At 32.0% G+C, this 134071-nt stretch overlaps 1 protein-coding gene, 1 long non-coding RNA gene and 1 pseudogene across 2 annotated transcripts; 2 read left to right on the top strand and 1 right to left on the bottom strand.

Moving 5' to 3' along the window:
- Positions 1–2219: 2219 nt before the first annotated feature.
- LOC128172047 (uncharacterized) lies at positions 2220–117019 on the bottom strand. The gene is made up of 69 exons (XM_052837818.1): positions 116974–117019; positions 108532–108735; positions 100321–100482; positions 92225–92493; positions 89435–89521; positions 88855–89259; positions 88641–88726; positions 52240–52303; positions 51951–52139; positions 51540–51781; positions 50300–50570; positions 49842–50006; positions 49592–49760; positions 47380–47570; positions 46045–46284; positions 45754–45868; positions 45362–45472; positions 45077–45187; positions 43718–43828; positions 43386–43496; positions 42518–42628; positions 42173–42283; positions 40127–40237; positions 38001–38111; positions 37663–37773; positions 35087–35197; positions 34603–34713; positions 34325–34435; positions 34017–34127; positions 29613–29723; positions 29216–29326; positions 28239–28349; positions 25120–25230; positions 24629–24739; positions 24296–24406; positions 23418–23528; positions 23071–23181; positions 21657–21767; positions 21307–21417; positions 20342–20452; positions 20011–20121; positions 19538–19648; positions 19068–19178; positions 17933–18043; positions 17114–17224; positions 16403–16513; positions 15575–15685; positions 15059–15169; positions 14732–14842; positions 12762–12872; positions 10812–10857; positions 9982–10619; positions 9303–9795; positions 8623–8720; positions 8261–8541; positions 8005–8091; positions 7365–7745; positions 7175–7260; positions 7006–7069; positions 6736–6921; positions 6244–6470; positions 5690–5942; positions 5436–5600; positions 5180–5348; positions 4560–4750; positions 3994–4233; positions 3658–3772; positions 3205–3340; positions 2220–2796 (listed from the first exon to the last, which is right to left on the bottom strand). The coding sequence occupies exons 1-69, from the start codon at positions 117017–117019 to the stop codon at positions 2625–2627; spliced, it is 10707 nt and encodes a 3568-aa protein (XP_052693778.1). The 3' UTR covers positions 2220–2624.
- Positions 57441–67270, top strand: LOC128170983 (uncharacterized; annotated as a pseudogene).
- LOC128170985 (uncharacterized) lies at positions 73819–77728 on the top strand. The gene is made up of 3 exons (XR_008241970.1): positions 73819–74203; positions 75294–75360; positions 77533–77728. It is a non-coding gene; the product is annotated as an uncharacterized LOC128170985 (long non-coding RNA).
- Positions 117020–134071: the final 17052 nt, after the last annotated feature.

The raw sequence follows: 134071 nt of genomic DNA on the forward strand, positions 1-134071 counted from the left end.
TAATTAGTTCTAAATACTCAGGTCAAAATATGTTACAAATGATAATTAGTTCTAAATACTCAGGTCAGAGGTTAAATGCAAGCAAAAACCTCAGTATTCTTTTTGGTCTGTATGTCCTTTTTAAGAGTGATCCTTTGTGGTGGTAACCATTTAAATGCAACTGTTTTTACTTGGTTTAATGATGCACGTTTTTTCAGGAAACACAATCGCTAATTTTGCAAAAGGACCAAAGTAACCAATCATGATGTATGATAGGAATATATTATTGATTTTCACAACTACACGTATGCTAAATAAAACGAAATTACTTCGTTCACACATAACTGAAACATAATTAACGTAAGACTTTCCAATGCATGTTTGAAAAGCGCACATTTTTTCGATTTTGTCTTAAACAACTAAAATTCAATTTACTTTTCCATATATGTCAATTTAATGTTAAGACACTCCTGTACAGATGCAGCAAAATTAAAAACAATACCCTGTCTATAGACAATAATTTTCATTTAAAGAATAAATGTACTCATAATTCTGTTTGTAATTCGCTGTCAAAATTAAAATAATAGACTCATTAAACGTCCTTTTTCTTAAAAAGTAATTGTTTTCCCCTGCACTGAAATGTTACACTTTCATTGATTTAAACATACCACGTGACTGCCTCATGTATATTTATGCTAGTTCGATGATAATTTATATTTGGCAATATTGCCGTCTTTGGTCGACACTTCGCCTACACCTTTCGACAATTCATATCATTAAATGAAGAAACCACATGCTTTAAGTTATTTAAATATTTAGAGTAGTTGCCCTTCAAGGTTTTTTTAAAAGTGAGATTAGTTGCCCTTTGAATATTGACGTTACATTGTTGTGTCTTTAGCAGAACAAAATGGCAGCGTTGACATTTGCTTAAATCTTTGCAGAGGAAAAGTACAAAACGTTTTAAATTTAATGGCAACAAAACATTTTAAGTAAACAAGCAAGGTTTTTAAAAAAAGAATTTTAAAAGTGAGAATGATTATTTTGAAGTACAAAAAGAAGTTGAATTTGACAAATTGTTAAACATCTTGCACATTTCTTTGCGCAAATCATCGCTATTTGTGAATAAATATGTTACTTTATAATTCACGAGAAAATAAAACACTAACACGGTTTGTCATTGACTTACAACATAAATATATTGGGCTTATTAATCTCATAGATGGCGAGGCTTCGGTAACAAACCTTATAATTAATATTATACCTTATTTAAGCTTTGGTTGAATAAAATATGAATAAACGTGGATTGAGCGCTCGTTGATTTTTGAAGACAAGGAAATCATGTTTAATTTCATGGAAATTTTTTCAATGTTACATGTTTTAATAAGGTGAATATCATATATAGTTTAATATGCATTACATGGCAGGAGACAGTAATGCTTCATCACTTTATATAAAATTTGATATTTCAAGTGATAATTAGTTTTTTTTTGTATCTTTAAAACCAGCAAAAATTGTTATAATTCGCAAGTCTTCACAAACAACTACAACATGGTTGCTACGCTACTGAATTAAACTGAATTTTTTGGCATATTTGTTTTACATTTATAGTATTGTATATTTTTGTTACATGTTTAACTAAACAACAAAAGCTGGTCTCTCTTGAAGATAAAGTGGAACTGTCCTTAATGAAGGAAGACATCATTTTTCGAGCAAACGAACATCACCGAAAGTAGATAAGCAGGTACACATATTTGACTGTTCCTTTAATGCATTATCACGAATATTTATTTCAGGATCCAGAGTTACAAGAACACAGACGATACGCAATAAGACTGATGACTGCATCACTCAACGCGTTTTCTTAATATCTGCTAACTAGTCATCTGACTACATATTCTTGCTTTACAGTATTGACAGGGCTGCCTCCAATGATTTTTTGCTGTTTTACTTGTAATGCAGTATGAGACTAACATTGATATACTATGCACGTGTTAGATCAATCGTAAATTTTAACTTTATCTATCAGCAAGCTTCTGAAAAGAAACAGCCTGTTTATTACAGACATTTATTTCATACATGAGTCGGCTGCTGTTGTAGAGGTTTTGTTAAGTCTGTACACGTCTGTTCAAATATATAGTGATCTTAACTTGATCACAAAGTAACATTGGTTTGAGATTAATTGCAGATCACATATATTTAACCCCCTTGTCAATATAAAAATATAGAACAAGACAATAACCAACGATGTAAATATGATTTATTATAGTTACATGTATCTACTTGTAATTCATAATGGTAAAGTGTACTGAACAATACAATCTACAGTGATATAAAGAGTTAAAATGAGACGTGAAAGCGTTAGTTTTAGTTAGTTGGATTGTCAAAAGGGATTTAATATAATGTTGTGTTACAATTCTCGTTGTTAATAAAATTATATTTGAGATGAATGAATTTTGCTATACAATAATATCGCTTTTATATCAATGTTAATTACTTTTCAAAATTAATCTGTTCAAAATTTCATCACAACTTACGAAAAAATAAATGTAAACATGATAGCACGTGCTTTATGATTAGGAGTCGTATAAACACAATCAGAATATTACTTTTTGAATACATTCTGAAGTTATCATTGGTACTGGATTTTAATAAAATCGTTCAGTTTTTGAACTGGAATAAGTCTCAGCAGAATATCGACTGCCCCTAGGAATATATGGGAACTTTCCGTCATCAAAGAAGCGCATCCAGGATTTACTGACGACATCCCTCCTGTAGTCTGTGTTCTCATCTTCACTGCTCTCAGCGTACTGCCTGGACCTGTGATGAAAAGGATTCATGTTGTGTAATACGTGGTTAAAGAGATCTATGTTGTGGTATATGTAGATACATCTGTTTTTATAAAGCAAATCCACAAAGAATGATTCTATACCCATATTTTTATTGCTTCAAATAATTGATTTGACATATATTGTATTACATAGAAAGTAAAGAAAAACCATGCAAAATGTTGATCATGATCTTGTTTTCTTATTAAACCCATTCTATTCATAAGCATAACACATCCATGCACGGATCTACATTTTTTTCAGGAAAAGGGAGAAATATTCCGGGGGGGGGGGGGGTTCAGATTAGGTATAAAATTCCCCACCTCCTGTAGATCCGTGCATGACCTCACAAAGGTAATCCCTAGATTGATGTTTATTTTCGTGTATTAATTCCACTTACCTACGATATTTCCATACTCCGATTACTACTACAATTGCAACCACAAAAAGAAAAACCAGGACCGATGCAGTGACTATGTAAACTACAGTGGAGGTGGATAAAGCTGATGGTTTTAGTGTTGTTGTGGACTCACAATCTGTAGATATACACTGCACATTAGCCATTTGGATCGTTTGTCATTTATTAAACCGTCATTGTATATATATAAAGTTGATAATAAATCAATCATTAGGCGTCATTAGCTCATTATTGCGACCGATTTGACACTTAATTTGCAATCTAAATATTCTTTTTAGTCTTTATACCAAATTGTTGGAGAACACTGTCTCAGAGTCCATAAGTTTATATATCATATATTCATTTTAATAAAACGTTTTGTGTTCATGTGCTTACACTTATATCAGAATGAATACTCTTTCACCCAAGATATATTAAGTTTTCATTTCAAAATACCTTGTATTCCAGACCATCGGTAGTTGTTTTTGCCTGGGTTGCACTCTTGACACCGATTTTCAGGATTAACAGCGGCCAGTTGAACGCATGTGTTATTAATAAAACAGTATTCTTTCTGAAAAAATACGTATTTTGATTCGTTGAAAATACAATGAAGAATTTGGAAATTCTTGAAAAAAGATTCTTGTAAACAGAAATAACATTAAACATAAATTCAGTCCATGCGTTCAAAGGGAAAATTGAAAACAAAATGACTTTTTTCAGAAGACATGGCTCGAGATGCCTTTATACATACTTCATTTTTTTCTTCATTTTTCCATCACTTAACAAATATACCTTCAATGTAAAATGGTCTTGTCCGTTTTCCACTGAGTGTTTTTGGCATTCAGATTGATACGCATAAAACGAGTACGACTGAGTAAATTGTTTACGGTCATAGGACACATTAAACATGTACTTGGTAACCCAGGAAGTGACGTCATCGCTTGGTATGGAACATGATCCCCTAAACAGATTTTCCTCCTCTACGGAGCTCTCTAGTTGGGTGAAAGCAAGAATATATCCATCATGGCGAATCTTTAAATAAAAATAATGCCACATTGAAAAACAAGTATTAACAAAAGAGAAAAATATGTTATATCGATGAAAAAATAAACCCATAAGCTATAAGAAAACACGACAAAAGATGATATCATTATATATTAAGGTGATGAAATGATTATTATAATTACAATAGCTATAAACAAATGTTCTACCTAAGTACTTAGATATTTCATTTATCAAACAAAAGTGAGTATGATGTGTGACTTACATGTTTAATATTAGGTCACTAAAAAATAACAAAGTCCAAAATATGAACTATCTAAAAGAAACAGACACAGAATATTACAAGTCAAACTTACTGATTGTTTGTTAAAGAAACAATTTTTATCAACATTTTCTAGGAAGTAGCGCCCTTTGAGGTATACCCTGGAACATTGATGCAGAGATTTGTCACAAATACCACTTGGTGTAGATTCCCAGATAACTGGTGGTGACAGAATGTCAAAGGAACAATCACTTCCACCAAATCCAACTTCACACGAACAGTTACCTAAAACACAATGTTTCGATTTTTAATGTTATAGTAGAAACACAACATTAAACTCACTATTTTAAGATAGACTAAGATATGCGCTTTGTTTTGAGAAATGCCTTATTTTACCTTTAGTGGTTTAGGTGACCATTTACACAATAATTTGACAAAATGACAATCGATGCTTTTTCCTTATGACACTAATTATTAAGTTTAACATTTAATTAAATAACTCTGAATAGTTTTTTTTTATCGTTGATATACCGTTTACCCCTGATGATCATCAGAATTCTATGTAAACAAAAATTTGCAGATTTTCTTTTATTGTAACCCTGAAGACCAATTGTGGTGCAGTTTTAATATACTAAACCACTTTTACCAAAAAAAAACATATACATGTATATATTTGTAGGACAAATTCGCATCGAAGCAAGTTTTTTGACAAACCCTTGTTGCAATCGCCATGTCCGCTACAATTACTAGGACAAAGACTTTGTATGCTAGTAGTAACGACTGGATTAGCATTTCGTAGTGTTGTGTTCAGGCCAACAAAAGTAACACATTGCTGTAGAGCCGCTTCAACATGGATTGCTGTGATGTTATGATCGCCTGTCATCTAAAATAGAGTATGTTGATTAAAACAAACCGTGTAAGGAAACGTCAAAGACTATTGTCAACGGAAAATATAATTAACAGTACTTACAATGACATCGTTTATGCAGTTTGAAAGTGATGAATTGCTCAAGTCACTGACATATTCCTGACATGTTTTATATGGATCAGAACTTTCAAACGCTGAGGTGCAAACTGACTCTGCATTTTCTCGTGAAGTTGAAGTGTTGAATTGTACATCTCGTCTGTTTCTTGTCTTAAAAAAGTAAATAAACACATAGCTTAAGCTCATGCTTAATTTTAATTTCACTTTATAATTCTTCAATGTAAACAATTAAAACTCACTAAAGGTGTTGGCACTGAAAGGCTGGGAGGTATCCATTTCCCTGATAAATCTCTCTTTTTACGAGACACTGAAGTTTGAATTGTTAGAGCGGTGCATAGGAATTGTTTTTCAACAGTTGTTGAACAATGCATCATAGTATTGTATAAACATTGATCACCATTTAAAGTACACATGCAGATCTTATCAAGGGTTGACGAAATTGGTTGTCTCGTAGAGAGTGGTTCTTTCAACAAATTTTCATCACCTAACACCCTAGAATATTCAAAATTAGGATATGGTAAATCAAGTTGCAGTTTTAGTTAGTGTCAATTTCATAAATTTTTCATAAATTTCCCAAAACACCACGTGAACAATTTTTTGTATATCCAGTTATCATTTTTTGTAGACTGTTCGTAAAAGGTTCGTTGAAGGTGTGTTACTCGAGTTTTATTTAAAGGTAAAGTTTTTAAAGATTCAACGTAATCAACGAATAGTAGCTCTCTACAAATGGTTTCACATTAATAATTTCCTATCTAAGCATGTATTGTTAAGTTCTTGTTATCAAACTACTTACTTCCATGAATTTGAGAAGTCATCCGGATATACCAGGCTCACAGTGTCTGTGTCCCCGTTCCGTCTTCTAAAGTCGTTATCGCGGTCTCCGTCTAAAGTTCCACAGAGACCTTCTGTGTTATTAACATCAGACAAGGACGGATAGATATCAATGTCTATCTGCCAGGATCCTTGGACAGGCCACTCAACAAGGGACACCATCACGTAGGTTCCAGTAGGTAAAGAAATCTTTAAAAAAATTGTATAGCTAGGTGGAACACCAAACACAAACATAATACTTTATATTGATAAATTGTGTTTCCTTTTTTTTCAACACATACATGTAACTATGAAGCTAAACTATACATTTAGTCAAGTGTGTGTTTATATTTCACATCCCCTCTTGTATATATTGAAATTAACACACCATTTGGGAACATATGGATTGATATCCCGAAAATAGGTACAATTACAAGTCTTTGATGTATGTTGAAGTTAATAGTCCTATTCTTACCTTGTAGTGTTTGTCACTTATTTTGTAGACTTGAATGACGCTTTCATTACAGCTGAGAAAATCAACGAATTGTATGTCCCCGCAGAGATCAACAAGAAAAACGTCTTGGCCTGATTGAACAGATACTGCGCATGTGCAGTGAGGAAAATTGTAATCAGGGTGACACTGCTTGTGTCTAGTCTGTACCTAATAAAAAGGGAAAAAGATTATTTTGAAAACGTGCATCTCGATAACAAATTATTCAAACTTCTAGGTGAGAAGAAAACAAACCTCCTGATTATATAACATATTCCGATATAAGATAAATTCTCCCTCTATGTGATTTTCATATGATCTGAAATAAAAATTCAATTCCATGTCGTTAACAATTTGAACAAATTAATTGTTTTGCCGTTATAGAGATTAAATGATAACATGGATGATAATAATGACATCTTACACGCCATCAAACGTATACATGTGGGGATCAGTTTTCGAGCCACACGACGTCCCTTTCCAATATTCTTTATAATCTGTGATTGTCATCTAAAGCAACAGGGATACAACATTACAATAAAAATAACCATCTAAAATTATACCAAACAAATCATTACATGTACCGCGGAATTCATTAGAAATGATCAACTTACCGATATGTTTTGATTAAAATTGTTCCAAAATGTATTACCATCTGACCTAGTCTTTAATTGTATCGTCATGGATTGATCAATTTCATATCCATTTGTGTCCACATGATTCAGAACAAGCGTTTGATTCTGTCGCCAGTCATGAGAATCATATTTTTGTCTCTCATTGAAAGAAAATGCCTTGAATTCAATAACACACTTATCGACGCCAATAGAACCTCTGCAGCTGGATGTTGATTTAGGAAGAAGAGGATATATTGCCAAGGCAGGCAGTGGTTGAACTTGCCCATTCACAACTACGGTTTTTATAACGTAAGGAATAGTCATGTACAGCATAATAGACGTTTTACCTTTCCGCAAAAGATCATGATATGATTGGTTTACCTGAAATAATATAATGGTTTTACTGCATTTATATTGATATGTACATCATTATATACTTTTTTGCTTTCCTCAAAGGATTATGATTTGTTTGGTTTACCCGAGATAGTTTTATTTACGGCATTTATGTTGTTACACTTAAAACAAAATAAGCTCGAAACTCATTTTCAAATATATATATATATATATATATATATATATATATATATATATATATATATATATATATATATATATATATATATATATATATATATATAACCTTTATCCCAGCAAAGATGACGGGGCTAGTTTTACGTTCGCAATTTACAGGCGCAAGATCTTTTGACACACTAACTGTGCATTGTATCTGGAAAGAAAGGTCAAAAGAAACAGTAATCTTACTATACATGTATAAGTGCAATAGAAAATAGAACTGTAATCAATAAATACGGTGAAATGCATTTTATGTTGCGTTTTGATAATTTGGAAATTGATACAGTGAGATATTGCTTTATCCATCATATTTGCTTATGTACCTGAAGTCCTGCCGTCTTGTCAAGTGGTGGTAGATCATTAGAGGACAAAGAAGCCTGACCAATATCAGCCTCTGACACTGTAAATGTTTTGATCAAAGTGGCATTATTGACATACCACTCAATCTTGTAGAATACTGATGCGTCTTGACGCAACACAAACATACATTTGAAGTTAATGTATGGTTGGTGCACGGTCCGTTTTGTCGTGGTATTTGTTTCAGTGGTACTGACCCATGATACACTATGATACTCTACTAACACGTTATCTGGACTTTTCATACCTAAAAAGAAAAGAATAAACAGTTTTATAAGTAATTCTACTTTAAAATAATACAGATTCTAAAGATTTTTGAATAACATACAATTAGGCTGTTCTGTGGTCAAGGGATCTGATGTTATAATGATCAGTTCAGGTGTTGATGTGGAAGGTTCTTGAGTTGTGGTTGTATGTTCTGGTGATGTTTTTGGTTCTGGAGTTGCAGTGGTAGGTTCTTGTGTTGTGGTGGTAGGTTCTTGTGTTGTGGTGGTAGGTTCTGGTGTTGTGGTGGTAGACATTGATGTTGTAGTGGTAGGTTCCTGAGTTACACTGGTAGGTTCTTGAGTTGTAGTGGTAGGTTCTGGTGTCGTTGTGGTAGGTTCTGGTGTTGTGGTAGGTTCTACTGTTGTAGTTGTAGGTTCTGGTGTTGTAGTAGTAGGTTCTGGTGTTGTAGTGGTAGACTTTGATGTTGTAGTGGTAGGTATCGATGTTGTAGTGGTAGGTTCTTGAGATATGGTGGTAGATTCTTGAGTTGTAGTGGTAGGTTCTGGTGTCATTGTGGTAGGTTCTGGTGTTGTGGTGGTAGGTTCTACTGTTGTAGTGGTTGATTCTGGTGTCGATGTGGTAGGTTCTGGTGTTGTGGTGGTAGGCTCTGATGTCGAGGTGGCAGGTTCTGTTGTTGTGGTGGGAGGTTCTGGTGTTGTAGTGGTAGGTTCTGGTGTTGTGGTGGTAGACTTTGATGTTGTAGTGGTAGGTATCGATGTTGTAGTGGTAGGTTCTTGAGATATAGTGGTAGGTTCTTGAGTTGAAGTGTTAGGTTCTGGTGTCATTGTGGTAGGTTCTGGTGTTGTGGTGGTAGGTTCTACTGTTGTAGTGGTTGATTCTGGTGTCGTGGTGGTAGGTTCTGGTGTTGTGGTTGTAGGTTCTGGTGTTGTGGTGGTAGGTTCTGGTGTTGTTGTGGTAGGTTCTGGTGTTGTAGTGGTAGGTTCTGGTGTTGTTGTGGAAGGTAATGGTGTTGTAGTGGTATGTTCTGGTGTTGTTGTGGTAGGTTCTGGTGTTGTGGTGGTAGGAGTTTGAGTTGTAGTGGTAGGTGTTTGAGTTGTAGTTTTAGGTTCTGGTGTTGTTGTGGTAGGTTCTGGTGTTGTTGTGGTAGGTTCTGGTGTTGTTGTGGTAGGTAATTGTGTCGTGGTGGTAGGTTCTGGTGGTGTTGTGGTAGGTTCTTGAGTTGTGGTGGTAGGTTCTGGTGTTGTTGTGGTAGGTTGTGGTGTTGTAGTGGTAGGTCCTGGTGTTGTTGTTGTAGGTTCTGATGTTGTAGTGGTATGTTCTGGTGTTGTGGTGGAAGGTTCTACTGTTGTAGTGATAGGTTCTGGTGTTGTGGTGGTAGGAGTGTGAGTTGTAGTGGTAGGTGTTTGAGTTGTTGTGGTGGGTTCTAGTGTTGTAGTTGTAGGTCCTGGTGTTGTTGTGGTAGGTTCATGAGTTGTGGTGGTAGGTTCTGGTGTTGTTGTGGTAGGTTCTGGTGTTGTAGTGGTAGGTTCTAGTTTTGTTGTTGTAGGTACTGGATTCGTGGTGGTAGGTTCTGGTGTTGTTGTGGTAGGTTCTTGAGTTATGGTGGTAGGTTCTAATGTTGTTGTGGTAGGTTCTGGTGTTGTAGTGGTAGGTTCTGGTGTTGTTGTGGTAGGTTCTGATGTTGTAGTGGTATGTTCTGGTGTTGTGGTGGTAGGTTCTACTGTTGTAGTGATAGGTTCTGGTGTTGTAGTGGTAGCTTCTGGTGTTGTGGTGGTAGGTTCTGGTGTTGTGGTGGTAGGAGTTTGAGTTGTAGTGGTAGGTGTTTGAGTTGTTGTGGTAGGTTCTAGTGTTGTAGTTGTAGGTTCTGGTGTTGTTGTGGTAGGTTCTAATGTTGTAATGGTAGGTTCTGGTGTTGTAGTGGTAGGTTCTGGTGTTTTGGAGGTAGGGTCTTGTGTTGTTGTGGTAGGTTCTGGTGTTGTAGTGGTAGGTACTGGTGTCGTGGTGGTAGGTTCTGGTGTTGTTGTGGTAGGTTCATGAGTTGTGGTGGTAGGTTCTGGTGTTGTTGTGGTAGGTTCTGGTGTTGTAGTGGTAGGTTCTAGTTTTGTTGTTGTAGGTTCTGGTGTTGTGGTGGTACGTTCTGGTGTTGTTGTGGTAAGTTCTGGTGTTGTTGTTGTAGGTTTTGGTGTTGTAGTGGTAGGTTTTGGTGTTGTAGTGGTAGGTGTTTGAGTTGTAGTGGTAGGCTCTTGAGTTGGGTTGGTAGGCTCTGGTGTTATAGTGGTGCTAGGTTTTGAGCTTGAAGCAGTGGAGGGTTCGTTTGATATCATGTTTGAACAATCTATATTTATAGAACAAAAAAAGTTAAGTGCTGAACAGTCTACAAAGGTATATTGCTAATGCATGATAATTTTTAAAAATAAATAAACTTTGATCATTTCTTTTTTAGAACTTTAGAATCATCCAAACGATTTCATCATTTATTCTTTATAATATTTCTTTTTTATTTACAGGTCCGCAACAAATGCGTAATACATTAATAGAGCAACATTTCAGTAATAGATATAATACAGCTTAACATGATGAATATTGAAATGCATAAATAAAACAAATTTAAAATAAAAAAAACCCTCAGAATTATTCCTATGAAGGAAGACCTTAGATTACCATGAGTGGGTTTAATACGTAGATTTGGTGACGAAACATTTTACGTTTTATACTGTATGAAACTTTCAGTGTGTTTATATCATTCGTATTTGTATTGAATCAAACTGCTTCAATCAATCAATCACCTTTTAAACAAGAATAGAATTCCTGGGTCCCCCGCCGGTCAAGCAGTGTACTGATATCGAGTCTATCGACCAAGGCTGATTAAGGAACTTGACCAAGGTATTAGTGGTATAAACATTTGGTATAAATTTAATGAAAATCCGTCAAAATTCATAGGCATTAGAGCGCTTACAAGGTCAATTTTTGGATAAAACGGAGTCATTATTGTAGTCAAAGTCCCATAACTCCAACAAAAAGTATTGACCAATGCTGATTTTCGAACTTGACCAAAGTATTAGTGGTATAAACATTTGGTATAAATTTAATGAAAATCCGTCAACATTTGTAGGCATGAGAGCGCTTACAAGGTCAATTTTTGGATAAAACGGAGTCATTATTGTGGTCAAAGTCCCATAACTCCAACAAAAAGTATCGACCAATGCTGGTTTTGACCAAGGTAATAGTGGTATAAACATTTGGTATAAATTTAATGAAAATCCGTCAAAATTTGTAGGCATGAGAGCGCTTACAAAAAAGTGTGACCCACGGACGCACGGACCCACGGACCCACGGACACACGGACCCACGGACGGACGCCCGGCATTTCTATGTCCCCGCTCCGCGTTGAGGCGGGGGACAACAAAATGTCCATTTAGAGTCCAAGATCTATTTCTATCAGCATTATAAGAAAAAGTAGTGATATTTTGTTTTGCGATTATTTTTTTCACCCTACCAGCTTGCTGAAATCCGGAAAAAGAAAAAAAAAGAACCTGTTAATAATAATACGTTTGTCAAAGATTGGCAGATCTGTAAAGTATAATTTTAAGTTACAGCCCAAGAGTGGTTGCTTTGTGACGTATTGTAAAGTTTACACGGATAAGAATTATTAGATTGGTTATCCATAAAGCACATATCATTTATCATGCAGTATTCGCAATAATATTTTAAAAAGCTTACTTCATCTTTGATTCAAGTCAAAGTTTTTTGTATTGCTTTGGAAAATGATGCACGATACAATTTTTATAAAGAATTTTAGAACAAATCTCACTAAACTGTTAACTACATTTTAATTTCTCATCGCAATTCTTTGATCTCTTTTCAAAGGAAATTGGTTTATAAATGTTCGATGAAATATTTTATTCAAAATTATGTTTAAGTAAATAGTCTAGAAAAGAAGAAACATGGATATTACGCATAGTGTTTGTTTCTGCTAATTGAATTGTACCTTAATGTGCATACTGTATTCTTATTAAAATTATATCCTCATCGTACGAGACTAATTAAATTTGAATGTATTCGTGCATGTATAATACGGTAATAACTACTGAACGTTTTAAAAAGCCCATTTCTTTTTATCAATGAAATCCCTAAAGAGAAAAGACAAACTCGTTAAATGAAACTCGATATGTTTACCAAAGTTTAGTATGTCCTTCAACAACAAAAAATTCCACTGGTAAATACACAGAGAAAACATACCAGGGTTTTCTGTCCAAGAGTCCTTGCTTTGTGACGCATTGCAAAGTTGACACGGATTTGATTCATTTGATTGGTTATCCATAAAGCACAACTCATTAATCAGGCAGTGATCTTTAAAAAACAATACAAACATTGGTAGAATACAAGTTGAGCAATGTTTTATTAACGAATATAAAAAAATACATTGTAAAAACCAACCATGGTGTGACCAAAATAGCTTATTTGATTGTTAAAGTAAGTAAGCTCATGAAACGGGATAAACAAGTTGAATGCTCCCTTAAATGGGTTTCTTAACTCAGAAAGATCTTTATAAAAAAATAGTATTTAAAAAAACTTTAACCATTCTTCAGTGTCCAGTTTTTTCTCGTAAAATTTGGTTGGCAAACAAGACAATCTTTTCCTACTTGTGTTTGACCGTCACTATAACATGTACCGTTGATGAAGCAGAAGTCTGAAACAACGTAAAAAACAATAAAAAAATGTAAAATAAATTAAAAAAAATATCATAATTATAATCCAATAATGACCCTTATTCTATGTTTCTTTATATCCGTTTTCATCTTATCTTAATCACCTTCTTTTTATCTGATATAATTCAAAAGTAGACCGTTGACACGTTGCGACTCATGTTGTTTACACGACACAATAACTGGTTTTATAACTGAAGTTATTCTTTTTTTAGGAACATGAATAATATGAAAGGATTTTTAAACCAGGTACATTTAGCTTCACCTTTTTAATGCTCAATTTGTAGGCATTGTTCAGAATATTGAATCTCTCTTGGGTAGTTACTACCATATAATAATGTCGTTTTATACTTTAGTATTACGTAATGCATAATTTGAACCAAATCAAGTATGAAAGAATGTTGAGATAATTGACTCTCTCTCTCTCTCTCTCTCTCTGTCAAATGAGCAGAACCATTCAGGTATTATTTTTTGCATACTATGACTTAAAGATTTATTTTTATGTATCAGACTGTTATTCTTTTGTTTTCGGTACAATTTATTATCTTTTCTTATATTTTATCCTTATTTTTTGCTGTTATAGGTGTTGATGATATGTGAAAAATTCTTACTGCTTTATGTATTTTTCTACGCAAAGAATATAGATATGACGTATACGATTTGTCACTTAACTTTTGTATTGTATCTTAATATAGACACGATATTGTCAAAGCTGGTATATCTTTATCTAAATTAGATTAGATTATAAACATCAGCCAAATAACCATTAAGCTTGATCACCACGTCATAATAGATACCTTTCAGTATCCTTTATATGAATATTGATCATCAATAAAAACCAGATGCATGTGTGCATGTGATAGTGGGACAATACTTATGATTAATTTTTTATCTAACTTCAACCAGTAAAATCCCTTTATTTAGTTTCAAAACAAGAATAAAATTCCTGGGTCTCCCACTAGTCAGGCAGTATACTAGTATACTGTATATTGGAATATTTGTAAACATTCAGGGCTGTTCTAGAATTAAATGTGTGGGGAGGTTGGGAGGAATATTTTTTTACCCCCACCACCCATTTTTTTTCTATTTTTCTTGTCGCAAATATATCCAAAATACTACAATCTAAAAGAACACGACCAAAGTATTAGTGTTATAAACATTTGGTATAAATTTAATGAAAATCTGTCAAAATTTGTAGGCATGAGAGCACTTACAAAAAAGTATGATAAATCCGTCACAAAGTCCCATAACTCCAACAAAAAGTATCAACCAATGCTGATTTTCGAACTTGATCAAGGTAATAGTGGTATAAACATTTGGTATAAATTTAATGAAAATCCGTCAAAATGTGTGGGCATGAGAGCGCTTACAAAAAAGTGTGACGGACGGAAACACGGACGCACGGACGCACGGACCCACGGACGGACGCCCGGCATTGCTGACAAAAAGTGTTAAATGGAAACAAATACGATAACAATTGATTTGTGTATTGAGTAAGCATACCAGGGTTTGCTGTCCAAGAGTCCTTGCTTTGTGAAGCATTGCAAAGTTGACATGGATTGGATTCATTAGATTGGCCATTCATAAAGCAGAACTTGTTTATCAGACAGTGATCTATAAGAAAACCGCTATAGAAAATATATATTGAAAAGAAAAAATTTTACCTCGTTTTATGAATTTCATTTATACCATTGCAAATTACTAGAGCATGATACAAAGAAACAATCTTGTTTTTTTTTTCAACCCAGTAAGATAATGACACAACCAGAGTTTAATGTTTACTTTAAGAGGCATGATCATTAAAAGATTGATATAAAGATATTTAGTAACCATTCCTCAATGTCCAAGTGTTACTTGTTGAATTAGGTTGGCATACTAGACAGTTCTTTCCTAATTGTGTTTGTGCGTTACTATAACATGTACCGTTAATGATGCAATAATTTAGAAGAACAAAAATGAAAAACATTATTTTAAGAAAAAGAAAGAAATTACTAGTGTAATATAATGTTGCTTATTTCTTCTGTCGTCATTTTTAACCTGTCTTTCATATCTAACAAAATCAGAAGATATTCTGGTAATAAGTTTTAAATTTATGCTACTTGTCAAATAAGCAAAAGAACACTGATTTAAGGTTTCTGTCGATACAATAATTGTTTGTATAACGACACTAATGATTATTTTCTTTCTAAAATATGAATAATTGCGCAACACTCTGTTTATGAATTACGGTGATTTTTATCTTTTTTCTTCCTTTGAAATTCTTAAATTGAAAAAAAACCCTGATAAATGGAAATCGATACAAATGTAAAACACTGGTAAATAGGGATATACACAATGTAAACATACCCGGGTTTTCCGTCCAAGAATCTTTGCTTTGTGATGTATTGCAAAGCTGACAAGGATTGGATTCATTAGATTGGCCGTTCATAAAGCACAACTCATTAATCAGGCAGTGATCTATAAATGACAATTATCGCAAATGCACCGTGAACAGAAACAAATATTAAACACTGTTTTATAGTTTTATTTATAACCATTGCAAAATTCTGAAGCATGATGTGATAAAAATTAGCTTACTTGATTATTCAAAAAAATGTTTATTTTTAGCGGTTTTAAATCAGCATGATCTTAAATGGACTTGGACACGATTTGACTTAAAATTTTTAAATTTTATTTTTCCATTTCCAATGTTTATACTAAAAATATAGAAGTTTTAAATGCTTCGTCAAAATTTGAAAGTCAATTATCATGTTATAAGCAAGATACAAAGTTCAAAATTCTTTGTTTTGTAAACAAAGCTTGAATATTGTCATTTTTGTTTTTACATATGTGTTGTTTGGTGTAAGTTTCAATCAAATGAATCTTTTTTTTATACTAGTATTTATGAAGATATTGGGTTCGTTTGAATTGTTTTTTAACATGTCCTTTTTCTAAAAATTGTAAAATTCTACATCACATTTTTTGTAAAAAAAAAAAACTATAAGACTCGAGCTATATTTACATAACAACCAATTTTTACCTCTGTTTCTCGCTTGTTACTTGACTTTAACATTCAATGTTTTGGTCAATCATTTAATATGCACCAGTAAACAATTTTATACACAAAAAATAAAAATATTTGATCTCAATCGTGTCCAATTCCCTTAAAAAACTGATATCAAAATATCATTTAACCATTTTTTAATGTCCAGGTGGTTCTTGTTGAATTTGGTTGGCAGACAAGACAGGTTTGCTCTACCTGCGTTTGACCGTCACCAAAGCATGTACCATTAATAAGGCAGAAATCTAAAACAACAATAATAAAACAAATAAATAAAAAAGATACTAATCATAAAGCTAGAATGATATAGCCATTTTTTGTCCTTATTCTTTTTCCCCGTCTTCCAATCTTACAAAATGTAAGTAATCTAGTAATTTGTTTTAATGTTTCTGCTGCTTGCTGATTTAACAAAACAACGATGTATTTTATTTTCTTGACACAATAACGTATCTTAACGACAGCAACATTATTTGATCTAATTTATAAGATAAGATATTGCGAAAAACAGGAGCTTGTGTTTCATGTATATATAACGTAACATCTGTAATGCTTTAGTTGTAGTGATTTTTCAGGAATTTCACTCTCTGCTAAATGAACGGTGCCATATGAGTCTGTGGTTAAAAGAATTTACTGGATATGCATTTTTTGAAGAAAGGAAAAACTTTATAGTGAAAAAGTGTTCAGACTAGAAAAAAATATTATAAAATTTAGATTCACGTGTGCATGTGTAATGGGGTAAAAATTACATAGAATTTTATCAAACCTTATCCCCTTCCCCACTGACATTTTGAAATAAGAAATTCGACAATCGACACGTCTACAAATAGTTAATATAGTAAACATACCAGGGTTTTCCGTCCAAAAGTCCTTGCTTTGTGATGCATTGCAAAGTTGACACCGATTGGATTCATTAAATTGGCCATTTCTAAAGCACAACTCGTTTATCAGGCAGTAATCTATAATAGACAGTTATAATATTTACTCAAACAAAAGAAAAAATAATTAAACACCGCTTCATAGATAACTTCAGAGATAACTCTAACACAGTGCATTTACTATGAAAAAGCCCGAGAGTTACGAATGTCAATATGGTGTGTAAGTTTGAAGGGAGCAACCAAAACGTTTGTAAAAAATTGATGAATTTTTCTATTATATGAATTATATATATGAGAGGTATTTACAGCTTCAAAATGGTTTGTTAAGAAAAATTTGACTGTTATTTTCAATGCAACTTCTTTAGTTTTCTCCAACAAAGTTTTGAAGCAATTCTGCAATTTTCTGCGATACATCACGGGTATATTGGTGGCATTTTAACTGTGGTGAAAGCATGTTTCGAGACATAGTTAGATTATTCTAGATGTGCAGAATGTAGTAAAATGGCATTATTGTGGGCTTAAAGTTTGGTAATGTTAATGTCTTAAATACGGTGTGTCGATGTATCTATTTCGTAAATGCCCGGTATCATATGCAATGTAAACCCGTGCACGCATGGGTCAAAGTCTAGTTTAATGAAATAAAATGAATTGTAAAAATCAAGCCATGATATGACAAAATAGCTAACCAAGTAAGCTAATAAAACAAGACACACAAGTATAATGTTTAATATTATGAGTTCCCTAATCTAGCAAGATCTTTATAAGAACAATATTCAAATATCTTTTAACCATTCTTAAGTGACCACTTCATTCTCGACGAATTTAGTTGGCAGACAAGACATTCTTTTCCTTCTTGTGTTTGACCGGCACTATAGCATGTACTATTGATGGAGCAGAAGTCTGACACAGGGACAATAAAATAATGAATGTAAAAAAACATAATAGCAATCATAATTATAATCAGATATTGCTGATCTATTCATTCTTCCATTTTTTGTTTTACTGTTTTCTTCTTATCTCACAAAATCTGAAAATAATCAGTTGACGCATTTTATTTGTAGATGTTTTTTTGTTATTCTCACATCTTTTTTCTAATCTCACAAAATTTAATAATAATCTGTTCAATAGTTTTGATTTGTGCATTATTGTTTATATATTGTTTTTGTAATAGAAGTAGTTCTTTTCAGAAATATGCATAATCAGATGGGACCTCTGTGTCAGGTACATTTAGCTTAATATTTATAAAGCTCAAATGGTTTTGGGGATTGATTTTCCCTTGGATAGATACTACCCAATGCATGTAATTCTGTCGTTTTATAGTTAACTAGTGGGAAATGCATATTTTGTGAGAAATCAAATATGAGAGATTGTTTAGGGAAAACACTCTCTAGTAACTGAGCAATATACCTAACTCTATCAGTTTTGCATTATACAATCAAACATGGATTTGTAAAAAAAAAGTTTTAGATTTTTACCCCGGTACAATCTATTATTTTTCCTTGTTGTAGATGTTGTTAATATATATAATTAGTTCTATTGCTTTATATATTTTTTCTTCGTAAAGAATATACGTATGACGTTTTCCTATTTGTATCCCAACATCGGCATTGTATCCTAAATTTTGACATTTTATTGTCAATACTAGTATATGTTTATCCAAAATATAATATAATTTAAACATCGACAAAATAATCATTGAGTTTGATCTACCACTTCATGATGAATATATCTCAGTATCTTTTATTTGTATACTGATAATCAATATAAATCAGATGCAAGTGTGTATTTGCTAATGGGATAGCATTACGATGATTTTCTTAAATCTAAGTTCCACTATTAAAATTCTTGATTTGAAATCAAAAGACCTTGTAAACGGAAACCGATACGATTACAAAACTTTAGTATATATACGGAGTAAACATACCAGGGTTTTCTGTCCAAGAGTCCTTGCTTTGTGACGCATTGCAATGTTGACACGGATTGGATTCATTAGATTGGCCATTCTTAAAGCACAACTCGTTAATCAGGCAGTGATCTATAAACAACATTATCCACAATTATTTCGGGAATACAAGACAAATTAAACATTGTATAAGAATTTAGGAAAAGAAAAATGAGTTGTAATAACCAAACCATGATGTGATCTAGCAGAACTCATGTATTAGGCAATGATCTATAAAAGACTGCTATCGCAATTATACATATTCAATAGAAAACAAGTTCAATGCCGTTTATCAATTTTATAAATACCAATGCAAAATACTAAAGCATGGAGTGATTAAAAAAGCACACTTGATTATTTAGCCTATTAAGCTAATGACACGACAAAACAGTTTTATGTTTACTTTAAGAGGCACGACCTTAACGAAAATTGGTTTTTGAATATATATTAACCAGTTTTCAATGTCCAAGTGTTTCTTGTTGAATTTGGTTGGCAGACAAGACAGTCTTTTCCGAATTGTCTTTGTCCGTTACTATAACATGTACCGTTAATGATGCAAGAATCTAGAACAACGAAAATGAAAGACAATATTAAAAGAAAAAGGAAGCAATTACATATCTAATCTGACAATAGCCCTTTTCTTCTTTTTTTTCCACTGTATTCTAAATCTCACATAATCTGAAAATATCTGGTTATAAGTTTTAAAATGATGCTGCTTGTTAAATAACGACAGTAATGATTTTCTCCCCTCTGAAAAATTAAAATTGCGCAAAAAAGAATTACGGTGAATTTTTTTTTTATCGAATTCCTATCTTTGAAATTCTTGGTTCGAAATTGAAAAACCGGATGAATAAAAATCGATACGAATGCAAAACACTGGTAAATACAATTACAAAAGATTGGTATATACACAGAGTAAATATACCAGGGTTTTCTGTCCACGAAACCTTGCTTTGCGAGGTATTGCAGAGTTGACACGGATTGGAGTCATTAGATTGGCCATTCATAAAGCATAACTCATGAATCAGGCAGTGATCTATAAAAGACAATTATTGCAAATACAACTTAAACAGAAAAAAATGAGCTCCGTTTATAATTTTATTAATACATTTGAAAAATACCAAAGTATGTTATGATTAAATTAGCGTACATTATTTTTCAACCAATCAAGGTAATGATAAGACAAACGAAAATTATTTTTTGGGTTTTAATTCAGCATTATTTTAATAAAAGTTTATATTTATATAACTATTAACCATTTGTCAATGTCCATTTTGTTCTCGTTGAATTTGGTTGGCAGAAAAGACAGTCTGTTTCTTCGTTTGTTTGACCGTCGCTATAGCATGTGCCGCTAATAGAACAGAAATCTAGAACAACAATGAAACAATTAAAATAAACGAAAAGATAGCAATCATTGGTCTAGTTTTTAGTGCTATTTTTTTTATGTGTCCTCTGTCTTTCCTCCATGTCCTCCAATCTAATAAAATCTTAAAGTAAATTCGTAATTGTTTTAAAATTTATGCTGTTTGCTATTTTAACAACGCATCAATGTTTTTGGGTTTAGTCAATTAGATATCTTTTTCTGTTACAACAGTAAATACAGATTTCCTTAATCATAATACAAGTTTTTGCGGAAAACATGTGCGTTTGGTCCAAATACATATTGCAATATATATATGTAATACTTTAATTGTAGTGTATTTTCAAGGCATTTAAGCTTTGTTAAATGAGCAGTACCATATGATTCTGTACTTTTATAATATTCAATCGGAAATGCAATTTCTTTTACGAAAAAAATTCCGGGAATTTTCTTTTTATTTATTACAATTTTTATCATTATATGTGTTGATGAAATATGAAAAAAAGTCCACCTGAATTACATATTTCCCTGCTTAAACAAGTAATATAGATATGGCGATTACTATTTTATTTGAACATCTGTATTGTGTCTTTGTTTTAACGTAATTTTAATATTGGTAAATATTCATCCCAACGAAAAAAATATCTTATAATCATTAAGCTTGATCTACTGCTTCATAAGAACCACTTCTCGGTATACTCTGTATGTGTATTAGTCATCAATAAACATTAAATACTACTGTAATTGGGATAAAGATGACGATGACTTTAACCGTATCCCTTTATTTCTGAAAGTCTGATTAGGAAATGAAGAACTTGGTTCATGCGAATCAATGACTGGTAAATACAAAGGTTAACATACCAGGGTTTTCCGTCCAAGAGTCTTTGCTTTGTGACGCATTGCAATGTTGACACGGATTGGATTCATTAGATTGGCCATTCTTAAAGCACAACTCGTTAATCAGGCAGTGATCTATAAACAACATTACCCACAATTATTTCGGGAATAGAAAACAAGTTAAACATTGTTTAGGCATTTGAGAAAAGAAAAATGAGTTGTAAAAATGAAACCATGATGTAATAAAAAAAAACTAACATGATCTTCCAAATAAGTAAGTTAGAAAAACAGGACAAACAAGAATAACGTTTACTCTATGGTGTTTTTTAATCGATAAGATCTTTAGAAAAAATAATATTTAAATATCTGTTTACCAGTTTTCAATGTCCAGTTTGTTCTCGTTGAATTTGGTAGGCAGAAAAGACAGTCTTTTCCCAGTTTTGTTTGACCGTCACTATAGCATGTAGCATTTATAAAGCAGAAATCTAAAAGAACAAGGATAATATATATTCCAAAAAAAGATAGCAATCATTGGTCTCATCTGATAATGTTTAATTTTTCTGTCTTCTGTCATTGTCCATGTATTCCAATCTCACAAAATCTTAAGTAATCATACAATTGTTTAAATGTTCATGCTGCTTGCTTTGTTAACAACTGCGATGGTTTTAGATTTGATCGAAACGATTTCTTTTTCTGTTATGACAGTAATTACAGTTTCCTTAACTTATAATCCGAGTAATTGTGGAAAACAGGCGCTTGCGTTTCAGCTACATATAGCGTTATATATCTAAAACTTTATTGTTGTGATTTTTGAAGGAAGTCACTCTCTATTAAATGAGCAGTACTATATGATTCTGAAATTTGATATTATCCAATAAGATTTTTTTTTGAGGGGGGGGGGGGGGTAGAAAAAAAAGTTTCAGAGACTTTTTTATTTTATTTTTCTTTCTTTTTCTTTTCTTTTTTTTTTTTTTGGTTACATTTTGTTTTTATTTGGGTGGCAGACAAAACAGTCATTTCCTACTGTTGTTTGACTGTCACTATAATGTACCATTAAAGAAGCAGAAATCGAGAACAAAGAAAATGAAAGACGTCAGTTTAAGTAAAAGTAGTAATCACTGGTCTATTAAGATAATGTTTATTCCTTCTGTATTTTTTTTGCCTGTCTTCCAATCTCACAAAATCTGAAAATAACCATGTAATATGTTTTTATTTATCACGTTTGGTGTATAATGAAAACAATAATAAACTAAGGTTTTCTCGATACGATAATTGTTTCATTAACGACAGTAATTATTTTTTACTTTGTAAAATATTATTCATGACGCAAAACAGGAATCGGTCTTTTGTATTTTATTTGTCATTAGAATCTATCTTATTCTGTTTTTAAGTGTTGATGAAATATAAAAAAAACTGTTTTTAACGTAAGGACGATCCTTTTAATAAGACGTTTACTATTTGTATTTGATCATCTGTAATGCACTTTAATTTTGACATTATAATTTCAATACTGGTATATCTTTTTTATGACTAGAAAACCTTATAAACATCAAGCACATAATGATTAAGCTTGATTTACTTCTCGATGATAAATATTATTTAGTATACGTAGCACGTATATTGATTCTCAACAGGATCCAGATGCATGTGTGCATATATTAATTGTATACGAATTATGATGATTTTATCTACCTCTCAACAAGGAAATTCTAGGATTAAAATTGAAAAATCTGGTAAATGGAAATTAATAAATTAACAAACATGGGTATAAACACAAAGTTAACATACCCGGGTTTTCCGTCCAAGAGTATTTGCTTTGTGACGTATTGCAATATTGACACGGATTGGATTCATTCAATTGGTTATCCATAAAGCACAACTCATTTATCAGGCACCGATCTATAAAAAACAGTTATCGCAATTATATCCTAAACAAACAAAAGATGAACATCTTTAATTATTTGAATCATTAACATAATACAATTGTGAAAAACTTAAGAACATTGTGCCGAAAAAGTTTTATTTATTTTTCATCCAGGTAAGCGTTCATATATGATAAAAAAAGTTGATGACCTTTTAAAGTGTTTTTTTTTAAGAATACATTTTAAATAAAATATTTACAAATACTATTTCACCTTTTTTCACTGTCCAGTTGCTTCTTGTAAAATTTGGTAGGCAGACAATACAGTCTTTTCCTACTTCTGTTTGGCCGTCACTGTAGCATGCGCCATTTATGGAGCAGAAATCTAGATCAACGAAACTAAGGTCATGTAAAAAAGATAACAATCATAAATCTTATCAGATGTTTGTCTTTCTTTCTCTTTACTAACGTTATTCTAATCCCATCAAGTCTAAAATTAATATTTTAATGCTTTAGGAATGCATTTCTAATGATCAAATGATATTTGAGAGTCGGGCATAAAGTTTTAAGAAAGATACGGGGCTCACAATTCTTTGACACGTAAACAAGGCTATTGTCCTGTGTTTGTTAAGATAGGTTCAGTTAACAAGTTAAACGTCTTTTTCAAGGTTATTTGTGTATCCTCTTATTTAATTTATGCATCAATAAACCGTTTCTAACCTTTAACATATACATTTTAGGTCTAAAACATGAAATTTGTCTTAAACATTTAAAATGTTAACAAAAGCTTTGTTTACAAAACAATGCATTGTAAGCTCTGTAACTCGCTTATAAGTCAACAAATGACACCTTTTAATTACCTATTAAAATCGCCATATTGAAGCATTATTAACATTTAAAGCGGGAAAATGATTTTTGACCAAAATCGTAACCATGCCCCTTTAATACTTCCCAGTATATTTTATTTCTTCTTTAGGTTATCAATAATGTTAAGAGTCATCTGTACATAAGTAAGGCATAGAAAAACTATACATTTTTTACTCATGTAACCCCTATCCCCCACGCTTGAAATTTTAAAATTGAAATAAAAAACCTTGTATATAAGAACCATAACGTATACAAAAGACTGGTAAATTTATAGAGTAAACAAACCAGGGTTTTCCGTCCAAGAGTCCTTGCTTTGTGACGCATTGCAATATTGACACGGATTGGATTCATTAGATCGGCCATTCATCAAGCAGATATCGTGTATCAGGCAATGATCTATAAAAGACCGTTATCGCAATTATATATTTTCAATAGGAAACAAGTTTAAGTTCAATGTCGTTTATTAATTTTATAAATGCCATTGCAATATATAATGCTGTGATTAAAATAGCACACTTAATTTTTTGACCCATTAGGCTAATGACACGACAAAACAGTTTTATGTTTACTTTAAAAGGCATGCTCTAAACGAAAATTCATTTTTAAATATTAATTAACCATTTTTCAATGTCCAAGTGTTTCTTGTTGAATTTGGTTGGCAGACAAGACAGTCTTTTCCGAATTGTCTTTGTCCGTTACTATAACAGGTATCGTTTATGATGCAAAAATCTAGAACAACGAAAAGGAAAGATATTATTTAACGAAAAATGAAGCAATTACTAATCTAATCTGACAATGCTTATTTTTTCTCTCCTCTATATTTTCCCTGTATTCTAAATCTCACATAATCTGAAAATATTCTGGTAATAAGTTTTAAATTAATGCTGCTTGTTCAATAACGACAGTAATTATTTTCTTTTTTCTTTAAAATGACAAATTGCACAAAACTGTGTATATAGAAAAAAAATTACGATGATTATATTTTATCTAATTCCTATCATTGAAATCGTGGTTCAAAATTGAAAAACCGGACAAATGGAAATCGATACAAATGCAAAATACTGGTAAAAACGATAACAAAACATTGGTATATACACAGAGTATCATACCAGGGTGTTCAGTCCAAGAGTCCTTGCTTTGCGAGGTATTGCAATGTTGACACGGATTGGAGTCATTAGATTGGCCATTCATAAAACATAACTCATTAATCAGGCAATGATCTAGAAAATGTCAATTATCGCAAATACAATTTCACAAGAAAAGTAATTGAGCTCTCTTAATAATTTCAATACAATTTTAAACAAGAGGCCCATGGGCCACATCGCTCACCTGAACAGCAGCTCCTTGTAACATTACATTTCGTAGCATATGCTTTTTCTATTTTAAACATTGAACCCCTTTCTGGGGACCCAGTTATGGTCCGAGGTTTATGGTTGGCTTGAACAACATAAATAGTAACATAGGAATGAAAATGTGAAGCACTGCGGTGGGACCGCACGTACACAACCTGAAAAACTGAACATAGCAGAGTTCCACTTCAAGAGGAATAACTCTCAGACTGTACAGAACACAAGAAAGATAACTCTTGGTTCCACTACATTAGAGTTTACACAATTTGAGGATCCTTGCATAGTAATCTAACAAACTGTAGCATTATAGTTCTCGAGAAAAACTTTTTAAAAACATTTTCAATATATCTTTCTATGTTAAACTTTGAACCCCTCTTGGGGCCACAGTATTAGTCCAGTGCTAAAGTTTTAATTATTTGGAATCTACATTATTTAAGGATGCTTGCCTAGTTATCTCACAAGCTGAAGCATTATAGTTCCCTAGAAAAAAAAATTTCAACATTTTCCCTCTATATTTCTATGCTAAACTTTGAACACCTCTTGGGGCCCCAGTATTAGATTGAGATCACGGCTTTTATAATTTCGAATCTACACTATTTGAGGGTGCTGACGTAGTTATCTGACAAATTGATGCATTGTAGTTCTCGAAAAGAAGATTTTTAAACATTTTCCATATATACCGGTACTTCTACATTTAACTTTAAACCCATCTTGGGTCTCTAGTATTAGTCCAGGGGTCACTATTTTAAAACTGTCGAACCTTCATTATCCAAGGTTGTATGCATGATAGTAATCTCACAAATTGAAGCATTGTAGTTCTCGAGAAGAAGATTTTTTAACATGTTACCTTTATATTTCTTTAATAAATTTTGACCCCATCTTGGTCCGGGGGTCACGATTTTACCAATTAGGAATCTACATAATCGAAGGATGCATGCATAGAAATTCCACAAACTAAAACATTGTAGTTCTTGAGAAGAAAATTTTTAAACTTTTCCTTTATGTTTTTTAAAATGTTTAAATTTTGAACCCCTCTTGGTGCCCATCAATTGTCCGGGAGTTACAATTTTTTGAATCTACATTATTTAAGGATGTACATGTATGCATAGTAATATCCCAAACAGTTGCACTATAGTTCTTGAGAAGAAGATTTTAATACATTTTCCTACATATGTTAAAATCTAAACCCCTACTGGGGCCCCACTTTTTGTTCGGGGGTCACGATTTTTACAATCTTCACTATGTATACAAATTTTTGTGTATGTATTGGCATTTTTGGTGAAGTGGTTCTTGAGAAGAAAATTTTTAAACATTTTTCATATGTAGTTCTATGTTAAACTTTGAACCCCGCCTGGGGCCCCGGTCTTGGTCCGAGGGTCACGATTTCTACAATTTAGAATCTTCATTATACTTACAAGCTTTTGTGTAAATATTGGCATTTCTGGTGCAGTGGTTCTTGAGAAGAAGATTTTTTAAACATTTTCCTAAGGTATTTCTATGTTAAACTTTGAACCCCGCCTGGGGCCCCAGTCTTGGTCTGAGGGGCACGATTTTTACAATTTAAAATCTTCACTATTTATACAAGCTTTTGTGTAAATATTGGCATTTCTGGTGCAGTGGTTCTTGAGAAGAAGATTTTTAAACATTTTCCTATGTATTTCTATGTTAAACTTTGAACCCCGCCTGGGGCCCCAGTCTTGGTCCGAGGGGCACGATTTTTACAATTTAAAATCTTCACTAAATATACAAGCTTTTGTGCAAATATTGGCATTGCTGGTGCAGTGTAGTTCTCGAAAAGAAGATTTTTAAACATTTTCCTATGTATTTCTATGTTAAACTTTGAACCCCGCCTGGGGCCCCAGTTTTGGTCCGAGGGTCACCATTTTTACAATTTAGAATCTTCACTATGTATACAAGCTTTTGTGTAAATATTGGAATTTCTGGTGCAGTGGTTCTTGAGAAGAAGATTTTTAAAAAAAATTCCTATGTATTTCTATGTTAAACTTTGAACCCCGCCTGGGGCCCCAGTTTTGGTCCGAGGGTCACGATTTTTACAAATTAGAATCTTCACTATATAAACAAGTTTTTGTGTAAATATTGGCATTTCTTGTGCAGTGGTTCTTGAGAAGAACATTTTTTAAACATTTTCCATATGTTGTTCTAAGTTAAACTTTGAACCCCGCCTGGGGCCCCAGTTTTGGTCCGAGGGTCACCATTTTTACAATTTAGAATCTTCACTATATATAAAAGCTTTTGTGTAAATATTGGCATTTCTGGTGCAGTTGTTCTTGAGAAGAAGATTTTTTAAACATTTTCCTATGTATTTCTATGTTAAACTTTGAACCCCGCCTCGGGCCCCAGTTTTGGTCCGAGGGTCACGATTTTTACAATTTAGAATCTTCACTATATATACAAGCTTTTGTGTAAATATTGGCATTTCTGGTGCCGTGGTTCTTCAGAAGAAGATTTTTAAAGACATGCACCCTTAACTTACTGTTTCGCAATTATCTGGGGCTGTGCCCTTTATTTTAACAATTTATAACCCCCTTTCCATAAGGATGCTTTGTACCAAATTTGGTTAAATTTGGCCCAGTGGTTTTTGAGAAGAAGTTGAAAATGTGAAAAGTTTACAGACGGACGGACAGACAGACAGACGGACGGACGGACGGACGGACGGACGACGGACAACGGGTGATCAGAAAAGCTCACTTGAACCTTCGGTTCAGGTGAGCTAAAAACCTAAAGTATGTTGTGATAATAATAGCTTACTTCATCTTTCAACCGATTAAGGTAATGACAGGACGGAGAAATTATTTTTCTTTTTGGGGTTTTAATGCAGCATGATCTTAATAAAATTCTACATTTATATAACTATTAACCATTTTTCAATATCCATTTTGTTCTCGTTGAATTTGGTTGGCAAAAAAGACAGTCTGTTCCTTCGTTTGTTTGACCGTCACTATAGCATGTGCCGTTAATAGAGCAAAAATCTAGAACAATAATGAAACAATTAAAATAAAGAAAAAGATAGCAATCATTTGTCTAGTTTTTAGTGCTATAGTTCTGTCCTCTCTCTCTCTCCCCCTTGTATTCCTATCGTACAGAATCTTAAAATAATTTCGCAATTGTTTTTAAATTTATGCTGTTTGCTATTTTAACAAAACAACAATGTTTTTAGATTTAATCGATACTATATCTTTTGCTGTTACAACAGTAATAACAGTTTCCCTAACATGTTATACGAGTTTTTGCGAAAAGCAGGAGCGTGTGTTTATAATACATATTGCGTTATATATGTAATACTTTAATTACAGTGAATCTTTAAGGAATTTAAGCGTTGTTAAATGAGCAGTACCATATGATTATGTAATTGTATAAAATTCAATCGGAAATGCAATCCCTTTAAAGAAAAAAAAAACATGATTTTTTGTTTTATTTATTACAACTTTTTAACATGATAAGCGTTGATGAAATATGAAAAAATATCCGCCTTAATTATTTTTTTCCTGCGCAAACAAGGAATATAGACATGGCAACTACTATTTTATCTGAACGTCTGTACTGTTTCCTTGTTTTAAAATTATGATATTAATATTGGTGCATATTCATCCCGTCTAGAATATCTTATAAACATTAACCACATTTAGTTTGATCAACCACTTCAAAAAACTTCTCGGTATACTATATATATGTATAAGTAATCAATGAACATCAGATACTAGTGTAAATGGGATAAGGATGGCGATGATTAAAATCTAACCCCTCTAATCTTGAAACTCTGGTAAGGAATGAAGAACTTGGTTCATGCAAATCCATGCTCTGACAAAACACAAGAATATATGAAAAGTTAACTTACGAGGGTTTTCCGTCCAAGAGTCCTGGTTTTGTGACGTATTACAAAGTTGACACGGATTGGATTCATTAGACTGGTTATCCATAAAACACAACTCTTTTATCAGACAGTGATCTATAAATGACAGTATCCAGAAACATAACTTACAAAAGAAAGTAGGTGAACACCGTTTCATCATTTAAAAAAAAGAACAAAACAAGTATAAACAAAACAAAACAACAACAATAACACAAAAAAAACAAACAAACAAACAAAGAATATAAGCAGGGTGGGATTAAAATTGCCATCTTGATCTTTCTTTTAACTCATATAATAAAACAAAACAAAAAGTTGAACGTGTTTTAATATGTTTTTAAATCAGCATTATCTTACTAGAAATTAAATGTTAATATCTATTAACCTTTTTTAAGTGTCCAGTTGGTTCTCGTCGAATTTGGTTGGCAGAAAAGACAGTCTTTTCCTAACTGTGTTTGACCCTTATTATAGCATGTACCATTCATGGAGCAAAAGTCTGAAAGAAGGAAAACACAATAAATAATTTAAAAAAAAATAGCAGTCATAATAATTTTTAAAAATGGTAATCTCTCACATATATAGTTAAGGTCTTCTGTTTCCAACGGAAGACCTTATTGTTATTGCTTTGTTTCTTTTTCCCTATTCTTCTATTTTTTTTTTCTGACAAATTTTGTGCACGCAAGGTCTCGAAAACTGCTCGATCGATTTTCATGAAACTTAGCGATCTGAACCAAAAACTTTATTGATGACGTCACTTCTAGTTTTGAGATATCGTTATTTTAGTGATTGTGCATGAAGATTTAAAATCATATCTATCGCCAAAAGCGTCGAAGCTCGCCTGCACCCGGAAATTAAGACTTAAAAGACGTCATAATTTGTCGAGGTTTTCTATGTTTATCTCTTTTTTGAAAAAATGCTTTGTTAAGCAGTGTAATGAAAAAAATGTTTATATTTAAAATATTTTTCATTTGATATCAAGTGAAAGGGGGTTTTCCCCAATATTAGGGACCTAGAGGGCTCTTAAGTCTTTTTCCTTAAGCTCTTCATTGAGGGATATTTTATAATATATTAAAGAAGCAAATATGTTTATCTTACATTTATGTTGCCTAACAGTATATCGATTTTTTTAATGTTTTATGTAATCAGGGGTTTGTAGGGGTCAAAAGTCCAAAAGATTGATCACTTATATCTCAGAATTTTTTTTTTTTAAAAATTGTTATACTGTATAGAATAAAAGATGCCTAAAATGATGTACTGAACAACATGCAACCTTTAAAATTCGGTTTAGAGGCTCCAAAAAGGAGATAAGGTACCAGCCCCTAAAACTTTTTTACCAGATATCTCAAGAAGGTGATGAATAACTAAACACTTGTTCCACAAAGCTTTTACAGTTTTTCTATTCTAAATTATATATACATGTAGCTGTTAAATAGCAGAATCAAGATCAAACATATATATCAAATTCTAAAATCAGACGGAAGACCTCCCCGCTGCTCGCAAAAAGATCGTGTCTAGTTATTCTTATTATTTTTTTTTTTTTTTACGAAATCTGACCATTTTTGAGTGATACTGCTTAATACTATGGTGGCATGTTTCTGCAATCCACATAATTTTTCGTCAACATAGCATATCACATAAAGTCAAGATAACTATCTCGTCAAGTCGAGATAACCTTTTACTTTCTTGATCGACACTGACTTTTTATTTGGATAGCTATCTCGATAATTTATGTTGTATCATGACTTGAATTCGTGGCATTTGCCATTCATAAAACAAGATAAATTATAAATATATATTTGATGATAAAATGTTAGAACTCATTATCCAGGACTCCTATGACCTGCATTTAAGATCATTAAAAAAATTATAGGGCCGTCCTCAAAATGTATAGATATGCTGAATTTTTTCCTTATCAATACACACTGTATTTTGTTACATTTCATGATATTCATTCAGTTGCACTGTCTTAAGGTGGGTCGCGGGTTTACCCCATAAAAATCTCACGAGAAAACATACCCTGAAAATTTGTTAAATCGCTATTAAGGATACACAGTTCATTATATAAATTTATATCAAATTTGCCTAAGCTATTTGTATGCAACTCCGCTCTAAACTTAGTATCGTTTGTAGTGCTGTTTTGACGCTTTTCTAATGAAATATATAGGAAAATGAGCATATTTCTCTTTATATTCGAGATGGAGTTTTTGTTTTTAAATTGCAAATAGCTTCTAAACAATTTAGACGAATTTATCAACGGTTTCTATGTGTAAAGAAAACGTGATTTACAAATGATTTATGTAAAAAAAATGATATGTGTTCTCACTAGACGTTTTGCTATTTTATTTTATGTTTCTGATTATTCTACCAAAAATTGTCGCATTTCGGTATTTGACGTCATGATTACGACGTCAAAAATGTTAAACATGTTCCACTTACTAAGTGATGCAATCATTTAAAAACTAAACTCAGGACTGCTAAAGATTTTACAGATTTAAGGTTGTAAGCTTAGTACGATGCAAATTCTTTTTACATAATTGTTGTCCACAAAATTACAGAAAAGAGAAAATATTTTACATCCATCCATATATGGCCACGTTCCTACATATAACTCTGTAACAGTAAAAGTGACAATTTTCCTAGTGATTAGACCACCTACCATAATAAACTTGCTGAAGCACATATCTTTCTTTAAAAAGTGAACTTTTTGAGAATATGATAGAGGTCGAGATTAAACATATTTTTATCATGAATCCAAAACTTTTGTACAGGAAGAGATCTGTTCTGTTGATATTAAAATATTATTAACCAGAAAAGCTAGCTTTTACAGTCTTATTCTAAATCAGATGATGCAGAGTATAATATTTTAAATATTTAAAATCACGGAGGGAAAGGATAATCAAATTTGTTAGTAAGTGCATTTCCCTGTTAATTTGCTTGGTCGCAATATAAGTTAGACCTAATGTATATAATCTCGAAGGTAGAAACGGTTGCTATTTGTAAGCTCCGGGCAATTATTCTGCTTATCAAGATCTTCACAACTAAGAAAAATGAATTCCCCGACTGTGCTCTTCCCTATTTTCGGGAAAAATAGTTACATGTAATAATAATATATTATTGATATATTATATCATTATATATTGATTTAATAACTAATCAACTGCTAAAAAATCATTGCCGAGGCGAGAATCAAAATATTTTACTCTCTCTCTCTCTCTCTCTCTCTCTCTCTCTCTCTCTCTCTCTCTCTCTCTCTCTCTCATGTGTTACAAGTTTGAAACTACACCGCTGGTTTTTAATTACAGTTTGAACTTTTACATAGACTGAAAAAGAACGCTCCAATTCTTGCTGATGATCTGCATAATTATAATGTGTTGCATTCAATGTGCACTTCCTTTTTTGTTTCGCAGAGAATAAATATGAATGATTACTACTGTCTAGTATTAACGGCATATATATAAATGATAACTTTATTATCACCCCGAGTTTTGTGTTTAGAGCGTAATGCAGGAAACTTGAGATGTATCCGTTATGACGTCATAAACAAATTTGCACAAAACGGCCCAAAAAATTGCGTACAGAATTTGATGACGAAAGCAAACCCGCGACCAACCTTAAATACTTTGAACTACATAAGACTGAACCTGTTATGCTAAGAATTAAAATCCTTTCTATACTTAATCATAAAAATACTGACATTCCCATTTTTTCTAGTAAACTTCGACATTTACTGACAATGTACTAACATTACTGATAAACTTAGAAAAGTACTGAGTTTTTACTGACGGTACTGATAAACTTAGAAAAGTACTGATAAACTTAGACAATACTGATAAACTTAGAGAACTACTGAAGAACTCAGAAAGTACTGATAAACTAAGAGAAGTACTGACACTTTCTACTAACGGTACTAAAAACTGAGAGAAGTACTGACAAGTACTAATAAGTCTGACACTATTGTTTTTACTCTTAATATAATATTTTACCGGATCTTATTTTTTTATGTCATTTTTCATCATTAATTAATTAAGCTACCTAAGTACAGTGTGAAGTTTATATAGACTGAAATTAATTTTGAAGTATTAATTGGGTCTGCTATATATAATTTGTTCAATGTAAACAAAAATCTATTATTAGAAAAATTGTCATGCTGAAAAAAAAATGTAACATGGGGCTTTGTGGCGCCTGGTGTTTGCGAAGGGAATAACGAATTCATTGTCGCAATTAGAGCTTATTATGTATTTGTTGAGCAGTATTTTAGAGTTGTATCGTATTTACATTAATAGAAAGGTATTTTTTTTTTGGGGGGGGAATTTAAGGAATGTCCTTTTTTTTTATTTTTCTAAAACTTTTTTTTCATTTCTAAAAATGTTGGTTAAATATAGAGTAGTGAGATTGTTTCTTTTTTTTCTTTTTTAATGGTCTACGTAAAGAAAAAAAAAATACATAAACATGACGTTTCCAACAAAAATACAAACATTAGGAACGTATCCTAATTTTGACATTATATGTCAATGCTGGTACATCGTCATCCCCTGTAGAATATATTAAGAGCATCAGCAAATTGATTATAGATTTAATCTTTTACCTAAAAATTAACACTTATTACCAGTCTCTATATGTATATCAATCATTAATGAATAAGTATACATCCATGCATATAAAAATGGAAAAAGAATATGATGATTTTCATCTATCTCAAATCCCTCACAGCTGGGATAAGAATCAAAAACATGGTATATGAAAATCAGTACGTTAACAAAATATTGATATATTTAAAGAGTAAACATACCAGGGTTTTCCACCCAAGAGTGTTTGCTTTGTGATGTATTGCAAAGTTGACAAGGATTGGAATCATTAGAATAGCCATCCAGAAAGCACAACTCTTTAATGAAGCAGTGATCTATAAAAGACGGGTATTGCAATATATTTTGAATAGACCGAAACTATTTGCAAACAGCTCCATAATTTCAACAATGCCATTGCAAAAATCTACAGTAGGCTGTGGATGATATAGCATGTGTAATTTTCAACCAAGTAAGTTTAAAAACATGAAAAAACATATTATTTGGACAAAAATCTATAAAAATATCACTTAACCATTTTTCAATGTCCAGTTGCTTCTCGTTGAATTTGGCTGGCAGACAAGACAATCTTTTCCTACCTGTGTTTGACTCTCATTGTAGCACATACCATTAATGGAGCAGAAAGCTACGACAAAATAAAGTTATGAATTAAGGAAAATAACAATCGTTAATTATTAAACGTGATACTAATCTGTAACCTATACGCCTAAAATTCTAGAATTGCAATAAAGGAATTGGTAAATTAGATTGAAACAATTTCAAAATATAGAAATATTCATGGAGGAATCATACCAGGGTTTTCTGTCCAGGAGTCCTTGCTTTGTGATGTATTGCATAGTTGACACGGATTGGATTCATTAGATTGGCCATACTTAAAGCACAAGTCATGTATCAAGCAGTGATCTAGAAAATAAATTTTTGGCAAATGCGTTTAAGGAAGAAAAGTATTTCAACACCGTTTCATAATACCAACAATACCATTGCAAAAAACGACAGTATTGTATAAATAAAATAGCTTATACGATTTAGATTGCCTAGGCATAAATCACGCCTCTATTATCAGGTAGTGAATTGTGAAATACAGTTATTGCAATTATTTCTCGAACAAACAAGTTGACTCTGTTGTATAATTTAAAACAGTTTGTACAAATTAAATCGTGCTGTAATCAAATTAACACCGTAGATTCTAAACCAAGTAATCCATCAATATCTGGAAAAAATTCTTTTACTTTAAAAGTTTTCTCAACTTAAAAATGACATTAGACGTATCAATAACCATTCTTCAGTGTCCAGTTTGTTCTCGACGAGTTGGGTTGGCAGACAAGACAGTCTTTTCCTAACTGTGTTTGACCGTCACTATAGCATTTACTATTAATGGAACAGAAGTCTGAAACAAAAAAATACCATAATTATTATTTTAAAAAAAACAATCGTTTTTTATTTTCAGAAAAGGGTAATCTATTCCCTACTCTATGGTTTGTCTTCTTCTTAAACGAAATCTGATCCTTTTAAGTGATATGTTTTGATATATTTTCTGCCTAGGAATTCGGCATAACGTAGCTGTGACAAAATTTTCATATCATGGTAATTAAGTCTGTAACAGTAGTAATTATTGAAAAAAATATGAGAAATTCCGCGAAACAGAACCTTGTTTTTCACGCACATTGAACATTCTATTTTTATTGCAGTAATTTCAGCAATTGTTCGGAATTTTGAATTTTGAATTTTTCTTAAATGATCACTAGATAAAATTAGATTATCTTAAATTATGGAATGGGAATGCGTTTGTTCCCGGAAAATTCAGCTTGATGAAATATTGATATCATTATTTTCATTTTTTTAAAAGACTTGCACGAAACAAATGTCAATTTTTCACCTTCTGTTTTTCAAGAAATCAGTTTATAAGTGTTTAGTAAGATATTGAATAGCAAGCCCAGCGACCCCGAACGAAGTGAGCTCTACCGGCAGTGTGTTCGAATAGAAAATTTAGACCAGTTGCACATTCAAAGGATGTTTTGAGGCCAGTTACTCGGACTAGTAATGCCCAATTATTATCGGACCAGCAATTTCCTCTAAAAATGGTTCCTTTATTCACGCTCTCACGACAACAAGCATTAAAATAATCAATGACTATGGTTCATTGTAAATACACTGCTGACACAAAGTACACAGCTATCCACAAACCAACCCTTTAACCTCTTTACACTTTCAAATACGTGTACAGTCGAGTGACGTCACAATTGTTTTACTGCATATTAATCCTTCAAAACCTTTGACATCAGAATACTTCGACCCACAATGCAATTCAAAGCATTGTAATTGGCGTTCTCTGAGAATTAAAGTAAAACTTTTGAGAACTAGATAGAATGTGTAATTTTATAAACATCATGTTTTAATAGGAAAATGGCAAATATTTAAGTACCAACGATGTTTAAAATATATAGAACAAAAGACAGTACTCCTCCGATTTCTCAGTATTCAAGCCCAAAATGTCAAGTCTTTTATTTTTATATAGTAGCATAGATAATAGATATATGAAATCAAATGAAATCAAATGAAATCAAAACGTGAGGAGTGAGATACCTTAAAGACCCAGACAACACTAAACTGACGTGAACTCTGACGTCACAATCACATTTGATAATGGGATTAACTGTAATTACTGTAAATTGAATATCCACAATATGAAAATCCTAAAAATTACGGTGATTTACGCAAATAACTTTCTGCAGGATAAAGGGTTTTAATGCCCATAATTTTAAAGTTATAAATAGAGCTTTAGAAATCGGCTAAAATATAGGTTATAATGTTTATGAAGAAAAATTGTCTAATCGAAGTCATGAGAAACACATGGTATATCAAAAAATAGCTTATTTCACAAAAAGTACCAATTTTAGTAAAAAAAATTGAGGATTTCCTATCATTTTTTAAAAGAAAAATATCGAGCGCAAGCTTATTCCAACACATTTTTCTTACATGATATGCAAATAATATGAATATTGATATATTTCAAAATGGTTTTGGAGCAACATTGCGCTTTATACCCCTTACTCTTAAATATAAAGAAAATTTGAATAAATTGTAATGCTTTTGAGAAAATGCAGGAAATAGTCAAATTTCATGCCGTCATAGAAGCACTAGGAATAATTGATGTTGAACTTTTAGATTTCTGTAACTAGCAATATTCAGTTTTATGTTTCATAAAAATATCTTTTTGACAGGATGATTTATTTTAATTTATAAAACACGGGGGCAATAATTGGACCTTTTCGCATATGTTTCTTTTGAGTATTCCTGACTCTTCAATGATTTTACAAATAAGGCCTACCAGACAATATTATAAAACCTTAAATTCCAAAGTGAACTGACGTTACATTTATCATTTCAAAGAAAAAAAAAATCGCCTGTTTATTAAACGACATTGCATCCTGTATTAAACTAAATCTACAGTATGAATAAAATCATAAATCAATTATCATGCTACCTATTTTTTTTCAATTTGTATCTTGATTTATTTACTTTTCACATTTATTTGTAAAAATATACCATCATAGTTTTAATCAATTTATCATATTTATAAGTATAGACATAACCAATTATCAGTTTAGTTCGTCCAAATGGTCGCTCCGTAAACATAATAAAAATAAATCAGAGTGTTTAAAAGATAGGAAACGTTCGTATTGTGCATGGTATTTGTATGTGAAAACGTGTAGTGAATAATAGTGTATTTTGGTATAGAAGAGTCTTCAATAAAATTTTGATATCTTTTTGATATTTTCTTACATAGTCTTCTTCTGGATGGAAATGACAAACTTCGTATCAACAAATAATATATTTATGGAGTAATCATACCAGGGTTTTCTGTCCACGATTCTTTGCTTTGTGATGTGTTGCAAAGTTGACATGGATTGGATTCATTAGATTGGCTATTCATAAAGCACAATTCTTGTACCAGGCAGTGATCTATAGAAGAAAGTACTACTGTTAGATAAAAAAAAGAAAACAGGTTGAATGCTTTTCAATCATTTTAAAATAATAAATGTAAACACCAAAAGATTTAGTGATTAAAATAACTTACTTGACATATCAAATGATTGAATACAACAACACAAATAAGATAAATGTTAGCATTGAAGGTGTGCTTAGCACAGAAAGAAATTATAAAAATCATTATTCAAATCTATATAAACCATTCTTTAAGGTCCAGTTAGCTCTCATTGAATTTGGTTGGCAGACAAGACAGTGTTTTCCTACTTGTGCTTGACCGTCACTATAGCATGTACCGTTGATGAAGCAAAATTCTAGAGCAACGAAAATAAACATTGAAATTTATAAATATAGTTAATACTAGTCTAATTTGATATCGGTTATTTCTTTTATCATTTAACTTTTCCTTCTCTTTTCCAGTCTCACAAAAAAAGTTATACAATAACATTTTTTGGAATATTGTTTTCAATTTTTAAGTTGCTTTCTATTTATACAAAACAACAATGATTCTATTTTGTTGATAAGAAAATTTTTATGTAACGACAGTAATTATTTTCTATTTTTCGAGGCATAACTGCGCAAAACATGAGCATATGTTTATGTTAGATTAAATGTGTAACGGTTGGATTGTTGCCACTGTTTAGGGAACGTATTCTGTATTTGATGAGCATTATCTTATAATTGTATTGTCTTCACATTGATGATTAAGGCATTTTTGGAGAAAATTAGGTGTAAGTAATTTTCGTAATTTTTTAAGGTAATTATCCATACGTCACAAAACAACTTCTGACATTATCCATGCGTTATTACGTCTTATCAGTGCTCGATCTAATTGAGACTTAACGTTTTAAGGTGTATTTCAATACAAAGAAATCAAGCTGACTTAGAATTTGATTTAAAACAAATATAGTAAAAATCCTGACAACTGCAATCAATTAGGCCCATTAATCAGAAAAATGAAAACTTGACTGGGTTGTGTTGATTGCGTACTCGTTTAGAAAAAAATACAGCTTACTTTTGTCCTGCATAAACATCAATGCATAATACTGACCAATATCCAGAAAAACCATCTTTTGTAATTTAAAAAATACAGATTAATCAACAGTTTGTCTAAATCATGTTTTTTATTTTACATTAATCTAAACATATTCTTTAGAGTGATGAAATTATAAACCTATACACATTTCTCTTTTTACGAATCTTTCTTCAAAATATATATTAAAACGATTTTTTCCAAAAATACGCCTACTGTGATCCTGAAAAAGCTGGTCCTTTTTGGTTAATTTTATTTCCAATTGCTTAAGGGCGTTAAGAGGTAAAAATGTTAATATTTCAGAAAATTCTGTACGTAATAAAACTGCAAGAGCTTAAATTCTCTTTGAAAATTTAATTTGTAAGCAGATTTATCAATTTTTTAATAAATTAGCACGTGTAACATGAAATTATTTGGTTTGAAATAATAACGCCTTCGTTTTACACAGGATATACCGGTAAGTCGAAGAATGATTTTGTGAAAGTCAAATTTCAGACTTAGGTTTATATTCTTAATGTATGAAATTTTGCTAGTGGGGTATGAACCATTACCTTAAAAACTTTTTTTTTCATTACAAGTGTTGATAAGATATGAGGAAAAAGTCTGTTTTTCTTTTGTCTACGTAGGGAAAATATGAACATGACGTTTACAACTAGCATCTTAACATCAGAAATATATCCTAAAATTAACATATTTTCAAAACATCTACAACCTTTATAAAATATATTAAAAGGATCAAAGGTTTAATCTATTACCTAATAATTAATAATTATAATTATTATATATTTGAATCATGCATGAAATCGAATGAATGTGTGCATATGTGAATGGAATAAGAATTATGATGATTTTTTCCTACCTCCAGCCCCTGAAATGCTGGGATAAAAATTAAAAACTCGATAAATGAAAAATGATACATTTATAAAAAGTTGATATATCCGTAGAGTAAACATACCTGGGTTTTCCGTCCAAGAGTCTTCGCTCTCGGACGTATTGCAAAGTTGACACGGATTGGATTTATTAGATTGGTTATTCATAAAGCACAACTCATTTATCAGGCAGTGATCTATAAAAGACAGTTATTGAAATTGTATTTTAGATAGACAAAACACCGTTTCATAATGTTAATAATGCTATTGCAACAAACTACAGTTTTACAGTTACTGTGCTTAAAATTGTTTGTATTATTTATTAACCAAGTAAGTTTTAAAATATGAGAAAAAAGTTTAGTATTTATTTTGAGGGTTTGTAAACTCAGAAACATTTGAACGAAAATTCTTTATAGATTTCTTTAACCGTTTTTCAATGTCCAATTGCTTCTTGTTGAATTTGGCTGGCAGACAAGACAATCTTTTCCTACTTGTGTTTGACTCTCATTGTAGCACATACCATTAATGGAGCAGAAAACTACGACAAAATAAAGTTATGAATAAAAGAAAATAACAGCATCGCGGGTAGGTTTAGACAACTCCGAGTTTAATGACCGTCGATAATATATTCAATTTCAAAATTGTTTTTTATTTTTTTGCAAACAATGCTGAATATTAATATAAAGTGAATGTGTTCGCCAAGGTATTATTTTTCTACCTCGGAATCGATACAATCTTTGAAGCTGCCGTGTCATGGTATCACGTGACAGTTTCAAATAGAGAACCTTTTTACCTTAGCAAAAAACCAAAAAGTGTTACACTAATTCGATCGGAAATTAGTTCAAGTTTATGAGTCTTACTGCTAGAATCCTATCGTTAATCGCTTAAAATAAATACTGTCATTATTCATCGGAAACCCTCTTCACTTCTTCAATTTCATTGAAAATACTACGTATTTTTTATTTACAACAATAAAGCACATGATTCTAGCAGCACTTTTTAAGTATTTTAGGTTACGTGCTTTTGATATTTCCCAAAGTCAACTTTCATAATATTTGGGGTAGTGTTTCACTTTTGCCTTTTTTGTACACATTGACAGAGGATCTCAAAGGCTGGACAAGCCATATAAATGTCTATCTGCTTACCTTACAACACTCGCTAATAAAACAAATTATTCATGCCTGTGTCATCCTGATTTTAGCCTAACTATTAATAATCTAAATTTTGGATATTTGTATTTAGTGTCTTATTTCGACATTGCGATGATTTGTCTCCCGACATTGATCTTCTCAATTACATATGCATGCGACGTCATCAATGATAAATACACTAGGCAAAATTGCTCACGCACCACCTACTACTTCTTGGATTGTTTTAGATCTGAACGCAACAAAGATTGATTAGTATATTATTTTAACAGTTTATATTAATACAGAAAATGAAACATCATTTGTTGTAATCTTATTGACCAGTTTCTTTGAGTACTGTTTATGAAACATTTGTACCCCCCATTATGTGATTCACATATCAATATCAGGCTCCATTTGCTCGTATAAATGGGATCTGTCTGTCTTTTCGCCTAGTATTTACGCGACGCTTTGGAAATCTTGCTCGGTTCCTCACACTTTCGGTTTGCGCAAATTTCCAGTACAACCTTGCAATTGACGTGTAGTGCCTTTTAAACACTTTGGCTACCTTAAACTACATGTTTCTATTTGATAAGCATGCTGTGTCATGTTTTAGCAAATATCACCGGTAATCGTACAATTATTAACATTTTTCTAACCTCACTAAAGGAGCATTCTGCAGAGACCATACCAACTGTCCTGCCACGCTCTTCTGCGATCAAACGCGCCATACCCCGTCGGGTTTTTTGTGAGGTTTTAGTAATGCATGCATCAATAATAAGATCACAAAAAAGAAAGTAAAGATTTATCTTTCCAAAAGAAGTGTGAGCACAATTTGAGCATTTTTAAAGAAGAGTCACGCTTCGGTTAACATTGCATCCATTTATCCGTTTGGACATTTAAATGTCTTACTTATAATTTAAGTGACTTATCTAGACATTAATTATATCTTTAAAAAATTCTTGGATGTAAATATCATTTTTTTTTTAAATGGTGCGTTAGCAATTGTGTCCAGTGTATACTTAATACAGAGAAACCGAAAATATATTTAGTTAGAAGTGACATTTTACCCCTGTAGTTTTTATAATTTAAACCAGAGATAAAGATAAAATTTACATGTTCTGTTAAAAATCTGACATCAGGCTGATTAGTGTGACGTCATATCGATCTGAGAATTTTTACTCAATCGATCGCCGTGTTGCCTTATCATACCCGCGTATTATTTGTATCAGGTGATTATAATCTGTAACCTACATGCTTGTAAATATAGGATTGCTATGAACATTTGATAAAGAAAAATTTCCGAAAGATTACAAAAAAATGATAGACTTATAGTGTAAACATGCCAGGGTTTTCCGTCCAGGAGTCTTTGCTTTGTGACGTATTGCAAAGTTGACACGGATTTGATTCATTAAATTGGCTATTTGGAAAGCACAACTCATTTATGAGGCAGTGATCTATAAATGACAAAGTTTGCAATGTTATTTAAAATAGAAAAAAATAATTTAACACGGTTCCATAATTTAAACAATACTATTGCATTAAATCCATGATATACTGTGAATAAAATGGCTCGAATGATTTTTTCTCATTAAGTAAGTATAGACTATGAGAAAAAAGTTAAGTATTTATTTTCAGGGTTTCTGAAATCAGAAACATTTGGTAAAAATTATATATAGATATCATTTAACCATTTTTCAATGTCCAGTTGCTTCTTGTTGAATTTGTCTGGCAGACAAGACAATCTTTTCCTTCTTGTGTTTGACTCTCATTGTAGCACATACCATTAATGGAGCAGAAAGCTACGACAAAATGAAGTTATTAATAAAAAAAATTAATCATATCAGGTGATACAAATCTGTTCGTTGTATAAAGTTTTTTTTCTACTTTCTATTTTAATGTGACAAACTCTTAAATCAATCTGTTGATATGTTTCGATTTTTATATTTACACTAGCATGTAACATTATTGTACATTAATCTACAACGACAACAGAGTTCTTAATAAAAAAGAAAACATCAATCGTATCAGATGATATTTACATGTCTTTGTTTATTGCTATTGTATATGTGTGCTGCTTGCTATCTTATTGAAACATTGTGGTTTCCAGATTTTCAAGATACAAAAACTGTTGTTGTGGGTTTTTTTTGTAACGGAATATTTTTTCCCCCAAAACTATGAGTAATTACGATTAGAGGGATTTTGTGTTGTCATTACCTTTAACTTTCCCTTTTATATAACATGTATAATGCTCAGTTAAAGGCATTGATAAAGGGATTGATTCTTAAATGAACTCTACTATTTAATTCTACAGTCTGGAAGTGAATCAACGGGAAAGGCATATTTAATATATTTAGTAGAATTTGAATACCTTTGTTGTTTTTTTAAATTATTGATGATGGTGATGATGATGATGAAAATGACATTCAAAAAATCTGACTGTTTCGTTCATTTATCTACGTAAATATGATACCTTAAAATTGGCATAAAGTATTTGTAAAAATCGGGGAAATAAATGAATACTTACACAAAAAATATATAAACGTATAGTAAACATACCTAGGTTTTCCACCCAAGAGTCTTTGCTTTGTGACGTATTGCAAAGTTGACATGGGTTGGATTTATTGAATTTTCCATTCGTTAAGCACAAATCATTTATAAGGCAATTATCTAAAAAGACAGTCGATGCAATTATATCTTAAACAGAAAAGTTGAATACTGTATCATAATTTAAATAATAACATTACACAAAGCTTAAGCATGATGCAATTGAATTGAGACTTTAATTGTTGAACAAGTAAGCTCTATATAAAACGAGACAAAGTTTTTTTTTTATGTTTTCTTCGAAGCTTAAAAGATTTAAAAATAGTTGATATTAAAGATCCATTTACCATTTTTCAAAGTCCAGTTGGTTCTTGTTGTATTTGGATGGCAGAAAAGACAGTCTTTTTCTACTTGTGTTTGACCATCACTATAGCATGTACCATTAATGGAGCAAAAATCTAGAACAAGGAAATTTTTAAAAATCTAACTTCAAGGGAAAAATTGCGATATCTGGTTTAATTTAATAATCTTAATTTCCCTTGTCTTTTATGTTTGTTCCTAAAAAGCTTTTCTTTCCCTGTTTTTCTAATCTCACGGAATCGAAAAATTGTATGTCTATATGTATGTACATGTATGCAGTCTTAAATCTTAGTAAAAATAATAATTTGTCCAGATTTCCACATTTCAATGAAGTGTTTTTTACCCTAACGATGTGAATTATTTTTAGAAAATCTTTGATAAAAAGAATGTCGTAGATATATTTTTATGACATTTCTATTGCACGAATGGTAGACATTGATAAGGGGGTCTTAAATAAGCACTAACATGTACTACTGTCGTCTTTGAAATATCAAATGAGGAATCCATTTTTGAATAAAAAATAGATATCAATAAATTTTAAAACGTTTAAAAGCAGACTATCTTAAACCAAATATCTCTTTTTGTTTTTTTAGTAAAATATCACATAGTGTTGTAATATATTCCTAAATAAACCATAGATATGACTGAAAGTATTTCTATCTGATGTATATTTATTTAGAATTAAATTTAAAATACAGGTAAATAGTTTTCTAATCTTAGCTATTCAACAGACATCAACCAAATGGTTATTATGTTTGATTTTCCATTTTAAAATAAATACTTCTCAGTTTATTTGATTTTTTTATAGGTCATCAATAAATATCAGTTAAATGTGTGTGCATTTGTCGTTTAGGTAAGTGTGGGTATGATTTATATCTACCGCCACCCCCTGACTTTGTGGACTGTAATTGAAAAACCAGGTAAATAAAAATTGAGACATTTAGAAAAGATTTTTACATAAATAAAGATACCATGATTTTTAACCCAAAAGTTCTTGCTTTGTGACAAATTGCAAAGTTGATACATATCGGAATTATTGAACTTTTGTGCAAAAAGCACAATTCTTTATCGTAAACATACCCTAGTTTTTGCAACTTAAAACAAAAGCTCAATCTATAGCAAAAACTGTTCAGTATCAATCTTTTAGCATTTTTCGAAATAAAATAGGACATACGTATTTATGTTGTTATTAAAAATGAAATACTTTGAAATAAACAATTGTAAACATTGTCAAGGTAAACCATGCAAAAAGCAGTATGCTTCTCATTTTTCACATAATTTTTCATCAGCCTGATACAGTGCACATATAATATGAATTTGATAAATGTATATTAGCGATAATGAACCTTTTTTCAATGTCCAGTTGGTTCTTGATGAATTTGATTGACAGACATGACAATCTTTGTCTGTTTGTGTTTGACCATCCATGTAACATATGCCATCAATGAAGCATAAATCTAAAAAAGCGAAAATAATCCGTAAATGACCAACAACATAAATGCTTAACTCTCAATGTTATTTTTACTTTAAAATATCGCCTTATGTCATTAAAAATTGATATTCAGAACAGGGACAACTACACGCCCTTTCAAGTAATAAATAAAGTTAAAAGTTGATGAGAGAGAACCAACTTGTGTTCGGTGACCATGCTGTAGTATCTACAGAGGGATCACATATACTGCAGGGATTTGTGCCTTCGATGTCATCAGATTTGTAGCAAATCCCGGATATCAAACAGTGGCCTAATTGTTATAATTTGTTGAATATTAATTCATATCTTTATTAAACTTATTATGCAAAAATTATTTCACTTTTTTTTAAGTTTACAAGATTGTATTACAGATTTGAAGAATCTTTTTTTTTTTTATTAAACCATTTAATGCGCGGTTACAAACAAATAATTGAATGTTCTTTTAATATTTAAGTAAGACTACATTTAACTAAAAAAAAAATAAAAGCTCGGTTTTATAACGACAGTATAAACTTTTTTTTTTTTTTTTTTTTTTGGCTTCTTTACTTTTACCTTTGTTAAAAGACCATTCATATTTTGACTGGGTTGTGTTGCATATATCACAGTTGTTGTTTGTATTTGTTGATCCGTCAGCCACACATAAGTTGTTTATAAAGCAGTATCCATCCTGCAGTGTTCAAACATTTAATTTTAACACATATGTGTATATCTAAATATACCAGTATCTTTTGGTCATGAACTGCAAATCAAATACAAGAAATGAATTAAATAGTTTTTTCTTTTGATCGACGTTTCAAAGACAAAAAGGTCAATTTTGGTTATATCAAATGAATGCTTTTTTACCTTAAAAACAAAAGTGATGTTTCCCGTGTCGTTTCGATATTCCTGACATAAAGATTGGTATGTATAAACTTGAAAATTATCTGTAAATCTGCTGCCGTCATTTGAGATATTGAAGCTATATTCTGTAACCCAGTGATTGTCTTGTTCGTACTCCAGAGAACAAAATCCTTCAAACAATGTTCTCTCTTCTAGGCTAACCACATAATCAACAATCGACAGAAAGGTTCCATTTTCTCGCAACTGAAAAGTAAATACCAATAATATGAATTGATATCACTGTATAACAGTCCAACACTGATCTGATAGTCTTTATATTATAAATGTTAATCTAATTTGCAGTAAATTAGAAACTCATAGCAAGTTAAAATCGTAGGCAAGTTTATCGTCAAAATTATCAATTCTAATATTTTTACATGTATATGATATTGTGTATAATTTATGTTATTTGTACAAATTTAAAAGGTCCGTAATACAACATGGTTTTTTTTTTTACACAGTTATCAAAGTTTGTAGCAGAAATGATTCAAACATCAATTAAATGCCAAACGTGGCGCTACATGTGATTATCAATTTTTTTTAAAATGAAAAATCCCGTTGTGATTTCCTGCACTTAAGGGATTAGAAAAGAAAAACGTAAGCGCAGAATGGTTTTTGAATATCTCATGAAGCCACGATTGCATGATGTGCGATGCTTTATAACGTTTGTCCAAATTGTTTTGTGTTTTCTATCCTTCGATTGACTTGTAGATATATGTACTTACCTTAATAATTTAAATTAAAAGCATTATCCACCACACATCATAGAAAGTTTAATACAATTCCAATGTTCTAATATGTTGTATAATTTTACAATCATGTATAACTTTAGCATGCTAGGCATCTAATTATATATGTCATTAAACGTCTTCAATAGTTCAAAATTCTATGAAAAAACTGCAAATATAATTACTGTAACACAATTCAATTACATGTAGGTCAGTACACCCGCATTTTTAACCTGTGTAATTTAAATGTTGGAGGTTACTTACAAAAATATGCTGAATACTTTACTTTAAAAAAATAAGTATTGGGTGAAAAAAAAATGCATTTTTCTTACAAAAAAAGTATTGAATTCTTTACTCTTGCATTTTAACCTATTGTTTAAGGTCATGTCAGGCAATACACTTTTTTGGTTTTTAAAAAACTCAAATATAATGTACCTATGATTAAGAGATAGATTTTGAATGTTTGCTAAAATGCTCAAAATAAAAACAAATCAACATCAGATTAGAAAAAAACGTTCCTTGCTCCAATACAAACTGTTATACATTAAATGTAGTTTAAACGTGTGATTACTGTGTTTCGTGTCATGAAGCAGTTTGTGTTCATATTTTCGATGAAATATTTCCCAAACATGGTTATCTCGTCACAAGCTTCCTTTGATTTATCGCAAAAACCGAAGTCTGATATGTGAGAGATGGTTGGTGGTCCAAGGAGATCAAACGAGCAATCGCTGCCAGCATATCCTTCATTGCACGTACAGTTACCTAAGAATCGAAATTTGATTGAAAATCTGAAACATGTCTGTGTTACAGAAAACCAAAAAAAAATGCATTTGCACAGTAAATGTACCAGAAATATTTATTTTTAAGCATAATATAGAACCTAAATATAATGTCTAACAATACGCTGCAAAAAACAAGCATTTATTATGAATAATTTAATAATTCACACAAACATTAGGCCCAGGAGCCACATCACACAGCAGAGAAACAATAGCTATGACTGATAAAAAAAAAAGACTATCTCAGTATGAAAAAAAACCAAATATCTAAAAAAAGGTAAAGTTTATTTAGACAAATAATAAATAATATCATGTTTATTTCTCCTCTCTCCTCTTCATATTTTAAAAATATTACAACCATCCCCACTTTGGTATAACCTAACACAGGTATTATGATTTAAAGAGGTTCGATCCTCTAATTTTGGGTAGCCATTTTGTGTCACCTCTAGTCTGGAAATTATGTGTCATATTTGAATTCTACTTGTAAATTTCTTTTTTACAATGCCAAATAAATTCTATTGAATAAAATAGCGAAGAAAAAATTCCATATTTAGAAAGTGTAGTAAGGGACTATATTTTGTGGCGGAAGGTTTTTAAGAAGAAAATGAACATTTTTCATAACTCAGTTGTTTTAGAGTACCCTAATTTTAGCTTTCTTATTTTCCATGCAGACCAAATTTTTAGATAGTTTATGCATTGGGTTATCTTCGTATTGTTTCAAAAAACACATTTCAACAATATTTCAATATTTCTATCGACATATATTGGCATGTTTAAGTGATATTTCATAAAAGTAAAGAAAAAATAAACTCTAATTTTCCCTTAAAATTAGATTTGTTCATGCCATATCTCAAAATTTACATTATAGATCCATACTTTTGGTTTTATTTTCTGAAAATTTAAGTTTCTTTTGACAAGTCTGTCATAATTTGAGAAAAAGTTTGAGACTTTTAAATTACTTAATTGCATGTTGAATCGTTTATTAATAGAAATAGTATTTTTTTCAGTGCAAAAAGGTCAAAATATAAATAAGCTGGAGAAATTGCAAACTTTTTCATTATGATAATTTTAATTCATTAATTCTAAATAATGTAAATTTGTATTTGATACCATGGTTCATTTCGATAAAAAAAAGATAGAGGGAAAAGCGATTTATGTGCAATTTGCACTTTCAGTGCAGAAAGGTCATATTAAATACACCGTAGCACCGAAAGGAGCATACAGACCCCAACATTTTGTTTTGAGTTTTGGTTTAGATATTTGTGTAGATATTTAAAAAATACTTTAAAAATTTGATCGCAGGATCCAACGTCCTTAAAAAAACTTGCATTTACATTAGTGTAGGATGCTTTCATATGTGTTCTAGCTTTGATGACCATTTCTTTTTAAAGTAAGATTTCAGGTCTTACACAAGGAAATAGCCAATTAAACTGAACTTAGTCAATTTTAGTTCTAGTTATATAGAGACAATTTCTTTTTTTTTCTTTCTTTTTTGGCACCTTAGTTTAGGCCTATATATTGATTTTGGACTCAGTGGCTAGAAAAATTATTACTTTAGTGGAATTGTCACACTAATTTCAATGGAACTATTTATTTAGATGCGCATGATGCAATTTTCTTGATGGCGCTGAGCCTGTTTGTCAACATGTGGAACTCACGTGTACTTGGGGGTAGGTATGTTTACTCTTAATTATCTCTCTTAGAAGCCGCATAAGGCGTTAGTTTTCTGATCTAAAATTTTTCTTGAAGCATTTAAATGTTTAATAAATTGTCTTCCTTTGATAGGGGACACGGAACTGAATTTGGAAAACAAAACTTGAATCCTTTTCATTGAATAATGCATTATGTCAAGTTTATCAAAATTGGTCTGATGATTTTGTAGAAGAAAATTTAAAAAAAAGTCTACAACGACGGCTAAAAAAAAAACAGCAAACAAAATTTCATCAGTAGAGGCTGAGACTAGAGCTCACTTAACTCTTTGGATCAGGTGAGCTAAAAACTTACCGGCATTACATATTCCATGTTCGCTACAATTGTTCTGACAGAAGGATTTAATGGCATAAGTAACTTCAGGTTCCGTCTCTTGAAAAGTTGTGTTTAAAATAACGAAAACAGAACACTGCTCCAAAGCAGCCTCAATGTGGATCTGAGTAAAGTTGGTATCCCCTGTCATCTGATTAGATTTAAACAACTACATCAATAGTAACATAAAAAGATGAGCTCTTCATTTTTAGCCATGAAGTAAAAGTCTTACCATAATATCCAAAATGCAATTCGTCAATGACGTGTTACGTAGGTCAGTTATGTATTTAAGGCAAGTCTGGTAGGGGTTTGAGACTTCAAAGGCACTGCTGCAAACCATTTCAGCTTCTTCATAAGTTTTAAAATCCGACACAGTTTCTCGTTTTAATCTTGATATCTAAAACATGCATGCTATTTTATCTTGATATCGTTATATATGGAACGACTGACGCATATTTTCCCATAAAAAGTGTCTTTTTACTATTTGTTAACATTTGAAATAGTAATTAGACAAACGTGTCACATTTATAAATATCCAGCTGAAATTTCTTTATATAATTTACTTTGCAATCTGGTCCTTGAAACACAAATTTCAATTTTCAGAGATGGTAATACGCAGTGATATACATATAATACATTTTATGAATATCTCTATGCTAGAACGTAGTACAAACCGTTGGAAATACTTACTGCGAAAGATGATTTGAAATTGGGTTGAACAGATTTAGACATTGATTCTAGGTGGCGTAAATCCCTTTTCCTTCGTAATTGCCCTTCTGGATTTATAATGCAATGATACTGTTTGCCAATGGTATATTTACAGTCTTTATATGTTCCATAATTACATTTAATAGTACCAGTTTCTTTTGTGCATGTGCAGACGCGATCCATTACCTCCGATATTGAATTGAGACTTTCATATACATTTTGATCAAACAGATCCCGTTCAGTGTCATTAACTCTAAAACATAAACAACAGATCGATTAATTTAACAAGTCATGAATACAATAGACACACAAAATGCTTCCTTGACTATTGTTTTGCATCATAAAAATGTCGACTTTTTTCTATTAAGGAATACGTTTGATCAGAAGGAAAAACAAATCAACTGATAATATTGAAGAACAATCCATAGTGTTTGATAGACCTTCTATTGAAGTGTTATTTTTCACTTTATAAGATGTAGGACAATGACTGAGAATTTTGTAATTGTGAAAAAAATAAAAATTTCTAAACTCTTAAAGAAATGAATTACAGTTTATGAAAGGCAATTTCAATAAATAGATAAAAAGCATTAAGCTTTCATTGACAATTTTGTAAAATATTCCAGATCAAATGTCATCGATCAGTCTACAAAAAACTTTTTTTATTCAATAAAACTTAAAAGTGAATGATGTTAAAACTAAAGCATTTAAATTTTTAAACTAATTATGTTGCCTTAATTATGCTTGCATAAAATTTATATGAGGTCAGGGATCAACATTTTGTATGTATCTTTTATCGTGTTGAAGCATTTTGCAATATTTTTGTTTTGTGTGCCATACGATAATCTAAAATAAAAGTGCAGAAAATATGCAAAATAATGTTGAATAACAATTAAAATCCTATCTCTTATTATTATTGTTCTAGCAAAATATTTTCAGTAAAAACAAAATTTGTGAAGTTTAGTCCGAATTTACCTCTGTTTTGCTAAAACCCGATTTTTTGTAAGCCTTATTCCATAACATATTTATGAAAATTCATTTCATTGATACTTTAAGTTACTAACGTTTTTAAACCTTATAACAATCCGTAAACAATGTCTTTAAAAAATAAGAAATAAGAGTTTAAACCAAATATTATGGACATTGCCTTCCAGATAGCGACACCAGGTGTTCACTTCATTCGTTGTTTTCAAGAAAAATGATTTTGCTTAGCAATTATAAGCACCTCCATGATATTGAAAAATCGTCAGGATGGTTTCTCCAATTATAAAGATCCGGGTTGTCAACCGTCCCATCATATCTTGTAAAATCGTTTTTATAATCCTTGTCTAAAATTCCACACAAACCCGCCGAATTTCCAACGTCAGATGGGGATGGAAATATGTCAATATTTAATTGCCATATACCACTGTACCATGGCCAAACCAGGAGCTTAATTTCTACTTTAGTTCCTGTTGGCATGGTTACCTATAGTGAATGATTTGTGAGAAAATGAATAAAAATATGGATATTTTGGTGTATTTCACATTTGTTTAGATAGTGCAATTTAAGTATGATTTTCTTATGGTTGTTTAAATTCATAATCAGCATCAGCATACTTTTATATTTTGTTTAAGAATTGGAAATGAGATGTTACCTTGTAGTATTTGTCATTTGCCTTAATCACTTTTAAAACTTTGTCATCACAAGATGGAAAATTTATTATGAATTGTTCTGAGTTGCAGACATCCACTACGAACACATCTTTTCCTGACCGAACAGCCACAGCACAGCTGCATCGAGGATCTCGATACCTTTCGTAACATTTGTGATGTTTTTCTTGCACCTTAGATGTACAAATATATTCATAAATTAAAAAAAAAGTTTGATTTTTTGTAATTCATGATTTGATAGTTAAAATGCTAATAATCATTTTTTTTAGAAACCTCTTGTTGAAAGACTTCGTTTCGATACAGAATAAACGTTCCATATAACTGGCACTCGAAGTCTCTAAAACAAAGAAATATATAATTTAAAAATGACATGGTGATAACGAACAGTATTGAAAATCAAAACTTCAAAGAAAAGAAATTCAAAATAGGGGCAAAGCAAAATCGGACCCCTCATTATAAATAAAGGGATGATGAGGTGCCATGGAGGATGAGCATCCTCTGCTGACCGGTCACACCAGCCGTGTGCTCTTTATCGTAATACAAACAAACAAACAAAAAACAAACAAAACTAAACCAAAAAAAAAAACTTAATAAAAAAAAAATAAAAACATGAAGAATAAAAAAAAAAGCAAAAAGAGAACAAAAATATTAAAATATAACCCACTGAAAAATCCCTTAACAATTAGGTGATTAATAAAAACCTTACAATTAGCATTAATAACGTCAGTAAGCATGCACCACGGTGGACTTCTTTTCTTTTGACGAGGTCAAAATAATACATTTGTTTTTAATAATATTAATATTAAAAACTAGATTTAGTAAATGTTTAACACATCGATAAGTAATAGGTTTCTGATACCAACAGACTCGGAACGCAATGATACAGTCTTCAAAACTCAAACTAGATGTTGTCATTTGACAGCAATACCCGCACCAAGTGTTTGCCCCTAAATAACACTATGCTGTACATGTACATATGTGTTTTCATTATGCAGAATATGATTATTAACATGCATAAATCTTTCTATTGTAGTGATTATCTTCCGGAATTTATTTTGTGTTTTAAATGGTTTATTATTATGATGTTGACCAATACAGGTAGTGGCATACTATTATAGTATACCGGTATACATAGTATTACTTTCATTTTCTAAAGTGAGCTGCCTTTGCCAGCATACTGTATCATCATTCTTTATTACTTAAATCCGCGTATTATTGTCACCTTTCCTACCTCATTTGTTTCATCCCTGTCATTTTGATTTCAAAAGTTGTTTTTTTATAGACTTACACAACTGAGTTGACCATACATTGACCATATGACATTTTCTTTTAAACAGGTCCAGTGTAATCTCTTATCTAAGCTATTAAGTTTGTTAAGTGACACAGTGACACACTGTAAAGTTCGGAAAAATGTTCTTGGCACAGTTTCTGAGATGTCCGCTAACAGCCGTGCATTGGTATAACTGTGCCGAACTTTACAGTGTGTCCTATCTATAAATTTTATAAAACAACAACCGAAAAAGAGCGTGAAACAAAAGAAAAACATTTCATTTCATTATATAAACCAAAACTTAATGCATTATAATTATGAATGTTTGAATATATTTTATGTTTTTCTTGTACAATTATAGAATATTTGATTATATTATTTGTTTTTCCCGTACTATTACAAAAGGCTTATACTATGACGTCATAATGAACTCTGAAAAGCGCAACATATACTTGATGTTATATGACGTCAGAATGATCATTTGAAATGTATGTACTTATGTATCTATGGTGATTGTTCAAAACTCCTGTAGCCCTTTTCACAAAGAATCTTAAGGTTTTGCGTAAGATTTCAACTTAAGAATATCTTACGAGAAATCTTAAGTGCTTTTCACGAACGCATTCGTAACAGGTTTCACTTAAGAATTTACTTACGAGTTATCCTTTCCCTAGCAACGATTTGAATTCACTTAATAATTCTTATAAAACAGGAGCAACATATAAATAAACTAACATTCTCTACAAAAGGATGCAAAACTGAAATTATATACCACTTACATCGAGTAAAATCAATGTTATGTAGTAGTAATCAAAATATGACGTCACAATCACAATGTTTGTTTAGTGTGACGTAGGAAAATCTTACGAGAAAAATTTGCCGTAAAAATTTTTGGAGAATTTATTTGTGTATTTTTCTCAACAATAACTGCTATATAATGCGAAATAACGGTATAATGCGGCTCAAAACATTAAATTTAGCTGTTTTTCTTGTATATTTTACATAATACGATTTTTATTTACAGTTTTGAAATACTTACGAGTGGGTATGTGCTATCGTAAAGTTACGACAAATTTTACACGTAAGAATCTCATAAGATGTTTTGTGAAAATGAACAAAAACTTAAGTTTTCACTTATGATAAAAATCAATCGTAAGATTTTTTGTGAAAAGGGCTACTGAAGATTATAATGAAACCGGTAGAGTTTTGAATCGGCTTTCTGTTATTTTTTATTCATTTTGGATTATATATATATATATATATATATATATATATATATATATATATATATATATATATATATATATATATATATATATATATATATATATATACCTGACTTATGCATTTGGTAGACTGATTGTATTATTTTATCTTTATTAGGGAGACCAGTAGATTAGGGAGACATATTTTGGTCTCCGTATTATTTTGACCTTGTCTAAAATGTAATTGGCTTATCTTTAAATGAATGAACGGTGTGTCTTTGCCTAAAATGCATCAATGTGTCTATTAATTGACATCCAATAGTTGCCTTTTGTCTATATTTTTTCGTAAAAAGGAATTCAATCTGCCTCCATCGTATAATTAGCAATGACTATTTTTCTGCATTTAGGAGACCAACGAAAACTTGCAATATTGCAAAAAATCTAACATATATAATTTGTTAAGCCTTTAATTATTCTAAATGAACTTGTTTTCAAAATACTTTTTCACTTTTTATGTATAAAGCCTAACTAGAAAAAAAGTCGTTAATTTCTTGACCATGTTTAAACATTTGGCAAGTGCTCTCCGCCATTTGTTCCGAGTACTCTCGGGACGTCTCGGGTTAAAACAATGGACCTTTTAACGCCAGCGTGTTGCCTTTTAGGAATCAAAGCCATTTTATGGTAAGTACTTTTGATAATCCTACTACAATTGAACAAAGTAATGTTTTTATGAAGTTTTTTTTTTAAATATTCAAATAAAATAGGGCGATAATGTGTGCAACTTGACTATTTTACACCAAATGTTGATTAATCTTCGAGGACATTCGAAACGAAGTTAACAATAAAAGCATGATTTTCATTTCCACTGTACGTTTGATGTAATATGTAATTCAAGGATTTATCAGTACCTTCTCCAGAGCAAAAGTCGTCCCCATTCCCAATTGGAAATAAGTTCACTTCAGCAGCTGTCCAAATTATGATCCCAATTAGTATAGCAGTATTTTTCCCCAACTGGTAAATAGTTCTTATGTTTATTTCTTATCAAAAAATACTTCGTAAAATAACCAGAATGTCCATAAATGTTCAGTATTAACAAATGATTAAACCCATTTAGCAAAACTGCAGTCATAAAAGTTTCCAAACACGCTGTAAACATCGCCAACTTTTAATCCGATTTTCCTCTGTTTTTCTAAAACATCGTTATTTTGTGGTATACAGTACAGTACTGTAAATGGTACATGATTTTTTTTTACAGACTGATATAAAAGTAAAAGGTAAATGTTATGAAATATATTTCAAACAGAAAAATACATTCTCAATTTAAAAGGGGATGTTGATAAATTCTTAATAATGTAATACTTTTATGACCAGTGTTGAAGGTGTTTATTTCAGGGGAAAAGACTTGTTCTAATAACTAAATATAGAAATATTATACATATATCTATATTGTGAAGTTAATTAGATTCTATTCAATTAAAGTCTAGCTCTTTGATTTTCCATTATGATAATAAATTCAGAAATCATGATGTATGCAACATATGATTTCTCCCAACTGCATGAAATTGTCGATACAATTTTCCCAATTCCAAAAAAATTGGCATTTTCAAAATAAAAAAAGGCTGAAAAATCCCTGTAATTATATAGCTAGTTTATTGAAAATGGACAAAAAAGTTAACCGAAGAATGTCGCTTTATGTAAATAGATCGACATGAAGAATTTTCTATATTACAGTTATATGTACCAGTAATATTGTTTTAAATTAATTATGTACGTAATGTAGATATATGTACATGTACCCCTTGTTACCTAAATGAATTAAAAGCAAATTAAGATCAGTTGCTCTTTTTCACTTGTATAGTGGAAAGATAGCCGACTATTCTATGTACGAATTGACTTATTATAGGTAAGATAGTCAGGCCTCCATGTTTACAACCGGGATGCTCACCCCACATTTACAATTGTGACCCACATTTACAAATGTGACATCATAGTATCACTCTCGTTTGGCTTTTCGGATATTATCAGGTTTGTAAAATGTTTGGCTTTTGATGATTAATAATAATGTAAACAATGTGTCTGCAGATTCCCGTTGGGCTGAGTGTGATCTGTTGACCAGGCAAAACATGTATGTCTTGATTACACAGCGTTGTGCACAATGTGCTCTCAAGAACATTCAATCCAGAAGCATGACCAATGTAGCAACACTTTTAAAACTACTTTTTGATACTTGTATTAATTTTAATGTTTATGCGCACCCGGGGCACCCTTCCCCCTGTAATTGTTGATTTATTAGAATAACATGACATGTTTCATACATGATAGCATTAGAAATGGTCGATAGTTGTAAATATTTTGTTGTTTACCAATTTAATGTATGTTCTCACTAGAACATGCACATATGATATATGGTAGACTATTATCACATTCAACTCTCTCTCTCTCTCTCTCTCTCTCTCTCTCTACAGCAGCGATTCATCTTATGACCTTTAAAAATCATGCACCTGCACTCTTGCGAGTATACAAAATGTTGTAAAATGTTCGTACTATATATTGTTCGTGCATTGCACTGCGATGATTTGGATTGCATTCAGTCGCGTCTGAATAGTGTGCATGTCCACAATTTTTAAGGAGACTTGATGCAAGCACTAAAACGCATGCAACAAATGCGAGACCTCATGCAATATATGAGAGAGCTCGTGCGAATCTAAAACATTCCGATCGCAAAGAGTTGTAAAGTGCTCGTACGCCAATTGTGAATGGGGCTTAATGTAGATGTTTATGAAACCAAAAGTTATCTTTGCATATAAACAATGCTTTCACACAGGTGCTTGTGGTTTTAATGTAGGTTTTGGAGTTATTAGCACAACCAGTCATGTCAGTGGAGATTTTCTCCTGCAGGAGAAACATTAAAAGGACAGGATGGGGAGGAGAGATTGAAGACAAGCACAGAAAACAAAATATTTATCTATAAATATAATGGAAAAGAACTTTGGTAATACGATTTATACATATTTACATGAAGCTGGAGGTATGTAGCTCCTGATGTGAAAAAAAAAATTGAAGCAACGTTTATCCAAATTTTTTTTTCAGACCAGGAGATACAGACCTGCAGCTAAATGTAATATTTTAACATTTATGTATGGCAGTAATGTTTCTAGAAATAACTATAAACAATTCTAATTAAGTCAAGCAAAAATACCAGTAATTATATGCTTCTTATTTAAGGTAGTCCATCCATAACTAAGGCGAATTTAACAATTTTGTTTGATCTATCCTACATCAAATACATAATTTGAAGCTATTATGAGGCTGACATAAACCAAACTTGGTTGTATGTATGTAGTCAATTGCATGAACTTTTTGCACTTAAAACTTTTTTAAAGAGTTGTCTGCCCTTTAGGAAAATTCAAAAAATCATTTTCTGAATATATGTATGGTAAACTATGAATTATTTTCACATATCCGAAGACAGAGAATGCTTTTGCAACTTTTTACCAAGAGAAATTTGAGAAAATTACTTGCACTAAAGAAATATTTAAAAATGCATTTTTCTCATAGACTTCAGTGTTAACTTTAACATATGATAAGTTTATTGAAATTCATTTTTTTTAAAGATTTCATCGGTGAAACTTTATCATTTAATAAACTCCTTAAAATCACACTAAGATTTTAGTGACCAAACTTGCAAATCTATTAGATATGAAATGTGATAGTTATGGATGGACAACCTTAAGGTTTGATTTCTTTTTATGTACACTGTAGTATTGATGCTGTCAGGAGTGAACAACCATACATGTATCTGCCAGTTTGTAAATGATGGCAAGGACGATGCAAACTCCACCATAAACTCAGAGTGTTTAATGGAAGGGAATACCTATGATTGTTTGCTAAGAGAGACATTGTGGTTGGGGAAGAGATACTTCATGTATATGACTATGGTTGTGATGGGAAAAGCTTGTGGTGGCGCAGCAAGGTAGGAAAATGGTTGGATTAATTATACACAAAAATAATTATTAAGAGAGAGTTTAGTGATTTACAATCAGGCTTTGGATATCTTGTTATCTGGCTTTGGTTTTGTTTTTGCATTTTTTCGTACATTGATTTGTTTTAAACTAATCTAAAAAATAGGTTTTTCTCAAGAATTTAAAAAGTATCAGAATTGATAATTTATATGTTTTTATTGAAAAACAAGCCTAAAACTTCTGTTAGTGTTGTTAAATAGGTTAAAAATCGTAATCAATTAATCAGCAGAATTGGTTGTCTCTTGCCATCTGATGATCGGTCAATAATCGAATCGGTAACAAATTATATTAAATTCAATAATATGGGGCACTAAATTTTATGCTATGTATAATCTAAAATATATAAGTGCTATTTTCACTTCCTTTTAAAAGCTTATAAGACTTTTGCTGTTTTTTTATTAGGTAGAATGTTACACATCTTTTGAGATTGAAGAAAACCCCCAGCTCACAACAGTTTTCATTTCATTCAATACAGATTAGAAAACAAAATGATAGGTATAATATTAATGTAATAAACCCAGACTGAGTATAATTGATTATAAAATCTAAAATCGATTATGATAAATCGACAACCTTTTCAACTGATCATTGATTGAAATTCAATCATCGTGACAACACTAGCCCCTGTTCATGTACATGTTTTTACCGGTACTAGTTTTGATTGATTTCAGAAAAGGCTGTGATCCTTTTAATTTTGGTAATGGTTTTGTTAGGTTTTATTTCACTTTATTTTGTTTATAGTTGTTTGATTTTCTTTCAATTTTAACATTATATACGGTTCTTGTGCTGACCTGAATAGATTTATTTTGTTTTCATTATCAAGCACTATTATATTAAAAGCTTGAAAGAGGTGTCCAGTTGTGCAGTGGACAATGCACCTGCTTATCACCACTGCGACCCAAGTTTAATCCCCATGATCGACAGTTGTTGTATATGATAGGGTACATTGGTCGCCTGCTTGGACACGTGGGTTTTCTCCAGTCACCCCAACTTCTTCCCACATCATGACCCACTCGCGCTAACATCCATGCCAACAAAAAGCTATTAATATAAGTCAGTGTGCATTGTGAATCTGTCACTAATGTGGAGAGTCTCCTTTGCAGAACAAAATTGTTTTTTGTTAGATAAATTACAAAATCTGTTTCTGTAGTAAATATGTATATTTTGCAAATTGTTTACAGAATGTACTTCTTGAAAAATATACATTTACATAGAATTATCAGATTTGGTAGGTTAGTTAATTTAAGCATCAATCTGAATTGGAATTCATTTTTCACTGAATATTGGTACAGTCTTGTTTTTGTACCATGGCTGAAAAGTTTGATTTAGTCAGTGGTCTGTTGTCAGATTTATAAAAAAGAAACATCAATTACCAAATGTGGTAAACTAATAATTGATGAATGTTTATGAAAGAAAATTTTCTATATTGTTTTAATTTCTTTCAGTTCCCTCTGATGTGGATTCTGACCCATTTAGTGTATCAAACTACTCGCCAAGTTCTGATTCTGAATCAGATGAAAATAAGAAGGTTTTGGATAATGTTATTATTTAAAGAATAATTTTGCATCTGCAGTCCATTTTCACTTTGCAAAAAATACCTGAAAGAACAAGAGGCTGAGAGCCCAGTCATTTTAATTCAGACTAAAGTAAATCCATTTATATTAACTAGATATACTTTGAAATGTAGTTGTGTATAACAATCTACATGTTGATCTGGTCTCCCTAATGCTGTGATAATGCATTAGATTTACATGATATGAGTGGAATGTACTGGATGTAATACATTTGTAACAGTTATATTTATTTTGTTTAATCATTTGGAATAAAATTTGCAATGATTTAAAAAAGTAAACGTAGAAGCTTGTATTTACAATACAATATATTGGTATTTTGACAGAGTCCACCCCAAATTCATTGAGAGCTAGCCGCAACACAATGGAAAAACAGGGCATCTTGACCCTCAGAGAAAACAGTGAGCATTTTGAAGCAGGTAAATGAATTAAATTCAATGTTGCAATGTTATTATGTTTTTAAGCAAGAAACATTAATACAGTCAGTTGGGTAGCTAGACCTGAAACGAAGTGCATGCTTAAAATGGCAGGGGGTGTGGGGGCCACCATGAGGCCCCCAGTGGGTCCAGGACAAAGCCCAGGGGGCGAAGCCCCTGGAAGCTCATGAATTCTGACGATTTTTAACACCAAAAATTAAAGCAGAAATTGAAAGGAATGCTTACTATTTAAGCCTATTTTTAGGCAGTTAAAATTGTTTTGGCTATAATTTAGGCATAAAATAAAATCACAAAACTTATTAAAAGTTAAAAGAAGAATTTTTTTTTGACATTTGCCTTTGACCCACTCAAAGCTTTTATTCTTAAGTTCATTTTCACATAGTTTATGGTAATGAATATCTTAATAAAGCTGTGATATTCTATCGGGGAAATTTAAAATGTGTAAAACTAAGTTCAACTGCAAAATAAATAGTTGCCTTTTTAGGTACATGCATTGTGTACTGTTTCTTTAATATGGTACTTTAAGACCATATTGTGTGGCTATATTTGGTGCTTAATACGTCTTTGTTTAGCATTGATTTCGGATAAAGTAGGACCGAGTGACGGAAACAGGCTGATGGAATAACTAAGTATGGACCTTAATACTTGAATTCTTTTTTTATATTTTTTTTTTCTTTATTTATTTTTTTACTGATTTTTCCCCCAAATGATGTGCATGCTCAGGCATATAAGCATACATGGTAGCTACGCCACTGACAGTGTACAATTTACTACTCAAGTCTAAGATTGCTCGTGATCTTGGGGCTTGGTCTCCCTAATGCTGTGATAATGCATTTGATTTCCATGATATGAGTGGAATGTAATGGATGTAATATATTTGTTATACTTATAAGTACATGTATAAGTCATTAGGAATAAGTTTTGCAAAGAGATAAAGAAGTAAACTTAGAAGCATGTATTTATGATACAATATATTGGTACTTTTTTACAGAGCCCACCCCAGTTTCATTGAGATCTAGCTGCAACACAAAGGAAAAACAGGACAGCTTGACCCTAAGGTAAAGCAGTGAGCGGAGGTTGACAATGGTTTTCGAGGGGTGTCAATTTCAATAGATACCATCCCAAACAGGCACTATTCATTTTATTTTACTGAATGTCTTATTTCTAAAGAAAATTTTACTGCTTTTATTTAGAAATGAAGTAAATTCAACGACAAACCGTACGCTCATAATTTAAGCGCATGTAACAGTTCGTTGTGTTACCAATTGCCAAGTGTGTTGCTAACGCTGAGGGTAAAAGAAAGGATTACAAACTGCGTCTAAACCAATCAGATTTCAGTATTTAACATTTAACATGAAAGTATAATAAAATTGTTTGTCTGGTCTCCCTAATGCTGTGATAATGCATTAGATTTCCATGATATTAGTGGAATGTAATGGATGTAATATATTTGTTATATTTATTTTTATTAATCATTAGGAATAAACTTAGCAATGATATAAAGAAGTAAACTTAGAGACTTGAAATTGCAATACAATATATTGGTACTTTTTACAGAGTCCACCCCAAATTCATTGAGATCTAGCCGCAACACAATGGGAAAACGGGACATCTTGACCCACAGAGAAAACACTGAGTATTTTGAACAAGGTAAATGAATTAAACTAAATGTTGCAATGTTATTATGTGATCCCGGGGCTTGGTCTCCTTAATGCTGGGATAATGTATTTGATTTCCATGACACTACTGGCTCTAAAAACCCCTGTCCGTATGAAAATCCCCTGTCTTCCCCTGTCTTCCCCTGTCACCCCCTGTGTTTTAACTGTCATCCCCTGTACATCCCCTGTGTGCCACTGTACAGAGCCCCTGTATACCCTGTCATCCCCTGTGCGCCCCTGTACACAACCCCTGTGTGCCACTGTAAGCCCCTGCCACCCCCTGTCATCCCCTGTAAGCCACTGTCTGCCCCTGTGCATGCCCCTGACATCCCCTGTACGGTCTTTAACTGCTTGCTAAGTAAATAAATAGCTTTTAATTAATTCAGATTTTTGAAAATTTATATATAGCATTCTTGTTTTAGACGGTGCTTGTTTTTCTTTGCATTTTATAGAGGGCAATATTATTACAAGCGTGAATAATTTTGACACAAATCAAGATATACTTGTATACCGATAAACCGCTTATTTTATTGCATGCATTTAAACAAATGACCATGTTCTGTAATTTGTAAAAATAAAATAAAAGGAAAAAAAAAAGAAAGAAAAATAAGTGGAGGAGTGCGTGAGATCTGCAATGTTCTGTGCCATGTAACCTGACTGAGATAAAGCGCATAATAACACAACATGATCAGCACGTGCAGATAACCACACACCGATCGAAATGATGAAATGATCACCTATATTTTGACTGTTTTGACCAGTGTAATGATGCATAGAATTAAACATCCTTTATAAAGTTCATGTTAATCGCTGATAATTGCTGTCAGTATTTTTTTTTTTTTATAAATCATGAGAGAGAGAGAGAGAGAGAGAGAGAGAGAGAGTTGATTTTTTTCGGAAAGGGGGGTTAGACCGATCCATTGTAACTTTTGACTTCTTTCAGCTAGTGTGCATTTTCCAGTTTAGTTATTTATATGCATCATTGTATAGAATTGTCCACATGCATATATGATACCGTTAATGAAGGATTTAATGCATGACTGTATGCAAATGCCGGTAACGGGGTACCATTTAATTATACACACATGCATTATATTAAACAATGGTCCGGATGTCGGATCAGAACAATATCAGGCATTTATTTAAATTTTATTTCATTTGAAAAATGAAAAATCTAAAAGAGCAATATACAGTTTTAAATCATATCACTGTGTCAAATTATGTTCTGAATTTAAAGCTCTTCAATCTTTTCATGTTTGAAATTCTCAGAACTAAAAAATTGAAATTTTCAATTTATTGTTTCTTTACTTGACAGACTGGGAAAAATTTCATAAGGGGTGTTTAAACAACATATCGCATTATTGTGTAGGATTACCGAGCATCCAGACCTGAGGACGTGTGTGTATATACAAGTACACGTGTGTCTGTCACCTCATTGTTCCCAGTCCCGCTACCGTGCACTGCAAATTGTCAAGAAGGGCTGTATACAGTATATAGCTATATAATCACTGACCGACCATTCAGATCTGAGGAAGTGTGTGTATATATACGTGTACACGTGTGTCTATCATCTCTTTTCCCCTATCTTGCTACCGTGAACTGCAAATTGTGAAGAAGGACTGTGTACAGTAGCTATTATATAATAACCGACCGGGTGAAATAATGTCAACATCATCTCCTTTGAAAACTGTAGCTTCAATAAGCTAGTTGTTAATCATGTGTCTTTAAGTTTTTTGATCAATTCATTTGGAGTAGTATAAAACATTGATGAATTAAAAATCAATTTGACACCTCCAATGTTAATCTAAATAATTTTAGAAAATTGGTTATGAAAGTTAATAAGGATTGCTTGTTTCCTTATTAAGAAATTAATTCCCGGTTAAACTATTAGTAACATTTAATTAAAAAAATCAATGCAATCTCTCTCTCTCTCCCCTCTCTCTCTCTCATGACTAATCAGGGGTTTTTAAAAATATCTCAATATCTATAAAACCTCCTACATGTATAGAAACACACATTTACATTTTCTGACCTTTGCTGCAGATTTCTGTTCACTATAGCTAGCAATTAATTAAATTATCTTTGATATCGTCCACTTTGCAGTAAAAAGAGATATGGCAATAAGATTTTGGAAATTAATGAAATTGATCATGAGATTAAAACATCAGTTTAAATTCAACTCATGTGTCCAATAAGCCGGTCAGAAACGTATTGAACAAACATAGTAAAATATTTTTAGACAAACTTATATAAGCTATCGAAGCTTTCTTTTGCTATTCACGGGAAATTATTAAAGGTATAACCAAGAACTTGGTTAGAAAAAAGAAGAAAGGTGTACTCTATCGTTACATAGCTGACTATAAATTCTATATTCTGACTGATTTATTGGTTTTGGTGCGCTCCTATATGTTTAGATATATACAAAACCATGTGCCGCGCTTGATCTTAGTTTCTAGTGTGTTGTTTATTACCAAGAATCATATGATTCATAGGCTTAAGATATCCATAAGTAAAGTGTACATATATATGTAGACAATTTTAAAAACTTAATAATTCACTCTATGTTGTATTTAGTAGCGATGTTCCCGAGCTCCAAAGGACTACATGCCCCGAGGGCTTGCACACCTAATATAAAACATAATTCCCGCCCTCACCTGGGGTTTACCACCCGGTGAATCTCAAATCTTTAAGTTGTTAGCATGATTTTTGAAGTATCAATAGATTATCAACTAAAACATGTGATTTCTAAAATTACGATAACAGTGTGTCTTGTGATTCGGCGCTGTTGAGTGCAAATATTGACTTATAGCTCAAAATATAACACATGTGATTTCAATAGTTGAATTAAGAAAATGATATTGAAAAAAACCCAGTCAAAACCCGTACAGGGGATGTCAGGGGCATGCACAGGGGTATACAGTGGCTTACAGGGGATGACAGGGGCATACAGGGGGTGGCAGGGGCTTACAGTGGCACACAGGGGTTGTGTACAGGGGCGCACAGAGGATGACAGGGTATACAGGGGCTCTGTACAGTGGCACACAGGGGATGTACAGGGGATGACAGTGAAAACACAGGGGATGACAGGGGAAGACAGGGGATTTTCATACAGACAGGGGTTTTTAGAGCCAGTAGTGTGATATGAGTGGAATGTAATGGATGTACCGGTAATATATTTGTAATATTTATTTTAATTAGTCATAAGGAATAAAATTTGCAATGATTTAAAAAGTAAATGTTGAAGCTTGTATTTACAATACAATATATTAGTACTTTTATACAGAGTCCACCACAGATTTATTGAGAGCTAGCCGCAACGCAATGGAAAAACAGGACATCTTGAACCTCAGAGAAAACAGTGAGCATTTTGAACAAAGTATGTATATCACTTAACATGTTTGTCTGGTCTTCCTAATGCTGTGATAATGCATTTGATTTCAATGATATGAGTGGAATGTAATGGATGTAATAAATTCTCCTATATGTAATAATATTCCTAAATATAAATACACTGTGTTAGAGTAAAATCCCAAGAGATCCGAATATCAACATGGTGTGTAATTTTGAAGCGAGCAAAAAAGTGTTGAATCCTTCAATAATATGAATTAAATATTTAGATGAAAAGTATTTACAGCCTCAGAATGGTTTGTTATGAATAATTTGACTGTTATTTTCAATACAACTTCATTATTTTTCTCAAAAATCGATTCAGAGCGATTCTGCAATTTTCTGCTACATTACGGGTATATGGGAGGCATTCCTGTCAGATTATTATAACTAAGCAGAGTGTAGTGAAATTAATAGCATTATTGTAGGCTTAAAGCTTGGTTATGTAATTGTAAACAATACGGTGCGTCGATGTAGTGAATGTCCGATATCATATGCAATGTCAACCCGTGCACGCACGGGTCAAAGTCTAGTAAGAATAATTAATTTTGACTTGTGAAAGAAAGTAATCATTTTAAGATTGATAAAGCCACAAAAGGGGCAACTGTTTCTTTAAAAGATTTCTTGTTTTAAACTTTATTTATGCAATAACGATTCTTTGATCTTTTGCAGTTCCATACCATTGTTTTCCCTCTCTCAGTTCCTGTGATGAAAGAAGTCAACTTGATAGGTTTGTTTCAATCTATTTTGTGAATGTTTTTCTTGTTTGATAATGGGATAGTCATACATATGTAGCTGCAACAATGTAGCCCTCTCCGATTTTTTATAACTGATGTTTACTCCCCCCCCCCCCCAAAAAAACAAAAACAAAACAAAACAAAAAAAACAGGAGAGGGCTACATTATTGCAGCTAGGTGTTAGGCTTCTGGCTTTTGAATGACAATGTATAGATGGAGTTATTTCCTTGTGACTTGTGACAGAGGCTGTAGTGCACAATTCCATTTGACTTTCAAGAAATGTTCAGATAGTAATGAAAATGTAAAGTGTTTAATAACATTTGCTGAGTACCACTTTCAATACTGTAAAAGGGATTATTTACATGTAAGGGAAAATTTACACTTAAGCTTAAAACTGGGTAAAATACCCCCACATTTGCATATGGGCAGTGCTTTAGTGTGGTAAATCACTGTGTATGTATTTCTTTTTTTTTTCTTCATTAAATAATTTTTGTATTTGTATACATTTTTGAAATTTTATCTAAAAGGGTGAGTGTCGGAGTTACATGTGCACAATCCTAAAGGTCCAAGTACAGCACCTGAATCACATGTGACTGAAGAAGATTTGATGTCCAAACCCTGCGAGAGTGGAAATGCAAATGCATCGGATGTTACACCACAAGGTGATCAGTCTTTTTTTTTATTTGTGTGAATCTGTGTGTGGTAGTGGTGGTGGTGGGGGTGGGGGGGGGGGGGGGTAATAGAAGTCATATTATTGAAATGATAAAAACTTTTCTCAATAATTTTCTTTCTTTATTTAAGATGACAATGGTACATTGATTTGCATCATTTAATAATTAAAACCCATCCATAATGTTTTCTCTTTTCATTACGTTTTATGCATGCCTGTCCTTAGTATTTGCAAAGTAAGATATTCATGATATTGTTATTACAGAGTGCTTCTTTGAGATCGAAGATGATAATGGAACTAAAGTTCTTGCAAGCCCAGTTGCAGCCAAGAAGACTAAAAGCAGCTCAGGTGATATATCTTTGTTGCTTGGTCTATCTATCCACAATTTGATGAATTAGTAATTTTTAGGTCACCTGAGTTTATTGCAATCCGTTTTCGTCCGTTATCGTGCATCGTGCCTTAACAATTTTACATTTTTAACTTCTTCTTAAAAACTACAGGGCTGATTATTACCATTTTTGATGTGAGGCATCTCTATGGTGAGAGGAATCTAAATTGTAAAATTCATGGCTCTACTACCCCCGGGGCGCCACATGTGGGGCCAAATTTGCAAAAAAAAGAGCAAAATTTTAAAAAATATTCTTCTCTATTCCCACACATGTTAGGAAAAAACTGGTTGCATAGTTATAATGTCCATGAAGCCCTCTACATAAATTGTGAAATTCATGGCCCCTGGGTCAGGGGTTCAGGCTCTAGAATGGGGCCAGTATGGCCATATAGTATATATGTTTTTAATCTTAAAAATCTTCTTCTCTACCCCATATATATTTGTTAAAACTAAATGCATGATTATGATGTCCATATTGTGAAATTCATGACCCCTGGGTCAGGGGTTCAGGCTCTAGGGTGGGGCCAAAATGGCCATATAGAAAAAATGTATTAAATCTTAGAAAATCTTCTTTTCTACTCCCATATAAATATATATATATATATATATCTGGTTATAAAGTCCATGAAGCCCTCTAAAAAAATTGTGAAATTTATGACCCCCGGGTCAGGGGTTCAGGCTCTAGGGTGGGGCCAATATGGCCATAAAGTAAAATGTTTTAAATCTTAAAAAATCTTCTTCTCTACTCCCACACATGTGGGCCAAAAACTGAATACATGGTTACGATGTCCACTATCTCCTCTACCTAAATTGTAAAATTCATGGCCCCTGGGTCAGGGGTTCAGGACATGAGGGGGGAGGCAATATAGTGTTAATGCATATAATGTTATAACATTTTCTTCTCTATTCTCACACATCTGTATAAAAAACTGACCTATAATTATGTTTACCAGGAAGTCCTCTACTGAAATTTTAATTTTCATGTCCCCTGGAGTATGGGTTTTAACTCTAGGGCAGGGCCAAAATGGATGTATAGGTGTTATTGCATATAATGTTAAAAAATTATCCTTTTTACTCCCACACACCTGAAAGGAAACTGAATTCATGATTTTGTAGACCCGATCTTTAAAGTTTTTTGCCAAAATTGTAGGTTTCACAGTTCTTTTTGAAAGATTTCAGGCAGGGAGGTGGCCGTCATTACTAATTTATAATTTTTCTACTCCAGAATAAAACCTAATTAATTAAATGCATATATGAGACTCCTCGACAAGTTTGTGTATGGGTTATATGCTACTCAGGTGACCGTTACAGGAATAGAAACAAATTTCTCATGGAGATTTATAATGTGAAATGTTTACATCTTTTCACCATTCGGAACCCACTTGAAATACCTCATACAATTTTTCAATTATGTCATCCAGGCTATTTCATGGCCGATGCAATGCAAAATCCCTATAGGCTTTCTATTTTGGGTTGTGTATTGAAGCCTAAAGCGGTAGAGGGGGCATTTCAAAACAGATAATCTTGACATATAAGTGGATGAATGTAGTTCGAGCATGAATGTATTTATGAAAATCAAAATATTCAGCAAGAAGTAGTGGAAGCAAAAACCATACAGAGTATGGTATGCCTTGAATCTATACATAGGTATTATCCTTTTTACATGAATATGTAACAATATAATAATTCTGATTGTTCATATTATTTTTAAAATCTTTTCAAGGTAAAAGAGAAATCCAGGAGTTTTTGGAAAAACGTGAAATGTATTCATTGGAACGGCTTGATGAGAGGACCAAATTTTTGAAGATTAGATCTAAAATCTTCAACGAGAGAAAAACAACAAGACTTAGGACATTTAAAAAATTAAATGAAATGAAATCAATGAAAAAGCAAACATGAATCTCATCATTTTACATATAATGTAACTGTAATGTAACAACAAGACGTAGGGCATGTATGATAATTTATTTTTAGCTCACCGAGACGCAGTTCGGGGGAACTTATGCTATACTGCTGGCATTGGCGTCCGGACCTGGTAAAAGTTTTTGTTGCAGGTCCTTTATCTTAGTTATTTCTTGTCCTATCTTCACCAAACTTGCATGGATGATGCATCTGGACCTTTTTATGAACTTGAAAAACTTGGATGCTGAATCTGGGCAATGAATTTTAGATGCTGGAGGTTAAGGTTTTTGGAACAGGTTAAAGTTTTTGGTGCAGGTGGCCTTTGATAGCAATTTCTAAATTACTACTGATCCAAACTTGCATGGATGATGCATCTTAAGATACTGATGCACCTGAAAGGCTTGTATGCTGAATCTTAGCCATAGGTTTCGGATGCTGGATGAGGTTATGTTTTTTGGAACAGGTCAAATATTAAATTTATTTAGTACTATTTCAAACTTGCATAGTTGATTTAACTATGATATAAATGAATTGCAAAGGTAGCTTCAGATGCAGAGCCTGATCTTCATAATCAAGGATGCTAAAAATATATCTTAGTAATGACTGGTCCTAACTTAACCAAACTTGAATTGATGATGCGTCTTATGATACTGATGCATCTGGCAGGCTTGAATGCCGAATCTGAGTCATAGGTTTTGGATGCTGGATGAGGTTTAGTTATTTTGGAACAGGTCACATGATTTATAGACAATAGCTTGCATAGTTAATTTAACTATAATATAAATGAATCATAGAGGTTGCTTCAGTTTCAGATCCTGATCTCTATTATCAAGGATGTTTAAAAAGAATATCCTACCTCACTCTAACCTGATTGATAGATGTGTTTGTTGTTAAATGATATAACATGATTCATATGATATAGTATTGTCAGATTTGATACACTATTGTTTTATATGATACAATGTTATATCATATATTATATTATAAAAAAGTTAGTAGGATATTGTATCAATATTTTTGTGCATTATGATATGATATTGTATCATTATATTGTAATGTAAAGTATTTTTTATTATGATGCAATGTTGTATAAAATGATAATGTATTATATACTATTTCATCACATGCTATTGTTTCATATTATATTGCCATATTTAATATGGTATAATATGATACAATATTGTATTGTAATATATAATATCTTATCACATGATATGATATTGTATAAAATGATATTGGTTTATATAATATATTATTTTATCACATGAAATAGTATTATTTGATATTGGAACATATAATATTGTAACACATGATACGATATTGTATAAAGTGATATTGTATTATAAAATATATTACTGTATCACATGATATTGTATCATATGATTTGATACAATGTTGAATCAAGTTATATTGTATCTTATGATACAATATCATATTATGTATCAAATATGATATAATATCATACAATATCATACTTAAGTATACAATATAATATAATGTGTTACAAAATTGTGATGTATTATGTGATATGACATTGTATCATATATTATGATATTGAATTATGTGATCAAATGCAATAATGTATTTAACATGACACTATGTCATATCATATGTTACAATATCATATTGCATCATTATTTATTACAGTATTTTATTTTTATTATTATATGTGTGTATCTTATATTAATATATGAAATGAACATATGATTATTATCCAATTTTTTAACATATGATATAGTAATATGATATTGTTTCGAAACAGTATCCATAGATATCCAAGATCATTAACTATGATTTTCAGGTAATATGATAAAGGTGGTCTCATAAAGGTGATGCTTTATAAAGGTGATGCCTCGTCTCGGTGCTTTGTAATCTGTGATTACCTTTGTTTCTTATAAGGCAAGAAAGTGGCCCCTAAACGTGATATGTATTGCAGACGACATCCTAATGTCTTTGTTTGAAAATTTTGAATTTTTTTTAGCTGCATAATCCTGTTCGTCCTTTAATATTTTTTATGCCATGCATTTGATCAGTCATTTTTGCTCCCAGAGTAACTTTTAAACTTTGTCAATTTCTTACATGTGTACTTATTATCAATGTTATTCATTAACATTTATTAATGAATGGTTCATTCAATACGTGATCTTTGATCACCTTTTTTTATTGTTATATATGAATTATGAAGAATATTAAGTAAATCAATTTTAAAAGCTTTATTTTCTTGAAATGTATGAAATTTGAAATATGAAGGTTGAAAATAGATTATGAATATTTTGATTTCATAAATTTACAGATCCTTACATACATGATTTTGTTGCACAGAAAAAAATGAAACTGTTGTAATTGAACTGCAAGTTCACCAAAATAATGGACATGTTATGTACACTGAATTTTGAATGGAAATGATTGCTCTGTTAATAAATTTGAAATGATTAATTGTTTAAACTTTCAAAATTGAACTAATGTTTACACCCTGGTCCATAAATTATAAATGAAATCTATTTGAAATTAGTTTTGATGATTAGTAAAGTTTGTTCATGAACTTGAAATGTTTTTTTTTTCATTTATTAATGTGAAATTCTAAAACACATTAGGATACATGTAGAATGGATTGAATTGAGAAGATAATCTTCAGTAGGGACGCAAATTTAAAATGCTACATATTTTCCCCATTTTCGCAAATTTCGTGACATGCGAAAAAAAACCGGACAGTGAAAATTAAAGGGCTTGCAAATCACGAATGTTATGGTAAAAAAAAGAATAGTCTACCTAAACCCTAATTAAGTAATATTAATAAAAATGTATTATCGGTATCCCATAGCCGCATAAGACAGTAGCAAAATATTAGAGGGACAATATAGTATATTTTTAAGGGCTAATAGTAATGAAAAATTAAAACAGATGTGAGATTATTGCCATATATATATATATATATATATATATATATATATATATATATATATATATATATATAAAAGAAGCACTAACAAACAAACAACACTCGTTATCTATAGTGTAGGATCAAAAGATACACGGTTATCAGATGAGATATAAAAATCAATAATCGCATCAATAATCATCGTTCCACCATCAAAACTAAGAAAATTAAAGAACCCGTCGGGGAACATTTCAACTTAATTGGTCACAAATGGGAGGACATGATGGTTTTGGTTATTGATCACAGCCCAGACTGGACAGACGCGGAGAGAAAAAATAAAGAAATTTTTTGGATGCATAGACTGAAGTCATTCCGCCCTGACGGCATGAACAAATTAAGCGACTTCACCAAAATGAACATCAACTAAGCCTCATCCTTTTGGGTACTTGTACAAACTTTCATTCAGGTGGCAGGGGATAGTTTCGAAGGAAAGACCCGGTAAAATTTTTGAAATAAATGGAGAACCGGGGGTTTGGCTGGTTATTTGAGGGGTATAAATTGGTAGAATATTTATTGCATTCATTTTGTGGATAGAGGAGCTCATGTCAATTTCATTGAGATATGACACTTTAATACTGGTAGCACTTTTCATCAGATATGGAATGAAAATGCGAAACTGTGGCCAAAATTTTCACGTTCGGTTTTGTGCTTGAAAAGTAGGGTGGCTTCAGAACACGAAATGTCACTCGAAAAGAAGGTGATTGATCCCCCATCAATTGATGATTATTTGCATGGGTAAACATTAAGCTACCAATCCTATGGTAGTTTATGGCAGTTGCGCAGGACAGGAGTGTGGTTCTGGACCCGTGAAAATGTGAAAAAAGGGCAATTTTCATAAAATGTTGAGACCGTCCCTGGCTATCTTTATAGTGCTATATGTAAGTTGTACTTGTTTTATTCTGAAATGTTTAAAAATTCTCAAGAGTCGGGACCATGTGTCCCCTGTATGCAAACCAATTTTAGCAAATTTAAAAACCCACTGAAAAATTAAATCTCATATATGAGCACTATCTGCCTCACATTTCCTCGACCAAAAAAACTATCCCCTGCTACCTCATGTAATTTATTCAACTTATTAGCTCGTTTCTTGGTTTTGTTATTTTTTAACGAGGCCGAGTACAGAACGAGTACGCACGCTTTCGCGCAGCGTTTCATGTGTATTGTGATGTCATCGTTTTGCTTTGTTGTGATATTTTCAACTGCAGATATTCAGCGAAATTTGTTGAAAATAGCTCGCTTGATGCGTAAATTTGATATCATTTTGTGGAATAAACATAAATGTCTCGAAGTATAAGCTATATATGGGCTGGGGTCGAAAACGTGAAGAGGGTTCAGCAAGCCTAGCCCTCTGTCAGGTTTTTTTTATAACCCGCCTAAATATTTAGCTTAATTCATATATTTCATAACAGTAACCATGTATTTAATATTAGTGACCCTAAATATGTGATGTTCTATATTTATTTGTTATATTCAGTAGTATATTCTTACTATATAACTTTATATAGACGAATAGTCAATAATTGTAATTCCGTATATCAGGTTTTTTCCGCGTCATGTTTTTTCCGCGAATCAGAGCCTAGAAGGGTATATCCCTCTAACTATTTTTAGAATCGGTAGGACAACAAAGAAGTGCCTTTAAGCAAAATAGTCCCTATACTTGCAGACTGTATATACATTTATTTGGACATTTTAAATCAGAATGTTTGACACATGTCAGAAAAGAGGATTTGCAATTTTTAAAACAAGTGTCAAAATTGAATTATCATTTGAAGAAAAGAATTGAAATTGTTTGATGTACACCCTTTCCAAAACTGAGAAATTCCCTACTTTTACTTTCATTTTCAGAGTTTTTCAATACAGACGCATTTTGCCGGAAAACGAATCTGACTTCAAACCACGAAATTTTAACAGGAAAGAGACAATTTGATGAGCTTTCATTCAAGAGGTCCCTCGTTGCTGAACGAAAATTAGGGCCGGAGCTATGAACCATAACGTTAACATTACCGCCTATGGAAAATGCATTAGTGGACTATACCCATATTGAGCTCCATGCTGGTAAGGCATATTTCTTGTTTATTTGCAATTATTATGATAAACGTGCATTTTTCTTTTGTACATTTTCTCATTTATGTGAATAAACTAAATTTCCAAGAAGTTCAACAAGTTTAATCATTTTAATAGCATATTTTCCAAGAAAATATCCATCACCCCCCCCCCCCCTGGGATTTTCAAAAAAAACAATTAAATTAAAGAATTTGTGATTTTAACTTGAATGTAATTTATATTGAGTTTTTACATTTAAAAAAATGAAAATGTAGGCGTGTTTCTAATTATATATGAGTAAAGAAGACATTTTTATAAATTTTGAGACCAAATATCACTTCGGGTTTTTAGTGCGATCATTTCAAGCGAGCAAAAGTGAAAGTAGAAAAGCAGAAAGTTTCCGGTGAGGAAAAATACTTCATTCTAGCAGTGTCCAGCTATCTAAGATTAGTTTGCATTGTAAGGGAATTGTATTAGTGTCCGGTAGGTTCCAATTGTATATTTATGATGATAGATTTGCATTAAATTGGAGTAAATTAATTTGTCATGCATGTGACATGACTATATGTACCGAGGATGTAGGTATGCACTCTTTAACCTGTAGAAGCCTACCATGTTGGTTAGTACTTTAAAATCCACAAAATCTATCTTTGTTTATCATAATCAAAATTGAATGAAATTATCAGTAATCATTTTAAGTAGATATTTACTAATATTTATTTATTCATACTATTGAAAAAATAGATCAATATGTTGGGGTGGGGGTTGATATTGAATGTTATTGGGGGGGAGGTGTTGGTCTTTAGGCTGTATAGATGTGTTGTGCATGAAGATGTAGTTATTGTTGCCTATCTGTTCTCTCTTTCTGTATCTTTCCCCCTCTCTCTAATTCTCTCTGTCTCTCTCTCTCTGTCTGTCTCTGTCTGTCTGTCTCTCTCTGTCTCTCTTTCTCTCTCTCTCTCTCTCTCTCTCTCTCTCTCTCTCTCTCTCTCTCTCTCTCTCTCTCTCTCTCAACATATGGCTGCTTTTGATATGGAATTGCACATGTTTGGAATAGTGTTGGATAATGTAGAATTAATTAATTCAAAACATTTCATTTTAGATAACATGTAAATTGAAATGGAAGTCTTCTTCAAAGAATAAAAACACAACAATAAGCCACACTTGATGTAAGTAAAATTTATTTTTGTAACTTCACTCGTCCAAGTTTAAAAGAAGGAACCTATCAAAACTATATACCCTGCATGACCAGTATTTTACATGCAGATAATTTAGAATATTATAGATACTGGGAAACTTTACATTGATTATACATATTTCACAGTCTTTGTGGGTATTTCTTGTTCTTCTGGATTTTGAACTTTAGTTAAATGTAGACTCTCTTCCACAGGATTTGTCTTTTGATAATTTTTGTTAAATTTGTTACCATGGTAACAATATACAAGAGTAAAAGAAAAAATCCTTATTAGCAAGTTTCTTTTCCCTATGACATATATTTAATGAGTTAAGTCATGGTGCATTTGTTCCGAAATTAGGCTTAAATAAAAGTTCAGCAAATATTACAATTATATGAGTAACAAGTGAAAAGCTGTCAATGTGACAGCAAATCGGGTTTTCTTTTATGTAAACTGTATCCATAATCCATGTCAACCCTTATCCAGTGAAATTGAGTACCCTACATGTATACGCAACATTTTGCCAAAAAATGACTAAGTTCAAAAGCTGGTATTTTTTTTCATAAATTATCGGAAATCAAAATCCTAGCAATATGCACACCTCTGATATATGTACAATTGATCTGCAAAAGAACAACTTCCTATCTTGAGAACTGTAGGAGGAGTTATCCGTACAATGAGGGTACCCTATATGCAATATTTTGCCAAAAAATGAATAAGTTCAAAAGCTGGTATTTTGTCGATAAATTATCAGAAATCAAAATCCGAGCAATATGCACACCTCTGATATATGTACAATTGATCTGCAAAAGAACAACTTCCTATCTTGAGAACTGTAGGAGGAGTTATCCGTACAATGAGGGTACCCTATATGCAATTTTTTGCCAAAAAATGACTAAGTTCAAAAGCTGGTATTTTTTCGATAAATTATCAGAAATCAAAATCCTAGCAATATGCACACCTCTGATATATGTACAATTGATCTGCAAAAGAACAACTTTCTATCTTGAGAACTGTAGGAGGAGTTATCCGTACAATGAGGGTACCCTATATGCAATTTTTTGCCAAAAAATGACTAAGTTCAAAAGCTGGTATTTTTTCGATAAATTATCAGAAATCAAAATCCGAGCAATATGCACACCTCTGATATATGTACAATTGATCTGCAAAAGAACAACTTCCTATCTTGAAAACTGTAGGAGGAGTTATCCGTACAATGAGGGTACCCTTTTGGCAGCCGCCCGCCCGCCCGCCCGCCATTTTCACCATTTTAATAACCGGATTTTTCCGTTGGAAAACCCGGTTAAAAACAACTCATCACTATGACGTCATTATGACGTCATAGGTGAGGTAATCTCAAGCTAGCATCAAAATGGAGCAAAAACTGAAATGAGGGCCTCACATTATAGAGTCATATAACTTTATTATTTATAAACCAATACCTACATGTAGTACCTTGATGGATAGGGAAATTCCTATACTTTTCTATTTTACCTTTTTCGTGGTGTTTGAAAACAATTCTTTTTTGTAACTAAAGAAAAACTCATGATTTTTACGACAACAATTTTATAAAATCATACATAATTGAGCTTTTTCATAAGAATATGAACAAAATAAATTTGGTAAAATATTGAATGTTTATGTTTTACATGTATTTTAATCCTTGAGATTTAAGTTTCCTCAATTTATGCAATTTAAAGAGCATCGAGTGCCAATGAGCTATATGTTGTTTAGGTAAATTATGACTGGACAGTTTTTTCAAATTTCATGCATGTGTATCAATGCTGCAAAATCCATAGTTATGTATTGAATTTTTCCAAATTTGGAATCATGGTTCTTTATAGTGTCTAGAGTGAATATATAAGCTAAGAATTGTAAATAACCACAATGACTGTTTTATATTGGGTATATCCCTCTAACTATTTTTAGAATCGGTAGGACAACAAAGAAGTGCCTTTAAGCAAAATAGTCCCTATACTTGCAGACTGTATATACATTTATTTGGACATTTTAAATCAGAATGTTTGACACATGTCAGAAAAGAGGATTTGCAATTTTTAAAACAAGTGTCAAAATTGAATTATCATTTGAAGAAAAGAATTGAAATTGTTTGATGTACACCCTTTCCAAAACTGAGAAATTCCCTACTTTTACTTTCATTTTCAGAGTTTTTCAATACAGACGCATTTTGCCGGAAAACGAATCTGACTTCAAACCACGAAATTTTAACAGGAAAGAGACAATTTGATGAGCTTTCATTCAAGAGGTCCCTCGTTGCTGAACGAAAATTAGGGCCGGAGCTATGAACCATAACGTTAACATTACCGCCTATGGAAAATGCATTAGTGGACTATACCCAGAAGGGTATATAAAATTTACGCGAATCTAATTTTCACTATTTCAAAGTATATATATTTGTAAATATAATTTACGATTGTCTAAACCGGTGAGGAAAGTGGCGAAGAGTATATTAATTGTCGTTCTTTGTAATGGAAAAATTCGGACAATGAATCCATTTACACGTTTTTCTTAATGTGAAGTAATTACCGCCAATTATTTTCGGACGTTTTAATTATCTTGTCAACGGATTATTAAATAAACAACGAGGCATACAAATCTATTATCTGGCGCCTGTCCTCCGACCCGCAATTTGTACCTCTAAGTAAACTATCTGAACACAATTAACTGTACTTTTATTTACCTTTACACTTCATCAGGAAAGAGAGAACTCAATTACAAAAAGGAAACTTTGTATCAAATTTACGCTGATTTATTTTCCGCGATTCGGAAATCGTTGCGAACAAAGCGGAAATTGGATACACGCGGAAAAAACCTGATATACGGTATTAGCTCGTCCGAAAAATATTGACCGGTCAATATTTTTTTAATATTGACCGGCTAGGAAGAATATCTAGAGAATATTCCCTCTATTTCAATTAAATGCTTTTGATTTGTTGATTCGTAAACGATGACGTAAATAACTCTTCGCGACTCCAAAACAAGGGGACGTCATAAGAGACAGTCAGTCAAGGCAAGTAAACAACGGACGCGCAATGCGACGGTTTGCTATCATAACGGATATAAAGATTTGCATATTACTGTGAAGTAAAATCATGTAGAACATCTGTATGTTAATTCTTACGGGCGGTGGAATATCACTAGTGACCGTTTGATGCTGAGGATATTTTGGAAATGAACTTTGCTCAAAATTGAATTCGTGAATTCTTTGTTGAGCTAAGAAAATTACGTCGATCTGTTTTCAATTACTTTCTTAAACTTGGTTTGTTTATTCATATAACAAAACAAATGTTGACTGAGTTTTCGGGCAACATTGATTATATTAGCCCCCTTGGGACGAAAATATTGCCCTCTGCTTCGCGTCGGGCAATATGTCGTCCCTCGTGGACTAATATAATCAATGTTGCCCTCAACCCCAGTCAATATTTGTATATTATTACTTAAATATGTCTGAATGTTTAAATAATACTATAAAGATCACCATTCTCATCTTTGTCAAATAAAAAATTGCCATTATCTGACAAACAGGGAAATTGGGCATACAAAAAACAACTTTGATAAGACCCCTGGAACAAACCAGGAGGTAAGAGGTTTTTTTTATTTGACCATTTGATGCCTTTTAGCAATAACTTTAATATGTATAACAGAAAAAGAAATCCCTAGGGCAGAAGTTTAAAAAAAAATGTAAAAAATGTGCAAAATTGATACATTTCAAGCAAAATCCAATAGGGTCCTATGTTAAAAATTAACATACTTTGAGATGACCCCTTAAACAAACGGTGTGGTAAATGTCTTATTTTTTTATCTTAAAATAATAATCATATTAGTAGAAATTCATGTAAAAAATTTCATTCAAAAATCTAGGGCAGAACAAATTAGACATGGCCTTGTTAAGTTTTTTTATCCATTCTATTTTCTTTTTTTAACTCCCATTAGTTTGTACACTCTTATGTATATTTATGCGGTCTTTTACAGAGACTATCTTCCCTACAAACCTTCACTACGAATTCTCTTACTAGTCCAACTTAATTAACAGCAACCTCCAATTAGCAAACTAATTCGTTCGCGTTATCTTCTAGCACTTCTTCACAGACCGTCCGCTGCGTCAGACGGGATTTTTCTTTCTCGGGCTTGAAATCTTTAATACAAAGATGTAGCTGCCACGTTTCGATCCGGGTTTTTTTAGTCTTTATATATTATTTAGTTTTTAGTTTAGTGCTAGTTTTGTAGATGTTTTTCTTCTTTCATATGTAGTTTTTATTTTGTCGTCCCGAAAATTTGACAATATTTTACTTTATTGTTCGTGTCGTTGGTTATTTTTAGTGCTTATATATATATATATATATATATATATATATATATATATATATATATATATATATATATATATATATATAAAGCACTGAATAGATAGATATATATAGATATATATATATATATATATATATATATATATATATATATATATATATATATATATATATATATATATAAAGCACAGAGAAATTCACTTTTGTTGGAGCTCCACCATCCGCCCCGACCGAGGCTTGAACTCACGACCTCTGGAACCCATTCTCCTAGCAGTGAGCGGCCACCGCGCTCCCCACTCGGCTATCTAGGCAAGACAAAAAAAATCTTGCTTTCGATAACGAACGGAACCTAGCGCGCTGGCCGCGCACTACACAGTCGCTTGAGATACAGGTGGAATACAGTTAAACGACAATCTGAGAGGATCGGAACGATACACATTGCATAGATACAAACATATAGAACAAGCACAAACATTGCAATAACTCTCAAATTGACATGGGGAGCGCGGTGGCCGCTCACTGCTAGGAGAATGGGTTCCAGAGGTCGTGAGTTCAAGCCTCGGTCGGGGCGGATGGTGGAGCTCCAACAAAAGTGAATTTCTCTGTGCTTTATATATATCTTTATCATTCACTATGGGCAGGTATATGTCAATTTGAGAGTTATTGCAATGTTTGTGCTTGTTCTATATATATATATATATATATATATATATATATATATGTATATTTACTTAAATAAATAAAACAGAATGCGACAGTCCAAATTAAATAAATTGTTTACTGTTAGCGCTTTCAGCCATGTCGGCTCTTCAGACAGTTATACACAATTAAAAACGTTGTCTGTAACGTTGTCAATGACGTCGTGTTTTTAAAGTTCATTATGACGTCACAATGTACATCAAGGTAGCGATGGCGTGAACTTTATCAATGCAGTTAGGCTAAGTAACGAACCAATAAGAAGTAGTAAAACGCACGGAAACAAAATTAGAGAAATAAACAGCAAAACAACGGGTACAAACACCCACGTACGGAGAACCGCTATACATCCAGGCCAAACGAAAGGAATACTGACTCTAGACATATGTCATATGCAGAGGCACTTAAAAATGGAATCCCACATTATGTCCGCCGTAGTGATGATTCAAACCGTATGTCAGATCAATATTCTAGACATAACCAAAACGGAGTAAAACACAGCGGTCAACACAACACTGATGTATGGAGATTCGTTTCTAGGGAAAGACGACCACAACATCAAAACAAACCTAGGAGGAACTACAGAAAAGGACCGTATCATAATTCCAGGAACTTTTCCTCGGGAGAGAATTGGACTCAAAGACCTCATTTGGGAAACTCTTCACAAATATCACGACAAAATCCGGGGAGTTCTTTTTTAGGACAACACCGGACACAAAAGAAGCGGAAAAAGCAATAAACAGTCGGGAAAAGATTTATTGCACAATTCCAACAGAGCCTAAAATCATCAACCTTTCGCAAAGAGACTTAAACACTGGTGAAATACAACTTCAGAAGCATGGTTTAAAATTCATACCAACACCAAAGTCTGATAAGGTTGATGTTGTCACGGACACGGAAGAATTTTGTCGAAAATTACGTTCAAAAGAGTTTTTTCAAAATGAAAATAACAATGACATATCTCTAGTTAAAAACAATAAGGGGTTCAAACCACCGTTGAATAGAGATAAACATCTGGAGGATTATATTCCATGTCTTCGCAACACTGCGAACTCCAACGTGACAGGTAAAACTGTTAAGTTTAATATTCCCCACAAACAATTTCAAGCAATGCAAAAATAATAAAAAAACGCCGATAAAGGAGGGGCTATAGTCATAATGGACAGAGAACACTACAAAGAAATGTCACTTTCTCAACTTCAAGATCATAAGTTTTACACAAAAATGGAACAGAATGAATATCGGCTAACCATGCTCAAAATAGAAAAACTTACCAAAAAGTACCAAGACAATCTAACGGATAATGAAATTGAATATCTGACTAAATATGAGGTAAAATCTAGTAATTTTTATGGTTTGCCTAAAATCCATAAATGTAAAAATATCCAAGAAACCGTCAAAAATGTAACTCTACTTACATCAAACTTCCTAGACCAAATGATCTGAAACTGAGGCCTATCAAAGCAGGACCCCCATTTAGCACACAACGGTTAAGCAATATGCTTGATATCATTTTGAAACCGCTATGCACCAAAGTGACAAGTTACGTTCGTGATGATATGGATTTTCTGAACTACATCCCACAAACAGTACCAGGAGACACGATCCTTGTTACATTTGATGTAAGCAGCCTATATACTAATATTCCTCATAATTTAGGATTAGAGGCAATTCAATATTGGTTGGACAAGCATCAAGATGAAATAGATAGTAGATTTTCAAAAGAGTTCATCTTAGACGGACTAAAACTTGTACTAGAAAATAACACTTTCCTCTTTGATGATGAAAATTACCTACAAATGAAAGGTACTGCCATGGGCACAAACGTTGCCCCTACGTATGCCTTACTTGTAATGGGGTACCTTGAAGAAAAACTTTATAGTTTATTGCCGGATATCTTTGATGCCGATTTTACGCTATACATTAAAGAGAACTGGAAAAGATACCTTGATGACTGTTTAATCTTTTGGACCAAAACGGAAGAAGATCTTTTAAAATTTGATTCTATCTTAAATGATCTGCAGGCCTCGATAAAATTTACTATAGACGTCCATCGTGAGAAACTCTCATTCTTTGATATTCTTATTATCAAGGACGGCGAGAATATCATTACCGATTTATTTAGCAAAGAGACATATTCCCATCAATACTTTGATTTTCATTCATGTCATCCGTCTCACACGAAAAGGAATATTCCATACAACATGGCACGGCGTGTATGTACTGTTGTGACCCTTCTCTTCGCCTACAAAGGCTTCAAGAGTTAAAACAACACCTTAGCCGACAGAATTACCCCGTGGAACTTATTAATGACGGAATTAACCGGGCTATGTATACTCCTTTAGCACAACTTAGAAGGACCCGCCTTAAGGAGGAGAAACAGGATGAGAAAATTCCGTTTGTAACTACACATAATCCGTGTAACCATAATATTTTTAAATCAGCAAAACGTTTTTTCCAATATTAGAACAATAAGAAAATATGAAAAAACTGTTAAAACAATCATCTATCATAAACAGCAGAAGACAAGCGCCGAATCTGAGGAAAATTCTCTCCAAAGCAAAGTTCTCGTCTAGCAATACTATTTCCATCAAAAAGTGCGGCGACCCCCGGTGTGGATCATGTGACCTTATTCAGGAGGGAGAAAGAATGATATTGAAAAGCGGCCAAATTTTAAAACCTTATGCCCCAATGAACTACAAATCGTCTAATTTGATATATTGTGCGACTTGTCCAACATGTGGAGAAAATTATATTGGCCAGACTAACCAGCTCAACGCCCAAGTGAGAGTCCAAAAACAACATATAAAGGACGAAACAGTGAGAAACACTCCATTTTCGGAACATTTTGCGAAGTGTGGAAAGGGAACATTTAAAATATTTCCGTTTTACAAAATGTGGACTTCAAATGAAATCGCCCGAACCACAAAAGGGGACTATTTTATTAAAATATTTAACCCGAAACTAAATCGAAAATAAATTTATCATTTATATATATGTATTTTATTATATGTCTATGCATAGCCTAATTGCATTGATAAAGTTCACGCCATCGCTACCTTGATATACATTGTGGCATCATAATGGACTTTAAAAACACGACGTCATTGCCAACGTTACAAACGTTTTTAATTTTGTATAACTGCCTGAAGAGCCGACATGCTGAAAGTGCTAACAGTAAACAATTCATTTAATTTTGACTGTCGCATTCTGTTTTATTTATTCAAGCTTTTTGCTGTACCAAGGCTTTATATATATATATATATATATATATATATATATATATATATATATATATATATATATATATATATATATATATATATATATATACATCCATCGTTTCCTGCATCAAAGCAGATCTTTCAAATACGTTATCAGCCACATGTCGTGTTGTCAATGTCTATTTAACAATTTTTGGTGAAGCACGCAGCTGTCTCATGTTAGATTTCTGATGATCATGGATGTTTATTTCTCTCAAATCATATTAATTGTTCATGATGTACCAAACAATAATATTTACAAATGTACAAATGCAAGGTCAGTTTTAGGAAAAGGACAGGAATTAAATAGATCGAGCTAATATTTTTTTTAACAAAGATGTATAGCGCACTTAATGAACGATTTGGCCTCAAATGTAGCCTTTTGCAAACATAAGACATTTTCAATATTAAACAATATTTAGTTTAAATATATTCAAAGAAACGCAAATTACACAATCACTATGCTCTAAGACTCTTAATTATCTTACACAACATCATTAAAATATTCAGGTTTTCTTGGGGAAAGAAAGGAAAGTAGTATACGATAAAAAAAATTGATATTTGACTATTTGAACCACTCTAAACCAAAGACATCCGATAAAAATTATGTTCTACAGGTATTGTAGTACACGTTTACTTTGAATTAGTTTTGGTTTAACGTGGTCTTCGTACTGAAAATTAGACAACTATTTCAATTAGTGTATTTTCTAATACAATCATGTATATAGCCATAAATATTGAAAATGCATCTGCCGAAAATGTTAGATGCGTGGCCTAGTGGTAACGCGGAGGTCTTTTTGATGCTGTGGTCGCTGGATCGAATCCATTAAGTAGTAATTTTTTTTTTCACTTAGATTGAAACATGAACAGATTAGAGAGGTTAAGTTACATGTATCTAATATTCTGTGATTTTTTTTAAAAAGTCATCTTGTTTAATTTAGTCTGGGTATGAGCACACCCAGTATATATTACATATTCTCTATTTACACTTAGATCCATTGCATTTTGCTTGAAATTATCACGGTTCAGAATATCAAACACTGTTATACACAGAGTTTCCAGAATTTATTGCAAATCAGTTGTTACAGACACCATTATAACATCAGTACAGTGTATCCAGGTTTTGAAAATCATATTGCGACAGCTTGGTACCTGAAGCTATTTTTAGTAACAGGTACTTTCCTTCCAAACACAGGTGTAGGCGAAATAATGGGAAAAGGCGCTATACCTCTTTGGGCAATTTTTGAAAATATCTATGGTATTCATATGATTCCCAAATTCAAAGTGTTGAAATTTAATCGAGTATTTTTCTAGACTTCAATTAATTTATTGCGGAATAAAGAAAAGCGGAAGACAAAATAGTCAAGTTTTACTGATATGTAAAATCAAAGGCATTTTCCAACCATAGGAAATAGAAGAGTATATTCAAGCTCGTAGCATCGTTATTTAATCAGCAGCTTCATCCAAACCATCATGACAAACAATTGAAGAGGGATTTCTCAAAATCATAAAAGAATCCTAATAGATTTTTCTTAATTTAATTCAATTTAAACCAATTCATTTAGAATTCCTTATTTCCAGTTTCATTTATTACATGCCCCGACAAAAGTGGAGGAGAGAATCCATGATATTTCCTATTTTTATGTGTTAAGTGAAGAAAGGTGTCTGCTTTAAAAAAGATACGGTGGACCAACGCAAACGCTTAGATCTTGATCCGATGGTTTGAATGGAATCATTTATCAGCAGAGATCCGTGGGAGGTGGGTCAAATGAATATTTTGACATTTGGTTAGTTACAAATACATATATGTATATGATACATATGATATATGTATATGATTTATTTATCATTTAAAGATGAATATTTACATTCTACTGTGTTTTCCATTAAATTATATGATCTTACAATGCCTCTAAATGCAACAAGTATTCAATGGTCAAATTGACGAGTTTTATTATGACGTCACAAACGTTGAACGCTGTAAACTGCAACGTCACAAGCGAAAATCAAAGTTCACGTTTGTGGCTGTAACTGTGGCTCTTCCATTAATATTAACTTACCCTTAGGATAAGATAGGAATTTTAAGGTTTTAAGGTATGAATCACATTTGCAGACAAGGCCAGAAGTTAAAATATGTAAATATAAGCATTAAATCATGATTTTTTGAAGTATACACTCTCATAACTACAGTAGACAATATGTAACAGCTTGTTGAGAAGACCCCCCCCCCCCCCATCTCACCAACTTTCAAATATGAATAAAAGACCATGTAGAAAGATATGCTGCTATCCAAAATCAAAAGCTGCGCAATTTTGAAAAATTGTGGCTTACATGGAAAAACATTTTAGATTAGTTTATGATATTATGATTATTACTATTCGTATTATTATTTGTTATTTATTTTTTGGTTTTTTATTTTTTTTGGTTTTTTCTCTTTTTTTGGAAGCAAAGTAACCATTTACCACTAATATTGAAAAATGTATGTAATTATACTTGTGTGTGAGTGAGTATGCATGTGTATAAAATTTATAAAAACTGAATTTAATAATGTCAACATTAGTACTAGTATGTATGGAACAAAAACAATAAATTATAAAAAAAACAAAAAAAAAAAAACTTTCAAATATGGCTAATCTATTTTAAAATCAGGACCTCACACGTGCATGGTGAAGAGCCCTTTTGCTTGCAAACTATTGAAAGCAACACGCGGCCTTTTTCAGAAGAAAATTTATTCTTCTTAATGATAGACTATTTAAGAGTCAATTTGCAACATATCCTCACATCTATGCTTGCTGAGAAATGTTCGAACCGCTTTATAACCGATAGGCATACCTGTCTTTATTGTTGTAGAGAAAATGTTCCCCTTTTCTAGAACTTCACGGTAACATTCAATTTATTCATTTACTAATATGGCGAAATATTAAACATTGTAGGCCCTTTCATGGTAACTGCAGTATTGCTCTTTTGTCATGTGATTATTTACCTACTAAAACTTCGGCAAAGTATATCAATTTGTCCTGCAAGAAAGCAGTACCGTAGTTATCGTGAAAGGGTCTATTGTTGTTGTTTTTTTTAGGTCTTTACGATGATTTAGCTACTCGAGAAGTGCATTCTGTATAGCAGGTAAAAATTGCTGTTTTAAAAAATCGCGTTTGTTTTAATTTTGCATCAAATCGCGGGACAATAAAATCGCGGGAAAAAATATTTTTAATACATAAAGTTTAATCCCGATTAAATTTTACATAATACCGATAGTGATAATCTGCACATGGTGCATCAATATTAACTCACAACGAAATAAGGAAATGATTTTTATCTGGGTTTTATTTTAAATATATTCTGTTGAAAAACAGTCATTGCGATATCTAATAAAATATTTTTCGATAAAAATTTCGGTTAATATAACAGTTCCGTTAGGTGTATCTACTTTAAAAATGTAAAGATTGCATCTGTCAGTTGACTTTCACACCTTTTTACGAGACTGGAACTCATGAGTTTCTTGTCTGAGCCTAAAATCACTTTAAAATTTGCATATAGCACTATGCAGACCAAATTAGGCACGCATCACCGCACGTGGCTTTGGTACCCTCAAAATGTCCTGTTTGATTACTGCAGTTCTGTTTTTAAAGTTAATGTAATAGGAAAAATGTTTCGATAAAGAAAGGTTAAGCTAAATTTTCTTGGGTGATTTGATTATTCCATTTAAAGAAGTTCTTTTTAAAGAAACGACTTGACTCGTTAGTGCCTTTTTATATTTTTAAATCCAGCAGTAGAGGGAAACAAACAAAATGAAAGCATGTCACCTAATCAGAAGTCTATTGGTTGATCATGTATTTTTTTTTCTAGCTAGTAATAGTTCATTGGTCGGTTAATAGCATTATTTTCCCTGACAAATTAACTATTATTAAGCGGGGTCAATTATACTGCTATGCCATTAAAATTGCAATATGTTGTGTTGTGTTCTGTGTTTCCAGGATAAGATGAATGATTTACCAGATTTTATTTCTTCATCATTTATATTCAAATAATTATTCACTAGATGTTAAGTAAGCATAATTATATTTCAGATATTATATACACTATTGTATTTTTGAGGGTTTTTAAATCATCGTATTGATCAAAGCAATATTTTTTCTATGATGAAGCCACGAATTGATACAGGCATATCAAGGTGTGTGTTTTCAAGCGAAGAACTTAGTATGGAACCATAGCTGAACTGATTGAAAAAAGAGATATTTAAATTTATAAATAGACGTAGATTTCTATTAACGTTACTCTTATCATTTTACCCTGAAAATATTTATAGTTACATACATAATGACTCAAATCACGTTTTTTTTCACATATGCATAAGAATATTAGTCGGGAGTATGATTCGCCTAGTAAGTGTAAAGTTCATTCATGCCTTGCTATTTCGGAAATCATTAAAATTGTGTTGTATATATTTTACTGCATGTAGCGTATGTTATATTAACAGAGTTGACCAATAGTATTTTATGATGATCATTCCTTTAAAAGGAATACTTGTTACGATCTATATTTAGTCTAATGTAGATTAAATCCAATGTTATATTGACCCATTATGTCACGTGTTTGTGAATATAACATTCTATTTTCTCTATGTAGTTTGATATCATCAAACCGGAGAGCTAGAAGTTAATCAATCATGTAATAAGCCTTATTATGCTATACCATATTAGCAAGAGAATCAAAATATTGGGTGTACAGAAACACGTTTGGGATTTCAAATTACGTACTGGCGTCCCTCTTTCTCATTGTCGTATTTTTTATTAGATAGATTCTTAATATATTGATCATTTTTAACATTGTTGATGATCGGGTATTCGGGTCCGTATACAAACAATATTGTGAGTAAAAAGGTAAATGATTGCATCATGCGAAAGAGACCAAAAAATACAAAAGTTATTGATTAGGAAAAAAAAATTGAAATTTGCCACGGGGTAAATGAATAAAAATTATGAATTACTTGTTGTCAAAGGTCTTCATATGTGGATCTGTATGAGATTCACAATAAGCACCTTTCCAAGAGGATTCCTTCTCCTCAATGTAAACCTGAAATTTGAAGGTTATATTAGTGCTAATAATTGATAATTTATGTTTTAGCAATGATTGTTTGATGAGTAAAAAAGAAAACAATATATTTTGCTCCCAAACATTTTTAATAATGTGCAAAAATTAACCTGAATGTCGGGTAGAATCAGATGTTCAAATATTTTGCTCCCAGTTCCTTGTGTTTCTCCTGTCTCAAAACGAAGGATGATATGTTTGTCAATGTCATATTCGCCATTATCGGTGTTGTAAACTGTTATATTATGAATCATTTTCCATTCGTCACTTGCATACTTTTCAGCTTCGTGCTTCATATAGGGCTTCACTATGGTTTTACACAATCTTTGGTTTGGCTCTTCACAGTCCGCATTTTTTGATGTGTTATGAATCCCCATATAAATCATAAGATTGGACTGTGTATGTTCGTGTTTGCCATTAAAAGAAAAAACGCCATGTCTATCTATAAATGGAATTGTTAGCTGCAACTGTACGTCTGCTTTGTCTCCCCTTGGTATTGATAACGTTGGTGTCAATACCTTTGACAAAATGAATATATTATTCTCATTCCAAAAATAGCATTTTAGAAATTTGATAACAATATGTATATTTATTATCCCTTACTTATTCAAATTCAGCAAATTTTAGAATATCGCTTTAATTGTTGACCTTGCAGTATTAGTAAAAATGAGAATTAGGTCAAAAAAGTAAAACCTTAATTCCTGCATAAAACAGCGAGCTAGAAACTGTTTTGCATGGTAGATCTGCTGCACTTATCTTCGCCCCAACAATGCAATGAATCTAAAAAGAAATCAGATAAAAACTGTTTACTTTTTACAAGTTTACAACTGTAAAAAGTAATTATTCAATCATAATTAGAAAAGACATGACTATTCTGCATTACGTTTGTTGATTATAAAAAGTAAAACGTATTTTTAAATGTAGATTTTTTTCTTGTTTTTCATTAAGGAAAGATCTGTTTCACTTTGCAAAGAATTTGAACAATCCCATCTATAAATCTTCCAAACAGGTAACAGGTAACAAGCCAGAAAGTTGTTTACAAAATGGCGGTTTCATAAAATATAGATACGTTTGATGTTATACACAGATATACATGATTTTTAATGTCAGTTGGTCCGTATATATTTTAAAAGACCTTTGAATCTTTGCTTCGCCGCTCTTTCCTTTATTCAGTAGCTTTTAGAAGTTTGTTTTTTGTCCATCAGAATACTTGGGTATTATTTTGCAGGTTATTAATTCAAAATATCCTTGCCTTCGTTTCTTATAGTGAAATGTTACCCAAATAATGCGGCAGGGTTGAAAACAAGCAATTCATCACTATCTGTATTATAACCCCACCAGTTACAAAAAGTTAGGGTGTAATATTTTTATCCGTCCGTCTGTCACTGTTCTTTTTTTTTCTTTTCATATTGTTCTCACGTTTTACCTCTTATAAGATTCGGGATGTTAAGTTGTGAAAAGGTTTTGGACATTTGTTTTTACCACCAGGGCCCGTCAGACAGAAATTGTTTGTAGAGGTAAGTATTTTTGGGGTTTAAGGAAATTGTTTTGTTTGCTTATGTAAACAAACCTTGGTTCCTTAAAATCCTTTTATATTTTAAACAGTTTCAACAAATATAATATATGACGGGGGTGTCCTGTAAGTGTGATATAAAGATTTGAAATTTTTTGAAATGTTTCATCTCCAATTTAAATATGGTTTATTGTGCTTTGATGTTGGGAAAAAAGGACACAGAAATTTCGTTTCAAATTTGAAGGTTGGTGGTTAGCAGAAATACTTTTTAAACTTCATAATCTATTTTTTTTTGTTTGGGGGGGGGGGGGGTCAGACATCTTCACAACGTCAAGGCTTTGTGATTATGGAACTATACACAAATAAGTCTCTATTTAAAAGGCGGGCTCAAGCCGTCGTATTTCATTGGTTCCAAGTCTCAATTTCGAGCCATTTAGAATGCAGTTCCCATCCATATCAGAAACGATGTAAAAAAGTGTGGCTGCGTACATGATGATCCCAGAAAATTGAAAGTGTTCGATCTTCTTGTCGCATTTGTATGGATATTGACATAAACAAATATCGCTGATTTTCTTTTAAATCGTCCAACGTGTAAGAACAGCTTTTTGAAGTTATAAATACATTACATATCTGTGGAAAACGATTGAAAGTCACCATGCATACGCATATCAAATGTGCTTAGTTCAAATTAATGCGTCCCAGTAATCTATTACATGTAAACATGATATCGCGAGCTTTTAATTTTCAGTGATACAATTAATATTGAATTTTTCGCACATTTTTCATTCGAGATCTGCCATCCATGTGCTCTACCCAAACTACTTTTCAAATGGAGTTATTTCATTGGACAGTTTATTTTTAGAATTATTACGAGAGCGTGAGCCTGACTTTTAAAAAGAGCCTTATGTGAAGGGTTTGTGTGGAGTTCTGTAATCCCAAAGATGACGATTGTCCTTTAAAAAATATAAAACTCAGCTAACAATTATCACAAGTACATGTTCAGATATAAGAGGTATGTATTGCAATGAGATTTTGGATACTCAATTTTCAGCCAATCTGAACTGTTTTGTGTTAATGATAAATAAGGTTCAGAAAATAAAATTTAATTGAAATATGAATAGTAGCTATAAATTAAGTTTATTCTATTAAAACCATGATTATCGAAATCCATCTTAAAATTTCAAAACAGATAAAGCATTCCTTGAAAAAAATTGTGTCATGCAAACGCGCAATAGCGTTTTAGGATTTCGATTAGATGGTACAATTACCTTTTTCTACAAATAAAATTAACCTTTCTGTAAGTAATGCACAAACGCCAAAAAAGTGATAACTTCAAAATAAACAAACACTCTGAGAGAATTGTAAAAGCAATGCACGTTTGTATGACTATCAGAGTGTATTATTTTATGAAAGCTTCGAAGCATACGGCTGTTTCAGAACTATCATAAACAAGAAGTTATGCTTTGTGGCAACCCACTTTGAAAAGAAATACGCACTTTGAAATTTTCTTTGAAAAAAAGTGGGTAATGAAGGTACATCAACATTTTTTAGTATCTACACTCTTAACGCACTTTAAAAAAATATTTCTATATCACAAATTCTGGAACTAAATTTCTAATTTGTTGATAGTATGATGATTTGTAAACACTCGCTAATCTAATTTAACGTTTTTAGAACGGGGATGGGGGTCATAACTTGATGCAAAATAAAAAGCCTTAATTGTTTTGAAATTCAAAAATCATATAACAGAATGTTCCTTTGTGTAAGTGAAGTGTACCCGTGTACTTGTTTATAATGACTTTTTTCCAAATGTTATCTACAATTTGTATTTGCTAATCAAAAACAATAAATAATATACCAAGAAGTATTTTGTATTAAACATCAATTTTAGCAATTTTTGAACTTATCAATTTCATCAGTAATATAAAGCTTTTACGAAAAAAATTTTATTAAAAAAAACAAATTCCTACCATAGAATTTGCCTTTTTTCTCTTTGCAAACATTTGTGTTCCTTTTAACAGAGCCAGGTCTGACGAATTAGACGACACCGTCTGATGTGTGAGAACTTCTGTGTCATCTACGTACCACGTGACATCATAATAAAAGCTTGTATCTTCTATTCGATCAAAGCGGCATACAAGATTAACGTCAGGGTGGTAGATTGTGAATGCTGTATTTTCTGTTTCCCATGTAACCCCATGATACTCTACCATAAGGTTCGAAGGAACATCTGTTACACCTTGAAACGAAGTGTATTATAGTCTATTCATAATTTTAGCTTCTCTAGGCTTTGTGAAATTGGCATTAGAAAAGCAAGTAAATGTTAATCTTTAGATGGCGCACGCAAAATAGAATTGCGGGGGCACATCGCTAATCTGGGTGACATCGGTCATAAATCTATTGAGAACTGCTAACGCAAATCCAAAAATAAAACAACTCTTTATATGTTATATTTAGCCAGTGTTTTTCATTGATTGCTGTGTCAAAGATTAATAATCGAGATAATTTGAATGCGTTAATATATAATAATATTAAAATATGTAGGATTACAGTTCTGAAAAGGAATAATTTTTTGACGATTTATCTTGAGATCCGTTACAAGAAGCGTAGAAGGTAATTGTTTAATTTTTTGTACGGTCTATGCGTTAGGGTGCAATACTGTGGGGAAAAAAGGTCAGACCAATTTTTTTTAAATACTATTTTTGGGAGTTGATTTTAATCAACTCTCCTATGCAGTTAATCTGGCAAACCGAAAGTGAAACAGTGTTTGGATCTAAGCACAAATCATCACCGCTGACAAGACTTAGTTCTTGAAAATAATTTTAAAAAATCAAAGTCATGTATGTTGAAGCATTGTTTTTCAAGGCAACTTATCAATAAACACTTTGAAAATAGTCAGATTTTATATAACAAGAGGCCCATGGGCCAAATCGCTCACCTGAGCAACAATAGCGAACTACATTGACCTAACACACTTTACGGTCAGACGCGACCTATCTTCCATTATTTTCTATTTTTTCCTATTTCCTCAATGTGAAGATTTCCACCAAGTAATTCCATAATTATATTTTCCTGTTATATGATACTTTTTTTATTTAGATATAAAGTGTTCAATTGAAAATATATACAATGACTTTATTTATAAGCATTCAAATGCATTTTGCATGCTATTTTAAGGAAAATTGAATATTTGCGAATTAACAGGTTTAAATGTTAATAAATAAGGAATAATTTATCAAGGAAAATTATATAAAATTGAGGAACGTCTCGTGTGTCCTTAAATAATTAAGAACAGTAAAATTTAATATTTAGCAAAGTTAAGTACCATGATAATTTTCTGACCTAAAACTCAATATTTTATAAAGGGGTAGGGGTGAAAATGTATTGTGATATATTAATTATATAAAACACCAGTATATTATTTCCTACAGTTTTTGCACAGATGTGGACAGTATTAGCTCATTTAAGATAAAAAAAAATCATACATTTCCTAAGACGTATATCAGTTAAAAAATCAGCACCCATTGTAGGCCTACCTTATTGTGTGTAATCATAATTTGAACATTTTGAATCTACACAATTAAAGGATGCCAACATTTTATTTCATTAATATGTTGTCTTAGAGGCCATGCAATGCATATTTATTTTATATGATGAAAATACTGGAAAAGGTAACTACCATTTACCTGCAATATTTCTTGTTTGGTATATTGATATTTAAGAAAAAAAATATCGAACTTAAATTAGTGTAATTTTCATTTTCCACATCTAAGTGAATATTTTTAGTGTGTTTATTTAAGATGCCAAGCTCTATGAATATACCCTGCAGAGAAGATACATTTCATTTTCACAGCTGATATCTCATATGTGAAAGTTAACAAAGATTGACAGACAGAGAATCGCCAGCTAGTCTGGAAGGCAGTACGCAGTGTTAGAACTCTGTGGCAAAAGTTGCTAAGGCTACAGTAAAAAACTTAATTGGTCTTCCCTTAAAGAATTGTTTACCTGATGTAAACATGTGTGACGTTTTATATCCTTACTCACTTGATCGATGAAAACATTTGACTGGAAAATGTTGTCACATGATGTGTTTAAAAGCTATACATGTATAATTTAATGTATTGTCAGGTATACAGGTATCAGTTCTGTACTAAGGCCCATTAATTATTTCATATTCCCTCAAAAACAACAAACGGCTACAAACCAAGAAGATTTTCTGCTGCAATATTTTCTTTAAAATAATGATAACGCACGGATATCCTCATAATTATAATGTGTCAGAACTGTTTAAAAGAAGTTTTTATTTACTCGTTTGAAAAATAACAAAATTGTTGCAGATTTCAAATAATTTATCAAATGAGAAAGGACCCTAGAAAGCAGTTATAGCACATCATCCTTTCGATTTTCTCTACACAAGTATATAATGTTTAGCAAGACAATTCCAATGATCAACAAACATTTCAGCGTCAGTCGTAGAATGATAGGCAACTTTTAAAAACTTATCCAATTTGTTTAATTTCATTTTTTTAATGCATTCATACATTATATAGATAAAATGTTTTGTAATTGAGTTAGCCAGGTGACACAAAATCAGTTTATGCACTGTGTATTTTAGAGAAATTAGTCCTACCCTATGACCCAATTACAACAGTTTTTAGTTTTGAACATAACTGTAAACAAACGGTTTTGCATTAATTTGGCAGATTTATTAAATAATTACAAGTAACCTTCTAATTGTAGTATCAACAAGAAATGTAATGATTATCGATTGTAATTTTCAATGCACGGTATATGTGTTTGCATCTCCCGTATTTTTAACCTCTAAAGATAAGACAGTCGCGGTGATTAATCACAACAGGGTTTAACTGAGACTGTGATAACGTCTTTTCAAATTCATAAACATCTTTTTATTGTCTTTGGATTTAATTTACACGATTATGAACTCGGAATACATGGCTACTTTAAATTCTCTTTCGAAAGAAATTCCGGCGAAGTTACCGATCAAAAATCGATTATTTCAACCAAAGTTGCTCCCTTGTTTGATCCTTGTTGACACAATTAGAAATTAATAAACAATAAAAACAGAGGGAAATGCACTTTAGTACGTTGTTAATGCATCAGATTTTATCATTTTCGCAGGTAAACAATCAACTGCCTATTTACCGAAGTCTACGTTCCAAATACAAGGCGATTGTTTCCCAAGTTAAAAAGCAAAATGAAACGAAAAAATCAAAACAAGCTAAACCACCCTCACAAGTGAAAATGACAACGCGTTCAAATATTTAACCTCAATTTACTTCACAATAATCAGCACCAATGTTATTTCCATGTTTCATAGATTATATTCGCATGTGAACTGTTGCACAACAAACTGCCAGCTTCAAACAAAGAACCTCGTTTTCGAGATGCGGTAGACTGGCGATGCCTGTCATAAGACCAGTCTATCGCAATGAATTGCCAGTCTACGATATATGGAATAACGAGCCATTCTTTATTAGTATTTTCGCAATTATCTCAAATTTGGAACAGAATTCGCCTATAATTTTTGCAATTTATATTTTCCTTTCCCTAAGGATGATTTATGCTAAATTACGTTAAGCTTACCTCACTAGTTCTTGAGAAGAAGATTTTTTAAAATACACCCCCCTTTTTTACAGTTTCGAGGTTTTCTCCGCTTTGAATACAATCTGGCCGTTTATTTTTGCAATTTATATTCACCTCCTTATAAGGATGATTTGTGCCAAATTTTGTTAAATTTGGCCAAGTGGTTTTAGAGAAGAAGATCAAAATGTAAAAAGTTTACAGACGGACAGACAGACAGACGGACGGACGGACAGACAGACGGACGACGGACAACGGGTGATCAACCTTTTCACAAATTAAAGAGATATTTTTCAAAGGATAACTGCTTACCAAGACAGATGATAAATACAAATTTATTAGTATTTTCGCAATTATCTCAAATTTGGAACAGAATTCGCCTATAATTTTTGCAATTTATATTTTCCTTTCCCTAAGGATGATTTATGCTAAATTACGCTAAGATTAACTAAGTAGTTCTTGAGAAGAAGATTTTTTAAAATGCACCCCCTTTTTTTTACAATTTCGAGGTTTTCTCCGCTTTGAATACAATCTGGCCTTTTATTTTTGCAATTTATATTCACCTTCTTATAAGGATGGTTTGTGCCAAATTTGGTTAAATTTGACCAAGTGGTTTTAGAGAAGAAGATCAAAATGTAAAACGTTTACAGACGGACAGACAGACGGACGGACAGACGGACGGACGGACGGACGGACAGACGGACAACGGGTGATCAGAAAAGCTCACTTGAGCTTTCAGCTCAGGTGAGCTAATAAAACAACAATATACCAACAACTAAAATATGTTTATAGTCTCATGAATTCATAATATAGCCTCGTTCAGCCAAACGCTCGGCTGTCTCCGTAAATCTCCGAGAAGCTGAAAGGCTCTCTTGCTTGTCGGAGATTAACGGAGACAGACGAGCGTGGTTGAACGAGACTAGAGTTCGATATCAATAGTGCTTGGATCCATAAAATTTTTCGAATTGCCCTCGATTACTTATACATAGTTTGAAATTTATCTTTAAATATTACACAACATGATTCATATGGGGTTTGTCGAAATTCTTTTCGGAAAAGTCTAAAATTCATATGATAAAAAAGTGCGAAATCAAATACAGACTAGAAAATAATTGCCATGCAAGATAAGTTGATTTTAAAATAAATGATAATCGATAAAATCAACTCCCGTCAGAACTTCAGTACTTTGATTTGTCATTGTTACACTATCATTAATCTACGTCTACGGATTGTTTCTCCGATTAGAACAAAGAGCACACGCTGGGTGTGACAGGTCAGCAGATGATGCTAATAACTCCATGGCACCCATGATCCTTCCTTCAAATATTCTAGAGGTTCCTGTCTGCATTGCTCCTGTTTTATATTTTTCCTTTGGGCCTTTTATTTCGAACCCTGTTCGTTATCATCACATTATGAGCATTATCTTCTGACTTGTCACTCCCGCCTTGTGCTCTTTGTCGTTATAGGGAAATAAGGAAAACTCCATAGACAATTAGGTTATTCAATCTGTTTTACCAATAGGTATAAAAAATGTCATTCAGCATCAGTATTTGCTGACAAGGTCGTTGTATCGATCATACAGCTTACCAAAAGATAACTTAAATCAAGACTGCTGATAGTCCTGTTTAATTAACTTGTTTGTAGGTAGCCTGACTTGTCTCAAAAACTGTTTATATGTAAGGCATGCCCTTGCGTATCAAATTAACAGAGGCAAAAACTCTTTATGATGAAGGTGTGTTGCTATTTAACTAAGGAAAATTGACTTAAAAAAATTGAAGTTATTATGTTTATCATTAAGTTTTGTTGTAAGGTTACATTCGATGTCCCTTTCCGGTAAAATATCAAAATATTAACCATATGATGCAGACTCTGTGACCACTTTCATGTCAAGTTCACTGGGATATACAGTCCTTGAAGCGTTCTTCTTTCCCACTTGAACAGTTAGTGAACAGAGAACGCACTCTGAGAGAATGGTAAGCGCAACCTGAACGGAATTTGGTGAGCGCTTAATGAGCAAATGCAGAGCGTAAAAATAACGCAAGCCCAAAGGGAGCTGTGAACGATAAGTAAATGATATGTGAACGCACGATGAACAACTATTTCGGAGTGTCTCGTGAGTTATCCTTACAATGTGTTTCATTGGAAATCATGGAAGAACAAATAAACTACATGTATCTTCTGTGAGCGCAAGACGAACGCTTTGTGAACCAACGGTGTTTTTTGAATTGAGAACACGAACGGAGCGAAGCGCAGAGCACAAGTGAATGCATGATATAATATTGTGCTATTGATCTTAGTATTAAGTAACTTTTGTCATAAAAAGAAATTCAAAAGATCCTTTGAAATGCTTTAGCATCCACATCTAATATACACCACTTCTTAAATATACTGTAGTTCAGTTATCTTATATCTTTTTCCTCCACTGCTGTAATATTTATTAAGGAGTAATGAAAGAGGCTGGGTAAAACCCGCTATGTATTTTTATATTTATTTGTTTTGTATTTGTTTTTATAAAGATTAGGTATGTAAATTAAGTAAGGTAATTTAAATTTAGTTACAGTTATATACAGTTATCTTCAAACTTAAGTTGGTCAGAACATATTGATAACATTGTTGAAAAAGCTTACAAAAAACTGGGGTTACTTAAAAAGCTAAAATTGTCTGTTTCAAGGGATATTCTATCACAAATGTATGTATCTTTTATTAGACCACAATTGGAATATGCTGCCGAAGTTTGGGCTGGTTGCACACAGATGGACATAAAAAATTGGAAAAGGTTCAATTAAATGCCGCAAGAATAGTAACTGGACTCACAAGTTTTGCTTCAAGAAACTCAATTTATTTTGAAACAGGTTGGGAACCTTTGGAACACAGAAGAAATAGAGCTAAATTAATAACTATGTACAAAATGCACAATAACTTAGTATCTACTTACATACAAAACATTGTACCATATACAAGAGGCAGTGTTTCAAGGTACACAACTAGAAACTCTCTTGATTATTCTGTTCCAAAATTTAGATTAGAACTATTTAATAAATCATTTATTCCTGATACTGTCAGAAGATGGAAAGCCCTAAGTCTTAATACAAGGGAGGCAACCTCTATTAAAATATTCAAAAAATGTTTATACAATGAAACGGTAAAGCCTCAGAAACATCTTTCATTTGGAAAAAGATTTTTAAACATAACACATACACGTTTGAGACACAACTGTATTTTAAATTCTGACTTATTCCGCTGTAACTTAATAGCCAGTCCAAACTGTTCGTGTGGCTTATCAGAAGATGCATACCATTTGTTTTTTGTCTGTAAAAAGTATACAAGAGCTCGGAATTCTCTAATGAATAAGCTGTTGACATTAAGTTACGTACACATTATAGATGCACATTTATTATTATGGGGGGATGATTCGTTGACAAATATACAAAACACTGAAATTTTCAAGACAGTACAAATTTTTTTGAGTGAATGTGGTCGTTTTTCAAAAAATGTTTGAATTTATAAGGTGATGTTATATATGCAGTAGATTGTTTATTCATGTATATTCATGTGTATTCAATATATTCAATATTTCAATATATTCAATGTATGGCAATATTTATAAAATTTCATTACTAGGAGAGGACTATCTAAGTTTTAGAACTTGTGTCTTATCCTTTTGATTTATTCAATAAAGTATGTTCAATTCAATTCAATTTAAATTCAATTTGTTTGGAATATTGCAAATATTTAAAATTAACATATGATTTTGAGGAATATCCTCCTTAAAAAGCGAACTATAAGTGTAAGTTGAATAAAATTGAAGTTTTTCTAAATTACGTTTTTATTAATGATTCTTATAAACAAAGAAAATCTTGTTTTCTGCTTTGTTGGCAGTGACCAGTATAACCTGATTATATCATAAAAATCCATTAGTATGCGTTTATACTCTGCTGCTTCATAAATAATGGCTTAATTGTTTAATTAGTCTTCACTGATTTTTTAAAGCGTTTTAATGCATATCGAATGTTAGAGCCTTGATATGTGTATTTTGATATGTATAAGAACAACTAACACAAAAATTAACAACTATAAGATATGCGGAAACAGTTACTCAGGAAAAATGTCTACTGATACATTTTTTGATTTATTAATACATTACATTCCGTGATCAATTAAAATAAATACATTTTACCATTATAATATATGCTTTAATTTTCATAACTGATTTTATCACTACTTACATGACTTCGTTTTCTCTTTAAAGAATAAGGGGAAAAAAATATTACTCCATAGATCTTGTTAATCACTAGATTACGTAACGTATTAGAACATTAGGATAATTTCCAAAAGTAAATTAAATGAAAAACTAGTGTTTCAGTTTAAATAAAAATAAAACTACATAACAATATATATTTTTTCTCCAATACTGTAATTTTTAATAAAACTTATTTTTTAACTTTGCAATTAAAAGGCTACTTACCAAAACAATAGGCTGATGGACAACTGTTTAAAGATTTTAGTTCATAAACAAAAAAAGTACCACAGTTCCTTATTTTGATATTGTGTTGCCGTGAACACTGACCCTCGAAATTGACTTGACAAACTTTAGCATCTTTTGTTTCATTTGGTTTGGGTAATGTATCTAAATGAATCGAATCAAAAACAATTTTAAGTTTTAAATAGTAAACGTATATTTTGCTATAGACGTAACAAAAATATGCAAATCTTTTAAAATAATAATTAAGAGATAAAAAGGTAGCAACATTGAAAAACAAGAGAACCATGGGCCACATCGCTTACCTGAAAAAGAATAGGTATGATGAAATCAGCTTAATGGAGTCATAATAAAAACTATCTGGACTATATAGTATAATTCATATGGGTTCTCTATACTTAGAAATAGTAATAAAAATATTTACCTTTGAATATTTTAAAATTAATAATCAAGTCCCTTTTCAAACAAGATGGTTTTATATTCAGATCACATGTTGAGCATAGCAGTTCTCCAAAAGATACTAAATCGTCGTTTATAAATTGGATATAAACATACACCAAACTTAATACACATTATGAATCATCCAATTTTGCCCCCACCTACTCTCAAGGTACAGACCCTGAAACGTGCTACTACACCAGTTTCACGGTTCGGCTCGTTACGCTTTGTGAACGGTACGGTACGCTTTGTGAACGGAACGGTTCGCTTCTTGCACGGTACGCTTTGCTAGAAACAGCTGCACGCTTTGTGAACGGTTAGTGCGATTTATTAATGAGGTAGGCTAGGCCTGAACGCTTTGATTTTTCTCGATATAATTTCGTTTAGTTTTTGCCCGTTCTACTTAAAGGCCGAACATTTTACAAACGCCCCCTTTTTTACCTGTACAAACTTCAAAATGATGCCGCTTGTCAATCAAGTTTGAAACAATAGCACCCAAATTGATTGACGTGATCGTCCGAGCGTGATCTTGCCAGGTCCGCTGATTTCTGTTGACTAGCAATTAACAACGTTATCTTTGATATCTTCCGTCATGTATTAAAAAGGGGGAATTGAAAATTGATTTTTAAACATTACCAGTATTAAAACTGATTATGAAAAATAATTATTCAGTGATTGAAAATACGCACAATTTATATTTGAATTATTTTGTCAATGAATGTGTGTGACCGAATAAATTCCGCGAAAATGCATGGACAGCTCCAAAACATAAAATTTTCTTTTTACAACAAACGTACACTGTGCTAGTGCTACTAAAGCTATATTTACTGGTAATTCACTCAGTTGGAAGTTGGTGCATGTAAACGTCACTCCATGGAAAACGAACTCCATTAATTGTCGATCGTATAATGGCTGTCTTTATATTCCACATTCTTTAATACTGATCGTATGGTTTTCTTATACTATTATAATTGTTAAAATTAAGTTTTTAAACAATGTCAAGCGCTAAACACAATGTACTGAGTTATGCTTTTATAGCAGAATTAATTTACTGCATTTTTTCAATTTTACACACGTGTGCTTAGAGAAAATTCGGACAACACATACCATTTCCGTATAAAATCGCTTCGTATGGTCATTAGAACAATAAGATATTTAAACTAAGACCAATTCTGACTAATTCTTTATTTCCTGTGTATTAATTTGCTTCCTGTGTATAGCGATTAGCAGCGTTTACGACCACGGTAGACTGCAAGCCCCGGAGGCTTTCACCTCTCTAATAATTAAGCCCCGCCCTCACCTGAGATTTACCACCCGGTAAAAATGTTCGGCCTTTTTAAGCGAGATGGTAATTATGACATATGATAATAAAAAAGTTTGTTACTTTATTTATATAATATTTTACAGATGTGTTTTAATCTATTTAAAATCAGAACTTTCATCCGTGTTTTTGATACATGTACTTTTTGTGAAACGTATACTCAGTGACAACCGGGAAGCGGGGATAATTTTTATTTTTATTGGTCTGTTATAATTAGTATTGAATTTCAGATAATTGTAATCATTAAGATAAATTAAAAGAACTGTTTGACTTTAATACGATATATTTTTGTTAATTTAGCGAGCTGTCGACAATTTTACAAAGCATCTTAAGTTTTTATTTCTATACATGTACTTGAATTGAAGTCATTAAATATTTCTTATCCATTTAAAATTGCTATAAAAATTGCCCCGACTTTATTCCGATATTTCTTAATTTTCCTTAATCGTTGTCTTGATTCTCGGCTAGTTGTTATTTTTACAAGCACCTTTTTTTTCTTTATTCATAATTCGTATGCTCATTCTTTATTGCGTACTACTGTAGTACTATTGCCGATCAAATTCCCTTAGTGAATAGACGATGTAAAATTACACGCAGTTAATGATAAGATAAACAATGAATTTCAGATAAGAAATCTTAAAATCAACTGTTAAATAGTTTCTGACACGAATTTTTATTCATTTAAATATTAATTCTATGATTTTTTGCACTTGTTCATATACACAGATCATACCTACATTTAACCCGTCATCGATTATCTCATCTGAACTAAGATCGCGTGTGCAGTCAACATATGACTAATAGTATGGTTTTTTTCCGTTAAACTATACATGTACATGTTTCTTACGATATGTACGCAACTGGATATACACAAGTCAATAGCATTTAATGGCGATATTTATCATTCTGTTGAACAAGTGTCCGCTCTTCACTGTATGCATGCGATTTAGCTGACGATTTACAGATGCTGACTAACCTGTTTATATTCTATGTTTACCTTTTTACACACAGACTTGTAGAAATCAGGTCACGGAAAAATACACGGTAATCAACAAATGAATGTTTAAAGTGATAAATATATTATGAATTTATCTAGCAAAAAAAATTATACGACAGCGAGGGAAAAAGACTCTGATCGTCAGCCAAGTAGCACGCGGCATATGACGTGATCTGTACTGTTATATTTAAACTGATTGACAGGCGAAGCACGTGGAGTCCTTAGATAAAATCCCGCGCAAATGACCAACTATAGAAACCTAAAGTGAAATAACATAGTTCAGTGATAAAACTTTAATTTAAGTAATATAATCAACACACAAGTTCTCGTTCTCTCTCTCTCTCTCTCTCTCCTCTCTCTCTCTCTCTCTCTCTCTCTCTCTCTCTCTCTCTCTTTCTCTTTCTCTCTCTTTCTCTCTCTCTCTCTCTGAGAGTGTATGTAATTGTGTACAAACAATTTGGAATCATTAGATTTTTATTTGTATGAATTTAATTCATTTATTTTAGACTCATGGTTGATTTGATTTGAACATATTTTATTGCATTATATATTACAATGGGATTGGGCACAAGTTATAAAAACTTAATTCGCCCTCTCCCTACATTTAGAAACAAATACAATATTATTGCAAATACGTCACAGTTTGAACTTATACAATAAAAATTACACCAGTACGTAGATAATTGATAAATGTAGTAATTCTAAGAAAGTTAAAGTTATCTAATATTACATGATTGCAGGGATGAACTAGATGAATAAATAAAGATAAAAAAGATATTATCAACAAGAATAATCAGATTTGTGTTTATTCAAATTTACCACTACCTTGAATATAAATTTGAACAATGGAAAAAAGGTATTTATTTTCATCCACACTGAGTGAGTCGTCTCCCCAAAGTAAGGAACGAGAGTCAAGAATACGAATTTTGTCAAATCTAAGAAATTTATTAAAAAATTCTTCCCTGACAGTAGCATACTTAGGACAAGAGAAAAAAGAAGTGATGTGCGTCTTCAATATTCACTCATGGTTTTCACGACGATTTCAAAACAATGACTAAAAGTTTGTACTGTAGACGATGTATTCAGATTGATCGCGACGGTTAAAATTTTCACGCTATATCACATCACACATATTAGATTGAAAATAAATTTAAAAAAGAGCTGTGTTTGTGCTTACATCTACTTGCAAACTGTTAAAACCCCATTCAACTATTTACAATATAATTAATCAGTTTTTTGGTAAATTATTGTACCCAGTAAATGATATTTTATTGCAAGTGAATATTTGTGAAAATCCCGCATGTATAGAGTCGCTGAATTGTTCTACGGATCCACGCGCCGATAGTCTTACGTGTAGTTGTTTGTGTACATATCTACAGACAGTTCTTTTGTTTTTTAGAGATTAAGAAAAGCCACGAAACAAACAAAGTAGAAGTAAAATATATTCAGACTATACACACGACAGATTGTAATGAGTTACCAAACAGGTGTCCGTGGAAAGGTGTGAATACCGGCATCTTGTGTACACCTATTTAACAACTTCTATGACGTCACCCATTGTATTTAGTCAACGTTTATTTTCACTATTCAATCAGCGGTTGTTTGATATATAAATATCCAACTGATGGGCAGTTCAATATTTTTAATATCCAACCGCCCATCAGTTGGATATTCAAATATCCAACAGTGCATCAAACAAATAAAAATGACAAAATGTTGAAAACGTGTATTTCAACATAAATCCAAATTTATAACACAGAATTTTGTCATCTATACGTGTACACCCGATAAGCCACGAATGAAATTTCAGCAGAAATACATGTATTACCTTTTTCTTAATTTTAATAGACTTGGGATAACATATTTACTTCCTCTTTGAGCCTTGAACCATAACACTCCTTTTCATTAGTTTTAACAATAAAAGGGATATGGTCGCTCTATGACTGTTAATTTACGTCAAAATTCGGATTTTTCCATTCTCATTGCAAGTCTAAAATATCATTCAAACGGTATCCGTGCCTTTCCCGGAACTGTGAACTTCTAAACTTTGCGTTAAAAAATTCACCATCTAAATCTATGTCTGCTCAGTACAGCGGAATGGTTTTCTTTAACATGAGCACCTGTTCACTCGTCCATGAATAAAAGGTGTGTTTGGTAAGACTATTGTGTATGGTACTGTAGGAATTATAAATGAGCTAGGTGCTTTTGTATTACAGCACAGTTGGATATATGAATGGGTCATTGCTTCTTTGAGGTCCAGTGAGGGGAATTTTTTTAAGTAAGATAAATAACTCGATAGTGTTGAATAGTTTAGAGAAAAACTCCCTTCCTCGGGCCTTCGGCCCTCGGAGAGAATGTTTTCTTCGGCCCTCGGAGAGAATGTTCAACACTATCTCGTTATTTATCCATTACTTAAGCGTCCAAATATACAGAGTTAGTTATAAAGTACAATAACTGCCAAAAAACAAAATAAGACAATAACACCTGTTGTGTATAGAACCAAAGATGAAAGACGCTGTTGTGTTTTTTGAACACATATATCGTACGAGTGATTTTTGTTCTTGTGAAATCACGTCGCCATTACCAGCTCTGCGGGAAATAAAGTTGAATGTTATTTTATGGAATGTGTGTACTTTTTTTTGTTCAATGCTTGCATTTAATTTACTAAGATTTTGTACATGTACATGTTTTTATCTATAACATATCAGATATGAGTAATTTTTTGTTTATTTATTGCTACATAAATAGTTGAAGTACAAATCACTCTAGTCACCGGTGATGTGTGGTATACATAAATTATAATTAAAAACATGATCTGAAATACTTTTTTTTCCTCATTTTTCATTGGTTTAAAGTTTAGCTGTAGATTAATTAACAAAACAAAAGGTCCGCGTAACTTAAGTCAGGATCCTTTTTTTTATTTGATAAGGATATAAAATTATATTTTATAATATTTCAACCCTTGTTTAGCCATAATGTATTTATTTCTAAACGCTATTTTTTAACGTCTCAGTTAACAATCTCTCTCTCTCTCTCTTTCATCTTTCTCTCTCTCCTGAGAATCGCTGAAAGCTATGTAAGGTCCAGTATGTACCCAATGTTTCAAACATTTCATAAAAATAATCAAAATAGTAAAACCACGAATTGTGTGAACATTAATAGTTTACAATGTTTAAGAAATCGGCGATGCAAGTTTTGAAATGATTACGGTCTTAGAAAGGAAATTAAATCAAAATATTTTGTAACTGTTTTAATAAGAATAACAGTTTTAAATCTTAGTATGTATTTTCTAATCCAGTAAAAGTCTAGCAAAATATTGAACTTAACTGGTCAGCGATAATCTCCGTCCGTATTCATCGAAAGACATTAGGTCAATAAGCCGTATATGGAAGTTGCATGCTTATTGCACGTCTGGAGGCGGGTCTTGCATAAATTATAAATTATCTTGCACGCTTTTTGCACGGTACAGTTCGCTTTGTGAACGGTACGGTTCGCTTTGTGAACGGTACGGTTCGCTTTGTGAACGGTACGTTTCGTTTTGTGAACGGTACGGTTCGCTTTGTGAACGGTACGTTTCGTTTTGTGAAGGTAACGGTTCGTTTCTTGCACGGAACGGTACGGTTCGTTTTAGAGGTGTAGTAGCACGTTTCAGGGTCTGTATTGATGAAAACAAGTTTGAATCTACATTATCTGAAGTTGCTTTCACCAAAGTTACAGATTTTCAAGGCGAATGTTTTTTTAGAAGAAGATTTTAAAAAATAATTTTTATACAATCCTATGTAAATGTTTTTACAACTACCCCCCCCCCCCCCTACACACACACACACATGAAGACGCTGTGACAACATCCTTCCTCCAGGGAATACGATTGAAACAAACTTTAATCTGCTTTACCTGAAAATGCTTTCTCACAACGTTCAACTTTCCTGGCCAATTGCAATTGGTTTCTGAGAAGGGGATTTAAAGAATTTTCTCTATATATTCATATGCAAAAATTTACCCCCCCTCCCTATTGTGGCCCCACCCTTTTTGCAAGGAGTCATGATTTTCTTTGAATCTACACTACATGAGGGTGCTTTAAGTTTCAGCTTTCCTGGCTGATTAGTGTCTGAGAACATTTTTTTAAAGACTTACTTTATAGATTCCTATTTTTTAAAAATTGACCCCCATTGTGGGTTCATCCTACCCTCGAAGGTCACGATTTTTTACAGGTTTAAATTAACACATGATTATACTGAATGTTAAAACTACTCAAACGTCCACTGTTGATATTTTTAGAGTTCTACAATGGATGCCTATTCAGGATTATTTTATATACAGAAAACTTTTGTTAGCTTTTAAAACTTTAATGGGCGTGACACAAGAATACATGACTTTTTTCGATATGTAAACCAAGTAGGTTCTAGAGAAACAAGAAGTAGTGTTAGTGGATTGTTATATATACCAAAATCAAGTACTGAATATTATAAGCGCTCTTTTAGAATATAAACAGCCATTTTATGGAATCAACTACCAGAATGTGTTCGAACATGTAATATCATGTCTTCTTTTAAAACAAAGTATTTACAGCAATATTATCTAGCGAAGTAAATTTTATTGATTATGATATCAAATCAGTGCAAATATAATTATCGATAAGTGTGTATATTTTATCTGCATTATTTATCTATGTGTCTATACTTATTGTTGTAGATATGTTTTATACAGGACCACAATGTAAATTAGTACTTTTCACTAATTGTGCTCTCATGTCTAAATAAAGATTATATATATATATATATATATATATATATATATATATATATATATATATATATATATATATATATATATATATATATATATATATATATATATATATACACTCTACCCGAGAATGCTTCAACAAAAGTTACAGTTTTCCTGGCTAATTAAGGATTTTTTAAAAGATTAACTCTATATATTCCTATGCAGTAATTTGACCCCCATTGCCCCATCCCCTACCGCTAAGGGTCATGATTTTCACTTTTGACTTTGAATGTACACTGCCTGAAAATGCTTCACATAAGTTTTAGCTCTCCTTGCTGATTACTTTCTGGGAAAAGGATTTTTTAATTAATACTTCTTGATTATCTTTCCTTGTAAGAATGCGTGGTCTTTAATTTTCACAACTTTGAATTCCCTTTGCATAAGGGTGCTTTGTGCCCAGTTTGGTTAAAATTGGCACATTAGTTCTTGAGAATATGTGAAAAGTTTACAGACAGAGGGGTGGACGGACGACGGACAAAATGTGATAAAAAAAGCTTACTCAAGTTGCGCTTAAACGAAAGAAAAATAACACGGGTTATGTAATTTTGATCTGCAATAAATGCTACATTAAAATTTGCATTAATCGTCGAAGAAAAAAAATGTTGGTTTGTTTATAATTACATTTTTCTTTCAACAAATAAGCATTATTTACCATCAAGCCAATAAGGGTACGTTGTTCCACAGTGGCCTAGATCAGGTGCTGTCGTTGGGATTTCATAATGGAACGCAACGTACCAACCCTGCGTAAGATCCCAGTCACAGAGAGGAACAGAGTCCTGGAAATAGGTTGGACTTCTCTTTGCAAGATCCCCAAGTGTTTGGTTTACAGCGACAGAACATTCGTCGTGAGCATTTACTGTAAAAAGGGCAGTTGCGTTGGTGGTTTTAAATTTCGTATAATAATTCAAATTTTATTCCAAAAGGCCAAAAAACGGTTACGTAAGCATAACACAGTCCTGTTAGATTTGATATAATATGGTAATATGCAATAAAATGATTTGAAAAAAAACAAACTTTTGTTCAAATAAATCCATTGATGAAGGAACAACAAAATAAGTGGGTTTTGGTTCTTTATTTTAATTTTCAAAATATCTCAATTCATCTACAGAATGACGAATTATGATATACATGAGCTGTTTTGACCAGAGCCAGGTGATTAACCTTATCAACAGGCAGGTTTAGGTTAAAGTGTTAATGCCTATTAACGTTACCAATATTAATCCTATATCAACTGCATTGAGGTAATGAACACTTAGCCATAAATCTATATTCTTATTCTAACCATGCATTTCGATTTCAAATCAATACAAATTATTCTTTTATTGATTGAACTTCACTATATGATAATTCAAGCCCCAATTCTACCTACACAAACACAAAACTAACCCCCCAAAAAGTAACCTTTACTTGACTAAAAGATTGACTTACCCTGACTTGATTTAACAATTGACTTGAATCAACATCAATTCTACTCACCCCTGACTTTATTCATTAACTTACCCTGACTTGACTTACAATAGATAGACCTATCTTCTGCAGACATGTTCACGAAGCTATCTTAGGACTGTGGTGCGTCCAAATTACACCTTAGGACATGTCTTACTCTTAAGTCTGTTTCTTGAAGCTCTCCTAGCTTTAGGAACCGCCATAACTTTCTCCTAACTTTAGGACATCACTTACTTTGTCCTAAGACCACCCTAAGGCTATAAAATCACGTTTTAATGTTGAATGAACTGTATAAATGTATTTTCAAGATACATCACAACTTATTTCTTTTTTAATATGTTCATGTATTCTATATTTTGCAGATTAAAGGAACATTTGTTGTGTTTTCACGTGTGTGTTTTGTACATGTAACGTAAAATTTTAGGAAAAAAATAATTTACACTCGAAGAATGCACATTAGTTGTTTAAATAAAGTGTTTGTAAATTTTTAAAAATGTATACATTAAATTTACTGGTTTTAGGTACATTGTGTTAACTACCGACACTTACACTTTATCTGGCAAATTTATTACGACAAAAGTCTCTCAAAATCGATCTGTATGAACAAATGTGAAGAGTAAGAATGGTTGCAGAAGGTTAAAATATCCTGACTTAATATGTTTCCTAATTACTGTCAAGCTACATCGTAAGATGTGTCCTAAGTTGGTCTAAGGATGCTCCTAATTTTTTTCATAAATCATATCTTAGGAACAAACTTAGGTCATATATTAGGAGAGTTTCGGGAACATGCCTGCTGGTCTGTAGCTCCCGGGCTGAAAAATCAAAGTACTAAGAGTACTGAAAGACGGGGTTTTGAAAGTTTGAATTTGTAATTGTACTTGATTTCCTCGAATATGCTTCCAAAAATTATGAGTTTGAATTAGTTACTTCAATCTATGTTAATTCGGCTTTTTCAAAATTGTCTGATACTTTGTACCTTGCCTAAATGTTACTAAATCCCGGCCTAATGTAAAATAAGACCCCAAGGAAAAATTTTAAAAATTATTACCAACCGGGAAAATCAAAACAACTATATCAAAGAAGATATTTTAATCATTAGATTTATTCAATTTTGTGATCCAAGAGAATAACAACAAGTCGGACGGTATCCGTTATACAAGGTTTATGAAAACCTCCAAAACTCTCAAACTGCTGAATTAACAAAGTTAATATTTGTATACCGATAACAAACACAGGCACCTGTTGTTAGAAATATTTCTTTTTACAATAAGATTCCAAGTACTATAAATAAAAAGGTTTGTCACGGTCGCCATTTTCATTTTTTAGACTGACTTATCTCACACGATTTTCTTGCAGCGATTCATGCAAAATTTATAGGTAAAAATAAATCCGTTCGCCACTTATTACTTTTTGTGTAAACTCGAACATCACCTACACGAATTACGATACAACCGCTCCATTCATTAAAAATCATTCCCCGAAAATCAGAGACATAAATAACAGATTGGCAACTCCGCAATTAGCGTGTAAATGTTTCGGGACCAACCTTACTTTGAGAACTACAAGTGCAACAGGAATCTTGTATAAGTCATGAAATTTGAACCCGATATTGAACATGAACCTGTCAATTTGTTTAAGCATGTTTTATTTATGAAACATCCACAAAAACTCTTTATTTAGCTTATAAATTACTTTTTTAAAACTGATTGACTTTTCACAAAGTAATGGCAATGGTAATGCATTACCTTACTCATGTAATGGTAATGTAATGCATTACTTCAAGAAAATGAAGTAATGGTAATGGTAATTTAATGCCCTGATTCATGAAAAATGTTAATGTAATGCATTACTTCACAATGTAATTCACCCCAATCCTGATTCCAACTAAACCGGACAACATGAACATTAACATTTAACTTGGTTCTTCTATCGATAAGATTGTATATTTTATTTGATGTATTGGTCACCCAAAATGTATAATCTGCATGTATATAGATTTTGCTTATAATGCATTGTTCAAAATTGAAATCCAGTTTAATTAATTAAAGAGCCAACAAACGCGAAGGCAAATTCAGACTTGTTTTTTTTTTCTATGTACAAAATTCCTTCAGAGACGAACAGCAGTCATACTGCAAGTATACTGGAAGCCAATGAAACGCCTATTTAATATGTAAGACATTTTTGTATAATCCGTCCTGATTTTAACTTCGGCTTGCGCATTAAGTTCGGTTGTAACAAAATATCCCTTGTTACATGTACCTATCATTACAAACACTGGTGATTGGACTTTATATTTTATGTATCCTATAACTTTGACTATACTGATTGGACGTTACATATTATTCTTTGAACTATTGTGATTTGACTTTATCATTTAATTTCAGAATCAGTATAGAATGCTTTCGTAAAGTAAATACCTTTATTTAATGTATATTCCATGCTAATTGAATCACGAATATTATGTGTCCATCAAAGACTATATTACTTTAAAGGAAGGTCAGAGAGAGAGAGCCAATAGCTACCATGTTTACATATTTATGGGGTATATTGTTTTGAGGTGATGATCCTTTAATGACCGTAATTAAATCCTTGCTGGTCAGTATGTTTCCAATTTGGATATTATGTTCCAGATCAGTACACAAATATCCTGAGGGGGTGAAGTTTGATATAAACTAAACAATTACATACATCATTCGGCTAATCGAAGTCAATTAGCCCTTTGATCGGCTCAGGTAAATGACAGTAATTGGTCACGATACAGTGACCCTCTTACTAGTAAATATCTGTCGTAACCTTGGTTGACCCTAAGTACACTGATTAAGGGCGGGTTCCTGACTGACCAGCTTCACGCCATCTTGGAGCACCCTAGTAACAAGGTGGTGGCGCCTTCTTACGGGGCTTTTCAACAACCAATAATCACTTGTTCTACTTTGATAGTTGTTTTCCCCAAATAGTATAAAACTACTAACTTCTCGCAAGTTAGGTTAATTCCGACGCTCTCTCGAACTCTCAACATCTCTCTCTGACTTCCCCGAATTTGGACTGTGTATTTAGTTTGCTTTTTGTCGAATAAAACCACTATTCGATCACTTAAGACACTAGTTACGTAAGATACGCGTGGTAGTGTTATACGGTAGTATTCAGGTGAAAGATTGTCAAAATAAAATTCACGACTTTTCAAATATGGCACATTGAGTTTAGGAACTTTAATTTCGATTCAACCTTCAACCTCTTCTATTGATTAATGAGCTTGTACACCAACTGAATCGTCAACGGCGTTGTGCAACCAGTTACGTAACTGATTCCACATTTGAACCCGAGCAAGAATATTTGTTTATTTTCTAAATAAAATTTGGTTTATACACAGAATACTTAAGAAAAGATTTAATGCGTGTTTTTATAATATATATTTACTTAAATACATGAAAACTTTCTGCACTATTTTCTTACGCACAGACTCAATTTATGTGTTCTACGCGTGCCTTCCGGTTTAAGACTTCGGCTGACAGTAAAGTAATAGACGGGGTCACGTGACCCCGTCTAAAAATCGGATGGACGACCTCGGAGCTGCAGTGTCTCAAATAGTAATATCTTTTAGGGTGAGCGCCGAAGGAACTACACAAATCTCATCATTGTTAAGAGGGTGTGTGGCAAACTTGTACGTTTGAGGATTAAAATGTAAACATTTTTTGATCTGGCTTGTTTCTGCCCGAAACTGGCCAAAAATATTGCCAACATATATAAAAGCAATAGATATGAAGTCATAAATTTTATTTTGTTTGAATAGTATGCTTTCAAGAACAGGACAATGCCTTTTTGACAAAATATGGAAGAGTTCATTGGTGTCCTCTCTGCAACCATTTGTTGAGAAAAAGTTTGAATATTGCTCATTAAAGTCAAATTGTAATATTGCCTCAAAGTAAGGTACTCTATTGTCATCAGTCGGCATGGGACCTATTTTTAGAACAAGAAAAATCCAGTCTATACTTAGGATTTCTGTGTATATGGAGACACATTGACATACACCTCTAAACTTGTCCCATGTTTGTTATATGGGGATTGTTTAGTTCAATAACTGAGCATTAATTTGATAAGTACAAAGCCGTTTGAGGTTTTTTTAATGAAAACACAATCATGTTTTATCATTCCCTTTTTTATAATGATAAATAAAATCAGTAAATTATTGCGTGTCTGTGTTATTTCTAATTTTGTTCCTTGTTGTTATCTGTGTTTTAATTACTTTCCTCTGAAACATCAATTTTGTTCTTATTAGTACCCTACCGGTTTTCACCGGAGGGGACTATAGCTTCCCTATGCGTCCGTCTGTCTGTCTGTCCGTCCATCCGTCTGTCTGTCCCACTTCAGTTTTCCAAACTATTTTTCTTTATGCGTTTGAGGAATAATATGAAACTTGCTGAGCAGCTTCAAAATGGCAAACTACAGATCAATATTACACTTCTGTATCGTCTGGTTGACATATTTTTTTATGTTCGGGTTCGTTATTGGTTTCGGTGTGTATTGAATAAACAAGGAAAGTATGTAGTCAGTAATAATATCGTGATTTACTTGTACCATTCCTTTTATTGTTTCTAACAAACAAATAAGTTCAATCTGTAAAATAGTGTCAAGCATTGTGTTATAAATTTAATCGTTTATTTTTTTTTTGGTATTATTACAATCGGGTTCACTATTGGGTTAGTCTGTTGATTTAATTTCTATACCAACTATGTAGTTTGAATTTTTTCTGTTCATTTATCTCTGATTAAAGCCTAACGTCTCGTTTATAATAGTTTTGAAATAGATGTATGCGTCGAAGCTTTCATAGAATAATACAAACCGGAAGGGGACGTGTATTGCTTATGCAATACTCTCAGAATGCTTGTTTCTTGTGTGAATTTTGTGGATTTTTTTTATGTGATGTGTAGACTTTGTACGTAGATATGTAAATTAATTAGTAATTAGTAAATAAATTTGTAAACTCTTCAACGACTTTTCCATACGAGGACTTCATTCATTCATTTGGATCAAAGTGAAATGTGTTGTAATTCGGCAATGTTCAGTCCGCACGCTCGGCGGAGAACATGCGCTACACAATCTTATCTAAAGGTTTAACAACATATGCAACAAATACATCAAGATACTGTAACTTTTAATTTTTTTTCCTTTTTGTTTTTTTTTATAACAAAATGATGTGGCTGCATGTAGATTAAATAATAATGAGAACTTTTATTTCAAATAATTTTTTGTCATCTTCTTAACGTATGCATATATAATTGGATCATTATATTACAGTAAATAAAGCATGAAACTTGCATGTGTATTTACTAAACAAACAAAAAATCAAAAGAAAACTAATCAGCCGAATAGTCGCCGTTAACACTCATACTGAGGACTTACTACACGTTACACCCAGTACAGATGCTTGATCCACCTCTAAATGTACCGCTGGAAATTATTGCGCGAGATCGCTCTGACGTCATACTTAACATTCTCGACGGTTTTCGTAAATTTTCTGATAAATTCGGGAAGGCAATGATGTCATGGGTCAAAAAAGTTCAGATAGGTATAGTTTTTATTACGTAAGCATATGTGTTGTTTCCTTTTATTTTTTTAAGGATTTTAAAGGGGCATGGTCACGATTTTGGTTAAATTTTATTTTTCTGTTTTTATTATTTTCAATGCTTTATATAAGCATTTCTAATGATCAAATGAAATTTGGGTGTTAGTCTTAGAGTTTTAGGCAAGATACAGGGCTCGCAATTCTTCGTCTTGGAAACAGGGCTCGTGCCCCGTATTAGTTTACATAGGTTCAATATACAATGTACCAGTAAAAATCTTTTTTAAACTGATTTGTATATCCTCTTATTCATTTTAAGCATGAATTAACAGTTCCTAACGATTAACACATTCATTTTGTGTTTAAAACTAGGATTTTCACTTTAACATTCAAGATGTAAACAAAAGCTTTGTTTACAAAGCGAAGAATTGAAAGTTCTGTAACTCGTTTATAACTCAACAAATGACACTCAAATTTTGGTTGCCTTTTTAAAATGCCTTACTGAAGCATTGTAAACACTTAAATCGAAAAAATAACTTTTGACCAAAATCGTGACCATGTCCCTTTAATCGTTGAATTGAATATACATATATATGTATGCGCTTTAATAGGAAGCATTTTCCTTCCTGCTCCACCATGTTGCTATGCATCGTAAAGGATTATTGGGATATGAAGAAACTGTTCATGTGGCCTCATGAAAATTTGTTTGAACAATGTGCAGATTTCAACTCGAATTTCCTTCGTACATACATGTTGCCTATAGAGCTCGCTATGCTCGATATAAACTGCAATCTACTGTGCACAAAAAAGTGCGCTGTGTTTGTTTTAATCAGAAACCATAACACAATCTGTACATATATTTGATTCCAAAAAGGTTCGCGTTTATTTACATTCTGATATCATGACTTTATTTGCCTATGATATTGTTTAACACCATCACTAGCCCCGTACAATTAAGTAGTGCAGTTTGTTTGCACATAAAAATGGTGATTCTCGATTTTGACGTAAATCTAACATATTGCATTTTTCCAAGATATGTTAGAGTGTTTTGTTAAAGAAAAATTTTTAAGGGATAATGCAAATGAAAAAATATGAAATGGCATAACAAGTGCCTAGTTTTTCCGCTGGATATCTAGTTATAACACTTTTTTTTATTAAGAAGGACATAACTTGTTTTTGGTTCTTACAAAACTATATGGCCTCTTAAGTATTAGAGTAAAGAATTTTTAGATGTATGTGTGGAATTCCTAAAAGTATGCAACAAGTACACAACAAATGGTATCCTAAAAAATAGTGATTTAAGTGCAGAAGTTGAAAATGATTAACTTTTTACGGACGTCACACCAACGGATAGTAATATTTCACATGAGTTACCTAATTAAGTATAGACATTATTAAAACTATAAAAGTCGTTTCTTCTGCAACAAACCTGTCATAATATATGCTCAATTTAAAATGAAACAAGAGGCCAGTTTGCCAAATCATCCACGTTTGCAACGATAGCCATAATAAAATTAGATATAAAGAGCCATGTACAAAATTCTCGGCAATGTAGAAGGATTAAGATTCTAAAAATGTTTCGGGGGGGGGGGGGGGGTTCATGATCTTGAAAAGCGTGAACCTACTCTTTCTGAAGATGCTTCCACGCAAGTTACAGCCTTTCTAACCGTTGTTTTTTATTAGAAGATTTTAAAAGATTTTTCGTTCTATATTCCTGTGGTCCTCCTTCTGGCATAGTATATATTTAACTTCAATTTCACTCCTAACTTCCGTTTTATCATACCAATATTTTACGTACTCCCAAAAAGTGTGGGGGCAACTCTATGATTATTCATTTTTTTATATGTATTTTTTTTAAAATTAGTTGCTGCGAGAAATAGTGGGGCCAGCCCCCTCCCCCCCACCTTGCCCCCCCCCCCCCCCGATACTTCGTGCCTGCAAAAAGTAGTCAGACTAGATCACGTGAAGAAATCGTAAGCGAAAATAACTTTTTTGTGTTTTGCAATATAAGTGGGTTTTTTCCAATCTCTTTGAAACAATGATAATTGTTACTTTGATTGATATGAAAAAAGTGCTTTTTAAAAAACTTACCTAATGTCACAATTGCAAGGCACCCCAGTAATATAATCTTTTCCATGACTTTCCAAGTTTGAAACATGGAGAGTTAGCGATTTATGAAAAGAATGTTTTAACATAAGTGAATCCACTCTGGTCAAATCTTAACGATCAATCAATATCGTTTTTGAAGTCGGTGCCATATTTTTCCTTTACACAGTAAAAAATGGAAAAAAGGAAAATATTTTTGTTGTGAACTCCTCTAAAAAATTGTATTGTCTCTCAAATAAAATTGTAGAAAAAAAAACCCAATGTATCATTGATGCCGGTAAAATGCAAAATAAACTATATAAGACAAATTGTGGTTAAATACTGTGTTATACTTATCAAGTAAAACGATCATACACAGTTTTTTGAAAGGAAACCAAACATTGCATTACCTATTGTATTTTGATTCAACCAATGGAGATCAACGCGGAAGAGAAAATGAATAAGATAGCGTTACATGTAATCTATCACATTTCTATATTTACCTAATACATCATCTAAACGGGGCATTCTTTTAACACAATATTCAAGCATGATATATCTAAACAATATCGAAATAACATAAAATAGAGACATGCCTATTTTTTTTTTAAATCAAGTGAACTATAATAACAGTTCTTACACATTGGTGTTATTTTGTAAAACAATGACGTATAAAACATGTCGAATAAATTACTATCGTTCAAGTATCCTTGAAGATATAATAATCAGCATTTTTTCTTTGCATACAAAAATATAAATTTAACGTCGTCTGAAATAAATTATACACTTTTTTGTAAAGTTCACATTGAAATCTTTTTTGTCATTTTCAATTTCCCTTTGAAGATATTACTCCGCAAACAACTAGTCTGATTTTCGATCAGTTTGTAAAAATGCTAAATCACTTATTGCAATGTAATGTTGTTACCAGGGAGAATGAAAAGGATAGGTTAGTTTTCAAGTGTAAATGTCATTGTCTTTAGATTTTTTTTGCAACTTGATTTTTATTCAAAAAAGATGGTATCTAAGAGAATATTATTTGGAATTGGTTAAACTTTATAATCTAAATAAATGCACTACACTTTACTGGAAAAGTATGTTTAAGATTACCACCCCTCCCCCCCCCCCCACCCCCCCAAAAAAAATTAAAAAAAATAAATAAATAAAAATAAAATACATATTTTATAAGTTTAGATCTATACAAATTTGGGTTCGAATGGAAATCCAATATTTTAGAGCTCTAATAGCTTGACAAATATTTACTTATAGAATGGCATTCATGTGAATGGATTGATTTTTATAAATACTGATTGTGTAGTTTCTTTACTTTTTATGATCCCAATTACCGTCACTGATAGAATACATAAAGAAAAACTATTGTTGCTTAAGAATTGTAAATTTGCTGAGCATAAAAAGCAATGGCAGACTAAATGTATTATGATATGAAATGTGTTAATAATAGCTGTAAGGAAAATGTAAGCAAATTATGGCAAAGGAAATTACAAGTTTATAATTATGCATTTACTTACATATATATGACTTTTTGATAGATAGTGAACCCCTCTCTATCTCCATCCTCTTTCAGCCTACCCCCCCCCCCCCCCCCCCAAAAACAAAAACAATACAACAACGACAAACAAAACAAAACAAAAAACACTAAAAACTCTGGTTCGTTATTGGTTTCGGTGTGTATTGAATAAACAAGGAAAGTATGTAGTCAGTAATAATATCGTGATTTACTTGTACCATTCCTTTTATTGTTTCTAACAAACAAATAAGTTCAATCTGTAAAATAGTGTCAAGCATTGTGTTATAAATTTAATCGTTTATTTTTTTTTTTTGGTATTATTACAATCGGGTTCACTATTGGGTTAGTCTGTTGATTTAATTTCTATACCAACTATGTAGTTTGAATTTTTTCTGTTCATTTATCTCTGATTAAAGCCTAACGTCTCGTTTATAATAGTTTTGAAATAGATGTATGCGTCGAAGCTTTCATAGAATAATACAAACCGGAAGGGGACGTGTATTGCTTATGCAATACTCTCAGAATGCTTGTTTCTTGTGTGAATTTTGTGGATTTTTTTTATGTGATGTGTAGACATTGTACGTAGATATGTAAATTAATTAGTAATTAGTAAATAAATTTGTAAACTCTTCAACGACTTTTCCATACGAGGACTTCATTCATTCATTTGGATCAAAGTGAAATGTGTTGTAATTCGGCAATGTTCAGTCCGCACGCTCGGCGGAGAACATGCGCTACACAATCTTATCTAAAGGTTTAACAACATATGCAACAAATACATCAAGATACTGTAACTTTTAATTTTTTTTCCTTTTTGTTTTTTTTTATAACAAAATGATGTGGCTGCATGTAGATTAAATAATAATGAGAACTTTTATTTCAAATAATTTTTTGTCATCTTCTTAACGTATGCATATATAATTGGATCATTATATTACAGTAAATAAAGCATGAAACTTGCATGTGTATTTACTAAACAAACAAAAAATCAAAAGAAAACTAATCAGCCGAATAGTCGCCGTTAACACTCATACTGAGGACTTACTACACGTTACACCCAGTACAGATGCTTGATCCACCTCTAAATGTACCGCTGGAAATTATTGCGCGAGATCGCTCTGACGTCATACTTAACATTCTCGACGGTTTTCGTAAATTTTCTGATAAATTCGGGAAGGCAATGATGTCATGGGTCAAAAAAGTTCAGATAGGTATAGTTTTTATTACGTAAGCATATGTGTTGTTTCCTTTTATTTTTTTAAGGATTTTAAAGGGGCATGGTCACGATTTTGGTTAAATTTTATTTTTCTGTTTTTATTATTTTCAATGCTTTATATAAGCATTTCTAATGATCAAATGAAATTTGGGTGTTAGTCTTAGAGTTTTAGGCAAGATACAGGGCTTGCAATTCTTCGTCTTGGAAACAGGGCTCGTGCCCCGTATTAGTTTACATAGGTTCAATATACAATGTACCAGTAAAAATCTTTTTTAAACTGATTTGTATATCCTCTTATTCATTTTAAGCATGAATTAACAGTTCCTAACGATTAACACATTCATTTTGTGTTTAAAACTAGGATTTTCACTTTAACATTCAAGATGTAAACAAAAGCTTTGTTTACAAAGCGAAGAATTGAAAGTTCTGTAACTCGTTTATAACTCAACAAATGACACTCAAATTTTGGTTGCCTTTTTAAAATGCCTTACTGAAGCATTGTAAACACTTAAATCGCAAAAATTACTTTTGACCAAAATCGTGACCATGTCCCTTTAATCGTTGAATTGAATATACATATATATGTATGCGCTTTAATAGGAAGCATTTTCCTTCCTGCTCCACCATGTTGCTATGCATCGTAAAGGATTATTGGGATATGAAGAAATTGTTCATGTGGCCTCATGAAAATTTGTTTGAACAATGTGCAGATTTCAACTCGAATTTCCTTCGTACATACATGTTGCCTATAGAGCTCGCTATGCTCGATATAAACTGCAATCTACTGTGCACAAAAAAGTGCGCTGTGTTTGTTTTAATCAAAAACCATAACACAATCTGTACATATATTTGATTCCAAAAAGGTTCGCGTTTATTTACATTCTGATATCATGACTTTATTTGCCTATGATATTGTTTAACACCATCACTAGCCCCGTACAATTAAGTAGTGCAGTTTGTTTGCACATAAAAATGGTGATTCTCGATTTTGACGTAAATCTAACATATTGCATTTTTCCAAGATATGTTAGAGTGTTTTGTTAAAGAAAAATTTTTAAGGGATAATGCAAATGAAAAAATATGAAATGGCATAACAAGTGCCTAGTTTTTCCGCTGGATATCTAGTTATAACACTTTTTTTTATTAAGAAGGACATAACTTGTTTTTGGTTCTTACAAAACTATATGGCCTCTTAAGTATTAGAGTAAAGAATTTTTAGATGTATGTGTGGAATTCCTAAAAGTATGCAACAAGTACACAACAAATGGTATCCTAAAAAATAGTGATTTAAGTGCAGAAGTTGAAAATGATTAACTTTTTACGGACGTCACACCAACGGATAGTAATATTTCACATGAGTTACCTAATTAAGTATAGACATTATTAAAACTATAAAAGTCGTTTCTTCTGCAACAAACCTGTCATAATATATGCTCAATTTAAAATGAAACAAGAGGCCAGTTTGCCAAATCATCCACGTTTGCAACGATAGCCATAATAAAATTAGATATAAAGAGCCATGTACAAAATTCTCGGCAATGTAGAAGGATTAAGATTCTAAAAATGTTTCGGGGGGGGGGGGGGGTTCATGATCTTGAAAAGCGTGAACCTACTCTTTCTGAAGATGCTTCCACGCAAGTTACAGCCTTTCTAACCGTTGTTTTTTATTAGAAGATTTTAAAAGATTTTTTGTTCTATATTCCTGTGGTCCTCCTTCTGGCATAGTATATATTTAACTTCAATTTCACTCCTAACTTCCGTTTTATCATACCAATATTTTACGTACTCCCAAAAAGTGTGGGGGGCAACTCTATGATTATTCATTTTTTTATATGTATTTTTTTAAAATTAGTTGCTGCGATAAATAGTGGGGCCAGCCCCCTCCCCCCACCTTGCCCCCCCCCCCCCCCGATACTTCGTGCCTGCAAAAAGTAGTCAGACTAGATCACGTGAAGAAATCGTAAGCGAAAATAACTTTTTTGTGTTTTGCAATATAAGTGGGTTTTTTCCAATCTCTTTGAAACAATGATAATTGTTACTTTGATTGATATGAAAAAAGTGCTTTTTAAAAAACTTACCTAATGTCACAATTGCAAGGCACACCAGTAATATAATCTTTTCCATGACTTTCCAAGTTTGAAACATGGAGAGTTAGCGATTTATGAAAAGAATGTTTTAACATAAGTGAATCCACTCTGGTCAAATCTTAACGATCAATCAATATCGTTTTTGAAGTCGGTGCCATATTTTTCCTTTACACAATAAAAAATGGAAAAAAGGAAAATATTTTTGTTGTGAACTCCTCTAAAAAATTGTATTGTCTCTCAAATAAAATTGTAGAAAAAAAAACCAATGTATCATTGATGCCGGTAAAATGCAAAATAAACTATATAAGACAAATTGTGGTTAAATACTGTGTTATACTTATCAAGTAAAACGATCATACACAGTTTTTTGAAAGGAAACCAAACATTGCATTACCTATTGTATTTTGATTCAACCAATGGAGATCAACGCGGAAGAGAAAATGAATAAGATAGCGTTACATGTAATCTATCACATTTCTATATTTACCTAATACATCATCTAAACGGGGCATTCTTTTAACACAATATTCAAGCATGATATATCTAAACAATATCGAAATAACATAAAATAGAGACATGCCTATTTTTTTTTTTAAATCAAGTGAACTATAATAACAGTTCTTACACATTGGTGTTATTTTGTAAAACAATGACGTATAAAACATGTCGAATAAATTACTATCGTTCAAGTATCCTTGAAGATATAATAATCAGCATTTTTTCTTTGCATACAAAAATATAAATTTAACGTCGTCTGAAATAAATTATACACTTTTTTGTAAAGTTCACATTGAAATCTTTTTTGTCATTTTCAATTTCCCTTTGAAGATATTACTCCGCAAACAACTAGTCTGATTTTCGATCAGTTTGTAAAAATACTAAATCACTTATTGCAATGTAATGTTGTTACCAGGGAGAATGAAAAGGATAGGTTAGTTTTCAAGTGTAAATGTCATTGTCTTTAGATTTTTTTTGCAACTTGATTTTTATTCAAAAAAGATGGTATCTAAGAGAATATTATTTGGAATTGGTTAAACTTTATAATCTAAATAAATGCACTACACTTTGCTGGAAAAGTATGTTTAAGATTACCACCCCTCCCCCCCCCCCACCCCCCAAAAAAAAATTAAAAAAAATAAATAAATAAAAAAAAAAATACATATTTTATAAGTTTAGATCTATACAAATTTGGGTTCGAATGGAAATCCAATATTTTAGAGCTCTAATAGCTTGACAAATATTTACTTATAGAATGGCATTCATGAGAATGGATTGATTTTTATAAATACTGATTGTGTAGTTTCTTTACTTTTTATGATCCCAATTACCGTCACTGCTAGAATACATAAAGAAAAACTATTGTTGCTTAAGAATTGTAAATTTGCTGAGCATAAAAAGCAATGGCAGACTAAATGTATTATGATATGAAATGTGTTAATAATAGCTGTAAGGAAAATGTAAGCAAATTATGGCAAAGGAAATTACAAGTTTATAATTATGCATTTACTTACATATATATGACTTTTTGATAGATAGTGAACCCCTCTCTATCTCCATCCTCTTTCAGCCTACCCCCCCCCCCCCAAAAAACAAAAACAAAACAACAACAACAAACAAAACAAAACAAAAAACACTAAAAACTCTGAAGCCTTCATGGTTAAGGAGTCGATTAAAGCAAATATTCGACATTGTTTGTACACACACACACACACACACACACACACACACACACACACACACACACACACACACACACACACATATATATATATATATATATATATATATATATATATATATATATATATATAATAAAAAACTTTTAAAACACTGTTTCAAAATATTTCGACCGTGTTACCGGTCTTCATCAGTCGGTGTTTTAAAAGTTTTTTATTATTCATTGAAAAAGAGACTTTGGATATATATATATATATATATATATATATATATATATATATATATATATATATATATATATATATATATATATATATATATATATATTATATATATTATACCATGTTAATCTACGGTATGTGACTCTGTTCATATCTCCATCTTAAATAACGTGAATATGTGTATGCACTGTAATGCTTTGTAATATAATTATATTTGAAGATATGAATTAGTTTATGAAAGTTTGAATTAAAAAAAAAAAGATCCCAGAATAGCTGTTATAGCATGCGCAGCTCGCCTGCACGCAGCGCCGATGAGCTAGGCAAATTCTACAAGCAAAGTGTGTGCGAATAGAAACTTAAGACCAGTTGCAAATTCATTCAATGACATTTTTTTTGGCGTCAGTTACTCGGACCAGCACTTCCCTGTAGATCCAACCCACAATGCAAGACCAACCATTAAAATTGGTGTTCTCACGTTATCGCTAGAATCAAAGTTAAACTTTTGAGAAGCAGATAAAATGTGTAAAATGTGTAATAGATAAAAAAAAGTTAACTACACGTAGATTCAATCATCAAGAGATTTTCTTAAGAGCCGGAGGAAACTGAAATAAAGTTAACTCTGACGTCACAATCACGTAGGATAAGGGGAAATAACTCTAACAAGAATTACTGTATAATAATGAAAAACTGAAATAAAAATTCATCAAAAAATCTTCAAAAAGCTAAAAATTAGCACATTACTTCAGAGATACTTGCACTTATTTGAATGCACATATGTAATAGATTTTGAGAGAGGTCAAGTGATTTTCGTAAATTTGCCGTATTCCTGACCATTGATTCTAGAGAAAGTTTCTTTCAACACTATAAAGACTAAAATAACAAAATAAACTAATGTTACCATCTTTCTTTAAAAAGGCAAAAAGTCTGTATTGACCATCATCTTCTAATCTTTGTAATTCATCGACATTATATCCTTTATTAAGCAAGCTCTATAGTACTCATGAAATCAATAATCAATCAATAGTTTTGCTTTGATACTGTAGTGTTAAGATTGGGAAAAATCATAAGAAATATATTGTATTGAATTTGTAATCAAATTCATTTATTTTAATTTGTAAACCATATTACTTTGCATTAATTTATTATAATGTTACGTATATTCTTTGATCATAAACTGCGCCCAATCATTCGCGCCGTAAAACATATTAGATAGAATTGATAAGATAAACAATACTTTGCAGATACACATACATTTTTTAATCATAACTCTTACAACAAGAATAAAGAATAATGTTGCAAAATATATAAATGTTATTAGTTTGGAACAAGGGAGAAAACCGGGGTCCAATTTAGCTTTCGAATAAAGCAGACTCAGTGAGAGGCTTATATAAACAAAGGTGTGCGGAGCCTAAACGATTCACTATTGCTACTTTCTATGGCAGATAGTACAGCTACGTTTCCTGAGTCTTGTTACGTTGTATGAAAACATGGGCGCCACCAACATGTAGGCAGCTCTACCCTTTGCCTAAAAAACATGCACCATCCTGTAGCGTTTTATTCTTTTCTTTTAGAGGTTGATGTGGTACGAGTTATGATCTAGCTGTGTCCCCTCTTCCAAGATAATTCTATTTACCTTTATGTTGAATGCCGTGAACTATTTATGTTCAAAGTAAAATGAAGGGTAAACATTAAATCATCATACTGCTTTAGTGGAAATTAGAAGGAGACAACTTGTTATTGGTCATCTATCACTTGAAACACTTTATTCTCGCCACATGCATTGAAAGATGTCCCCTAAAAATTGCATCTTTCCAATACTCAACAATACGTCGTAACTATGCTATGAAAGAGACTCAAAATATAAATGATTGCTATTAGTTAATGATAGCTTTTCCCAAAAAATGATAACAAAACAGAAAAGCATTGCATATGTTAATGCTATGTGTTTGCATTGCATACTCGGTAACTATACTGCAAGGTAGCTACAGCAACTGTTTTGTTGCATAGCTGCTTGTAGATTGTTGAGAAACAGTCTGTTCTCAAAACTTCATTTGTGAGCGCCATCAGTACGAAAAAAACTTGTTTGGCTGTTATAATATTGTATTGGTCTGTGGGAAATTCCTGCCATTCATTATTAATGAACCTTATGATTACTTTGTTTATTCTAACCTTTTTTTAAATTCATATTTATTTCATCCCCAACGGTGCTTACTGCCAATGAGCCGCAAAGATGTCAAGGATCTGCACAAGGTACATTGTGCTGTATGGATAATTGACTTGAAGGTTATATTGTCAGAGTTTAGGTCATTTGCCCCTACATCAAAAATTGTCAAACAATGGGGGACTACCTCTCTGTTAAAGCTGCAGTAATTTTCCCAATCTTTTTTCTCCGCACAAGTCATATCACGTAATTCTAGCTGACATGTTCAGATAAATATCCCATGGTTTGTGTCCAGTTTCTATTTCCGCCCATGAAGAAAATGATTGTTCTGCTATCCAGATATAAACACATGAACATTTTGTTAACAGCAAGACAGGAATTTAATATCAAATAAATTTTAAACAAAAAGAGTTTAAAAGTGTATGTGAGGGGGTGGGGTGGAATGACATGATAACGTTGAATAGATATACAGATTAACAATGAAAGGCTTGGAAAAAGTATATAAAATAGTTTCAATTCCTAAAAGAAGAAAAAGGTTTTATCTATTTTTTAGGATTTAAAAAGAAATCTTATTAAGATACCAACTGACACAAACAAGCCTGCATTATATTTAAAACATTAAATACAGATACATACGTAACTGAAATAAATAAATCATTATAAAATATAATTTATCAAAAATAATATATATTATTTATTCACATTGTTGCACAATTAAAGGTATGATTCCATTGTAATTGATTCAAAAGTTTTGCTATTTCAAACGCCTCTCATGTACTTGAAAATGGCAAATGGGGGTTAAATCATCGATGTTGTACCCATAGCGCTACTTGGATAAGCATTCACCTTGGGTAATGTACGAAAAAATACCTCTTAACGACTTATATGAATTATGATAATCCATAATTTAAATTGCAAAAGCTTGATTTAAAAATCAAGCATTTAAAAATTGACAAGAATTATAATATATGAATATTTTGTTTCTAATTGTTTTTCTAAAGCAAAAAAATCAGCTGTAGCATATAGTCATGTCTTGATTGATTTTCTACCTAATATATTCTAGTTTATATACAAATGCCTTTTGAATGAGAAGTTTGACTTTAGTGTTTTGTTTAATATGTTTGTTTAATCAACTAGCTGTGTTTTTTTGACCTTCAAAACACTATAAAAATTCCTTTAAAACATGCAATTTACAATATTTTTTAAAAATCCTTACATTTATTTGTAACTCAAACTCATTATAAACAGCCGTCAACTATTGTCAGCTGATAACAATTATATAAATGCATACCTTGTTAGAATAAAAGGTTTTGTTTAATCTTAACTAGTTCGACTTTTACGTTGACCTTAAGGCATTCATCTTTAGAATTTAAAAAAACCCGAAAAACCGGTTGCATGGGTATTTTAAACAGGTACACAACACACAATACATAATATATTTCGTTTGACGTTCACTGACTAAAGCCGGTAAATTTCGCATGACGATATAACTTTTGATATATGGTGACACAAATTATCGCCTCTAAAATTGTTCAAGAGAATGAATGTTGTTTGTATTCAATAGCCTTTTTACAAAACCTCTTTTACATAGTGGATATAAATATTTAATCTATTCATCTTCACGGAATGAAGCATTTTTTTGTTGACACTGTTATTGTTGTAAGGTGTTGATTGAATTGATAGGCGTTAGGTATCTGTCTTAAAACTAGATAACATTTTAAGAGGACATCCAAAGGATCAGGTAAAAGTTTGGTAGCCAATGCAAACTGTTTTTAACCATCAGTGAATGCATTGACGTTTATCTTGTATTTGATACTGAATCGAAAACAACGTGGATTTTTAAGGGGATTTTAAAAATCCTTCGTTGGAAGAAAGAAATTATTATGAATAAATTATGAATACAAATGATTGATAACATATTTTTTAAAATATTGAATTCCAAGTAACGCTAACCACAGCCTAATGGTATTCTGACGTCAAAAATTACAATAAAACATTCAATTTAATCACGCAAGATTTATATCTCTCAACAACAACACATATTCCAGTCAAAATATCACCAAAAGCCTTCAGGAAAAATCAATAGCACAGGTGGTCATTAACGCTTTTTAACATTCAATTTTAATTAGAAAAAAACACATACCAATTATTTCAATAAGATCTTTATAGAAACAATCTGATAGTTGAACCTGTCTTGGTTTTAGGGTTGCCTTGCTTTGTTGATTATACGTTGCGTAATTGATACATATACGTAGACCTTTTCCTGCCAGTAGTATACTTCGCTGAGGTCATAAAAGATATGTTGGTGAAGAATGATATTTTAACTCGGCATTTATATTTTTATCAAGATCAGTATACAAGTACCCGTAAAAATAGAGGAATTTGCTTTTGCTCTAATTTTCACGACATTAATTTTTTTTTAACATATTAAGTTAAGTTTCTACGGGCTTTATTTAAAGCTGGTCATTGTATAAATAAGAAAAAAATACACTGATGTTGCAATTGATGGTGTATTTGTAATTAGTGTTATTCGTGGCAAAAAATTCCACTACATACCTATTATTATCATATTATTATTATTTAATGGGATATATGTATAAGTTTTTAATCATGCTAGAAAAGAAGACATTGTGTTGATTTCAAAGATAACAAATACTGACATTGTCTTCATTTGAACAGTAAAATGTTTTCTTTGGTGATTCATGCTGTTTATGAAGGTGGTGACATTGCCGGAAAAAAAAACCAACCGCTAACGCGGGTTATTTATTTTTACTGCAAAGATCGCTATTTTCATAGTCCGCATGAATCATCAAAGAAACGCATTTTATTGTTTATATTAACATCTTTCTTTTAAAAAATTTATATACTTCAGTATATGAAACAACCAAATCGTAGCCTATGGTAATTTGACTCTTTCACCATCAGAAATCGTAGCCTATGGTAATTTGACTCTTTCACCATCAGGCTTTTTTTTTTGTGCAGTCCGTGATTTTTCTTAAGTCGCTTAAGAGTTCGACCAATCGATAAACAGGGCATGTAGAATTAAGTCAGGCTGTTTCTATAGAGCTATAAATTTACTATTATAATAATTTTCCGTAAAAATAGAGGTAATCATAATAAAAATATTTTCTAGTTATCATATTTGATTTCAAAATCTGTTCATACCTAAAAATTTAAATTACCGGTAAGCTGACTATATAAATAACATATGTTTATTATGAATGTATGAAAATAGTTTTACAAGGAAAAATCTTATAACATTTGTTTTTTTAATATTTGATCTTTTTGAAACCGAATTTTCACAATCATTTACAATTATTCCTTTGCTCATAAGGTATTATTATTAATAAAATTTTGATTTTTACTGCCAATTCTTTTTATCACAAAAACTCTTTTAGACTTTGAATAACAATCCTTTATACAGTGCATCGTCTACAGAAACAGTATTTGTTAAAGGTTTTGTTTGTGTAACATACTTATTTAATTCAATTTAGATAAAGGTAAGGCCTTTGTCTTAAAACGTGATTACAGTGTTGAGAGGACAACCCACGGGATTGAATTACAGTGTGTTAACCAAGACCGACCTTGTTCAACCTTCAATGAATGCATTGACGTATATCTGACACTGAATCACAGTGTAGCTTTTAGGGGATTTTAAAAATCAGTGTTAGGGGAAAAAACAGGTAAATCCCATTTTATTAAAAAAAGAAATAGACTGGATATTATTGTATTAATTTGATAAAAATGGTAATAACATTTTGTGTTAGCAATAGATGTTAAGAAACGTTTAATTTTAACAAGACCAAAATGTTATCACTTGTAAAAATTCACAATACATATCAAATATGGATTAGTTTTCAAATGTGCAGCCTAAAAAATCATACCATATTCATATCGATATAGCAGACATATGTACCAGCTACAGAGTTTGATGTAGAAAGCTTACCTTCACAGGTAAGCTGATCTTGTAAAAGATTATGAATACATGTATACAATTTTAAAAGGAAAATTTGAAATATGTCTGTATTGTAATTTGGTCTTTTTACAAACGAATTCTTAATAATTCATTTACGACCAATCTAAACCAAACGCACCCTATGTGGAACATATATCGCTAAAATACCGGAATGACAAGATAAGTAACCGATATATGCGATTTTTTATGATTAAAAAATCAACGATATTTGACTTCGTAGTATATCTTATTTGGTATCCATAAAAATCTTTAAAAGGCATTCCCAACATTTTATTTTGTTTATTTTGTTTTATTTTGTTTCAAATAAAAGCAAAAACGTTAATGTTTACACAAGTATGAAACATGATAACTTCTTATAGGTAAAGCTTGTTGGTTGATATATAGTAATTGACTTTTACTCTTAACTTTTATTCTAGAGCGCAAAATAAAAATCTTTGAGCAAAGGTATCCAACATCTACATTAGAATTTGTACAACTAGTACTCTTTAACAATGCCCCATTTCCTTCTAGTTAAATGTAGTATGTTACGATTAACATAATGAAATACTTTTGTTTCCGATACTTTAATGTCTTTTTTACACAAACAATAATTCAATATGATCATATCAGTGTCATGTTTTAATGTAGACACAAAATCTTTTGCGTATTTTTATTGTACATTATATAATTTTTCCCATAATGTTTAATTAAAAAATATATATCATACAAACCATTTTCGACATTTTCCATACTCAAATTATAATTGTATTTTTAATGCTATTTATTAAAACCTGATAAACGTCATGAATAACTTACACAAAATATCATGAACATGTTAATTTCAAACGATGTACCGTCTATTAAATCTTTTCACACGCACAATAAAGTCGTCAGACTGTGAACCGTCAAGGCATTAACACCCCCAGAATCAACCTCTCTCTCTCTCTCTCTCTCCATTAAATTCAAAAGGCTTCATCGTCTGTTTTAATCATTTCATTTACACAATGAAACCGTCAGACTGTGAATCGGCAAAGTATTAACGCCTCAACCTGACACAGATAAACCCTCCATTTAAAGGTAAGGTTTTTTGCGTGTTAAAATTACTTAAAGTACGGAACCACCACTTATGAAAATTAAGGATCTAATTCATCTTCTGATTATCAGCCTCCATTAGAATTTAAAAAAAATAATGTTTATTAAATTTCTGCTGCGTTCACTAAACAAAGAACACCTGCATCTTCCGTCACTGAAGCAACATCTGAAATTGGTCTCTCAAAAACTGCGTAGTTTTTGGGGTTTTTTTCAGAAAAATTTGACAATTTTTTTAATACAAAGATTTTGGGGAATGTATCCCACTTCTGACAAAAATTTGTCACATATTTCCGAGCGGAATACTATATTTTGGTTAAATCTATATTTACTTTACAAGACAAAGAATTAGAAGAAATTTTTACATTGTTTTTACAGATCTAATGTAGTTTGAATCGTAGTAGTGGTCCTAATACGTGGACTGGTAAGGTCCTCCAGTGGTCATGTAGTATACTTTCACTAGGCCTGAACAAGAATGCTCTGGTAAGGTCCTCAAATAAGACAATGTTCTCCACTGGCCACTTAGCCTACACAAGACGTCACCAATATTCGGTAATGAGCGCCACCATCGATTAAAGTGGTTTACACACTAGCTTGAAAACGGGGACCTGCGCCAACATAGTACACAAACACATTAAGTACATGACAAAAGCAACTGTGGATTTTACACAAATACGCTCCATACTTTACTTACATGCTATACGGTCATGAATGACACACTTAGCATGGACGCTTAATACACACAAAATACTGATATACAGTCTTCAAGAAGACTTACTATAAAGCATGTTAGCTTTTACACTCACAAAATACTAACTCATAACTAGACCTATTTTTGTCTCCAACAAAAAGGAAGGGCTTTTCGACAGCCCTTAAAACCCCTTATTCAAATTTATTATATTTTCTCTCTGAATCTGTATATCAAAAATTAGGAAAATATCATGAGCATTTACCCACACCTTAACATTTAAGAAATTAAATGCCCAAAGAAAGACAACTTCAGAATTTTTTATCCAACTATATCGTTTGTTTCCTGAAATAAAAGTTCTAAAAATTCATATATAAGAAAGTGCTCATTTAAGATTCAAGAGTTTTGGTATGCCAAAAGCTCTAATGCTAATCATTCATTGAGCAAAGCGAGATAACTCTTGAATTTTAATTTTTTTAAATGTAATAAAGTTATCATTTTCAGGCCCTTAAAACCCCTATAAGGAGTAAAAAAAGTGGCCCTTTGGAGGAAATTTTTAAATTGTACTCTTTATTCTAAACTAATAACTGAAAAGAGTTTGAAAATTGGATGAGTAATAAAAAAGTTATAGCTAAAGGGCTGTTTTTAATACTAACCCCTTCAGGTCCCTTATTTTTCGAAAAATTTTTCCTAAAACCTTTTCCAGTCTGCGCATATAGTCCCTCATTACAAGAACAAAATATAAAAATATTTGCTTAAAAACTGTTTGAGAAAACGTTACATGCGTGAATTCAATTTAACATAGAAACTCCCATAGACAATTCTCATCGGCTCATAAAACCGGAAGTACTAGACACTATTCAACGAAACTTGGAATATATCTTAATTACGTCTATTAACACAATATCTATCCTAATCATTTATTGAGCAAAGAGAGATAACTCTTGAAATTGAATTGCGATGAAGTTATCATTTTCAGACCCTTAAAACCCCTATAAGGAGTCAAAAAGTGCCCCCTCGGACCATATTTTTTAAATTGTACTCTTTATTGTGAACTATAAACCGAAAAGATTTTGAAAATCAGATAAACAATAAAAAAGTTACAGCTAAAGGACCGTTTTTAATATTGACCCCTTCAGATCCCTTATTTTTTCGAATTTTTTTCCCAGAACCTTTTCCGATCTGCGCATTAGGTCCTTTATTGCAAATACAAAATATAAAAATATTTGCTTAAAAACTGTTTGAGAAAACGTTACATGCGTGAATTCAATTTAACATAGAAACTCCCATAGACAATTTTCATCGGCTCATAAAACCGGAAGTACTCAATACTATTCAATGAAACTTGGAATATATCTTAATTACATCTATCTAAACAATATATATCCGTCTTAGAACATACCTAAGCTTTTCTGAGTTTTTTATTTTTTCATCCCCCCTTTTCTCAAGTTTGAGGCCTAAAATCTCAAAACTGATAAGAGATAGAAACTCGCCTCCGCTTTACTTTTTAAACAACTCGACATGGTTGATCTAACTCTAAAATTACAACGAATTTCCTTTAAAAATAAAAACAATATATTGATTCATTTAATTTCTACTATTTTGCTTGTGTGAACCGGAAGTACCGGAACCGGAAATCCAAAACCTTACATACTGGTGACATTTAAAAATGCTATAAGACTATTGTATAGTTATTTCTGAAATCCTTTCCGTTTTAAAAAAATCGCTGACGGAAATTCTGTCGAGAAAAAGAATAATAACTAGACCTATTTTTGTCTCCAACAAAAAGGAAGGGCTTTTCGACAGCCCTTAAAACCCCTTAATTAAATTTATCATATTTTCTCTCAGAATCTGTATATTAAAAATTAGGAAAATATCATGAGCATAAACCCACACGTTAGCATTTCAGAAATTAAATGCCCAAAGAAAGACAACTTCAGAATTTTTTATCCAACTATATCGTTTGTTTCCTGAAAAAAAAGTTCTAAAAATTCATATATAACAAAGTACTCATTTAAGATTCGAGAGTTTTGGTATGCCAAAAGCTCTAATGCTAATCATTCATTGAGCAAAGCGAGATAACTCTTGAATTTTAATTTTTTGGAATGTGATAAAGTTATCATTTTCAGACCCTTAAAACCCCTATAAGGAGTCAAAAAGTGCCCCCTCGGACCATATTTTTTAAATTGTACTCTTTATTCCAAACTATAAACCGAAAAGATTTTGAAAATCGGATAAACAATAAAAAAGTTACAGCTATAGGGCCGTTTTTGATATTGACCCCTTTAGATCCCTTATCTTTTAGAACTTTTTTCCCAGGACCTTTTCCGGTCTGCGCATTAGGTCCCTTATTGCAAATACAAAATATAAAAATATTTGCTTGAAAACTGTTTGAGAAAACGTTACATGCGTGAATTCAATTTAACATAGAAACTCCCATAGACAATTTTCATCGGCTCATAAAACCGGAAGTACTCAATACTAT

Source organism: Crassostrea angulata, chromosome 2 (genome assembly GCF_025612915.1).
Source record: "Crassostrea angulata isolate pt1a10 chromosome 2, ASM2561291v2, whole genome shotgun sequence".
Lineage (NCBI taxonomy): Eukaryota > Metazoa > Mollusca > Bivalvia > Ostreida > Ostreidae > Magallana > Magallana angulata.

Bases quoted from the DNA above. Each gene is read 5' to 3' on its own strand.
- LOC128172047 (XM_052837818.1), bottom strand. From the start codon at position 117,019: ATGGAAAAGATTATATTACTGGGGTGCCTTGCAATTGTGACATTAG. The intron at 51,782-51,950 runs GTAACATCTCAT...CATTCACTATAG, and splicing joins CAAATGACAAATACTACAAG to GTAACCATGCCAACAGGAAC. The intron at 2,797-3,204 runs GTAAGTGGAATT...TTTTCATCACAG, and splicing joins GGAGTATGGAAATATCGTAG to GTCCAGGCAGTACGCTGAGA.